Below are 144179 nucleotides of genomic sequence, written 5' to 3' on the forward strand. Positions count from 1 at the left end.
TCAGTTAGCAATTATTAACAGAAATATTAAATGAAAGCATTAAAAGAACCTAGTTCATTTGGATAGCACAATAATATATGATCATTTATTATTTAAGTATTCAAAATTCACAGTGTTCTGTTCACAGCCAAGTCTCTTCTTTTGTCAGGCCTGTGCAATTTCTAACCTATCAACCTGGCCACAGCCTTCCAGCTCTGTATGGGAGCCTGAGGGGAGCTGGATAAATGTTCAGATTTTGCAGACTGCAAAGCAAGCATGTAGGCAAGGACACCACAAAATACGACTGATTGGGGTTATGGTCTGCACATCTTTAACCCTAAACCTCATTCAATACTTTGCGTTAAGGCCAAAATTCACGTGACATTAAATGTGTGTAAGTTTTTTAAGTGCATGTTTTTATTCTTTAAATAGCAGTCATGAGATGAGGGGAGGAGAACCACAGTATGTAGGGCAGGTCGATTTATCCCTTTCCCTCGATGCAAAGGTACCATCATTGCATACCCAACAACATTCCTCAGATGAAAATAGGGACATTTATCCCTCACTCCTGCAACTGACCCTCCTCCACACACACCCCCATTTTTTCTCACCCTCACCTTGCAGAGCATTTCCACCACCACCACACCAATGGGAAACAACACACCATCCTGAAAAAAACCCCTCCCCTTTCTTCCCGCCCAGGGCAACCTCTCTGCCTGAGCAAGCCGATCGGGCGCCTGGGGTGGCACATGTGCCCTGTGCTCAGGGGCGGGGCCAGCCAGGGCAGGACACCGTGTAGGGCCTCCGATGAGTCTCCCTCCCTCCTCCCAGCGACCCTACAGCTGACAGGGAGGCAGTGGGCAGACCTTTTGGGGCGGCCCGGAACCTGCAGGCGCCCAAGCCACTGCATCACTCCCAGGAGAGATGCATGGCTTGGGTGCGCTGCAGGTCCCGCAGTAAGTGCCGCACGGCATTTTGTCACCCCTCTCAGTGGTGACACCTGGGGCGGGCCACCCCCCCCCCCGCACCCTGTTCCTCCACCCCTGGAGCTGGCACATCATGCGAGGCTGGGTCTCGGCAATGACAGCTTGTTTTCCTCCTCTCTCACTCTCCTGCAGCCACTGTGAGCTGTCCAAGAGAGAAGGTGGGCAGCGGCGGCCATGGGGTGCTTCCTTGCAGCTGCCACTGCTGCTGCCACTGGCTCATCCTCCTCCTTGAGCTTGGAGGTGGCACTGGCAGGGGAAATAGGGAAATAGGGACATTCCAGGGTCAAATCAGAAGCCAGGATGCCTTTCATGATTCTGGGATTCAGATTTCAAAACTCTTTCACCTATGTTGTTAATTCAATTACAACTATAAGAATGTAATAATAATTTTCAAAATATGATCTTTTCCTTAGTATGTCTAATGTTCACTTTACTTACTAGAAGCCTGCTTATTGAAAAGGTATAGTTTGAAAGCATTGCTTTATATTAAGAGATGAATATGTTACTCCTATTTGAGTTAGGTGAAAGTTTTCCCCAAACTACAGAATTCTACAGAAGGGCTTCTATCAATGCATTTTCTATGTCCCAGCTGAGTGTCATTTCACTACAAATCCTGGATGCTACTTGCCATAGTAGTTGGCAACATTAGGGCCCAATCCATCACAAAGGCGGATTGCTCAGGCAGGCACAATCTGTGACCCAGTGAAATAACTAAGGTAGGATGCAGGATTGGGTAAAAATCAGGCCAAATCTTTATCTACTATGGTGGAAACCAGAGTTGGCATGGCAGTAGGGCAAGGATTCTGTTCCTCATTCCACCAGCCCTTACTGATGGAATGGCACTCTGTCAGGGAAGAGCCCAGCCCCCCTCCATGTGAATAACCCAGCACTGAGCCCTGGCGTGGTGCAAGGCAAGCATCCAGGGTCTCACTGGGCAACCACCCCGCAACTCCACATGTAGCTGCTGGGTGACCTTCGGTTAGTCACACTTCTCTGAAGTCTCTCAGCCTCACTCACCTCACAGAGTGTTTGTTGTGGGTGAGGAAGGGAAAAGAGAATGCTAGCCGATTTGAGACTCCTTTGAGTAGTGATAAAGCTGGATATCAAATCCAAACTCCTCTTCTTCTTCTTTGCTCCCCCTCTGCTCCCCCTCAGCCCCTTTTACTGTGTCAGCACTCTTTGTTTTTGTGCACGTTCAGGCAAATGCCTGAGCATGGCTTCTAAGTCAAGGTGACGAAATGCTGTTTGAAATGATAATTTGCTTTCATGTTTATGTCAAAAAACAGTGTAAGAGAGCGATGCCTAGAAGAACAGAAGAGGCGGAGACAACGAGCAACCAAGAAGATCAGTACATTCATTGGCACTTTTATACTCTGTTTTGCACCGTATGTAATCACAAGGTAGGTTTAAGCTAGCCTTTTTTTCATTTCCGCCCACAGCGCACTCCTGTTATTTGTATCAGCAGACGATTAAACTTCTGCTTGTCAAAATTATGTTAAGCATTTTTCACTGTGCTGAGAAGCGTTGCCATCTTAGGTGCCCCCATATTATGGTCCCCACTGTGGCCAAAGATTTGTTAGTAAAAGGGATCAAATCCAGCATCCCAGTGGGAAAGTCTTTGATATGGATTAAGGAAAATACAGTTAGACTCTCATCAAAGACGATCACATAGAATTCAGAATGTTGTCCGCAGATTTCAGTGGGTACGTTGTGCTGTGTGATGCAGAGCAGATGTTTTGGGACACATGGTGGCTACTTTAAATTAATGCACACAGATGTTCCAAGTTTATAGTAAGCATCTGAGTGAAGGGACTGCCAGCATTTTCTGAGTCCTGGTCCTTATTATCAAAATGGCATCCTCCATGCATAAATATCATCAGTTTTAAAGAAACTCCCAAGTTTGGCCAAAGTACAAAAACAGCCCCAAATGCCCTTAGCGGTGACAGAATACTAATGACTTGTTCTATGGTGTATGATGGATGGGTGGACAGAAAGCTCAATGGGAGGGGTAATGCAAGAGAATATACTGAATAGGAGAACAACTCACTGCATGGGTTTTCATTCAGGACCCACTGGTATCTGTTTATTATGAGGTGGAAAAAAGTAATCCCAACACATTTTTCCAAAACAAAACAAAACCCATGCACAGAAAAGACTGTTTGGGCAATTTAATCCTGATAATATCCAAGAGGCATTTGATACAAACACAGATGTTTCTTCACCCCCTTCAGCTATAACTGGTGATACCCCCTTTTTTTGCACACCACCCCAACATTTAGAATAGCCCCATTTTGGAACAACATTTGAGGTTGCCTCTCCATATGCTTAAGATGCATCGGTCTTATGAGAAAAGTTCATCACAAACAGGTCATATCACAGCTTTTCAGACCTGGAGCTACAAAACCAGTCGTTCACAGCTTATTCCTGATTAGTAAATGCTAGAAGATGCAAAACAATGTTAATTTTGAACGACAATAGTAGTAGTAGTAGTAATAGTAATAATAATAATAATAATAATAATAATAATAATAATAATAATAATAATCACCACAGTTCAAATAAATATTATGAAATTCTTTGTTGAATTGTGAACATTTTGCATCCAGTATCAGAGAGGTTCACAGAAACCCCTGCTTTGTTGCTATGTTGCTGGGAAGAAGCAAAAAGGGGGGAGAGAAAAAACCTCTGCATTTTATAAACCTCACTCAAAATTGGCCTGGTGGAAATGAATTATTGAAATGTGGATTACTGTGCTTCAGAAGCAACATAAGAGGGAATGAGCTAAAAGGCTATGCTAGCTTCTCTGAACATTTGGAATGTGTTGATTTATTTTTGACCAAGTGCTTCATGGAAAAAATGATAATATCTTGGCACCCATTAAACTTGGAGTGATATTAACAGCAATGTTCAGCGCCCCGATAAAAGTCAAGACTGTAGGAAGCTTGTCACTCACCTTTCTTCCACTTCCATTTTTTTAATGGATGGATACTCAGAAGTGCTTATTAAATAAAAATCAAACGTTTGCAGGGGGGATGTAGTTCAGCAATACGGCATGTGCTTGTCTGGTTGAAAGCGCTTTGGGTTGCCTTGGGCAAGATAAAGCAGCTAACACCTTTAATAAGCAATTTAATAAATAATAATGCTTTGTACCCAAGAGGATCTAGATTCAATCCTTGGTATCTTCAGGTTGGGCTAAGAAAGACCCCTTTCTGAGACCCTAAACAGCCACTGACAGTCGGTGTAGGCAGTATAGACAATACTGAGTTAGATGAACTTACAGTCTGACTCAATATATGGTTAATATGTCCACATTCAATGTCCATTGATTCTAGTGTGAAAGACTGCCCTCGTGCAATCCATTGTTAAATGTCAGTGTTTATTAAATAAGTGCTTATTAAATAAGTGCTTATTAAATAAGTGTTTATTAAATGCCAGCCGCTTTTAAGTTCACATGTAAGTTTCTACTGATTTTACAAACTAGGTAGTGTTACTAGTAGTGAAATCCAATCCATGTATGCAGTGCCATTTTTCTAGAAAAAGAGGTGCCAGAACTCACCATCAATGCCTGCCCTGTTCTCTTATAATGGAAATGGCAGTCACCCGAGAGGTGTCAGAATTGAGGACTCAACTATACAGCTGCAAATAAAACATTTTAAGTGCATTGTAAACTGCAACATACAAATGAGACACTAGATGGCGACAGTGAGTTATGGCAATTTCAATGTATTTTTCAAAATGTTTTTTTTTTAAAAAAAGCATTTTTAAAAGCTCTACCTGGAGATGCTAGGGCAGGCATCCCCAAACTGCGGCCCTCCAGACGTTTTGGCCTACAACTCCCATGATCCCTAGCTAACAGGACCAGTGGTCAGGGATGATGGGAATTGTAGTCCAAAACATCTGGAGGGCCGAAGTTTGGGGATGCCTGTGCTAGGGACTGAACTTAAAACCCTCTGCATGCTAGGCAGATTCTCTACCATTGAGCAATGAACCATCCCCAAAACTACTATTAGCTGAAAAACTGCTATAAAAACTGTTTGTATGGATGTATGGGGAAAATAGAGATATTTCACAGTTCAGCTGGAGTTGTTCAGCTGGAGTCATACAGGATTAATTGCATCAGAATATGGATGGAAATGTGCATTTTGATGTGCATCTGAACATACACCCAACTGAAAACAATGTAGGATGAATAAAGCCTGCTTACCAGTTCCAACGAGTGTGTGTGTGTTTTGTGTTTTGTGTTTTGTGTTTTGTGTGTGTGTGTGTGTGTGTGTGTGTGGCAGTTGTGGCCCAGTGTGGCCGCAGGTATTTCAGAGCGGCATCTGCTTGCCCTCGCAAGAGCTGACAGCCCACAAAACTCCTCCACTGGCCGCATGGGAGGGCAGGCCCCACAGTGAAACTTTAAAATTTTAATTGCCCAACTGCAGGCAAGTTTAGGGGTAGGATGGTCAGGGCAGACCTGGGAGAAGCCTCCCCAAACCTGGCTTCATTCAGCCCCATTTCATTAACCCCCATTTCATTGGTCAAAGTTTCAGGATACCTGGTTAAAAGAGTCCAGGGGGCTGGATTCTGTCCAAATGCCCAGACAAGGGCTAATAAAGGTAAAGGTAAAGGACCCCTGACCATTAGGTCCAGTCGTGACCAACTCTGGGGTTGTGGCGCTCATCTCGCTTTATTGGCCGAGGGAGCCGGCGTACAGCTTCCAGGTCATGTGGCCAGCATGACAAAGCCGCTTCTGGTGAACCAGAGCAGCACACGGAAACGCCGTTTACCTTCCCGCCAGAGTGGTACCTATTTATCTACTTGCGCTTTGACGTGCTTTCGAACTGCTAGGTTGCCAGGAGCCGGGACCGAGCAACGGGAGCTCACCCCATCGCAGGGATTCGAACTGCCGACCTTCTGATCAGCAAGCCCTAGGCTTAGTGGTTTAACCCACAGCACCACCCGCGTCCATAGAACCATAGAACTACCCAAATTTGCGTTCCAGAGGGATTACATAGAATTGATTAGCATCATAGGGATTGACCCTGAAGGAAAATCGCCCAACAAGTGGGTTAGCTGGTTCAGGATATACACCCAATGCTTATTCCAAAACCTACTGATATCTGTAATCAACAATGTTAGGGCCATTTTGATCCCGTGCTTGTAATCCCTTGTCATTATTTCTCTTTATTTCTCATTCCCTCTCCCCATCCTGATGGCTTGGGCACACTGTGCCTGGTTCCATAAATGACACCTGCATTTGGATAAGCATCTACTGTAATTTACGTCCATGAGCATATGCTTGTGCACATAGAGCTAATTATCTCAGTTAGAGTGCAAATATATAAATTATATCCAGTGGGATATAGGACACAGACACAATTTAAAAAATAAAAACATTATTAGTTGTATTTCCAAGTGTTGTATGCTATGAAAATTTGAGGGGAAAGGCAGGGCACTCAAGGAAATGTAGTAATAAGTGTCTAAACTCCCCCTCCCCTTTGAAGGCCATTTCTTCTCAATGTTCTTTTATAAAAGGTTAGTTGGAATTCATAACATTGATTGATAGGAAGTAAGATACAAACCACTTTGCATCTTAGTGTTTCAGGGTATTCACAGAGCTTTCATCAACTTCCATCAGAATATCAATAACTCTACCTTTCGAGCAGGGAAAGTATTCAGATAGCAATGAGAGTATGAATTATGCTTTTTCCTACATTGTGACTTCTTTAACCTATTCAGTGAAAGCCTTTCTAGGAAAAAAACAACCACAGAACGGCCTGCATAAATTGAAATGCTTCTTAATGGAGATCTTACACACAAGAGTGGCACTCGTAGCATGTGACAGAAAAAACCCATCTGGAATCTGACAGAAAGTAATTATAAGAAAGTGGAACTAATTGTTCACTTAAAATCAATAGTATACCATTACCTTCCAACGTTCCCCTTGGGTAAGAGTGCCTATAAATAAGCTCAGCTCATGTGTCCATTCCGATTTACCTCTGCACTAGCAGTAATGGTGTGCAAGGGGACTGGTGCTCACCTAGGGCACGACCCTTCCCTACACAGGTGCAACATCTGTGGGGGGGGGAGAAGGATCCTAAAGGGTTCAAAAATGGCCTCTTTTCATCTCTCCTCCCAACTCTCAGTTTATATTATATTGTTGGGATTTATTCCCCGTCTGCAGTCATAGGGTTATTGTGTATCATATGACTGTATGTGTTTTCATTCCCACAGAGTGGAAGTGACGTAGACAGGATGTTTATCTTGCTGTACTACGTGGGACTGTTGTCCCTTTGTTCTTTCTCTTTACTGGCTGTGATGCCAGAGAGAGGGAGCCATGATGTAGAGCTCCCAGTTTGTTTATATGTAAATAAAGCAGTTAAGCCTTATTTACTGACTTGTGTGTTGTTCATCACGTTTGTGAGAGCAATCGCATATTTGGCCTGTGGGACCAGTCTAACAACTGGCCCCCGGGAAGGCCGAATTAATGACACATGTTCCCACCCCTTTAATGCTTGGGAAAAAGAAGGAATTTTAACAGGTGTACCTTGCCATACAAACTATTAAAACAGCAGAACCCTGCCCTTGTTTGTATCTGGTAACTGTAGTTGCTGTAAGCAATTGCACACTTCAGCAATTCACTAGGTCAGCCCAGGATAGAGAGCATTGTCCAGTTCAGAGGGTCCCCAGAATTATTCCTTGAGACAACATTGCTATGGGGATCTCACAGGAATTATTAATAGGAGGTGGCGCATTTCAAATACCTGCTTCCCCACAAGTCCTGAAGCCAATCCTGAAAATTGCAATTTTGAAAATTGCAGTTTCAAAATACCATTTCTGAAATTCACTGCTCTTTGTGCTAGCTTGCCTTTTCAGAGACAAGCAAAAACATTTCCCCCCCCCCCATCTCCCACAGAAATTGTTTTGTTTTAGTCTCATTTTTATTATACGTTTTTGGTATCTTGTATAGTGTTTTAATTAACTGAAGCTGTCTTGGTTTTACAAAGATAAGCAGCATATTTTAAATGAATAATAAATGTGCTCCTTCACATGGGAATTATTTCAAATGCAATTGAGTCAGCTATACCCATTTCTCTGGATAATCTTTTTCTTGAAATAAGGAAAGGTACATTTATAGAGATGGCTGCAACTATCTCCCTTAAAATGGCCAGTCCCCAGTATGGTTTTCCTCTGCAATTGTGTACTTGAGTAGATACGGAGACAATAAGCACCATATGTTTGTATGTGCTAACTATATCATGTTGGTGATATAGGTATTCAGATATAAAAGTATGGGTGTTTTTTTGCATCTGTACATATGCAGTCAAGTTAACTAAATGGGAACCTAAATGTCAGCTTTCCACAACCTCATGTCCTCCAGTTGTTTTGGACCACGAGTCGCATCAAAACCCAGTCAGTATGGCAAATAGTCAGGGATTAAGGGAATTGTAGTCCAAAGCACCCAGAGGGCACCACATTGGGGGTGTCTCCTGTATTTTCAGAAGCAATTTAGCTAGACTGGTGACTGGGAGTGGCTGCCGAGACCATATAACACCAGTCCTGAAAGACCTACATTGGCTCCCAGTACGTTTCCGAGCACAATTCAAAGTGCTGGTGCTGACCCTTAAACCCCTCAATGCCCTCTGCCCAGTATACCTCCACCCCCACCATTCAGCCCAGACACTGAGGTCCAGCTCCGAGGGCCTTCTGGTGGTTCCCTCCCTGTGAGAAGTGAGATTACAGGGAACCAGGCAAAGGGCCTTCTCGGTAGTGATGCCAACCGTGTGGAACGCCCTTCCACCAGATGTCAAGGAAATAAACAACTACCTGACTTATAGAAGACATCTGAAGGCAGCCTTGTTTAGGGAAGTTTTAAATGTTTGATCTTTTATTGTGCTTTTCATATCCTCTTGGAAGCCGCCCAGAGTGGCTGGAGAGGCCCGACCAGATAGGCAGGGTATAAGTAGTAAATTATTATTATTATTATTATTATTATTATTATTATTATTTACCAGATGCTGTGGATAAGCAATAGCTGTCGACAATTGTAGTATTCTCAGAGGCTTTACTGCTGGTGGGAATAGAATGTTTGAATTTGGGTCTAATTAGGAGGTTCTAGTCCTTATATGTTTATCTGACAATCATATTTACTCTTTTCTTAACAGACTGGTAGAATTATCATCCATAGTCCCCATCAACGCACACTGGGGAGTTATTTCCAAGTGTCTGGCTTATAGCAAAGCTGTTTCAGATCCCTTTGTGTACTCTTTGTTACGACACCAGTACAAGAAGACATGGAAGGACATAATAAACAAGATACTGAAAAGGAGCTCAATAAATTCATCAGCCCTCACAAGTGAATCACAGAGTCGAAACATTTTGCAAGCAACTGATTGAAGAGCCGAGGTTAAACTATTTATTCAATGTAGCCTAATACTGGAACAGTCGAGGAACAATAGCTGGTGCCATTAGGATGATAAGCTGACAATATTTTGGAAAGCCTGCCTTTTAAGTCTTCAGCAACTTAGGTAACGAATTTCATAGAAAAGTTGGCTGCCTTTTAGTACTGATATCTTTAGTACTGATAGTATCTTGTTTGCAAAGATCCCCACCAATTTCACAAAATGTGTGGAAAAGCAACATTCTAACCTCAAGGGGGTTTAGAGATGGATAATGATTAAAGATTGTGTTTACATATTTCCCCACCACCACCCAAACAAACAAAAAACTGGATAATATTTGTGCCAGTTTTGATGTGTGGCAGCAAATTGACATCTGTGACCATGCCAACTATGTGATCAGGGGAAGACAATCACTCCTGGTTTTTCCTGAGATTGCCCCTACTTAGTCACACATACCTAATTACACATAAATCTGTTCAGATAAAACTTTAGCCTGCAATCTTATACACACTTACCTGGGAGTAAGTCCCACTGAATATAATAGGACTTCTTTCTGAGTATGGCTACATAGGATTGTGCTGTTGGTGTTTCATCCACACCCTCTAGGTTTGCACTGGTTTTCTATGTGCAGAAGGAAGCTAATATTGAGCCATGGCTGTGTTTACATTTGTCAAATGACACTCTTGCCTGTGGTAGGCTGAAGAACAATTGCTTTCATACATCAAAAGAGACACACCTGGGTGACTCTTAATTTCAGCTACTGATTGCACTGCTTCCAGTCTGCAGACTTATGGGTCTTGGTCACCCACCATTCACATGGTTGACCACCAATAGATTAGATGATAAAGTCCATAGTCTGCATCTGTTTGGGGGAAAGGGGGATATTCTTGCAGAAAGAGTACAAGTCTTTTCACAAGACACTTCTGATCCTCCTCAGTTGTGTGTTAACAAAACTATAACAAAACAGTAGGAAGCTGTGTCTCATTTTGCCCAAAATGTTTCCATGTTGTAATGGTTTTCTGACTGTGAAAATACCTAAAGTGTTGTTGCATTTAAAGTGTCAGTGTCTAATGTCCGCAGCGCTCTGGCTTGCGTAGGCTGCTGGCAGTCTAGAATGTAATGCTCTTCACAATGCAATAGCTAACTTTGTTTTCTGTCTGATCGTGAAGCCCTGGTTGGTTGCTTCAAGAATGTGTACAGAAATGTTGTATAGGTTTCCTTAATCAATGCTCAGAACTAGATATAAGTGTTTGCACAGATGCCATAAGGATAGGATTAGCTAAATCTATTTTTTTAAAGAAAGAAAGACTTACCTAAGAAGTTTCTTGTTGTTTATTTAAATGCTTGTTATAAAAATAATAAGTGTGACACTTATAGCCAAATTTATTTTTTTGAAAAATCTCTGGGAATATTTTATTTCCAGTGAATGCAGTACTCCAAAACTAAAGAACACTGGGAATTGCTTTTCGAAAAGTTAGTTTCTAAAATAGAAACTCAGTTTTGAGAAATGCAGACGGAAAAGGGATTGTTCAGGCATCAGCCCCAACTTCTCTTTCCCTCTTGTGCATAATCTGCTTTAAAAAGTGTGAGAATCCCCTTAATTACTGATCCCACTCCTGTACACATATTGCTGTGTGTACCTAGTGGTGTGCATACAGAAGGGGCTGGGTCAGGCCTCAGATATTTATTGATAGGTTTGCTCAGAATCATTAAATAAAAACACTATGTCAAAAGAAAAGCCTCTGTTTACCTTCTATGCCTTCTGTAACCATGATGGACAATTTAATTTAAAGCAAGCAAATAACACCCATCCTACAAAAATGCTATAAGATTTGTAAGAGAGTCTCCCTTCCATTTTCTAGTTCTGCTGTTTTTGTTTGGTACCCATATTTCCTATTGATTTTTTCCCAAACATTAGCGTACAAGGGACTTCTCTGTCAAAGATGCATAGGCTATTTGCCTTTATGCTTTGTGTTGAGTTGGAAGGAAGAAAATCACTTTCTCTTAGAATTAGACAAACAGCAATTTTGTGGGCTATTTTTTCTTAATCCATAATTGATTTCAAGGGAGATGCTAAGTATATTCTTCAGTGGCATTGTGTGTGCGTGCGCATGTACACACACACACACACACACAAACAGTACATATGAATGTCTTGATCTGAACTGATGCACCTAAATAATTTCCATGAACCTTTATGGATTTCTTTTCTCCAAAATGCATCGTTCAACTGCTGAAGTCTGATCCGAAAAATGTTGCCTCAATCCACAACTCCTAGAAACCGCAGTGCTCAAAGAAGTGTTTGCAAACATGAATTGCCCTGTTTATTGGCACAATGATCTTCTCCCTTTGAAATGAATTGTGAGCACAATGGCAGTGCTGTGGATGGAAGTGTTTTCTTGTGATCACTTTCAAAGCTGTTCAATTAATTACCAACTGTAAGCTGAATTCATATCTCTAATCCTGCCGTGGGGATATCTCCAGCTTCAATGAAAGTAAGTAAGAGGATGGTTGTAACTGAATTTCATTGGTGTTATAAGTTGCTTCTAATGCTAAACTGCAAAAGATACTAGTAACAAGATTTCTTAAGTGTTCTCTTGCAACCAACTTAGTATTTAATCAAAACAAGTACTGCCTTCTGTTCATTTGATATTCCACCATGTAAATCCCGTTTTTCTTTCAGTATTTGTTTGGCATACTTACCACTTCATAATTAAATGGTTTTATATATTTGACTTACAAGGCCATCTTCCACTGATTCATACAAAAATAGCTTCATGGATTATTTTGACACTGTAGCTTATTAATAACATTCCGTATAAGCCAGAAAGTCATAAAGAAGGAGGGGGAAGCCCAAGGACAGCACTTTTGAGCAAATCATTTGTGCGGTGGTCGGTTCCAGATAATAATCGAAGAATCCAGTCCTGTATTTACTTCTCTGTAGACATACAAAGGATTACACTGCAAAACCTATTTGGTTTCAATAATCTGCCACAGTACAATTTCTTGAGAGACATACTTCCTCCTCCTCTTTCTCCTTCTCCTCCTTCTCAAATTTACCCTTTGTGCCACTCACCCAAATTGTCTGCTACCAAGATCAAAGGATAATAGCATTAAATAGGCCAATCATTTCCCCAGACTTTGCCTGTTATAACATTAGGATATGGTTTACAAATCTTCGAATGTGGCATAGTGAAAAACTTAAAAGTGAATAAAGATACGAGATTCAAGAAATAATACTGGGAATTTTTGATCCAGCTAAAGTGAAGCCCTTTCAAGGCCCATTTAATGATATCCCACTGAAATCAAAATGGCATTATAAGTGTATCACTTAGGCTGGATCCTGGTTTCTGTACTTTCTGTGTTCCAGAAAACTAACATTTTGCTTTGGTTTTAGTATGTTTGATGAATTGCACATATACCTAAGAAAATATAGCATGTGGCAATATACTATATAAATAAATATAAAGGAAGAATAGGGTTTTGTCAGCCAGACCCTCAGCACTGAAACAATGAGACCTACACTGGGAGGAGATGAATGACTGATACTATGTTTTGTTAAGCTTATTGGGATAGGATTGTTGCTTATTAATGCCTCAGTCCAGAATCCTGTATGTATACCACTGTACATATAAAGCTGTTAAATGTCCCCCTTTAATTTCATGGGGTGGGGACTAAATTCATGGGTTCAAAGAAGGGCCTTTTCAGAGCAGTTTCTTCTACTGAAACAGAAAGGCAGCCTCATGAACAAATCCCAATGAGTTAAAATAGCTTATGGGGGGAAAGTCCTGCATACGATTGTTTTCTGAGCTGTGGCATTCACAGCTAAGAACAGGATTTCAAGCCAAGCCAAAACTACCTTTAGCTGAACTGTAGAGGACTAGACAGTCCTTAAACCCTAATTTTGAACTAGGTGGTATAAAAATGCTTCCTAAATTGTGCAAAGTCAAAGGGTTGTATCCAACTAAGTTCTACTCTGAGTACATCCATGGAAATTAATGGGCCTAAGTTACTTATATCAATTAACTTCTATGTTTTAACCATGTTACTTGTTTGTGATCAGCTGAGTATTCCAAAACGTTTGTTGCTACTGCTAACACTGACCTCAGGGAAACTGGATCCAAAATTGATTGCAGTTAATTCAATCAATGATTTTTAATCATGTCCAGTGTGTGTGTGTGTACACACACACATATATATTGGTTTTCATTTTTTGTTAAAGTCCTGGTGGCCAAAGAAAACAGAGGGAAGAATCACAAAAACTGGGTCTTCATGGATAATGGCATGCCGATGGTACTCCTGGTCCATGTACAGGATTATAGCTGTGTCAGGGAGTGGTGAACTTCATCCTCTGCTATGTGATGACATCACCCTCTTCAATTGCATTGCCCAGGATCGGTCATTAGGAGTTCTGTATTCTGACGAACCATCATGCTCTGATTCTTTACTGGAGGGTTTTCTATCTGAGGTGAGGTGATTGAAAGAAATAATTTAAAGACTTATCAGAGAACGGAAAAGAACCTATGGGCGTGTTTACACTCACTTAATAACATAATGTCATACCCTCCATAATGATAATTTTACTATTTATACCCCACACACCTTACTGGGTTGACTCAGCCACTCTGGGCAACTTTCAACATATATAAAAAACTTCCCTATACAGGATTGCCTTCAGCTGGCTCGAGGGTTGGATAACTTCACACCCTCCAACATTTCTCCAATGAAAATAGGAACATCGTAAGAAAAAGTGGGACATTCCTGGATCAAATCAAAATCCAGGATGCTTCTCTCAATCAGGGATGTCCCTGGAAAATAGGGATACTTGGAGGGTCTGTAATGTCTTCTTGCATCTCTGAAGTCACACAAATGTGCTCCAGTGTTCTGCCAATGGCTCACACTTCAACATGCACTTATATTTGCCTGTCCTCATAGGAGGTGACTATGTCTATAAGACAAATCCAAGCCATAGCTGCCAAGTTTTCCCTTTTCTCACGAGGAAGCCTATTAAGCATAAGGGAATTTCCCTTTAAAAAAAGGGAGAACTTGGCAGCTATGATCCAAGCATGCCATTGGCATGGCTAAAGCTATTCTCTGAACTGACAATACTCGTATGGAGAGAGGGGGGGGGGGTTGTAAAAAAATAAAAAAATAAATTAAGACACATAAGCAACCTCTCAAAAATAAAACCAAAAAATGAAAGATTCCCTAGCTCAAGGAACTTTGAAACTAAGCATAAATTATTTTTTTACTTTAGTGGACAAGCTCCAGGCATAGGATGCAGGAAGTTTCCAACAGAGTTTTCCTTTGGCATGGATTCACCATAAGAGTGATAAAAGGTAGAAGGAATAGAAACATTTTTCTATTCAATCATATATTGGTTGAATGTGTTATTTTGAGCACTATATCTCCCTTATGTGAAAAATAGCTTGTAGCTCTTTTAGGGTACATTTCTCCTTCAATTACCTCTGTAGGAGAGAAAAATATTTTAATTTGTTTACAAAAAGAAATTCAGGCTGCCTGAATCAAAATAGCATGGACACACCCAACTGCTGAAATTCAGTGGAAAGTAATATTTCAACATTTTGCTGATCACATTTTGGAGGGTGCTAGAAAACAAATGTGGTTCTGTAGCCCCTTCCCTTTTAGGCAGGCTGAAATAAATTATAAGCAACATTTTAAAAATGAGCATCTAAGTGGTTGGGGGAGACAGGGGTTCGTCTCTGGAGTATTTGTTGCTAATATTCTATGGCAAGTAGTCTAGGTTTTCTATCATATGTATGGTTTAATTTCAGGGCTGATATATTGTTAACAAATGGCTGGATAACTAAACTATTTACCGTAGAATATCAGAATCAGCATAAAGCTCAGAAAGTGCCTAACCAGTGCTTTTTTCTGGGGGGATGCAGGGGTAAGCATACCCTTAAACATTTTGTGAATCTAAGTTTGGCCTCATTGAGGGGCAGTATTTCAATATAAGTAGGAAAATGAGAGCACCCCTAAACATTTTTTTAAGAAAAAAAAAGCACTGTGCCTAACCCTTTTGCTTCACCCTGCACAGGAGACAACTCCTAAGGGCTGATTCCCTCAATGAAATATTTGATGGGGATGACCCCCTCCCCTCCAAGTTGATGGGCATTGCCATTCAAAGGGTGTATGTTTGCGTGTCTTATGATTACGCAAGGCGAGACTTATCTGCTTCCCCCCAATATTTTATTCAAGTTGGCATTCGTGTCCCCCTGTTCCTCCTTCCAAAATGTATTGGCTGAAATGCACAGCCCTGGCTTCTGCTTACTACAGTCTGTATTTCCACATTGTGGAAGACCCTTAGGATTTTGAGGAGATAGTGCCCAGCAATTGCCCCTGTCATGACCAGCTAATGCCTTAAGATCTTGTGGGATTGGGATCTTTAAGAAGCTAATTCTGTTTGTTTCCTATTATTCTATATAATAGTAGTTTCGTGCAGCTGGTTATGTTGAGATGGCACCATGAGGATGTTTTAGTCTTTCAGCTAGGTTTCAGCTGGCACCTGGAATAGGGCATATTCTAGGGCCTTAGAAGTTGTTTACGTTATCTGTCTCCCAAGAATGAAGTAGCTTTTATCTTGGGGGAGAACAGAGGTGTCACCCAAACCCCACATGTGAATGTTATGTGTGGCTTACGTAACCCCAATAATATCTAAGTCCCAAGAGCACACCAGTTGGTTGAGCAAGGCTATCTGGATAGTGATGCACACTGGCCACCAGCTCAGCCTCAAGAATCGTGTCCATTGCTGACTGACATCCCAAGCCACCAGAGGGCCTTATGATAATGGCAATGCTATGTAGATTTATTTGGACTGTTTAATAAAATATTTAACCTTCACCCCATTTGTGTGTTGATTCTGTTCTGAATCCCCAAAGAACCCCTGCCTCTTTGGCAGAATATAGTCAAACAGAGAAAACATTGGAGACAAGGCTATTCTCCCAGCAACTCATGGGAGAATAGCCTTCCTCTATCTGCTGGTCTCATTTTTAAGAATTCACTTTCCTCCAGTACTGCCCCCCCCCCCCAATCAACACTCTTCATATTTCCTTTCAACCCTAGAGCCCACTTTCCACCCAAAGATTTTAATCACAAATCCCACTCTTTTATTTCCGCTCTCTCTGTCTCTTCCATCTTACCTTTCCACATGGTATCTCTTTGTCTGTCTGTTTGTTTCTCCCTCCTTCTTTCCATGTCCTTTCTGGTGCATACACCATCAATAGCAAAGCTTTGCAGGAGCAATGTGTCATAAGATGTCTCTGTCCACATTTCTTGTAGTGTGGCTCATTGGCTTATTAAGACAAGTTAAATTTACTTAAGAAAATATATGGTTTTATTATTTGTACCCATATCCAGAGCTTGACTTGTACAAGTGTGTGGTGTGTTGTCTTGGCCTTTCCATTCAAGTGGTCACGGGGTAAATTCTAGTGAGCACATTGGAATTTCCAAATCAACACAAAATCCCTGGATACAGTAATCATGCTGCTGTTCCATGCCTACACTGTTTTGTAGGGTCTAAAAAATCTTCTAGTGATACAGGATGAAGGTGTTTTTGCTTTTGCTTCCTGGATGGTGCTGATCACAATTGGTGAGTGATGTGCAGTCCTTAAGCATTTAAGTTTTCATTTTTTGAAAATACTTTGGCTTTCCCTGATAGTTTCTAGAAAAATAGGAGGATAATAACCTCGGCGAAATATTCAGAAACCAATGGTATTTTAGACAACTTTGCTTATGCAATATTTAGTTTTGTATTGACAATCAAACAGAAGACATAGAAGATGAAATAAAAAATCTTTTTTCACTACTGTAAGTCAACTGATTCTGTGATCAACTGTAGCTGAGCTTTAATGAGTTTACCCATAATATTTAGAGTATTTGTAAGCAATGTGTTTGGAGGATCAGGAGATAATTCCTTTGGGATAACTGAATATTTAAACCCATATGAGTGGGCTAAACAGAATAATAATTCAGCCTTAACTGTCCCTTGTTCAATACATGATTAATATAATTTGTGTTAGTCTGAATATTTTTTATGTTATATGTTCATTGATGGACGGGTGTGTGGAAAGAAAGAGCAGGGTGAAGCTTTTTAAGCAGCTTTAGACTTTTAAAAAGATATATATAACCGTGATTTTCTGTTCACCATAATAATTGTTGAGTACATGTAAATTCTTGTTTATGGATTTTGTATGTTATAAAGTTATTTTTAGAGAGAGAGGGGGGAATAGTATTGAGCTGATGAGCTATAATGTTTGTGACAATTTGTCACGAGTATGTCTATATTTATGCAGCAGGTTGTCATCCTAATGGGCCATGGTTGCATTTTATTGAAAAACAGATATACAGGTGATGTTATAACCTGAGTCTGATGCCATGCATGCCAGTGCTAGTATCTCCGTGTAGTAAAACAGACATGTTATTGCACATAGCTACTGTATACCCAAAGGCTCGAGTCAATATGTTGACCTACGTGCTGACAAAAAAATATGTGAAAAAGTTTGTTTTGTCAATGTTCTTGTTGGGGTGCTATAAAAAAAATGTCTTTCTTCATAGAGTTTAAAGCTATCTGTGTTCGAAAGGAAGGGGAAATCGTCCCCCCAAATGTGCAAACATTAAAAGCATAAAAACCCTTCTGGTTTTACTGGAAAATTTCAAAACTAACAAAAGAAACTGGCCAATTAAGTGGAATTACTATATTCACTTGGCTAAATGTAGTAGCATCTATTATATTTTCTGCCGTTGATAGATTTATTGATTCTGGTCCACAGCCTCATGAAATCAGCAGAAAGCCTCCTGTTAATATGTTTGCCAAGCACATCTATTTGGACCATTTGCAACCAAAATCTTGACATTGTACCTTGCTAAATATAAATGCTAGGACCTTGCTTTTGGAGAAAACTTAGAAAGGCAAAAACAATTTCTTAGTGCAGGCATGGGGAACCTGTGGCCCTCCAGATGTTGCTGGACTCCCTCTCCCATCATCCCTGACCATTAGACATGCTGGCTAGGGCTGATTGAGAGTTGGAGTCCAACAGCACCTGTAGGGCCACAGGCTTCCTATCCTTGTACTAGAGCTTCAGTCATGCCATGTGGTGCCCTCTAAATGTTTTGGACTCTCTCATTGGCCCCAGCTAGCAGGGCGAATGGTTAGGAATGATATGAGTTGTGGTTGAAAACATCTGGAGGCCACCAGGTTAAGGAAGAGCTGTCAGGGCTATTTCTGGGGCATTAGTGGATCTCTCAATTCCCAGACCACACTCCTTGCTCTATAAGCTGTTGGATGCTCCAGTTCACATGTCCAGTGAGCACACCTGCTTACGCCACAGGGCTTCTACTTGCATTGCATAGAAGAGCCCTTTTCAGAGACTCTTTGCACCTAGACCCCCCTTTCACACTCCCACCAGACACACAGCTCCTGGGGGCATGGTTAGTGCACATGAGTGGCAGGCACAAACCCAGCTAGGGAAGGGTGATAGCTCCATGAAGAGCATCTGCTTTGCATGTAGAAGGGAATGTCTCTGGTCTGAAACCCTGGAGAGCCACTGCCAGTCAGCATACCTAAAACTGATCTAGTTGAACTATCAGGCTGACTGAGTATAAGGCTGTTCCATTCCCTGCCTTGTGTTAAGTGAATTGGCACTTGTGGTTCTAGCATATGCTCCATACCATCATGATAGCATAATGACTGTAGACTCAAAAAATTGAATAAAACTCAAGTCCATCCTTTCTAAGTGGACTTCATTGTGTAAGCTCTGGAGTATGAATATTGCAAGGATTGGAATTTGGATTCCAACTCACGTCAACCCCAGCATGGCCAATGGGTACTGAAAGGGAGATGGAATCCAATAACATCTATAGGGCCTGCTCTATAAGCTTAAATGGCTACGGTAGGAAAGACTATAGGAGTGGATTCTGTTTAGGAGGTAACTGGCTTCAGAATGGCACATTTTTCTGTATCACGTCAGTGGCAGACATAAAGAAATCCTAAGTGGTCATACCTTAATGAAATCATTGTACTGTTATGAAGTTGTACTTCATAATAACCTCAAAGTAAATTGGTGCACAACTGCTAGAGCAGAACAAAGAGAGCTTACCTGTAGGAAAACGTTAATTGATCACACATTGCCTTGAAAGTAAAGGGGGTGGGGATAATGGATTTGCAAACTGTATTTATAAACCTAAGGCATTTTCTTCTATGGCTATTTTTGTAAAGACCATTTCAGGGTGAAATACTCATATCCTTGTGAGTTACGTATCACTCTTAGAATTCTCAAAGGAATGTAACATTTAATATTTATTCTAGTGATATTTGATATATATTGTCCCAGGCAAATACAATTCTATTTCACTGAAGGCTTTCACGCCTAGGATTTAAGATCTCACTTTATGTGTTACTAATACCCTGGTACTCATTCATTCATGCAGTCTTTATTGGCATAATTAATACTCTAGTACAGGCATGGCCAAACTTGGCCCTCCAGCTCTTTTGGGACTGCAATTCCCATCATCCCTGACCACTGGTCCTGTTAGCTAGGGATGAAGGGATTTGTAGTCCCAAAACAGCTGGAGGGCCAAGTTTGGCCATGCCTTGCTCTGGTATTTTCTTTTTCTGCAAGTGTGAGTGTCAATGGTATAAATGGCATAAGGAATCTTGAAGCTAATTTACATGCCATTTTCATGTGGTGAGGTGTTGGCTCCTAGGCAAGTGGTGAGCAGGAGCATATCCCCTGGAAAGTTGTTGCAGAGCAAAAGGTTGGACAAGGCTCTGAAAGAAGTGTCCAGACATTAGAGATCCATCAGTGGAATGTGGCCTTTATTTGGACTTCCCCTATCAGTCACTCAACTAGGCCAATAATGCCTTTTATGATAACCTAGCATTTATCACAGCTTGTCAATAATGAAATTAAGTGATCAATTTCTCAGTGGCTTAGAAATGAAAATGAGTTCAGAAACTATTGGGAACCAAACATGGATGTACAGAAACAGAAGGTGGTTGAAGGGGAGGATGCAACTTTGAGGTCCGCGTCCACCCCCACTTCACTGAAGTATCTTTCGAAACCCATGAGTTTGCATTTCTCACTTCCATTCTTACATTTAAACCTATAAAGATTGGGAAACCATAACTATTTGGCATAGTTCTGCATATCAAGGGAACAGAATTCATGGGAGCCTGCCTCACACGATAAGAAAATTCTGGTTGCAGAACTAAAGTTATGGGTTGGAATCAGACTTCACCTTCTTCAGGCAGAAAGATTCCTTCCATCAATGGAACAGTTTCTGAGCCAGCAGGACCAATGGTCTGGAACTGTGCAGGGGATAGTGGTGTGGACTGTAGTAGAGTTTCTCTCACCCCCACCCCCACCAGTTGAAGAGTGTTTCTGAGTTGAATTCTGCTCAGGGCATGCTGCTCTTGGAGGAAGAAAAGTCTAGATGCAACTCATTTTCAGGTATTGGCCAAACAGCTGATGCCAACATAATTTCTCCTATTCTTCTGTATTTCAGTTATATAGAACCTTTCGCATAACTAGATTTTCATTATCATCCTTATTTTGATTTCCAGTCATTCTTGGATTCCACAACAATAAGAAGTGATTGTTTTGTGCATTTACCTGATTATGTATTTTTAAAAATAAATAAATAAGGGGCCTGTGTTGCCTGTTCTGTTTACAATGGCTTGTGTTGTGTGAAGGCGTATCAACTGTTGTATGATATTTTTCTTATATAAAATTCACAGTCAATGCTGAAAAGACTGTATAAATGTGTGTGTGTGTGTGTGTGTGTATTGGGATTCTGGTAAACTCTACTGGTATAAAAATGTGGTTCTAACTACATGAACTTGTGTGAGCAATTTTTATCATAAAAGTTTACATTAAAAATCAACAACCATGCTGGCTCAGTTTATATCATTATTAATTAGAACACAATTGCAAATAGGAAATGATTGATAAGACCTGTGTGGGGACTGGCAATCATCACCGATGTCATATTAAGGGCCAGACTCAGTGTGATATCAAACACATAATTATCCCTTGTATGCTTGGCATTTGTTTATTAAGCAGCCATTATGCTTAAAACTGGCCTCTTTTGTTTTGATTAAATAAATAGAGACTCAGGGGAGGGCAATGTTTACTACAGACAAAACCTTCATGGACAAAGAACAGCTCAGGAGGGGTTGACTCTGGGCTGGAAACTAGTGGTAGACCAAAATCCCACCTTCATTTTCACGTGATCATTTGCTCTCCTGTAATCCCACTATCTAAGGTGCTTTCAGTTGTTTTCAAAGTGGTGGTGGAATACATTTATAAGAATTTTCCATGGGTGATAGGCCTGCAAGGGGCACTTGCAGGAATTTTTCTGGGGGTGGGTGGAGTAAAATACTGAAAAGGGGTGTGTGTGTTAGTTTCTCACTCAAAATGAGAGGAATAGTGCCCGTTCATTTTACCTCTTATCTCAGGTTCTACTAACACCACTTGTGTTGAAACTGTGAACTATGATTTATTTCTCCACCCTATAGAGAACCATATCCTCCTGAGTATCTTGCTGTGTGAGATCTGGCACCAGAAGTGAAACTAAGGTGGTTTTTTCTTCTTTTTTTTACTTCCCCTTTGGTTTACAAACTGTAATACTAAACTCGGGGAACCTAATTCAAACTGGGATGACAGCCGAAGGGAGGGCATGGTTAGTATTTTCCTCTCCAGCTACTATTTGAGGTAGATGAAATGACTAATTGCAAAATGACTAATTGCTAGCTGGCACCTTGGGAACCATCGGCATCAATGCGAGAAGATCGTTAACAAGCATCTTTCCACACTTTGTTTATTTTCTCATTTCACTGTAGTAAGCAAACAAAACAGCTTCCAATTATTGTGGGCAGAAGACTAAACAGCTGGCTTTCACCAAATATCTCCCAAATGTCACAACTCTAGAAGCAAAGTGGTTGGCATATGAAGTTCTCTGATGCTGTGTAAACTGAAGAGTCCCCCCCCCCCGCAAGAGTACATTACCAGCAGCTGGGGGAGAGTGGTTGCATTCACATAAGATTGCTCACCATGGGGACCAGTGTCTCATCCTGCTTCTGCTCGTCATGTCATTTAGATAAGGAATGGTGTCAGAGATTGGCATCACTGGGCACCTTTCAAGTTCCACCTCTCTGCATGGGGCCCACAACAGACACCCCCCCCCACGCACACCTAGGCCCCTAATGCTCCTCCTGTTTGCTATTGCTACCTGTTTATATGTCTACATCTCTTGCCTAGTACTTTCAATTTATGCATCCAGTATGTCTATCAAGGAATCCATTCATCATGGCACTTCTCCCATCCCTATCTAGGTAGTCCAGGCAGCTGCTCGTTCTTGAAAGCAGCCAACTCTCCCCCAAATTTTTCTTAGCAGCATCTAAACCACTGTTTTCCAAACCTGGGTCTCCAAATGTTATTGGACTATAAATCTCATAAACTCTAGCCATTTTAGCCATTGCTTGGGGGGTGATGGGAGTTACAGTCCAACAACATCTTGAACAAGCAAGGCTGAAGAACACTGATATAGCTGTCCAATGAATATTCCAGAGTCTTTAAAAATCCAAAACTCGCAATGTCAAGAATAGTGCAATAAGTTAAGAAAGAAATTCAGACACAATAGTCAGATTTATGCGCAACTTGAGTGGAAATCAGACTGAAGGGAAGGAGAGATTAACCGCCACCCCAAACACACACTCTCTCACACAGTTCTGCATCCCCACCCCCACCCCAGTTCAAAACCATTTGTATTTCTTTTCATTTATTCATATTTTCTTGGCATCCAAGCTGTAACGACAGAGAACATTAGAGGAAGGAAATCAAAATTAATTATGTGGCAGTAAACAAAAGCTTATTCATGTTTAGCACTTTGTCAGCAGACAGAAATGATGCTTGAGAGGAAAACAGGATTAAAATATATTAACCATTCTGCTTGTCATGAAATATAAGTGCCTTTGACAAGTGAGAGACATTCAGGAGGTGTTTCCTAATGAAATATGATAAAAGAACGGCCGCACTGGAAGAAAGAGGAGGCCTTTGAAGAGGCAAATAAATCCTCACATGGCCCACAACCATGCTGATTCAGTGTTAATAGGTGAAGGGAGCTATCCTATGCTCCTTGGAAGGGTGGTTGACAAAACATTCATTTATTGTTTATTTCATTAAAAAATATACCCCTTGATCATGAGAAAACCTCAAAGCAGTTTACAACAGGTAAAACAATAACATTTTCAATAAGAAGAATTAACACCAATAAGACTTTTCAAAAAGTTAAAATAATGATAAATTCAATATAGATTGAAACTTTCCTAAACTTTCTAGATATCTGGATAGGCTTGTCTGAACAAAGTATTTCTAGCAGGTGCCCAAGAGAGTTCAGTGGATGTTCCAGCCCAATATCAATGGGCAAGGATTTCCATTGTTTCTGTTCTTGAACTACCACTCTCATCATCCCTGATGGGAGATGTGGTCCAACAACATCTGGGGACCTAAAATTGAAAAACAGTGTTCTAGAGTGGCTGTTACTGGAGGGCTGGTTCTCGATGTGGGGAGGAAAGGTCCAAATTCCAGCTTTGTTATGAAGTCTGACATCGGATTTGACCAATCTTGAACAATTTAATTGGAAGACTTCCAAACTGATCTGAGTTCATTTTCAATATATTTTACCTAATTGAATCTTCTTTAATTCTCAGTCTGTCGCTTGATAGAGATAACATCTTCCCTTTTCATTTCATTTTGCCTTTTGTATCTTCCTGGTAAAACATTACTGTCACTGAACCTGCCATCGCTTATGTAAATTTCAATACTGACAAAGGATTTCCTGGTGAATATTCATATAGATGCCATCATTAAAGCGTACTTAAGCTTTTGCAAATTAATTCTGCAGAGGGTTTTGGTTCCCCCCCCATTTGCATTTGCATGCAATGCATTTAGTTATGATGAATCCCATTCCTTCCAAATTAAAGCTGCTATTCCAAAGTATTCTTCAGTTTCTGCCTTGGGGGTGATATTTTTCTTTTCTGTATTATATCTAATATCTATTCAGTGCTAAAGATTACATCTTCTGGCTTTCATAGCAGATCACATTATCATCTGGCTGTAATCCAACCTCTAATGAAAGCAATGACAAATCTGCGGGGACTTTAGCTAAGCTTTGATTTTACTCTACAGAGAGCCATGTTTAATAAGGCTCTTTAAATTTTTCTCTTTGCCAGTGAGAGCTAGTTCTTTTAAACTTTTCACTTTTCCCAAATTGGGAAGGAAAGGAGATATAGCCAATCAAGTTAAGTAAACAGGTTCGCAGCCATGAACATCTGCAATCATTAACAGTGTGAGCATTTTCTTTGCCATGCTTGGGGATGTGTATTAACCACATCCATGGCTTTGAATAAAACCAACTTTGAATGGAAGCAAGCCACTTCGTGTATGGCCATGATCATGATCAAATGGAAAAGCCTTGAGATTTCAGATGGTGCAACTTTCAAGGGACCTAAAGAATGAACTCTCAAAACTGCAGGCCTTTTATTTAAACATTATGTTGAACTCTAATATGGTGGGGCACAAGATCTTATCCCCATGTGACCACCTCCATCCTCTTTGTGCAGTCATCAGGATGCTTGGAATACTATGCACATGTAAAGACAGTGCCTAGAATCCTGGAGCTCTGCTTGGCATATGACTGTGCTGAGCAAGGGCTTCTGTGAGCATGGCAAAGGAAGTCAACAGCATCATCACTTGAACAACAACAAAAACGACATCTTTGGCATCAAAAAGATAAGAAAGATGGTGCAAGGACAATAATATCTGAAGCATCATGGCAGAGCAAGCCCTGTCTCTAGTTACTACCCATCTCTCACATAGGGTGAAAGCCTTCTCCCTCCAACTGCCTATCTTAATTTTCAGTATTCATTAATAACATTTGTAGGTTGTCCTGGACTTCCATTAAAAGAGCAGCTTCCAAATGTGATTAATTGTCAGAATTATGATAGCTTGAGATCTAAGGAAGGAAAAATACATTTATCCAAGCTCTTTGGTTGCCCATTTCCTTCTGAAATGTTGTGAATGTACCCTGTTAAAGTTTTTCCGTGGTTAACCTGGAAATTATCCCACATGTTGCACATGCATTCAGCAGGCACTCTGAACAGTCCTTGTGTGTATTTCTGGGACATTATATTGCTTTGTTTTATTTTTAAAAGGTGCAATTATGCTCTTTAGGGCATCATTTGTCATTTTGCTATGGCTACTGGTGAGTCACTTGCTCTTTAGACACCTGCCTCCTAGGTGTGTGATTATAATAATCTGAAGCTCAAAAACTTGTTGAGCATAATCACTTTGTTAGGTTCTATTCAGTCAAAATCACAGTCTTGCTTTTGTGTCATGTAGCTTTTGCATAACCATTTTTTCCCACTGAAAATGTTAACACCAATCACAATCTGGACTTTCCAGACAATCACAATCTTTGCCTTCTTGTTTTTACTGTTCCTTTCACAAATAATGGGGTGCACCTTACTGAAGCAGGCAGGTTGTGCATGGAAATATCCTCTAAGACTCAATGCAGCCTTGTTTCTTTTTCTTCCTAACTCAGCATATACACAAGGGTACTTCTGTGGGAGTGATTCTGGGGTTGATGTCGGCAAGCCGCATCAAGCCTGGCAGGAGAGCTGTCAAATGTTAAAGGTTCTTATCGCGTGCAATGCTGGCAAGCCACATTGTACGTCGGTATAAGCATACACGTATCTATAGGTTAGGTCATTAGGACAGAGCAGGGCAGCAGGTCACCATAGGACTGGGCAGAGGTGGGGAGAACAGGATGGAACTGGTTTGGGCAAGTTATAACAAGGAAAGCAGGTCCAAGCCAGAGAGGTTGAACCCAGGTCGGGAGGAAAACAATGGAATGGGGAGGAGATTCTGGGAGGCTAGCAGCAGTCACAAGATTGAGGGGAGGGGGATGTGTAAAGAGTGCACATGTGACAAGGAGGTGTTTGAGGGATACGTGAGGATCAGGCACTTCCCTTATGGAGGGAAAGCTGGGTGTTGGCAGGATGTGACACAGGGGGAAGTTCCACCTTTTCTGGGATGTCCTGGCTGTCATTGGAGGAAGACTGCACTGGTTGTTAATGATTTACTTGGTTACAAAATCTCAATAAAAGGGGGCTCCTGCTTTTGCTCTGGGTCACCCCCGGAATATACTACCTTTGTGTTGCGTCTGTTTGCCACCTCAGCATTGGTGGCGACCCGGACGTGATCGCCCTATTCATAAGAGACTGAGATAGTCTGGATCCTCAGCGCAGCGCGCTTAACGTGAGTATGGGACAACAGGAATCAGCTCAGCGACTGCAGCACGCGGAAGAGTTGAAGGGGCTTATAGAAGCCTCTGGTCAGGTAGTGCCTAGTGTGGAATCACTAGTGGAATTATTGGAGGATATAGAGAGCTATTGCCCATCCTACCCGGAAGCGGGCTCTTTGAATCTGCGGGATTGGGAGAGAGTAGGCACAGTGTTGTTGTCCTCCCCCCGAGCCCCCATAGCGACTGTGTTGTTGTGGCAAAGGTGTAGAGACGCGATAGCAAAGGTAGGGATTGCATTGGGATCTAACCGAAAGAGATCAGTAACCGGCAATCAGGGACCATCCCTGCCCGATTCTCGGCTCCAAGGGGAGAAGGTTAAAACTTCTCCAGTTTCAGCCCCTAAGGCAAAAACAGCTACAGTAGCTGCTAATGCAGAAACAGCAGGGGTTCAGGATGTTAATTCCTTGGGCTCTCCATTGGCCCCTGAAAAGCCGATGGTGAGCGCAGTGTGTAAAGGATTTCAGATGGAAAGAGATAAGGGAGCGTTGTCTAGCGAGGAGTTAGAAGCGGGAATGCAAGCTTTCCCTGTAACTCAGGTTGTTAATGCCCAGGGACAAGCTCAGTACAATTGGTCTCCTTTGTCGTATCAGATTTTGAGAGAACTGAGGAAGAGTATCGCAGAGACTGGGCTGCGTTCGTCGTTTACCCAAGGCTTATTGGAGAGCGTGAGCACAGCCCATAATATGATACCTCAGGATTGGAAAGATCTTTTTCGAATGCTTCTTACGTCTGCTCAGTATGTTGTTTGGGATGCAGAGTACAGAAAGGAGGCTTTACAGGCTGCTGCCAATGCAGGAGGGTTGTATATTGCAGATCAGCTGTATGGGGCAGGTCAGTTCGCTACGCTGGCACAGCAGGCTGTTGGAATTCCTGCTGCTGCCTATCCTATCATTAATGTGTGTGTACTTAAAGCATTTCGCAGGGTTCCAGTATCTGGCAAACCTTTAAAATCCTTTGCCAGTATCAAGCAGGCAGCAACTGAACCCTATGCAGATTTTGTAGACAGGCTTCAGGAAGCTATCTCTCGGCAAGTGGACAATATAGAGGCTTGTGGTGAATTAATGAAGAAGTTAGCTTATGAGCAGGCTAATGCAGATTGTCGTAGAGCATTGCAGTCAGTGGTTGCACGAGGAGATCATCAGCTGGCAGACATGCTTAGAGCATGTTCTGATATTGGTACTAATGTCTATCAAATGGAGACTTTGGCATCTGCTTTGCGTAAAGGTTTTGGTGAAAAGGGTGTAAATAAAATGGGGAATTGCTACAATTGTGGACGCGTGGGGCATTACCGCTCAGATTGTCGACTTCCAGGAGGGGGCGCTCATAGGAATGGAGGAGGGCAAAGTTCTAAGCCAAAAAAGATTTGTCCCAAATGCAAACAAGGTTTTCATTGGGCAAATCAATGCCCTAACTCCTCGGGAAGTCAGCAGGGAAACTGAAGTGCGGGCAGACAGCTAGCCCTAGACCAAATGCTGTCACTAGCGCTCCAGTTGTTTCTGATGTTGCTAAAGCGAAATCAGCCACAAAAGGTAGCGCAGGTATAGATTTGATTAATCAGGAGGATAGATTTGTTTCTTTCCCAGGGGTTGTGGTTCTCATGCCTTCTCAATTGAGGGGACCCTTGCCACAGGGAACTGTGGGTTTAATTCTTCCAAGGTCTTCTGCAGGGAAAAAGGGAGTTTTTGTCATACCAGGAGTTATAGATTGGGATTATGAGGGTGTGATACAGATACAGTTTGAAACCAATGTTCCTATGACATTAAAGCAAGGGGATTCTTTTGCACAACTAGTGATTTTACCTTATGTCCTTCCGGCTGGGGGACAGGCTGTTGTGCGTGGAGCTAAGGGCTTTGGGTCTACTGACCGCGCCTTGCACCCTAATATTTTGGCTGTCACTGAATTTATTAAGGAACAGAAGCCAACCAGGACTTATTTGTTAAATGGTAGATCCTTTGAGGCTGTGTTGGACTCTGGAGCGGATGTTTCGGTGATAGCAGCTTCCCAGTGGCCTCAGGATTGGCCGTGCAGTGAGTCTCCAGCAGTGTGGGGAGTCGGAGGAGCCCAATCAGCACGGCGCAGCACAAATTGGTTAACGGTAACTTCCCTTGAGGGAGGCAAAACAGCACGTCTCAAGCCAGTGATCCTTCCTATCCATGTAAACCTGTGGGGAAGGGATCTTATGATTCAATTTGATACAAGATTGGTGATAGATGATTGAAATTCATAATGAGCTATTCAAAGCCCACTGCTTTGCCATTAGTATGGCGGTCCACAGAACCAATTTGGGTGGAACAATGGCCTCTTACCAAAGAGAAAATTTTAATTCTTAGAGAGCTGGTAAAGGAGCAATTAAGTGCTGGTCATCTTCAATGTTCTCATAGCGCTTTTAATACCCCAGTTTTCCTGATTAAGAAGAAAAATGGAAAATGGCGTTTTCTCCATGATTTAAGGCTAATTAATAATATTATGGAGCCAATGGGAGTGCATCAGAGTGCTTTGCCTAACCCCAACTTAATCCCACGTGATTTTCAGGTCATGGTGGTGGATTTAAAGGATTGTTTTTTCACTATTCCGTTATGTAAAAAAGACACAAAGTTTTTTGCATTCACGATACCATCAATTAATAATATAGAGCCTAATCAACGCTATGAATGGAGAGTTTTACCGATGGGTATGAAGAATTCTCCGTCAATATGTCAATATTATGTTGCACAAGCATTAAAACCATTTAGAGAGCGCCACCCAGTGGCGTATATTGTGCATTACATGGATGATATTCTTGTATCAGCACCTGTAATTGAACCTGGGTGGCTGGAGGAATTATCCAATGATTTGGCTAAAGCTGGCTTACAAATTGCTCCGGAAAAAATTCAGTTAAAGGAGCCGTTCATATATTTGGGTCATAAATTGTTGCAAACTTATTCTCATCCTCAAATTCCACAGATCAAAATAGAAAGGACAATGTCTTTTGTTCAGCTTCAGCAGTTATTGGGTGCAATTAATTGGCTGCGTCCTTATGTGGGACTTCCTACTAGCATGTTGGCACCCTTATTTGAGGCTTTAAAATCCAAAAAGGAACCAGCAGAGTTGATTTCATTAACATCTGACCAGAAAGCAGTTATACAACGGGTTAATGAGGCTCTTAAATTGATCTGGGTAGATCGTTGCCAGGAAAATGTTCCCCTATCATTGGTTATTATTTCTACGCTTAAAATGCCCACTGGAGCTTTGGTCCAAGAAATTCCGGCACAGGATAAGAAAAAGGCTTCTGTTTTGATTGTAGAATGGCTTTACTTAGCGCACACACCATCTGCAACTATTTATTCCTTATCTCAGATGTGTGCAGACCTGGTCTACAAGGCCAGGGAGAGAAGCAGGATTTTAATTGGTTTTGATTTGGTTAATATAATTGTCCCTCTTCCAATAAGAGAATGGGAGAGGATGGTCAATCTTTCCATGCCTTTACAAATTGCTTTAACAGACTATGTGGGTCGTATTGCCTATCATGTACCTTCTGATCCACGTCTGTTAGCATTTAATCAGGTCCCTCTCACAGTGCATTCTGTAGTGTCACAGCAACCCTTAAAAGGGGCTGTCACTGTGTTCACTGACGGTGGACCCCAGTGGGGTGCGGTAGCCTGGCTGGATCAAGGTAAATGGATAACTAAAATCACCCCTCCACAAAGGTCTGCTCAACGATCGGAGCTTGCTGCAGTGATCTTGGCTTTACAGGAATTTGCAGCGCAAGAGATGAATATAATTTCAGATAGTCAGTATGTCACTCAGGTAGTTCTTGGTCTTCCAGGAGCTTATGTAACTCCCAGCCTGGATGAAAATCTTTTAGGTCTTTTTCTTACATTGCAGAAGTCATTGCAGTCTCGCATACATCGGGTGTACATTGCACACATAAGGTCACATCAATCTTTTCCTGGTGCTCTGTCTGAAGGTAATGCTAGAGCTGACAGAGCTACTAGGGAACAAATTTATGCAATGACTCCCATTGATAGTCATGCTTTTCACCATCAAAATGCAAAAGGTTTGGCTAGGCAGTTTAAAATTCCATTGGAACATGCGAAGGCTATTGTGCAGCAATGTGCTCAGTGCTCTCAGATTGTTGCTTCTCCCTCCACTGGAGTAAATCCAAGAGGGACAGAGTCAAATTCAATTTGGCAGATGGATTGTACTCTGTACACTCCTTTTGCACCCTGGAGTCGTTTGCATGTGACGATAGACACTTATTCTAATTTTTTGTGGGCTACCCCCCAGCGGGGGGAAGCTACCAAGAATGTGATAAATCATTGCCTTAGGACAATTGCAGTTATGGGACGTCCGAAAGTTCTTAAAACTGACAATGCACCCGCATACACTAGTCAGGCATTTGCAGATTTTTGCCAACAGTGGGAGATTGAACATCGTTTTGGAATTCCCTATAATTCACGTGGACAGGCTATAGTGGAAAGAGCTAATTTAACTTTAAAGACTGCTCTTGACAAACATAAAAAAACAGGGGGAACTCATATCCCCCCTGGACTCCCACCTAGACAAGAATGGCTGAACAGAGTTCTCTTTACTCTTAATCATCTCAATATTTCAAATTCAATTTAACTTCAGCTGTGGAGAACCACTTTGGCAAGAGGGAAAGTTTCCCTCACCCACTGGTTCGCTATCGTGTTTTGCCGTCCCCTGATTGGCTAGGTCCAGCTCCACTCCTAGTGTGGGGCAGGGGACATGCAGCTGTTCTTGATTCCTCAGGAAAAGCGATTTGGGTTCCTGCGAGGTGTGTCAAGCCCTGGAAAGATGGCGTGGCGACGAGGCCTGAATCCACCGCTGTCCAGCCTTCAGGATCCAGTTCCGGACTTGGCGTCGCTCCAGATTCAGGATGCGCACAGGGATCGGGACCGGGCTCCGCGCCAGCATCACCAGCCGACGTGGGGGACGATTAAAGCACTGTCCTCGCAAGCTGTCATTCTGCTCCAGGCACATGGCATGGACCTTACGCCAGACAATCTTTTGCTCGCTGCCTTTTCCTGCCTTGCTGCAAACTCCGAGAGACTGCGCACTGGCAATGATCCGCGTTCGCAATAAGGACAGTGAGAACTCTGATTAAAAGTTTGCACAAGAAGTCTTCCTTCCGTTGAAGGATGCAGTTAATTTCGTTTCAACGTTTGAAAAGGATTTTTATGCTATTGAGCCCTCGCAAATCGAGAGACTGAGCTTTCTTGCAGCTGCTACATTTAAAAGACTGTTACAGTATTCTATTTAAGTTACTTGTAATCTTTTCTACGGTAGGAAGGTTGGATACAATGTTATTTATGTTTTATATTGAGGTTTACATGTTGCAAGGTGTGGAATGTTTACTGTTAAGAGGTTTTGGTTTTGACAGCCCATGCCCATAAAAGCGGCAACTGTTTCATTCTTTGGAAAGGTGGATACAGTATGCACAAGCACACACTCACCCCATTAGTCCCAGTTGTACATTTTAATAAAACTAAGAAAGGGGAGATGTGGGAGTGATTCTGGGGTTGATGTCGGCAAGCCGCATCAAGCCTGGCAGGAGAGCTGTCAAATGTTAAAGGTTCTTATCGCGTGCAATGCTGGCAAGCCACATTGTACGTCGGTATAAGCATACACGTATCTATAGGTTAGGTCATTAGGACAGAGCAGGGCAGCAGGTCACCATAGGACTGGGCAGAGGTGGGGAGAACAGGATGGAACTGGTTTGGGCAAGTTATAACAAGGAAAGCAGGTCCAAGCCAGAGAGGTTGAACCCAGGTCGGGAGGAAAACAATGGAATGGGGAGGAGATTCTGGGAGGCTAGCAGCAGTCACAAGATTGAGGGGAGGGGGATGTGTAAAGAGTGCACATGTGACAAGGAGGTGTTTGAGGGATACGTGAGGATCAGGCACTTCCCTTATAGAGGGAAAGCTGGGTGTTGGCAGGATGTGACACAGGGGGAAGTTCCACCTTTTCTGGGATGTCCTGGCTGTCATTGGAGGAAGACTGCACTGGTTGTTAATGATTTACTTGGTTACAAAATCTCAATAAAAGGGGGCTCCTGCTTTTGCTCTGGGTCACCCCCGGAATATACTACCTTTGTGTTGCGTCTGTTTGCCACCTCAGCATACTTCAAATCATCCTGGTGCATTTCTGATCTCATCAGTGGTCAGTGATAAGACCTGGCTTTGTTTCAGGTGATGGTAATTTGGAGCTGAGGCTCCAATACTTTGGCCACATGATGAGAAGAGAAGACTCCCTGGAAAAGACCCTGATGTTGGGAAAGATTGAGGGCACAAGGAGAAGGGGATGACAGAGGACGAGATGGTTGGATAGTGTTCTCGAAGCTACCAGCATGAGTCTGACCAAACTGCGGGAGGCAGTGGAAGACAGGAGTGCCTGGCGTGCTCTGGTCTATGGGGTCACGAAGAGTCGGCCGCAACTAAACGACTAAACAACAACAATGTTAACGACTAAACAACAATGTTACACGGTTGCAATGCATTGTTGGTTTTGTAATCTTGGGGCTACAAAAACGACAAGCTGTCAATATATCTCATCAATGTACAGTATCCTTATAGGAAGTGGTCTCTTTGGGATATGTAGGGGTTGACATATCAGGAGAATAAAGGTATCACAGGAATGAGTTGGTACCAATAACGGAATACTGCTGGAAATGCAGCACACAGTCCAAAATAACACCGGTTTGGGTAAGACAACCTGTTGTAAGTCATTTTTTCTGTTTTGTTGTACTCTAAATTTTGAACTTCACACTGTTTTGGATAGAATACACGAGCAGGAACCTTGAGTTGTTTATTCTGCATTTTTGGTATCTGTGTAAAACATTGAATTCCACCCACCACAGATAAAAGTCCTGTTCACATTTACATGATTACTTACTTCAGTAGAGCTAAGTCAAGAGCCCTTGATCTGCCAGCAGTTGTTGATGGTCTTTCAACATATTTAATTTCAACCTCTGATTCACCTCTTGAAAGTTTAAACAAATCAGAGGGTAATTGAAAGTGTAGCCCTCAGCATCCCAAGTGTTTTAAAAAGTTTCACAATTTGGGTATGGGGCGTTTTGCTGTCAACATGGCCTCAGCATACAATGTTTCTTTAAAAAAAAATCCCATGCAAGGTCACAATCTAAATATCCATCTAAATATGCATATACTATTTCGAGATAAGGCTTCCATTAGGGCCGAGCAGACTGAAGACAGGATGCTTTCTGAAAACATTTTCACCACCTTTGAAAGCCACCCCTTTCTGAAATTCATTTGGGAGGCGTTTTTCTACTAGGGTTGGGAAGGAGGAGCCCTGACTGACTCCGGCTACAAAAGCTGAGGCTTTGGGGCTAGGGTTTTGTTTAGAGGGTTTTGTATGTGGCAGCAGCAGGGGGGGGGATTGTTGTTATTTATATTAATTTTTCATATCTTTATTTCAGATTTTATAATTATATATGTGGAAATTGTTTAATTTGGTTGTGTACTTTTTGATGTTTTATTGTTTATTACTATTGGTTATGTTGTAATTATGTAATTTGTCATATTGGAAGCCGCCTTAAGCATGGCTATATAATGATGGAAAGACAGTGTACAGATAAAATGATGTACGTATGTTAAAAGGAAGGGTAAAAGTCTTTGTAACACGGTTCCCTTCAAATAGCTTCTCAGAGTGAGAAGAACAATACCTTCTGTGTCTGAACTGGCTTTGTGATATAATGTAGCCAAAACTGACTGGCAATAGAGTGTTACCACAAAGCCAGTTCAGAATGAGAGCTGGAAGCCTTGCTCCCACTTTGAACTGACTTGTGTTTTAATCATATACCCATATCTGATTGGCTTCTTGGTGTTAGTGATATCATCCCCTGTAGTGGTGTGTGTGGTGAGGTGGAGTCTCCATCCCAGCAGAGGTGTCACTGTTGCTCACCTGGATGGGCTAAGGCTAGGCAGTGGCAAGGTTGGGGCAGCACAGGTGCACTCTTGGCACCAATCCAGCACTCCAACTGTGCAGCTCCAACTTGTCAACACCCCACTGCATCCAGGTAGGAAGTATGTTGTGAGTTTCCTGTTTGACTATTGCCAATGACTCCAACACTATGATTTGTCATGAAAGTGCAAAAGAGGAGGCCAGGAATAGGGTAGAGACAGCTTATAAAGTTGATGGTGTGCCCCAGTGCAATGTAGGCCTCTTGTGAAAGAACAAAGGATGTTGTAATGTTCATCCATGAAGGTGTATGCAGAAGAACCTTCCCTGCTAAAATGCAGCGCCAAAATTGCCACCAAGAGAGATGGAGAGCTTCATAAACAATGGCAATCAAGATAAAGAGAAGGGAGTCTGGAATGCACATTTCGGTTCCTTCAAACCTATCTTACATGCTACAAATATTGGATGCTTAAACATTTGCAATGGCCCCAACTTTTGCTTTTTCAATGGACTGAAAATCTGTGCCCTGAGCCGCTGCGTAATAGACAAAAATTCACAATTGAAGCTTTTCGTAACTTACGAATGTGGTGGGGGTAAAGACTGCCTGTTGCTTTCTGCTGGTGTCAAAAGCTGCCAAACTCTCGACATTATATGGTGTGGTTCAAGTGGTTCTAATTGGCAAAGGCAGTTTTAGAAATATATTCCAAAGGGATTTCTGAGAAATAAATGAGCTTTCCAGATTTCCAGGTCATCCTACAATACCATATTATAAAAAGCAGAAAACTCACTGGATTTCACTGCACAATCTGCAGAAAGCCGCCCCGCTCCTTGCTTGTGACCTAAAAATAGAGCTGTATGTTTCAATTAGAAGCTAGTGATAAAACACGACAGCATTCTGCACCTCATCCTGTGGTGTGAGCTTGCTTTGAATGTAGGGCAGAGAAGTAGAAAACCAACACTGAAATCACCTGTAATCACCACTTTAAAATCGACACAGGATCTTTAACAATTAAAGTTTGAAAGCGACAAATAAAAATAGCCTGTTTAAACCCCTTGGAAGGAGTAGACCGCATAATAATTGATTGCATGTTCATTTTTAGAAGATTGACCTTTCCTTCCAGTTGTGTGATGCGGAGATTTGCTTTCAGTACTTTAGCTATCATTTGCCTTTGTTTATTCCATTAAAGGAAAGGGGGGGAGGGGGGGAAGCCTCTTCTCTGCCCAGCATGGAATATCACTGCTGATCTCATTTGGTGTCTTCTAATAATTGCAGGTTTTAAGCAAGCTGGAGACATCAACTTTTGCAAGAATTAAGCATGCAGTGAAAAGGAACAAGGGGGAAAATGAGTGGGAGTATGGTAATTGCATCCCTCCAAAGGCAGGCAAAGTGAAACAGAGCAGCAGATGATGTCGACATCTAAAAGAAAATACAAGGTGGACAAATGTATCTACAGGGCAACAAAGGCTTTCTAAAGGGCACTAAGAGGTGAAAATGATTACATACACAAGATCATGGCACTGGCATTGCTGTAGAAGTTAGGGTAGTGAATGGAAGGGAGGAGTCTGCTCTGACTCCACAAACATTTTTGCAGGTTTGTAAGAAGCACTGTGACAGAGTCTTTTTTATTTAAAAAAAATCCAGTAAATTCCCTTTGCTCTGTCTTCTCTATGTAATAGGCTACAAACATGCTCTTGCTTCCAGTCTTATTCAGCAGAGGATAAACGTCTGAACCTGAACTATGTAAACAGTGGATAGTTGGGTAAATTGTGTACAATACTTGGACTTTGCCACTTCATCCTGCAAGTGGAGAATTGTATCATCTGAACAGTTTCCCGCATAGCTAGCTAGCTAGATGCTAAATCTTATATAAAGCCTCTGCTGCAGTCAGGCAAAAACCTTGAAAGAGCGTGTGGGAAATGACAGTGGTCTGGGGAGTGTCCAGAGAGGGGCAGAGAGAGCTCTATGGAAGCCACATTCAGTTCCCAGGCCAGAGATCCTCCTCCCACCTCCAGAATTAGCAGATTCAAGGAGTGGCAATTAGCAGATTCAAGGAGTGGGACCTTCTGATTTCCAATGCTGCAGTTTATGGAATTCCCTATTTTTGGCCAGGTTTTGAAACTTTTACTGCAATGGGTATTTGGTGTTGGAGATTTCTCTAGTGGTTAAAATAGTTTGACACTAGTTTTAATGTCTCTCTCTGGGCTTATCCATACTTTCTTTTGTTTCATATTTCCATATTGCAGCTTAAAGCAACTGGAGGCATAAAAACTAACTCCTTTTGGAATAAAACATTGTCCAGACCCGTAGTTTGTTATTCAAAACTTTATTTGCAGAACTTCCTTCAAAGAGAACAAAAACATCAAAGATACATCCAAATAATTCCTTACAATATATTGTGCATGTCCGGCACAGGCTCATCATCTTATAAGAAATAAAATATAATTTTGAACAGACGTAGAAGCAAAGGTCTGTCTCTCTTTACAGCCTCCATTTTGCCCGGAGCTGGATTCACTCTCTGGAGAGGGTCTTTTACACATTCTTACTCTCACAGTGTAAAGACAGCTCCCTTTCAAAATGGAGATTTGCAACCAAATGCCCACATCACATGTTCAAGGTAAACTTTCAGTTTTAGAACAGATAACATTTACAGTTAATTATCAACCAAGTAAGCTCAGAGCCCTTTAGTATGCTGCCATGGAAAAACCCCAAGGTTAGCAATACACAGTTAGCCATTCTCCATTTCAGTGTCAATTAAACAATTATACAGGTCAGCACTTTAAAGCTCTGTATCTGAGCCCCTCGCCTTTTCCTATGAAAACCCACTATCACTGAATTGGAGTAAACGGCAAACCACATACAACTTGAATTGCTGTTTGTTCTGATTCAGTGTTAAAGAGTGGGGAAAAGTGGTGCGGCCAAAAAGGGGGGGGGCGCTCGGACACAGAGCTTTAAAGTGCTGACCTGTACCTACAAAGTACAGGCAAAAGGAAAGTGTCTATGAGCCTCCCCCCGCTATATATATTTATAGTTTGATTTGTACTGTTCTTGTATATTAATATAGTGTTGTTGTTTATATTGTATTCTTGTTTGGTTAGATTTGTAGAAAATGGGGTAGAAATGAATGAATGAATGAATAAAGTTTCTTAATGGGGCAATTCTATAACGTTCCACTGAAGATTGTTTATCCCTGACACTGGTGCACATCTCTGAGGTTTTTTTTCTTCACTGCTCTGCTTAAGCGCAACATACCCCAGCTTCTCTGTAAAGGAATGGCTTTCAAGGGAGCTGCCAGATTTAAAATATTTCATGTTAGACTTCGTCTAGAACATAGCATAGGACACCACTGTATTTTCAATGAACTTTTCAGGTATCATTAATAATAAAGACTATGTTTCTTCAGGCTGAAAGTGCACTTCTGAATACAACATTAAATATGAAGAAGCAGATGCTGTACATGAGATTTGCCAACAGTTACACCACACATTTCATGTTGCTGTTGCTGTTGTCATCATTATTAATTTCTTGTATGAATTACTTTCCATGAAGTATCCCAAACAATATACAAAAGGCTGTTATTTACCAATGGCAATCATTTCACAATGCTGTATTGATTAGTTGAGTTCTGATCATCCCGGCCAATGCAATTTCATTTAAGCCCAATATAGGCTTGAGTGTTTTGTTTTTTTTCAGCAATCATGATTTAGAGACAACTATGCAAACAGGTCATTCCAGGGTGTTTTGGTTATAACCTCTTAGCAGTTATTTATAATTATCTGCTGTGTTTCTCAATAAACAATAGCCCACAAATCAGAGATAGCAACGCTGCTGTGGAAGCCATACTTTCCACCTCCCAATGATGGCAGAGGTGAGGGAAGAGCCTTGCTTTTGCCAAGTCGCTAATATCCACAGCATCTTCTGTTGCCCTCTTTGAATGGAGAGTTATTATCTGTGAATAACTAGCAGAGTGCATTAGCCTTGTGTGTTGCTTCACTGCGCACACTGCACATGGAGGGGGAGGAAGACTGCACATTCTGGCCACACCTCCAACTTTGCCTACCAGCTTCACCCACACCTGAAAAGGAGAGACTACGCCTGGGCGCATATTATTATTACACTAGAGGCTGCTGCCCCTGCTCACTCGCCAACCCCATCTACCCACAAACCCCTTGCCTACCCATCTCCCTTTATGCCTGACCAAACCTCCCTCCCTTGATACCTCACCCAAAAGAACCTGCCTTATCACCTCACCCAAACCATTTACCACCATGCTGAAAATCCTTTCTCCTCTTCCTTTGCACCTCACTCCCCCAAAGCCTAGCCCTTCACATCCCTGCCCCATTTTCTTAGCTGATGCAGATTCCCCAGCCTTGCAGTAAAGTGAGGTCGCCATGATGAAATCCAAGAAGTGATACATCAAGGTTTATGGAGAAAATAATGTTCAAAGTTATATTTCCCCAGTGTATATACAGCCCTGACATTTGTTTGCAACATCTTTATTCCACATGCCACTTTTCTAAATAAATAAATAAATAAAAATCCTTGATATTTTTCTTGTTTATTATACTTTATGGAAGTGAAATAAGCAATATCTACTTCTGGTTGTGCTGTCATTTTGTCTTCCCAGATAATAGCTCTCCTCATACAATCAACAGATTTGTCCCTGATTACATTTTTATTCTGTGGAAAAATAAGTGTCGGGAGTTTATATTTAGGCATGGATGAAGAGGGATTTTTTCATAATCTATTTCATATTTCACACAGCATATTTATTATTTTAGCTACTGACTTAATTAACAGTGGCGATTTCCCCCCGTATCTCATAGTTGGATAATAGGTTGGAATGCTTGCCACTTAACTGTGCCTGGCGTGTGATAGAAGTTTCTTCACCACATCTAACAGAAAGTCACCATCAGACTGCCTAGATGTTCTGCAACATTTGGCATAAGTAATAACTGAGAGAGAGAGAAAATACCCATTTCCCACTTGTCATTTTTGAGAAACAAAGATTCAGGTTATTATTGTCCTATGGTCCTTTATGTCACTGAACATGAAATATCACTGTTGCTTTATGAATATACTGCAGGCATCCACAAACTTCGGCCCTCCAGATGTTTTGGACTACAACCCCCATCATCCCTGACCACTGGTCCTGTTAGCTAGGGATCATGGGAGTTGTAGGCCAAAACATCTGGAGGGCTGCAGTTTGGGGATGCCTCATATACTGCTTGTTGGCGGCCAAACCACGAACACCATTTGCTTTTAATTAAATTTCATCTGCTTGTGATAATTTAATGGGCCCAAGAGCATTGCCCCTATTCCACTCACCCTGCACTCGGCTCTCACCTGTGGCTCCTAGAAGCTGTTACCATGCAACAGCGGCCACACCCAGGAACTGCTTCGACTAAACGACTAAACCAGGTGAGGAGAGACGATGGGTGTCAAGCCCTCGGTGAGTTAAGGACTTCCCCTGCATGCAAAGATATGCTCTGGCAGATTGAGCAGACAAAACCAATTGTGGGTCCAATGGTCATGTGCTGTAGAGGTAAATGAGTGGTAGATGGGGCTTATCAGGGAAGGTAGCCCATCTAGGCCATGCCTCTAAACGTCAATGGGCCAACTCTGAGTAAGACCAGCATTGGCTACAAGTCAATGTATCTCACTGTGAACAGAGGGTGAGGGGTCATGAAAGCCAGCCCTGCCCCAAATATCCCCAGGGGCTCTATCACTGCCTGTGCCACCCCCAATTGGGAAGATCTGAAGGAGATTCTAAGTGCATTTGAGTGAACGTGCTTTCAGGACTCCCACAAGTAAGCCTGATAACGCAGGATTTCCAATTGTGGGGAGGCTTCTATGTGTGTTCCCACAAACTCTGTTAGAATCTTCCTTCATATCTTTTCACACAATATGAAATAATAGAATTGTAGAGTTGGAAGGGACCTCAAGGGCTATCTAGTTCAACTCCCTGCAATGCAGGAATCACAGCTAGGGGGAAGGTTGGATAAAGATAAGGAAATGGGCAGTGGGGCCAGAGCTTAAATCTTCTGTTCCATGAACACTTGGTATGCTCTCTTCAGGATCAGTCCTTCCCAGTGTGAAACATGTTTACTAGGAAGTGTCACTGTTTCCGAATGCCTAGGGTTCAGGTGGGTTCAAATATGCAAATTTCTCCACAAAAGACTTACTGTGCTTCTCATTAAATCTGAGTTGATTAGTTCTGATCCTGATGCAATTATATAAAAACTGTTTTCCCAGGACTGTATTAGAAGTACAAATATTGTTCATTCTCAGCAAAAAAAAATTCAATTAAGAGAAGAACACAGCACATTCCAATTATATAATACCTCAGGCTTCCTATGACTCACTCAAACCTATTGGCTCAAAGTATACTAATGGGTTTAATGAAGCATAACAACGTAAGCAAGAGTAGACAAGATGCCACAGCGGTCACATCTAAAAATTTTGTGGATTCCCTATAGTCTTTACACTGGCTGTTAGCATTAACTGATTCTCAAACCATATTCTAGAATCTAGATTAGCTGCAAATATAGCAGATCTGTTTTGAATCAGAGCTTAATGTATGCAGTCAAAGTGCGGTAATAAAATGCAGGCAATTCATCCACAGAAAAAGATTCTGGAAATTACTGGCAATTTGAAAGGAACATTCCACTTTAAGAATTGGAATGTTAAGTACTTTACAGAAAATTTGACTTTAATGCCTGGGGTTTAAGCGTATTCACAAACTGAACTTCTTGACTTACATCACACCATTGGTCCTGGCTTTCTAGGGGTTCCTTATTGTGTTCACCAAGAGAGCCAGTTGAGGAAAAGAGCGAGGAGATAATCCTGGCACTGGCACTGCTGGTGATGAACTAGGCGTGTTTGTTGCCAAGTCATGTAGTAGCTGATACCTCTCCTCCAGAGCAAATGGGCTGTGCCAGAAGGCCTCTAGGGGTGAGACATTGGAGTGGATGCAACTTCTTCCTTAAGATTCACTCCCAGGCTATCATTGAGGCCTTACCTAGTAGCAGATTGTGTGATGGGGCTGCCCTCACCTGACCTCCAGGGCACAGAATTGCTGCCGCTTACTGAGAAGAAGCAGAGGACCAAGTTGGTAGGGAGGTCAGTGCAGTGCAGTGCACACACACAAGTGGAGCCCAACCAGTGTTTCTGCTGCTGTGTTTGCACTGTGCTAACCTTGCCAATGCCTATCCCCTCTCCTCTCTTTCCTGATAAGCAGCAGAAATTCAGCCTCCTGGAGGTCAGGTAAGTCCCACTGCCCCACCATGTTGTCCACTACTGGCCTTATCTAGAACTCCAGCATTGGAGTAATTGACTTCTCCGCCCAACCATATTTGTCATTTCTATGGACAAAGGTTAGCACCACTGGTTGGTGGGACTTTGGTTGGCATCCATCAGTTTTGGGAGACAATGGCAAAGTTCTCTTTCAGGGCTGAAGGAGCTGAAATGTTGGAGAGCTACAGCACCTGCTGTGGCTGTAGAGACCGATATAGTAGTAGAGAGATGTTTTGCTGCAGTTGTGGCAGATGAATGCGTCCAGTTGTGCTGATGCATGTGTACCATGGCATTTATTCTCTTTGCACCCCTGCCAGAGCTCATTGATCCTCTAGTCACTGCTGTGGCTGCATGGAGCTAGGAAGCAATTTTATGTGCACTCATGAGCCAGCTTCTAAAGATTTTTTTTTTTACCATAGATCACTTGAAAATTGTTGTAGAAATTGTTGTGCATTGGGCTGGATGCTGTATGATTTTTGTTGTATTTGCATTGTTTCTTATCATAGAATCATAGAATTGTAGAGTTGGAAAGGGACCAAAGGGTCATCTAGTCCAGCCCCCTGCAATGCAGGAATCACAGCTAAATAATCCCTGACAGGTGGTCATCCAACCTATATTTTAAAAGCTCCTTTGAATGAAAGCCCACTACCTTCCAAGGTAGTCTGTTCTACTGTCAAACAACTCTCCCCTCAGAAAGTTGCTCCTAAAGTACTTCACAAAGTGGCACTAGGCAGAGAGAGCAAATATGGACTTATTTTGTATGTAGGAGTAAGGAACGGAGGCAAAGGCCCCTTTTGTGAGGTTGAAAATGGAAAGAGCCTCTGAGGTTTGGCCTACGTAGCAAAAGGGATGCCACTTTCAGTGCTTATCTTGAGTCAGCGGATGAGGTAAAACTGAAAACAGTCTTAGATTTACAGAATGCAAACATACCTTTCCTTCGTCAAGAGCAGTCAACAGATTCACAGTAGATATAGCCATTCTAGCAGGAAACAGTGTCACAGCAACCAGCAGAAGTGGATTAAGCAGCCACTTGTAGATAAATCAAAACTCGCACACCACACTCTTCTATAAATATCTAATTCAAAACCTAGAGTGACGTCGAGCAATAATACATCCTGACAAACGCTAGTCAATTCAGGTGACGAAGTAAATGCCTGAATGAGAGCAAGTCTTTGGACATTCTGATTTTTTTACTCATAGCTGAACCGCCACAAGATTGCATTAAACCTGATGGATTCACTGCCTCTGGGCACAGTTTTATTGCTCAGAAACTCTCTTGCTGTGTCAAAGCAAAGTGGAACAATCCTATTCTGGATTCCAGCCTTTTCATGAAATATCAATACAATAATTTACATTATGTTCAGAACAAGACTGTGCCTTAAGTCCCTAATCCTGAGAACTGAGATCCATTTAAGAAAAGCATTGTCTTACTCTGCAAGGGCTTTGAAATGATTCATATATGACAATAGCTACACAAAAAGCACCTACCCACATGGGTACTTCATGAGACAGTATTGTATTTAAAAGCTCCATGCTTTGGTCTACATTAGGATTACCACATTCCACAAAGGTTGTTGAGGTCCCCCCCCCCCTGCAAAATCACACAAAAAATATGTTTCTGAGCTATTGGGGGGGGCAGCCAAAGCAACATTGCCGACATGGGATGCCATTTAGCTGGATTTTCCCAAACATTTTGCCGATTTTCACCAGGACACTGCTTCCAACTGCAGTATTCTGGGTATGTCTGGGAAATTCTGAAAATTCTGGCACCTTCAGTACGTATCTTTAGGTGCCAGGAAAACATGTTTCTCTATAACCAGGCCTTTGGCTTATTAACATTCTATGTCTTTTTAAATGTGCTTGTGGGAGTGGGTATATCGGTTTTTATTTTATTTTATTACGTATTTTGTATTCCCATTTTGTTTTCCCCCGGTTATGAACTGCGCTGTGATCTTCGGATGAAGGGTGGTATACAAATTTGATAAATAATAATGGTGATGCAGGAGAGATCCAAGACCCAAACCAATTTGAGGGATTTGCTCAAATGAGTACTTCCCGCTTCTGACCACGTTTAATTACCACAACAACCATTCCAATCTTCTGCACTTCATTGGTCAGTGCTCAGCACTGCTCCTCTTGTGCCAAATGTCTTCTGGTTCACAGGACATGCCACTTGCTACTTGGTTGTTAGAGGAGAGATTAAAATTAAACCACCGCGAACAGCCTTCTGGGAGAGCATGCTGGGTGTTCCTTAGCAACCCACCATTTTTTTATGTCCTTCTGCCTCATTAGAAGGTGGCAGTTCTGATCTGTGTCAGTCATGTGAGCATGCTTTCTCAGAAAAGCAGAGGGCTTAGGGAGAGAGATATGGGGTGATGGGAAATTTTTCACTATATGCACTACTGAAAGTTAGGATTGACAACTGACCAGGGGATAGGAACAGTGCTTAATGGTACCCTGATGTGGCCAGAGGATTATGCTACACTCTCATTAAAGGCACAGCTATGGATGCCAGTTGAAAAGCTGGCAACCCCAGTGAGAAGTCTGTGGGACTAGGGGAGGTTTCATGCATATAATGTGTTGCTGTTGAGAAGGCTGAGGGGGAAGGAGATCTCCCCAGGTGGACCTGATGTGACCCAGGACTGTCTCAACCTGATCCAGCCAAACCATGGATCGACCCAAATCTGCCTGATTTCATTTGGGACCTGGGATCCAGTTGGCTCCAATGCACAGCCCTAATAGATGCCATCCATTATGGAGAGCACAGTTATTTTGTATAAAGATAGCCCTTTTGGGGTGGCATCATCACTCAGTGGTCCAGCACATGCACAAGGTGTAGTTTGGTAACCTTTGGCAATATGTTGCCCTGAGCAAGGCTAAAATTTGGCACCTCCAAATGGATTTTCTCCATTATAGAACTTCTCAATTTTGTACCCCCTTCCCCACACAGCCCTATATCCAGCACTGGTCCCAGATTTAATCCCTGGTATCTTCAGTTAAAAGGAGTAGGTAGCTGATGATGTGAAGTCCTGCAAAGCCACAACTAGTCAGCAGTAGACAACATTGGTGTTGACTGACAAAAATACTCACCTGGTATAAGGTATGTTCACCATGCAGTAATACATGAAAGGGAAGACAATCTTTTTTTAAGTTTCCCGTTTCCTTGTGATCTAAAGGGAAAGAAATGGAATTTGTATATATGTGCCCTTCATAATCAATGCTTTGTGCTGGTATTATGATGCGTGCACACAGCAGAGGTTGGGTGTTCATCTGTCATGGATGCTTTCGTTGAGATTCCTGCATGGTGAGGGGTTGGAATAGATGCCCCTTAGGATCCCTTCCGCCTCTACAATTTTGTGATTCTATGACATCCATGCAAACATTTTTCAGCCTCATTACCTGTAAACAAGCACTCTCATCAGATGGATGCAGCATGAAGATTTGCAGTGGTTGGAATGTACGCACTGCTTGCTTTTAATGAGATTTAGTCACTCTGCACATTTTGTAGCTTCTGTTCATCACAGAGGATATGTTGGTTAGTGTTAATAAATTGAATATAACAAGTATGTTGCACATCCACTGTCAATTTCCTACTTGCAGCAGTTTTATTTTCTTTAGTTCTGAATGTGACTGAGACAATCATTATTATTTTTTACACGTCTCACAAATATATACTGAATAAGACAACCACTGCAATTAAAAATCATAACGGCTAACGAACAGTGTAATTAGAAAGGCTCAGTAAAGTCTTGTTGCCATGCATGATTCTATATGTGACACAATTGGATTATTGTCAGACATAAGAGAAGGGATGAGGCTCTGCCATTGAATGGCATAATAATGTTCAAACCCTATATAACTGATACGAGCTTACATCAAGTTACATAAGTTGAAGAAAATGTCCAGTATTGACTGGTTTGTTGTTTTACAAGCTGATCTCATTCATTTATAAAGACAGTACCAACACACCTTTTATATATCGCATCTATAGTTTTCACATACATTATCCTTACATCTCTGCAAGGCGGGTAAATACTGTTATTTCTGTGTTGCAGGTGTAACGCAGAGCTGAGAGAGAATCCATTTTCTAAGATCACCTGTTGAGTTCATGGCAGAGATGTCTTGATTCAGGGCCCAATTGCTGGGCTCCACACCTCCTCATCTTTTTGGTCCATCACAATCTAACTATAAACAAGCCTGCTCTTCAATAATTTTAACTAGTTTACATCCTGCGAATCACTAGGAGGAAACTCAAGCTACTATTAATGTTAGAGAGTGAAAGTTTCCCTGGTATTCTATCTGCTAAAGATTTCTCCCAGTCACTTGTCCAGTAAACCTGGAAGTAGCAAGAATATGCAACACTAGTTTAAAGATGATGTTAACTTTATAGTGAGACTAAATATTGAGGTCACTACATTTGCAAGGGTGATGCATTTGTTAAACATTCAACAACAATATGGTGACTGGTGATGTGTAAGAGGTGAAGCTCAGTGTTCCCATTTTTGCAGAGCTATATGGACCTCTAAGCTGTTGCCTTCATGACAGCATGCTGAAATCTGTTCCAACATGGCCCCAAGTTGGACTGATCTGGCATCACAAAGGTGATACCTGAAATAACTCTTGAAAGAACCCCTTGATCTAATGTTTCATTCCTCCAAGAAAAAAGGGCACCATTTTAATTGCTTTTGTTTTAGACATCTCTTTGCTCACTTTTGCACTTTGTTTGTTGGATCAATGACAGAACAGATGCTGGCTGAAACAGACAGGTAGTATCTCAGACAGAATCTGAATTCTGTCTCCCAGCTCAAAAGTATTTCAGAGCTGAATCTTGAAATCTCATTTCCGAACCCCAAAACCAAAGCTTGTATTCACAGAATCTTTAGTTCAATGGTTTCAAGGAAGTACATGGTCTGATGCTGTGTATGTGTGGAATTTCTTCTGGTTATAAAGCCTCTCCTCTGGGTCAGAGAATATCGATGCCACATGCAATCGTTACACATCAGATCTTTTTAGAAGACAATATTTTATTCCACATTTTTTCAGATGAGCATATAAATCTAACATTAAGTAGTAGAATCCCAAGATATCCAATAATAAAATATCCCTAATTAGAATACTGCCGGACAGGGTTGATATTATATATTCTACTACGGGAGTAGGTCCAGGTTAAATGCAGAGCATGATAGCATAATTTGTTACACTGTAGAAAGTTGTCTATACTGCTGGCGCCTCTGCCTTGCTCGCTGTCTGTTCCGCCGAAGTGACAGACTAATGGGCTGTTTCCCAAATTTCTCCATGATCTCTTTGATTCGAGCCAAGTTGGTTTTGCTGATGGTGAAGTCACACCGGGTCGCACCCATGTCATAACCCACAGCACAGTTTTTGGTAGCGGCAGTATAGCCCTCTGCTTTTGCAGTGACGACGTATTCTCCAGGGTTTAGAAGGCGCCAGTAATCTCCATCACTTGCTGTGGAAGAAGGAAAGAATTAATACTGTGATACATTTTTGTTTAGCCTTAACTTCCATCTTTCTATTTAGTACCAAAGAGCTTATCCATCCTTGCATGTGAAATGATTGCTCTAGGATGGGGATTTTGGGATTGGTATAGGAAAAAACTTAATTATCTCAGACTGGTAACCTTGGGGATTTAACTACCATTTTCATGTGCATTTCCATGTTCTAGTTATATAGGCTTGATTTGTTCAATTTATTGTTTCAAATTTATAACACTAGGGAGACCATGTTTCATACCAGTCCACCTAGGTTTGCAACAGTACCAGTCAAGGTTTCATTCAATAGCTTTAGAACCAAGACTGGGGCAGCTGGAGACGTGGACCTCTGGTATAGTTTTCCTCATGTCTTATGTTTGTTTGAGTTTGTTTTAAATAAATAATTTTGGTCTGATCACTGTCCTTTGTGCCAAGACTACATCCTCCAATAGTTTTCCTTCCCCAAACCTTCCCCAAGAAAGTTCTAACCAGCTGTTAGGAGCCATTTTCATCTGATGGAAAGAACACTGGAGACTTAAGGCATCTTTGTAATAATCTGAAAATATACAGGTTGAAGAATAACTTAGGGCTTGTAGGTACTAACACACATGTAGTGTGAGCATCCACAGCATCATCATTCCCTCAAAATCAACCTCCACAATGCATCAGAAAGGATGAAGAGCAGTATACAAGTTTTGATGATGATAATAATTCATTTCCTACTCCACTGTTAGCAATGGAAGAGTAGGTAGATAGATCTGGATTTCACTGCTCAGTAGTTCTGGAGATTCATTTTTCCAAAAGTCAAGAAAAAACAGGCTTCATCTGAAGAATCCAAAGAAACAAAGGAAAGATTCAACACTCTGCACTGCATTTCATTTGATAATAGATTCCTGCATCCTTCAATAGGGAAATGTGGAAGAAGAATCTGTATGGCTAGTAAAAATGTGAATTGCCATCATGTAACACTGGGTGTGTTCACATTACCACATATTCCACATCCAGTGCTCTCCCAGTGCTAGTTTTTAAAGCTGCATTCACACAACTTTAGCCACAACCATATAGACCCTGTAGTTTATCAACAACTACTTCTGTCTGATGCACTTTTTTTCTCAAACCAGATTCAATCTGACTAGAAAACTTAAGCTGCATTCACTTTGTACTGACAGCTGCCACAAATGTGCAAACAACAGCTTCACAAATAGGAGTTCCGGGGGGGGGGGGGTTTGCAGGGGCAGGGAAGCTAAAAAGCTCAGGTGCATCAGAGAAGACATCCCTGCCCCCTCTTTGATGTAAACAACACCATGCAAATGCAGCTTGAAATTCAGCCGGGGGGGGGGGGAGAGAGACTTTGCTGTGTTTTAAGCCACTGATGTGAACATAGCCACCATTACAGTGTTTATGTCTCATTCTATCCTTCCACAATAGTGATTCTTCTGCCTGGGAAACTAAAGCATATGATTAAACTGTTTCAAACCCATTGATTCCAATGAGACTCAATTGGCTGAAATCTAAATATTGTGAATTGGGCTGCTAATTAGCAGGCTGGGAACCTGTTGTGGATCACAGCCACACACACACACACACACACACACACACACACACGGGGGTTCTTTTAGGGTGGAGTTAGTACGGTATATCATGATTTAACTATTGTGAGCTTTGTGTAAGAGGATGTTAACTGTTAGAAAATAAGATAAATTATTATGTATTTTTTTTCTCCTTTATTTTTCTGAGTGCAAAATAGGAACACAGGAAGCTACCTTATACTGAGTCCGACCAAGGGTTCAGGCATCTCAGTATTATCTACAGTCTGGCAGTGGCTTTCCAGGGTTTTAGGCCACAACTTTTTCTCCAGTCCCTATCTCCCTATCTGAAGACACCAGGGATCGAACCTTTGACATTCTGCATACATGTCAAGTTCACTACTACTGAGCTGCCTTTTCTCCCAATACAAGCTGCACTTCTTCTGGAGGGGTTGCCATCAAAATACTAGCTTACAAGTGACAGAGGTAGGCAAATATTTGAACATATTTTCAAGTTTCCTATAAACAATTCCTATAAAGAATGTAGAAAGTTTCTTGCAGTTGACATTTCTCACGATGCAGGGCATTTCGACAGGTAAATTGCCTGCACTTTGTTTTGAAGTATTGTCAACATGTTCAATCTGGGTTATTCCCTGTGAAGCCAATGACTTCCCCTGCAGATTACCTGTAGCCCGCTGAGAGCCTTTCTCCATGTTTCTGAGCATGTAACGCTACATAAAAACACAAAGACAACAAAATAGCTCCCTGTTTTCACACTAATGCAAAATGACACCATTACTATTATATTTGTCTTGCCCGTGGGTAACTTACAATGCCCTGAAATACTATACTAAAAAGACAAGTTACATTAATGGAATGCATGTTGATCATTTTTGGGCTGGTTCTGCACACATTTGAGAGGATATGAATTGTGCCCCAGTAGCACGAAAAAAAAGTTTATGCCTAACCTAACCAGGATAACTCCTCCACCACTTCCTGTGAGCAGCTGAGAGTTGAGACTAAACCATCTATACTATAGCAGTGAACCTGAAGCACCTTGGCAAATTATAGTAAATTGTTGAAATTTAGAACACACAGAGCAGGCTCATTGGTATTCAGCTCCACTCACTTTTCATACTGACCCTCAAAACCTATTTGCTTAAGAACAGCATATAGCAAGCAGGTAAACATCCCAAACAAAGCTTGCCCAAATATTTGATACCTGAAGCACAGGGGTTTTGTTTCCAGATTAAAACTGGAGGCACATGTCAGTCTTCCACTTCGAAAATATTATAGGTATTTTCTCAATCTGCAGCAACTGGCAGACATTCTGCCCCAATTTCTCTCAGTGGGTTAGTTATCCTGCCCTCTTTTATTTTTCTAGTCCGGGCTTGAGGAGGAGACTGCTTTCTGGGCAACAGTGATGATGCTTCTGGGATGATATACCTAGCAGCTGTAATATAGGCTGTGTCAGGGAATGCCGGTGCAACTTGACTTCCTCCTTTGCTATGGTGTCACAAACTATACACTGTCCAAAGGAGGGTGTCAAGAAAGCCTGGTTTTGCTGTTCACTGAATTCAATGGGTTCAACTTCTGAGTAGACATGCATAGGATTGCACTGTAAAGATATGCTTCATTTTAAAAAACAACAACAAACAAGCAAAACCTGATTTTTCAAGACAGTAGATAGCTGACACGCATACTTATGGGTCCATAATCCAGCAGCCTTGGCCCTGTATACCTGGAGCGTCTCCACCCACATCATTCTGCCCGACACTGAGGTCAAGCTCCAAGGGTCTTCAAGTGGTTCTCTCACTGCAAGAAGTGAAGTTGCAGGGAACCAGGCAGAGGGCCTTCTCAGCACTGGCACCCATCAGCTTCCCCATTGGATGTAAAGGAGATTAACAACTACACCACTTTCTGAACACATCTGCAGGAATCCCTGTTCTTTGATGTTTGATGTTTTGCTGTGCTTTTATTATGTTGGAAGTTGCTCAGAGTGGTTGGGGCAACCCAGTCAGATGAGCAAGGTAATGATGATGATGATGATGATGATGATAATTGTATACCACCCTTCCTCCATAGTTCTCAGGGTGGTTCCCAACATAAAAATACAAGATAAAAAAAAACCACACAAAATCCATAACAAAAATAGGAACCAGAACAAACCAATACCTCCCCCCATTGTGATGTCAAGTGGGCAGCTCCACCAACACGACAAATTTAGACCACAATAATTCTGTGCAGATGTTGTACCAAAGCCCATGCTCAATCCGACAAAGTGGCTCATTAATAAAGCCGCAAGCTAATTAACTTGGCATTGTGTGTTCCAGCCCTCCTTTCACCCTTCTCTTGCGACACAGAAGCATGCAATTACCTGTGCGGATGTCGTGGTTAACGCCTTCTACAGAAATAATAGCATTTGGAATCCCCTTGCCGTGTAGATCCCTCACCATGCCTTTAATGCCTCGGTGCACCTGTCAGTAAAATTAAGTACATGGAAATGAAGAATTAGGCAATGGCGGAAAAAAGAGGAGACATGCCCGTCATGATGAACCAAATGATGTCAACTACCAGTAAATAATAGAGAATGGTATTTTTGCATGATATATATGCTATTCCAAAACTATGTAATTCACGTCAGGTCAAAAGCCTGAAAAGAGACATAGGCTCTTAGAAACAAGAAACAAGTAAAGTGATGAATGTCAGAGGTGCCCATGAATGATATTTTACTGGAAGTTTATGAACAAAGTCATTTTCTGCCAGTATTGGGTGGTGCCATATTTCCAGCATCAAACATGACATGGTGTAAGGGCGTTTGTTGGATTCTCATAAGTAAGAGGCTTCAAACTCCGTAGCTGGTTTTTACAGAGTTTTATTATATACATATGTACATGACAGAGCTAAAAAGTCCATGACTGTCTTAGTCCGAATCAGAATCCGGAAGTGGCGTGCGTCTCGATTGGTGCCAACAAAGGAACCTGGGAGCCCTCAGCTTCCACTTTTGCTCCCGATTTTTGTCGTCCCCCCCCCTGCACTCCTGGGGTGGAGGGGTGGGAACGTTGCCTCCCCCCCCCTGAACTACTAAACTGTTGGGCAGGTTCTCTGGTTGCTGACACTTCTCCCTCTACAGCGCTCAGGTCTGACACTTCAGACCTTCCCCACTGCTCCTGTGATCTGCCAGCATCCCCTGGGCTCTCCTCCGCTGACAGAGCCTCAGCCCCACCTTCTGGGAGATGCCTTGAAGCAGCAAAATCTCAGAGCCCTACCACCGACCCAACGGGTTCCCTGCTGACGCCGGTGGTCCCCTGACACATGAATCTTGTGGGTTATATTCATGTTTTTCAAATGAACATTGAAAGCTCTAAGTCTTGGGTCCAAAGCTGCCATCCTGCTCACGTATCAGACTTCTGCTTGTGCAATGTAACTTCCTCCTCACCCCTGCAGCCCCCGCACACCTTCTAAATATGCTCTGAAGCTGATTCTGGGGACACACGGGGGGGTTGGAGAGGAAGGGGAATTCCCATTGCATGAGTGGAGCTCCATTTGCACAGCATTAGACACAACCTCAAGTTTCACGGGGCACGCCCCACAGAAGTAATTTGTTTTGACTTTTCAGAATGTGATCTGCCAAATATATACCATCCTGTTCTGAGTTAGTGGAGCATGACCCAGATTTTGACTCAACTGCCAGTTTCTTTGGAAAGACTTTGCATTTAGCTTTCCTCCTTGATAATCTCATAGGCAAGTAATGGAAAACAGTGAGTTGTGGTAACCAGATGTAAAACACCCCAATTAAAGAAAAGGAATTCACTTGGAACAGATCTAGATTTGAATCATCCCAAGTGTTCTTATTTCATACCTGCTCCATGAAAACAATAAGGGACTCCCTGTTATTTTCCCACTCTTCAGGTAATTCACTTTCATGGGGAAATTTATCACAGCCAACATATATGGATAGTTCAAAACAATTTGTATGTAGGTAGCTGAAGTCATTTATACCTGTCAATGCAATGAAAAGAATAAATAAAAATAATGTAATAAAGAAATACAGCTTTTATTTAATCTAGGGACAATCATTTTAAATAATTAAATGTTCCTAATAGTTGAGTTAAAATAGATTTGATTAAAAAAAGCTTTTATGGAAATGCATGCATTTTGTAATGATATCAATAATTTAATTAAAATGAACTCATAAAACATTCTGCCAGTAAAAGGTGAAGATTTATATTCATTTTTAAAAATATAACAGACATCTTGAAATTTAGCCTGGCCTTGTATTCTGTCAGAGGCTTCGGAATCTGGATGGACTTCCAGGAACTTTTTAGAAAGTCATGAGTTTTAAGATGGCAATGTTACAAAAGCCTTCAGTTTCAAAAGTCTTGACATGCATGTGATTAAATTCTAAATATTATTACTTTCTCATCCAAAGAGGATAATGTCAGGCCACCACAACTTAGTCTGCAGCTCACCAGGATAATGTTAAATGGTTGGTTAAGAAAGGTGCTTTGTTCCAGAAACACTTGTTACTGTCAAACTGAAATTAATTTATAAATATTATTCACAAAAATGCAACTAAATTGCTGATGCCAAAGGTATGTGTACTATTCCTTAAACAGTTGTTACTGTATCTTGGAAATTCATTTTTTATTATTACAGTGGTACCTCAGTTTAAGTACACAATTGGTTCCGGAAGTCTGTACTTAACCTGAAGCGTACTTAACCTAAAGCGAACTTTCCCACTGAAAGTAATGGAAAGTGGATTAATCCGTTCCAGACGGGTCTGCGTAGTACTTAAACTGAAAGTACTCAAACCGAAGCGTACTTAAATACGCGCACAAAATACAGTCATACCTTGGTACTTTTGTCTCTTTATTTCTCTTAGTAGGAATAGGAATACTTTGTTCGTGAGCAAACTAAATTTCAAATTATATGGAGAGTTTTAAGCTTATAGATGAATTTTAATTGTTTTAATTCATTTACTTTATAATGACCAAATATAGAAGAACATGGGTGGAACTAAGTGAAGAGAGGGTGGGGGGCAGGAATCTATTACTATACAGCTGCTACCAAGCACTTAATGAGCCTGAAAACACCTCTGGTTTCTCTGTAGGAGGATTATGTAATGCAGAAGTTAAAGCTTGTCGATAGGGAAAGATTGAAATATCAGAGTGTCGGGTTCTGCTGCTATGCTAAAGCTTTTCTCCTTCCCAGTTAAGAGTAAGAAGCATTTTTACTCAGTCTGAATTAATATTTTCCCAAAGATGCTTTATCTACAAAGTTTCATTAAGTTTTTTAGACTGTCCTAATCCTGAGATGGGGCACCTCTGGCTCTTCCAGTGTTCTTGGACTACATCCCCTATTATCCCTGACCATCCTGGCTCAACCTGATGGGAGTTGAAGTCTAGCATCATCTAGAGCAGGAGTCCCCAAACCTCATTTTCCAGCTGTTTTGGACTACAACTCCCATCAACCCTACCTAGCAGGACTAATGGTCAGGGATGATGGGAACTGTAGTCCAAAACAGAGGGAGACCCAAATTTGGGAAACCCTGATCCAGTGGCGGAGCAAGCTACATGGGCAGCTTGGATAAACGTTACTGCTAAGAAGATCATAAGTAAAATGTAGCAGGAATTCTGCGAAGTAATAGTCAGTTATTTATTGAACACATGCTGTGTAAAAGCTGCTCTCATTCAATTAACACCTTTTAGCTAATTCCACTTTATGTTCATTAATCTGAGACAATTCCTCTTGTATGTCAAGAGTAAATAGATGGAATTTTAAGCCAATATTTGAGAATCATAATCACACAATGATCCGAAATTTATCATTGCATTAGGGTTAGGGTTAGGATGCGTATTATTATTATTAAAAACATCAGAATATAATATAGCTGTAAAAATGAATTTGTTGAAATAAATCCAAAGCAATAATTGCTGCTAAGAAATAAAGGTAGTACTTATTCTTGTGGTTAAAACTCTAGCATGCTGGATCAATTCATTATCAAGTTTGCACAGCACTTATGAAAGTCATAAATTAATGAAGCAGTCAATTCTGAATTTAAAATGCATATTGTATTTGGGGGGAGGAATAGGACATGTATTGGGCCAACTTATTCAAATGTGTGGTTTTTTTATGCTGTACCACAAACATGAAACTATCTCCATTTCCTGAGTTCAAAGAGTTTTTGTAGACAGCAAAAGAAATATTCTGCATGCTGGCATGTGAATCATTATGTCCAGGCCAAGACTAACTTCATGTGGTCCAATGCAAATATTACAAAATTAGCTTCCAAGTTGTACACTGTTTGTTCAGTGAAAGCGCAGCTTGTAGCAACAAAACAGGCCAACAAAAGGACTGCAGGAACTGTTATCCTTATTACTGCTAAAGAGACAATGCTGTGGAGCCTTTCATTACAGTACTCTGTGTCCAACACACACAATTCACTTGAGGTGTTTTTAGCTTGTTTCTACCAAGGTTCATCTTGATGAGATTCATGTCAAGCAAATGTTCAAGCAGGAGCTTTGAAAGCAACTGAGATCTTGCCCACCCTGAATCCTCTACTTTGCACACAATATCCATGGAACCCCATGTGCTTCTAATTGGGTACCCAACTGAAAAAAACATATTTAGACCCGGCCAATTTGGCCAACTATCGCCCAGTCTCAAATCTACCATTCTTGGGCAAGGTGATTGAGCGAGTGGTTGCTGAACAACTCCAAGCACGCCTGGAAGAAGCGGACCATTTGGATCCCTTCCAATTGGGATTCAGGCCTCACCATGGGACTGAAACTGCCTTGGTCGCGCTGGTCGATGATCTCCGGCGAGCTAGGGACAAAGGTGAGAGCTGTTTCCTAGTTCTGCTGGATCTCTCAGCGGCGTTTGACACCATCGACCATAACATCCTTCTGGACCGTCTAGAGGGGCTGGGAGCTGGGGGCACTGTTATACAGTGGTTCCGCTCCTTCCTCCTGGGCCGTGTTCAGAAAGTGGTGTTGGGGGATGAGTGTTCAGACCCCTGGGCACTCACTTGCGGGGTGCCTCAGGGTTCCGTTCTCTCCCCCATGCTTTTTAATATCTATATGAAGCTGCTGGGAGAGATCATCAGGGGGTTTGGGCTGGGTGTTCATCAGTATGCAGATGACACCCAGCTCTACCTTTCTTTTAAATCAGAACCAGTGATTGCGGTGAAGGTCCTGTGTGAGTGCCTGGAGGCAGTTGGAGGATGGATGGCGGCTAATGGATTGAAGTTGAATCCTGACAAGACAGAAGTACTGTTTTGTGGGGACAGGAGGCGGGCAGGTGTGGAGGACTCCCTGGTCTTGAATGGGGTAACTGTGCCCCTGAAGGACCAGGTGCGCAGCCTGGGAGTCATTTTGGACTCGCAGCTGTCCATGGAGGCACAGGTTAATTCTGTGTCCAGGGCGGCTGTCTACCAGCTCCATCTGGTACTCAGGCTGAGACCCTACCTGCCCACGGACTGCCTCGCCAGAGTGGTGCATGCTCTGGTTATCTCCCGCTTGGACTACTGCAATGCGCTCTATGTGGGGCTACCTTTGAAGGTGACCCGGAAACTGCAATTAATCCAGAATGTGGCAGCTAGACTAGTGACTGGGAGTGGCTGCCGGGACCACATAACACCGGTCCTGAGAGATCTACACTGGCTCCCAATACGTTTCCGAGCACAATTCAAAGTGTTGGTACTGACCTTTAATGCCCTAAACGGCCTCGGTCATGTATACCTGAAGTAGCATCTCCACCCCCACCATTCAGCCCGGACACTGAGATCCAGCACCGAGGGCCTTCTGGCGGTTCCCTCATTGCGAGAAGTGAGGTTACAGGGAACCAGACAGAGGGCCTTCTCAGTAGTGGCACACGCCCTGTGGAACGCCTTCCCAGCAGATGTCAAGGCAATAAGTAACTATTCTACTTTCAGAAGACAACTGAAGGCGGCCCTGTTTAGGAAAGTTTTTAATGTTTGATGCTGTACTGTTTTTAATATTTGGTTGGAAGCTGTCCAGAGTGGCTGGGGAAACCCAGCCAGATGGGCGGGGTATAAATAATAAATTATTATTATTATTATTATTATTATTATTATCTGTAGGCAAAAGTATAACAGAACATCTCTTCTCTCTTTCGCTGTTAGGCAGAAACAAAAGAGTTGGATGTGACTGATCATTTCTTGTTTCTGAGTGCATCACAAGGACACTCCAGGAGAGCACAAGGGGTGGAAAGGCCTTTACACCCAACACAGCTCATATCTCCAGCTCATATCCCAAAATATATTAAATGACTTCTAGAATGATGATGCAGTTAGAATTCATCAATATATAGGTACATATATGCAGCTAGTTGTTGGGTGCATGATTTTCAATGTATTGTCAGGTTTCAAGAAGAGGGGTTTTTCCCCCCAGACTTGTATGTGTTAGTTATATCATTTAATGCAGGCATCCCCAAACTTCGGCCCTCCAGTTGTTTTGGACTACAATTCCCATCTTCCCTGACCATTGGTCCTGCTAGCTAGGGATCATGGGAGTTGTAGGCCAAAACATCTGGAGGGCCGCAGTTTGGGGATGCCTGATTTAATGCTTTAAACACCAAATTCCTCCACTGCAAGGCAAGATTATATTGGGGAAAGTTTCCTGCACTGCTGAGTTTGGATTGGTCCCTTCTAACTCTACAATTCTATGATTCCATAATACAGTTGTACCTTGGATCCCAAACACCCTGCAGCCAATCAGAAGCCGCAATTTAGTTTTCAAGCATTTTGGAAGTCGACCAGACTTCCAGAACAGATTCCGTTCAACTTCCAAGGCACGACTGTAATTAGAGAAGAAATAAACTGCAGTAGTATACACCTAAGGCAAATAGCTTACGGTCCCCTAAATATATAGCTTTGGCAACTAGGTACTTTAGGGCTTAGCTATATATTACATTAATTGCAAAGTTTACAGCCATGTGTAGGAACTTTTTTTTAAAAAAAGAAATAATCAATCAATCAATATATAGTGTCATACAGAGGATGACATATATAGAGAGACAGAATGATTTAAGAAATAATAATCCTAGGTGCGTCCTCCTCCTTGATTTCTATCAGGACAGTAGCAAGTGATGATGGGAGATTTGACTCTTCCATCTCCTGCAATGATTCAGTTGGAAATTAGCCCCACACCATAATTAGTGGTTGAAAAACAGCAACAACTTCCCATTGATGCAAATGGGACCTTTTTTAAATAGCTAATTGCCGCATTTGCCACTGCAAATGGGGGAAAGATTCCATTGGGATTGTGGTTAAGGAGAAAAGGATTAAACACCCGCCTCTCTACATGGCAGCTGTGATGGGAAATGAGCCCCTGCACCTTGAATGAACCTTGCAACTTGGTTGCAAGTCACACAGTTTACATGTAGCCAAGCCCTTAGTTTCATATCAATTGCCAGTTGCTTAAACAGATGCGTAGTCCCTACTGTATTAAATCACTTCGACAGGTACTATTTAAACCCATTGCACTATAAAAGCAGAGTAGTATGCACAGCTGTGGAGATCAGCAACAGAAACCAAAACCTCCGTGGTGAAAATCTGACAGCTCTGCATCAATCCAGGATGCATTGTAAAACACAAAGAGAAAAAGTTAGTAAAGTATTGTTTCTGCGCTGCGTAGGTGGGTGACAGCCATTCAGTTTAAGTTAAGGTGCTAGAACAAATAGTACAGGCAGCCTTTTTTATTTTTGAACGTTTAGGGGTATTCTGCTTTACAGACACTTACTTCCTGCAACAGTATGCCACGAAGCTCCATTTACAGTCCCGTCTTCCTTCTGGAAGTCCTCCGTATGGCACACTCTCCTGCGAGCGTCTGTCATCAGCCGATGGGTGGAGGCATAAGAATATGCCAGCCACCTAAAAACATGGTCATCTGGGGTAGGCGTGTGCTCCTGGGTTTTCCACGTTGACCGGACCATATCATAGGGGTAGGCAACAACAAGTTCTCCACCTTGTAAGTTGCCACCAAGCACAAAAGGGTTTTTCTCCATCCATGCAATCACCGCTCGTGTTTCAACTGCTACCTGGGAAGTGAAGGAAGAAAAATAAAATCAGGTCAAGAGGTATGAGAAACTCATCTCGGAACAATTGCCACATTTTTTTTATTAACCACATTTTTTTTTAACCAAAGGCATTTTTAAACAAATGGCAGCTATTTCTAGCACATCTACAGAAGCAGAAAACAGTCGTAGTTTAAACATTGTAGTTTCCTGGTCCATTGAGGGATGTAAATGGGATAGGTATGAATTGGAGAGAGTCCCAAGGGCCAGATAGGGAAACACGGAAGGCCGCATTTAACCTACTTTAAACGATTTCAAACAGAGAAGGCGAGTTTCCTTCCCATTTGCACTGATTCTACTCACTGTAGCGTTTTCGGACAGGTACCATTCTGGAATTGGTATGTGATGATTTGGGACCTTTCTCAGAACCCTTTTACGATCTTCAGATTCCCAAAGCAGAGTATTTAAGTCAGGGAAGTTATTGTTGATGTCAATGCCATCTTGAGTCCATCTTCCTAAAGACCAGCCTCCTAATTCTGAACCCTGTAACAAATTAGGTTAGGTTGTATTATAGTGACAAACTCTGTGTGCCTTTCTTAAAGTAATAAAACAAGTCTCCTGAATGTCTACAACTATGGCAGAGCTACAGCGTTTTCAGGACCTTGGTGATGAAGTTATATTCCCCTTTTCTAGAAAGCTCACATTCCTCTAAAACAATTTTTATGGCACTCCTGTTTCCTTTGTAAAATGTATCCCACTGCATGGCTTATGGCTAAAGACTGTGGTTTGCTGAGTGGAGATTTATAAAAGCTGAACTTGAATAATATTCAGAGAAAACGCTAATTAATGTGTAGAAAGAATCAGTGCTGAGCTGTAATTTTTTAAAACGTTACTCTGGTGCAATAAAGCATTGTTTATATACAGCTTCAGTTATTAACTTAATTACAGCAGGAGAAGAAATAAATTCAATATCACTTAACTGCAAAAATCTATCTAAAGACTCTCTTTATTGCTTCTCCCAACCACTCTTTTAAATTGCACAATATGCCACCAAGGCACTTTTAGGTCTTAAGAAATGTTGGTGCTTTGATCAAGATGTCACGTTAAGTGAATTACTGGAAGAAAGGCAAGTCGAGGAGGTGATATCAAATCAGAGCTGAAACAAAATCTCTCAAAGTTTCAGGGTGTTTGTATTTTGAAAACTCAATTTTGGTGTGGACATTTTACCTTAAAATATGACGCTGGAAATTCGGATTCTAAATTTGGCACCAGAAATCACACATTCTGCTTATTTAAATAAAGTCGCAATGTAACATTAACCAAATTCTGTTGCATGCCACCTATCATATATTGTAAGTGGCTGGGGGAACCCGGCCAGATGAGCGGGGTATAAATAATAAATTATTATTAAATTATTATTATTAAAGTGCTGCTGCCAGTAAGCCCCTCATTTTGCCTGCATTGCACTCCCTTAAAACGTTATCAGAATGGCATTGCATTTGACTGCCCATGAACAGGGTGAAGAAAGGTAGCGATGGGGAACATTTCAACTCAACTCTGTTTATGACCACTATTGTGTAATCTCATGGTATCTACACTCTCATACTTCTTGAAACTGTATCAACATGAATTACATATTATTCTACAGTATTATCTTCTATTTTATATTTTTTCATGTAACCAAATAGCAGGAAATAATCTTCTGACTCAAAACTCCCACTGCAAGTTCTACAATGCCCATGATTCTATGCCTCAAAAGGCAGCATATGTCTCTTCTATTAATCAATCAGCTCCATTCCAGTGCAGTTCTTCCTTACCACTTCGTAGGCCTTTTCATATCCGTCTGGGTTGATTGAAGGAAGAAGGTGAATTCTGGTATCCTTAATAAGGCGTGAAATACGTGGGTTCCCAGCCAGATATTCCTGGCACATGAACTGCATTAACAAAAGGAGTAACTCACGTCCAAGCACCTCATTCCCATGAGCCCCTGCCATGTACCGAAATTCTGGCTCACCTGTTCAAAAAACAAAGGAAGATGTGAGCACACCAAAAACAGAATCCAGCTAAAGTAATGGGATTTGGAGGGTCTGGCACAGAAGGAAGACACAACAAAACATGGTACATTCCAGCGTATCATTCATGCCTCTTCGATACCATATGTTAGGGATAGGCAACTACGTGCCTGAGGACAAAATCCAGTCTCTAATAGTTTTATAACCAACAAAGCTATGTTTCCAACGAAACTTCGTCTCCCAAGCCTATCTTGGTCACTTTCTCTAAATGTGCAATGGAGGCAAAGGGGTCTCTTTAACTCCCTCTCCTGCGCTTTGAACAGCAGGCAAGAAGCTTTAGCAGAGTCTTCCCTTATTACATATATCAGCTGCTCTTTCCAATGCACAAAGAGAGATCTGTCAATTTTGATTTCCCTCAGCTTCACGTTTTCTCAATCTTAAACTCAGTTCTCCACATTTCCCTATCAGTTTGCGATTATTATTGCAAATTTCAGTGCAAATTGGCACAAATTTCTTCTAATGTAATTGTCTCTGTATACATTTGTATACATTTGTATTATAATGCGAGATGAGCACGCAACCCCAGAGTAGGTCACGACTGGACCTAATGGTCAGGGGTCCCTTTACCTTTTACATTTGTCCCCAATATGGAATTTTTTGCAAAACAATTTATCCCAATGTAATGCATGTTTTGTGTTATTTCCATGAATATATGCATTTTTGTGCACACTTTTATTCTATGCACTTTTGTACACATTCCTTGGCTAGAGAACTTTTGCACTGCAAAATTCAGAGAATTGCAAATTTCAAAGGCTGGCTGTGTTTCGGTTGGCATATTGTTTCACAAAGGGCAGATGGGGTGGGTTCACCTTTAAATGCAAACTGAATCAAGTTTCTCACCCACCCCTATGCACAAGACAGGGAAATTTCTGTGTGGTAAAAATTGAGCCCACTAAAGCCTCTGCTGCTCTTCACATGGAGGAACAGGCTAGAGGGCTGTTTGTTGGTAAGTCAATTGGCAGACAGTGTTGCTTCCTTGCACAGTCAAAATTGTTACTGACTGGGACCACAAACTCTTTCTCTCCACATTTATGTATTCCCCCTACGTGATTATGCAATTTGAACCACCACAAAGCACACAAATATTGGGGCAAATGTTTTCTTCTCACACCACTGTAACAATTTGGTTACTAATAACTATCTCATTATCATTAATAGTTTTTAAAACTATAGTACAATATGACCAGCAAACATTCATAATCTAGATTTTATTTATTAGTCTACAAAACCGCCAAGTTACTTTATACACCTCTTGCTGTCTATTCTGACAAGGACTGTCAGTGCATACTTTTCGTCATGAAAGTTGGCTCCATTTTTTATTATTGCAAAAGAAGAATATATGATTAGCATAAAGGAGTTTGATCCCACTCTTTGGATGGCTTCTATTTATATCCCTCTTCTTCTCTAATTAGAAGAAGTATAATCAAAATTCCTCCCACGTGTACTCAACACCATGACTGCTTGTAGGCACATGCCTCCACTGCGAAGTGCTGCAGACATGTGGAATGTTAAAAATTTAAACATTCAAAACCACTTCATCCACCAGTCCGCCAGCCGGGATTTTATTTGGTCAGAATATATCGTCCTAACCAACTTCGTGTTCTCCTGGGTTGTCTGAGATTTCAACAGCATACAGCTTTAGCCCTTGGTGGCTTTTCCCAATATTGTAAATTCTTGTGATATTTGGACACATCTCATTCACCACTTTCATCAGCTGTAAAATAATCAAAGAAAGAAAGACATTTGTACAAATTAAAGATAGGTGTGATATATATAAAAGCGTATACCTCGCCCCATGATTGTTTCCATGTTGCAGGGTGTAGGGACAAAGATAGCACTCAACAGGGATGGGAGGCCTACAGATGATGAGAGACTCTATTGCCCAACATCCTTGACTATAAGCCACGTTGACTGAGGCTGATGGGAGTTGGAATTCAACATAATCTGAGAGGGTTGTGGGTTCCCCAGAGCTCGAGGTAGTATGCAATTAAAAAAATCACCCCCTGGTGTAGGATTATGCTTAATGTTTATGAAAATGAAATAATTATGTAAAAGGGAGGAATAGACCAATAAGAAGGATGCAGGATTTTAAACATTATTCAAGAAACTTTGTGCTTCGTTGATTAATCATACAGGTGCTGCTTTTAGGCTTCTCACAAACATCTGGTTGGCCACTGTGAGAACAGAATGCTGGACTAGATGGGCTATTGGCCTGATCCAGCCAGCTCTTCTCATGTTCCCTTACCTCTTTTTCTGGGTTGATTCTTAGCTAATAGACGAAATATGTGGCTGGTTGGGCTGTGTGTATAGTGCAGTGTTTCTCAACCAGTGTGCCTCCAGATGTTTTGGGACTACAACTCCCATCATCCCTAGCTAGCAAGACCAGTGGTCAGGAATGATGGGAGTTGTAGTCCCAAAACATCTGGAGGCACACTGGTTGAGAAACACTGGTATAGTGCACACAACAGTTCCCACCATGTGTGTGTACTCCCTACAACAATTTCTCCAGTTTGAAAATGTACCCACAGGGCCAAAATGTGGGTGACCTTGACATGGGTGATATATAGATATATAATGTTTAAATTAAATGACAATAGCAATTGTTTGGTCTTATGGTAAAATGACTCCCCCCCCCAAGAAATGCAGTAAATAAGAGAGCATTTTTTGCCCTATTTCCCTCTCGTTTCCAAAGCTGTGCGGTACAAATTGCATATTTGGCAATGTGATGTGTTAATGCCTGCCTTCCCCCCCCCCCAACAACTTTTGCTTGTGTTTGCAGAAACAGAGAAGCCTCTGATAATATGCAGTCAAAGCTATTAACAACCAGAATACTATAAATCATGCCCAGAGTACATTTGCTAATAGACAATTATTATGAGTTGTATGCAGCAATTATTTCTTCTATTAACTTTCTGGCAAAAAAGCTGCATAAATTCCCTCAGAGAACCCATTAGTTTCAATCTCAGCTCATACGGTGCCCAAGGCTGCAGAAGGATTTTGAGAGCAAATCTAAGCCAGTTGTCGCAACCTTTGAGGAGAATGTAGTGCTGTGGGGCCAATTTATGACAAATTCTCTTTCAGGTTATTGACTAGGTCCTTAGCCAGACTCATTCCATCTATTTATCTCTGTCATTCTCGTCTTCTCTTTCAAGAAGCCAAACATTATCTGTTACAAACCATATGAGACTAATGCAGAGATCATTTCAATATCTCTTCCCTGCAATATGCAGCACATGCTAACATTCAATTGTGGTCACAAAACACAACACGGCTTCTCTTGGCTCAGGGTTTCTTTTTCATTCTTGTTATGACAATTTATTTAGATAGAGTTAGATATACAGTGGGAAACTGTTTCGTTCCCCCCACCCCCATTGCATTGCTTCCTGGAACCTGCAGATAGACTATAACAAGTCTACGAAACAGGCCTACTAAACCTATATTCACAATTGCCTGGAAGTAGTAAGTACCACTGAACTCAATAGAGCTTGCTTCTGAGCACACATTTGAAGAAATCTCTGGCCCTCCAAATGTTGTTGGACTCCCACATCCATCAACCCCAGCCAGCATTTTCAGGGATGATGGCAGCTGTAGTCCAACAACATCTGAAGAGCCACAGGTTCTCTATCCCTGATTGCACTGTAAGGTAGTTTTTGAAGGCTGGTCAAGACACTTTGATAATAACTAATATAATAAGTAAAATAAAATATCACATAGTCCAAAGTGATTATGTAGCATTAATCTCCCATCATATTGAGTATGTGATCCTAGAATGGCTGGTATCACCCATGTGATAAATGAAGGAAGAAAAGGACCCAATTATTTTCTTTCTTTTTTGAGAGGTGGCACATAGACATCAGCAAAAGGAAAATCAATGTCAGCAAGCGACAAAGGTAAATATTAAGTCAATCGTGAGACTTTTTAGCCCCTTTGAGATATCTAGTTCTGCCTTAAAAATCAAAACAAGCAAATATTACCTCTAAACACACACATTTCTTAGAATTAGCGAATCACCCTTTGATTACACCATAGCTAACATTTGGATAGTGCAGAATCAATATCAGTGAAAAGAGACAACTAAATGCTGCTTAATGGCCCAATTATAATAATACTCTCCAAAGGCTCAGTGATCAGAGAAGCAGAGAATGTGGAAGGCTCTGATGAAAGATTTTGCTCTCCACTGGCCAGTTAAGCTGCTGCTACTATTTAATCACATATCTTTTTGCTCATTATATAAGACCAGAGGAAATAATTTTCTCCTGCTTTAAGCTATTAGTTTCCCCCAAATATATTTCAAACCTGAACAACTTATCTTTGCACAATTAGGATCTGAAATGCATTTAACTTTATTGTTCTTGACACTAATTATGCCAATTGCATTTCTACTCATCTAATCTGTCTGCTGAAAATATAGGCCATGAAATCTCTTGTGAGCGCAGTGTGTGACTCAGTACACAATTGCTCAATAAAAAATGAATGATGACTCATTCAGTATAAATACGCTGAAGATTCAGCACACTAAAAATGATTCACATACTTCTTGTCCAAACATATTACCTTTATATATTTGAAGAAAAAGATAGGAAGAGATATCTTTAACACATTGTACACCTACATCTGTGGTGATATAAATCTGTCCACAGTGCCATGTGCTTGAAGCTAAAGGACCATAATTATAGCTGTTAGGTCTAAATGTAGACTGGCAGGGATTAATGCCTATGTGAATCTCGGTCATTTGTGTGGCACAAGCCTTCTGTTGCCAGTCACAGTACCTGTCAACTCTGGATGAGATACTGTTCACGTCTACAGTGGTATAAAATTATAGCTATAGAACTGTAAGGCTTCCTGAAGTACCTTTCCTAAGATGCTCCACACATTAACCCAAATCCATGCCACAAATTCACATAAATGGTCAACATTGTGTTGTATTACAAGGAGAGAAGGGAGCGATGAATCAGTCCTTTTCTAATCCATTTCATGTGTTCATCCAAAGTATGTTCTACCACGTTTCTGCATTAATGTGCTACTTAAAAGAATTACATGAAAATACAGGTGCTAAAATATATATATTTCTCTCATATGTTGTTGTTGTTGTTGTTGTTGTTGTTGTTGTTGTTGTTGTTGTTGTTGTTGTTTTGGAGCCAATAACTACATCAGACCATTTGGGTTGTGTGAAGTCCAATGGATAACTATGTTCTTGGGGTGTGGGGCATACAGGAAGTCCCATCCACTCCAAAATGATATTTTTGATTCTAGACCCTTCTCTTCTTTAATACTCATCAGTGGAGCAAATGTTCTTAATGGACTTGTGTGGAGCACAAGGGTCTACATCTAAGTGGTTTTGGCGCCAGCAGACTTTCCTTTTATCTCATACAAGTGGGATGAATATCCCCCATTCACATGTGCAGAACCAACCTGACAAACATATTTCAGATAGAACAGTTTCAAAAAAAAATTGTGGCATGAGGAGAGTTCTCCACTTGTGGAGGTGAGGACTTGTGTTCTTGTCTTCAACCACTTATGCAAAGTGCCTTGGCTCAGTTCAATCTCTGCCTTTCTCTCTCGTTCACATATCACTAAGACACATGGCATTCTGGAGGGTCCTTTAACCCACATTCTGCTCATGGAAGTATAGATCCATGCATAGGTATCCAACCCAAAGTTCACAACTGAGGAATCTGCAAGCAAGCATAGCTTTTTTCTTCTTAAACAAGTAATTACCTCACACTCCAGCCGTAATGCAAAAAAATTAAATTATCTGGACAGACGAAGGATGAATCTTCATATGAATATAAGTGAATTTCAGTGGGATAAGATCCAACAGAAATAGTTTTTATGTAGGGTGCTCTGAAACCCACATATTGTTTCAGAACATGCTGGATTTGAAAAGTGATTCAGGTGGTGATGGCCTGTTATTGCAGTGCTAAGGATCCATTCTTCTAAAGTCACCACACAAACACATTTGCACCAGAACCTCTATTTGTTGTGTCCTACCTGCCTCATTTCTTTGTAGTTGTGGTGCTTAAAATCAAGGTTGTCTGTTGTTGTCATTTCATTTCTTCTGTGGTAATAATTATTTGGGTCTATGATTAAAAAAACCAGGAGGATACAATGAAGAACCAGAAAACAATTTAACAGAAAATACTTTTAATCTAAAATTGGGGTCCCCAATGCGACTCTCAGATACCCACATTGCCACCACCTCTAAAACTGAACTCTACAATGGTACCCTAAAACAACACCCTTGAAACCCACCCCAAACCCCTCCCTTTCCCTTTGTTTTTTTAAATATCCAGACATTTTAGTTTGAGGAGGTGTTAGTTGATGGCAGATACCAATGGGGGTATCAGAGAAGGGTTCCCTACTTTATTGTCTGTGATGTACTTATTTTGAGGGGGATATAAGTGTTTTGCCTACTTTTTGGGGGGATGGGTATATGAGCATCATCAGTTTCTACCAAAAAGGTTGAGGTTTTTTAACAAAAAACAAAACAAAACAAATCTATCAAGATGGAGAACCTGTAGCCCATAGGCCCCTTGGAGCGTGTAATTTGACCTGTAGGGCTTTTTCCTCAGGAAAAGGCTCACCTGTTAATCAGCTGGTATTACTTATGATAACTGCTGGAGTTTTTTTGGGGGGGGGGAGATTGAATTCTGCATTGCCTTTTCAAGAGTGAATAGGCACCTTCAGCCAATGCAGCAGTCAAGACATGTACTGGAGAACTCCTCAAGTACCATTTCAGAAGAAGTGCCAGCTTGGCCCTGCAACTGTGGGTGCCTGGGGAATTTTGTGGGTGCTCGGGCACCCAGAGAGTTGGCACTTGAGCGTGGTTATGGAGAAGGAACAGATGCTAGTAGTCATCTTCTGATCTTCTGATTCAGACAAGTTGCAGGCTGTGTGACTATATTGTTATGGAGACCACAGCATGCCTAAGACCACCCAGTGAGTCCTCAGCTAAAGTACGATCTGGATCTGCATTGCTATCTGCTACATTACCAAGTGCCTACAGGTGCATACTGATTCTCATTCTGCAAAAAATGTCACCCTGCCTTGAAGCTACCAATTCTATGACATACTCATAAATAAATAAATGTGTGTGCTCAAAGACATTTCCTTCTCTGCTTATATCAAGATACTTTCTTTTCTAAAAGTAATTTCCGGGTGGTTTCCCCCCTCCCCCCCTTTGTGTTCAATTTGTGAGACAACTAGAAATAAAAGTACATCTATCCCTTTCAGGCAACTGCAAATCTCTGTATGTTATTCTGTATCCATCTGCACAGCAATATTCTGGAAACCAGAAAGGAATCTGAAGAGCTTTATCTTCCTCCTCTGAGCCTTCATTATCTTCCTCTTCAATCTCTGCCTGTCATATTTCCTCTTTCCTTTTTGAAGACCGTTTTGCTGATTATCCACTGCTGGGACTATGAACTGGTTGAAGCCCCCCCCCCCAAAAAAAACCCTCAAACATTAATTGCCTGCCTTTAACTAGCTTGGTGATTCAGTGAGGAATTCCAGAAAACTTTCTGGGGAATCTGGGGCTTTTCATTAAGGATGTTTCATTGACTTTATCCCAGAGTAATACAGAAGAATTATTATGTGCTCTGAAAAAACATCTCCAGCACATCTCCTGAATCAAGGGAGACAGACAGGATGCTTGCCATCAGGCACAGTTGTTTTAATAAATAATTCAGACAATTCCCACTGGATCTGGCCTAGGAACTTTGCTATTATGCCAAGCCTGGTCTTAAGCCTGTCACTTACCTGGGAGAGGGCAGCCTAAGATTTCCAGCCTCATGCATATGCTTCCATCTTCATACCATGTCCTAGGATTTATCCGAATGTAACGTGCAACAAGAGGTACTGGCAGCTCATTGAGGACTGGGATCTCCTTTTCACTGTTGCCTTCAAAAATCTATTTCAGCATACAAGTAAGTGAGCATCATTAGTCACAAGACCTGGAATAAGTCAAAAGGTTTTCTCCCTCTTTCATAACACTGGAACTCGTGGACATCCAATGAAGCTATGTGTTGGAATTTTCAGGATGGATAAAAAGAAGTACTTCTTCACACAACTGTCTCCCACGGCAGGCAGTGATGACCACCCATTTGGATGGCTTTAAAGTAGGATTGGACCAATTTCTGGAGAAGGCAGCTATTGATGGCTACTAGCCACAACAGCTATGTTCTGCTTCCACAGTTGGAGGCAGTAATGCTTCTCAATGTTGGCTGCTGGAAATCACAGGAGGTGAGAGTGGTCTTGTGGTTGAATCCTGCTTGCTGGTTTCCCACAGGCCACTGTTAGAACAGGATGCAGGGCTAGATGGGCCATTGGCATGATCCAGCAGACTCATCTTATGTTCTTATCATTAAATCTGGCCAAACAGAATGAAGAAACCAGAAGCACAGGATATGTAACTGGAATCCAGTATCAACTACCGAATATGCCTTTTGCCAATTTCAGTTATTCTGCTCATGAGAACTTGGCAGAAAAGCCTCCACTGAAATTGAGGGAGTGAGTAAAAAAATTCCTTCAGTAGCACCTTAAAGTTTTTATTTTAGTATGAGCTTTTGTGTGCATGCACACTTCGTCAGATACACTGAAACAGAATCAACCAGACCCTTATGTATATTCAGAGGGAGTGAGTGTTACCCTTGAGACATTTTATTAAAATGGAGCTGTGATAAACAAGTGCAATGGAAAAAAATATATATTATGTTTTGTGATACTAACCATGTCTCCGGAACCATTTTTGACAGTGATCCATGCATGGCTGTCATTGCTCACCATGACTTTGTAGGACGTTACCCAGTCACTCCTAGAAAGAATCAAAAGGTTTTCTTTGTTAAAAAATGAATATTGATTTACTGGCTCACACAATATTCTAGTAAAATAAATCAAAACAAGGGAAGTTATAGAAATGTAAATTTAGCAGACAATGCAAGAAAACCTAAGCTTATGAGAAGCACGGGGTAAGAAAAGTAAATGTGGACAAATTCCTCAGGGAAGTTCTCATGCTGAAGCACCTTCAACATATATGAGAGCTATACAAGAGTGCTTGCAGAGTTTAAATTCATTTCAGTGGGAGAACTCCCTGGAGAAATTGGGCCCATTCTTGTTTTTCATCTTTTTCTTTATCTTTACTGCAATAAAACTATGTATGTCAACATAAAGTCTATAACTCTGCTTACTTATATACTAATGGCTTGCAGAGGAAGTTTTGATGTATTCACTGAGTTGAAACAGCTGTTCACCGGAACATGGTCTTGCTTGCACACTATTTGAATTTAATGGTGCTAAATGAACTACATTTAAAGATCCACAGGATCAAAATTGCTTTTCCAAATCAGATCAAAATGCATCAAGTCCATCATTGTGTTTTCGAATGACACCCTGCTCCCAATCAAATGGGATGGGAAAGGTCAATGAATAGGTCTTCCAAAATCTTTTTCTTTAGATAAAAGCAACAGGGGTGGGGTGGGGTTTGAACTGAATCAGCGCTCTTTCCTTCATCCACCATTTCCCTTATTTTAAAGCTCTATTCAGGCATTATGATCACACATAAGTAGATTCCCCACTTCAACTCATAGAGGGTAGCCGCCAATACAATCATCCCCATTTACACATTGCCCCATACGCAATAAAGGCTCAGAGGCATATTTATATCCCATCATTCCTTCCCAAGGAGCCCTGGGTAGCAAACAAATACGCCAATTACTTATATGTGCATCTGTCATCTACACTGCAAAAGTGAGATGGTTCTGGGCTACTTGGTTTGGCTTCTATTTTACAATTGGATAGCACATAGCCATATCACCCCTTGTAGTTGTACAGGAAAGGAATCAATAACAAAAAAAATTCCGTACACTCGGAAATGAATGTGAACCTTTTTGCAATGCTGCAGTCAGTAGAGCCCCGGGTGCAAATTGGAATCATAGTAGGATGCAATAAGTTAAAGTCTCCAACCTATCGATTGTGCACCCAGGGCCGGAGCGTCCATAAAGGCGAGCTAGGCAACCACCTAGATCGCCGTCATGGAGGGGGCGCTGCCAGCCTGCCCCCTGCCCGCCGCCCGCTGCCCTCCGCTCGCAGCTTTCTCTCCTGCTGCTGCTGAGGCGCTTCCCTGCAATGCTCTGCAGGGGGCGCAGGGCTGCGCCACATGACGGGGAGGCGGGGGAACCTGAGCGCTGCCGCGCCCAGCGCAGCAGCGACAGCGCCGTCCGAGCGCCATGAGCCCAGTGGGGGCGGGCGGGCTTCCGCGCTCTACAGCCAGCCAGGCGGCAGAGCTGGCTCTAGGAGAGCTCAGCGCCCTCCCGCCTATGGAGGGGACGCCGAGAGCTCCCCAGCGGCAGCTGCAGCGAGCGAGCGGCGGCGCTAGTGGCGGCAAGCACCCGCAGCCAAAGCCTTCAGCTATGGGCGTTGCCGCCGCCGCTGCCCGCCCGCCCACCCACTCGCTCGCTGAGGATCTCACAGCGTCCCCTCCATAGGCGGGAGGAGCACGAGCCGAAAGGAGAGCTCAGCGTCCTCCCGCCTATGGAGGGGATGCCGAGAGCCCCCCAGCAGTGGCTGCAGCGAGCGAGCGGTGGCGGTAGCGGCGGCAAGCGCCCGCAGCTGAAGCCTTCAGCTATGGGCACTGCTGCCGCCCGCCCGTTCACTGAGCTCACAGCGTGCCCCCCACAACACCAATGGAGGGGACGCAGGGGCATCAGCTGTGTTGTGCGTGCGTCATGACGCATGCGCCCGGGGGGGGGGGCGCCAGAAGCTTTTTTGCCCAGGGCGCAAAAAGCCCTAGCACCGGCCCTGTGTGCACCCGCCACCCACCCACGCTGACAGTCTGTGGAAACAAAAGCAAAAAATCTTGTTCACTCAAGGACAGAACTATGCCATCTAATTTGTCTCTCATTACCGTGTTTCCCCTTTTTTAAGACACCGTCTTATTACTTTTTTTTCTCAAAAAACCACAGGGTGGCTTATTTTTGGTGGGATGTCTTACTCGTATTTTTATTATGAGTCTGAGGGAAGGGAGGTGTGTGCGTCCCTGGCCCAGCCCTCTCTCCCCAGCCCTGGGATGTTCTCAAAGGGCTGCTCTCTCTCTCCTCTGATGTGGGGACTCACTTAATAGCAATCTGCTACACTGGAGCTTCTTAAATCTAAACCAGTATAATGGAATCTATCTGTGTGATACAGTCCTAGCAGTAGCCTATAGTAAAGCAAATAAGGATCTCTACTAGCCAGCTGCCCAAGACTTAAGTTCCAACAATGTAACACTTTGTAGTGCTAAAATAAAAAAATTCCTTCAGTAGCACCTTAAAGACCAACTAAGTTTTATTTTGGTATGAGTCTTTAAGGTGCTACTGAAGGAATTTTTTTATTTTACTTCGACCCAGACCAACACGGCTACCTACCTGTAACCAGAACTTTGTAGTGCTATCACTGATAGCAAAGAAGCTACCTGCTGAGAACAAAGAAGCCAGCTAAACAGCAATTAAGATTGCTGACTTGGTAAATGGTAGCAATTAAGAAGCAATTGAGCTAGCAAGGTAAAATTTTGTGGGTAAAGGAAGCTAGGACCGGCAGTTTAGCTTTTGTGCTCACAAACAGCAAGAAGGAAAAAGTCCTTAATTTTTTAAAAAAAGTCCCCAAGGCAAGGACTGCGATCCAGACTACTTACAAATCCTTAAAGGGGCAGCTCCACAGACAAGCAAGCATAAGGTAGAAAGGAAGGCTGCAAGGAGACAACAATCAGACACAGGAGACTGCCGTCAAGAGGAAATCAACAGGCAACTCATGGGTGGACGCATAGAATGGAAGGGAAAGGTGGAGGGAAGCGAGAGGTGGGTTCTGTGTGTGTGTGTGAGAGAGAGAGAGAGAGACAGAGAGACAGAGAGACACAGACGCGCACACGGAGATCTCTCCCTTAAAGGGAAAACAGCCTTTGCATTCAATCGCTCCTCTCCCGTCAAGAGGAAATCAACAGGCAACTCATGGGTGGACGCATAGAATGGAAGGGAAAGGTGGAGGGAAGCGAGAGGTGGGTTCTGTGTGTGTGTGAGAGAGAGAGACAGAGAGACAGAGAGACAGAGGACACAGACGCGCACACGGAGATCTCTCCCTTAAAGGGAAAACAGCCTTTGCATTCAATCGCCCCTCTCCCGTCAAGAGGAAATCAACAGGCAACTCAGGGGTGGGCGCATAGAATGGAAGGGAAAGGTGGGGGGAAGCGAGAGGTGGGTGCTCTCTCTCTCTCTCTCTCTCTCTCTCTCTCTGTGTGTGTGTGTGAGAGAGAGAGAGAGAGAGAGAGAGAGAGAGAGACGCAGGGGGCGGGGGGAGAGAGAGAGACAGACGCGCTCACGGAGGTCACGAGGCTTCGGCAGCCAGCAGCTACGGCTCTTCAGTGCATTTTTACAAGCTTTTAAAGGAAATACGTGTCTGTGGAGCGACAGCAAAATGGAGATATTTTTAAGGGGGGGTTGGCTGGCGGGAGGGGGGTTATTGCTACTGGGTGAAGGGTCTATCAGTATGTCTTATTTTCGGGGTATGGCTTGTATCGCGCAATTGCTTAGAAATCCTGCTATGGCTTATATAATGACTACGTCTTAAAAAAGGGGAAACACGGTATACTATGACCCTTAGGTTCTTGAGGGGCAGGTAGTAAGGATAAATGATATAAAATTAATGTAAGTTTTGAACATAGATATGTTCTCTTTTTTCTATTGTGCGGCAGAGTTTGGTCTCTTTCTTGACAGATCACATTGGACTAACATAGCAAGAATGATTCCACTTAAATGAATAGGTAACTTCCCCATTATTTCAACAATCTGGTATTTAAAAAAGAAATCTGCTGAAGATATTCGGGGGGGGGGGGGGGAAAACAGATTTGTGGAATATGTTTGTATTTAAAAGCTGGAATCTGAAGGCTTTTTATACACTGGTTTAATGCTTGTCACACAATCTTTTGACGTCAATAGCCCCAAAGCCCTTTAAACAGTTTCCTAAACTTCTGTCTGTTTAGAAATCTCTAAGGGCATAACTTTGCTAGGGCTTTAGCTCGGGGGGGGGGGACAGACTGGCGTCTCAAGTCTTTCTAGATGTAAAGTGATACAAAAACAATGCAAGTGCGAGCAATTTCAAAGCTTCATACAAGTTCAGTAACTAATCTCAATTTGTTTCTCCTTCCCTGCTCCCCAACCACATTAATGAAAATTATTGTCCTACCTGATCCTACTGCAAAGATGAATATTGCTTTGGAGGCAATATTCCATCTAGCAGTGTTATAGAAGAGAAACCCAAGCCAAATGCCAATTAAAAGAGAAAACCAGTAGTAGAATGCAAAGGAGAAAAGAAAACGCAGACAAAAAAACATTCAAAATACCGCCACTAATGAGATGCAGCACTACTGAATTTGTTAATGGATGAAATTGCCTAATTACTGTAGTTAAAAGCAGGGCAACTGGAATTTTTAAAACTCTATAAGCAGTGGCCAGTCCAGATTTTAGTTTGCCTTATATAACCATTCCCCCACAATGTTATCAGCTCAAGGAGACTTAGAACTACCAGGAACATGTAAAAAAACATCTGGCCATGTTCATCAGGGCTGGCTCTACGTAGACCCCCGTTGGCGCGGTGCGGCAGGGCGCTGGGCCGGTAGGTAGGGCGCCGCGCGGCAAAGCCGCACGGAAACCATGCTGTGCCCTGCGAGGGCGGGGGCACCGGAGCGATCTCCGCCCCTCAGCACCAGGGCGCGCGACCTACTCGAGACTGCCCTGTTACTCATCAGTCTTAGGTATGTCTATTTTGGAGCCTGGCATCCTTGGAATAATAGTTCTGAAGGAAGTCCTGCTGAATTTGATGGGACCTACTCCTAAACAGGTGTACGTATCAGAGTGCAGGTCTGAATATCCCACCAGGAAAAAACATGGGATTGATTGTATATTTCACGGTTAAGCATTTTGGAAAGAAAAGTAAGCACTATTTTGTCTTCTCATTTATTTCTCCCTACTTCCTATAAATCTGTGGTCATATTTACCTATTAGAAAACAGATGCATGCTCTCCATGTTTCCAAACACACACTGGGGGTATGGCCAAACACAGTTTTGGGGACTCACTTACAAAATGTAAAATGTGCCACGTACACAGCAGCCAAAAAAATCCTAACTATAGGAAGCTAGCAGAAGATACATTGTCTTAAGTTAAGTTGGAAAAAGTTGCCCCAGATCCAAACTCCCAGCAGGTTGATCAGGCCTGAGCCTGGCAGAGGGAAAAAAAGTCTTTATTTTGACTTACACCACCATTTTCATATGTTCTGCTGGGTTGCTGGATCATGTAACTGAGCTGAAAGGTGGTTAGACTGGGTGTAAATCTGCCCTTGTCCTGTTCCCAGCCATGGTCCCAGAACACCCATTTCAGGAATTACACCAGCCTCAGTTCAATCAGCTTCTGCTGAGTCCAGACTGAGTGTTGGCTGAGCTGGGGTGAAAGATTTACCATGGCACAAATCCAGCTGAACTAGGATGGAGGACTTCAGCTGGTGTAGCCTCGGCTGAGTCAAGCTTAGTCCAGATCAGCCAGAGATCTGCTTATTCCAAACTTGCACATCCTGGTGGATCTTGGGTTTGGCTTATGCTTAAAAATGTAGTTTGTGGAGTACAATACATATACACACAGTGAAGTACATCAAACTGTGTACAGATCCCCCCCCCCAAAAAAAATCTCCTTCCTTTTTTGGGCAGAGAAATTATGAGGACCATTTCACTGATTTTCTCAGGGGGGAAGGGAGATAATTTCTCCAACAATTGATCAGGGGTTGGATTTACCATTAGCACAGCTTTTTCCTCCTCCTTGGTTTTTCATTTTCTGTTTATTTGTGTTACCTCTTCTGAAAGTGGTAGCAAGAGGTACTGTGTTGGCCTTCTCCATAATAAGCAACATCTTGGATCTTCCACAATGCTCTAGGACCTAGTGTCATTCATAGGCATTTGGGAGAGGTTGCACAGAAACATGGTAGAGAATATTCAGAGAAAAAATTCTTTCTTTGTTGAGGGGGAGGGAGAAAAAGATCAATCATTTGAATGTTTTGAGGGGCGGAAATGTATTTTGAGAGGTTTTGACCCAGCTCTGATTGCAATAGTCTTCTATATCAAAAATAGCTCACCCATGTTTATGTAAATAAGCTGCAATAAATAAAATCTTAAAGAGATTTTTCATGTAATTTTCAAAAATGAAAGATGTTTTATAATCACAGAAAACATGCTGAGGGGCTGAACTAAATTAGTTTAAAACTACTATATGCCTGTAGCATGCAAAATTAGGGATATGCATCCCATTTATGGCTATATAAAAATATAGGAGGGAAAATCAACCATCTGCATAAGAATAATGAATTCATTATCAAGGCTATTTTTGAGCATAGAACAGACAGTCCAAATCTGAATTTTTAAAAGCTTAAAAAGCAATGTTGTCACAAATATATTTTGTGCAAGCATGAAATGGATTACCCCTTTCATAATTCTGCACAAAAAGCTGAATCTAAAAAGAAAAGAATATTTAAATATTTAGCTATTTGACCAATTGGGGTCATTTGGAATCCTGTTTGATTCAGATACTTGGTACGAATAATGTTCTATTTTCCGTTTGTGTCCCTTTTTTGTCAATTGGCTTAGCTTCAGTACATAGGAGCAAAAGGAGCTGCCTGACACTGTGTCACACCAATGGTCTATCTACCCCAGTAATATCCACACAGACTGGCAGTGAGTTTCCACCCTACCAGGAGATCCCAGGGGTTGAACCTATGCTGTTGACATGATCATTCCCAAGGATCCTCTCTGGTGTCGCAGAACCCACACGTCAGACAATGAAGCAAACTGGGGGACAACTGGAACTTAGGTGGTGGGAAATTCACACCAAAGCTGGCTGGGCACTCGTTAGATTACATAATTCTGCCTACCAAATGACAGGGAAGATGGCAAAGCAGAACTACTTTGCCATTGTGTTGCATCCTCAAATAATTGTTTTGGGCAGTCACAGTGGCAGAAGGGCCTCTGGTGTACTTGCTGGCATGCTGTGACCTGTTTGCATGCTACTTTGACAATAAAATCATTAAATTCCATGTTGCCTCAATTGCTGCGGCTTCCTATATCTTCTGGAAAACAGCCCTGGTGGAGAGGGTTGTCAGAATCATAGGATATGCACAAGAGGAGGACTATTAATACCATTCCCTGCACACTGCAGTTCCCATCCCAGTTGCCCCCTTTTCCCCACCACTGCTATTTTTAAAATAAGAAACAAACACGTTAAATGCTGTCATGCACTTGATACAATATTCCAAACACAATCACATTCACTACTGGCCTACCACCTAGAAAAGGCAGGGTTCCAGATCACATAGGCACAACACACACCTGTATAGTTTGTACCCCTTTAGACCTTATGATGAGCATGCACGGGGTCATGATCCTGCTTCTTCTTCCTCTGTGTGTGCTCACAATAACTTCCCAATAGGGCCTTCATCTGTAAACATGGGAAGTTTCAAAGCTGAAATTTCCAGAGATGAATACCCAAGCAAAGCTTCTGGCTTCATGAGTTTGTCAGACTAGCTCTAATCCCCAAAGTGCTTAAAGGATTTGTCCCTATCACCACATAACCTCACACCTCAATGCAATTCAACATGATTGGCAGTTTCTCTTCAACAGAGGGTCAAGTCTGAAATAGCAATATTGGAGATTATTCATTGGGGAAGTTCAGGGAAACGCTCATCGCAATATATGCAGCACCTGCAGATAGAATTCGCCTTTCATTGCCCCAGAAACCCTATTTAACTACACAAAGCCATAATGAATGAATGGAAATTCTAAATAGTCAAAAGAACAGGTTTTCACCTTAATCATAAGCTTCCTAACATTTACAACTAGAACGCTTTGAAGCAAATCAAACTCAAAGACCAGGTTGAGATTTTCTCTCTCTAATACTTTAACTTAGTAGTTGTCTCATGTGCACAGCCAAATGGCAAGAAAAAAGTACACCAGGATTTAAATAAATTTGTGCCTGAAATGAAGTTGGTCCTCTTGAGCAATTGTGTTTTGTTTTTTTAAAAAAACCAAAGGGGACACTCAACTTATTTTTCTAGTTGCACATAAAATTAAGAAAAAAGGCACATGTGGTTGAGTAGAGAAGTAAGGTTAGTTGAAAGGTATGGGTATAGTCTCTGCTCCCATGCTCAAACACTCTCTTTTAAACTGGCCTCCTCCCTATACTAGATGGCCTTCACTCTTACCCTGTTTAGGGAAGTTTTTAATGTTTGATGTTTTATCATGTTTTTAATATTCTGTTGGGAGCTGCCCAGAGTGGCTGGGAAAACCCAGCCAGATGGGCGGGGTATAAATAATAAATTATCATCATTATTATTATTACTACAGCTGATCATACCTGGATTCTGCATGCACCTTTATAATCGAGAGTAATAGCTCAACTCATTTGTTAGTTGGTCTGGGAATACATCTACTCTCTGCTTGGGGCACATTATGTTCAGTGACATGGGCACCACAAGATACCTATTTGATAGAAATAAAATTTGTGATGCTCAGAAACTTCCCCCTCACCAAGCAACAGGCAAAGCACCTACACTCACCAAAAGAAATAAAGCACACATCGTTTTTTTAAAAGGTCCACCTCTCCAACAAAACAACCCCCAAAGTAAACAATTATGTAAAAAGAAATGAGAGGGGTAGGGTGCCAAGAGGGGAGCTTCAGGGCACTATGGTGCCCATGGGCACCATGTTAGAGACCTGAGACTTAGTATATATTCAAGGCGGGGTTGGCAATCCCTTCCAAGTTTAAAATACATGAATTTCTTCAAGCCAGGTTGCAGATCTGGTTCTCATTGGTGCCTTCTTCTTCTTTTTTCTAGCCAGCCTCCTCAGGTTTAACCTCCTGCTGGAAAGGCTTTTTGGCACATGGCCAGTATTGATGTCTGTTAGCAGCTTCGTGGAGCCACCAGCAAGCATTGAGTATCTGACTGGGAAATGAATGCCTCTTATAAAAGAATGTAGCTATCCTTTGGCAAAGTGCCATTGCTGGATAGACAATAGAAACTGTGGGTGTGGGTGCGTGCTTGCGCGCATACACATAGAAATTCTTAAATGCACTTTCTTAAGTTTTCAAGTAAACACATTTATTTGAAGAAAGAAATAAAAGAAGGAAGGAAGGAAAGGAAGGAAGAGAGAAGGAAGGAAGGAAGGAAGGAAGGAAGGAAGGAAGGAAGGAAGGAAGGAAGGAAGGAAGGAAGGAAGGAAGATTGCTGCAAAATGTACAATATTTGGATGGCATCCAGTTTTCTTTCCAATGTTGCAGCATTGAATAACCTATATAACAACCTTATCCCAAAGCCAATCAGGTAGTCAGTATTTAAATAATAAGAGCCCAATTATCTCTGAGGCTCAGGAGCAGCTGGCAATGGGAAGGCCTGCACAGATGTCCTCCTGACAGCAGGATGCTTACCTGGACCGGGCAGGACCAAGGGAGGGTGAAGGTTGGAGCTGTGCTACTGCACAGTCTCATGCCTTGCCCCTTCTTTGACCTGATCCTGCACCATCCCCATAAGCAGCAGTGATGCAGCTGCTGGAAAGGCATCTCCCCTGTGCCAGCTCTAGCATGGCACTTCCAGACAGATAAAGTCCTCAGCATTCAAGCCGAATGAAGTAATACTTTGGCTATTGCAATACCTTATACAGTCATACCTCGCAAGACGAAAATAATTCGTTCCCCAGGTCGTGCCGTCTTACGAAAATTTTCATCTTGCGGAAACAAATGGCAGATGGCAAAAAAAAGAGCAGGGGGGGAATCGTCCTGCGAGACGCGGACTTCGTCTTGCGAGGCAACAAAGAATCGCTAGATGCTTTCATCTAGCAAGCTTTTTTGTTGCGCGAGGCATTCATCTTGCGAGGTACCACTGTATCTACTGTTGCACAAATACATCCCTAAAGGACAAAGCAGAAGCACCATACAGACAAGGCCAGTAAAAGCTCTTCTTGCCTAGGTAATAACCCCAGCTTGGGTGGTGATGAATAGTTTCAGCTCTTAATTAAAACTGTCAGCTGGTAATTTTGTTATGTCAATAGTCCCCCCCCCCATTTTCTCATAAACTGGTATTCAGCGGAATACTGCCTCTGACCATGGAGGAAGCACATAGCCTATTAAATGGCTAATAGCTCCTTTAACAACTGGATGTCCGGCATGGTGTTTTAACAGGACATTTAACTACATCTCCTGACATGTGGCTGTTGAAGGCAAACCAGCACAGAACATAATTCTCCAGGTTTAATCAGGAAGACTTCCCATTATGGTTCATTAGTCTGAACAAAAAAGCTGCATTTTAATCAGCACTCTATAGAGCACAAGTGTTTTTGTTTAAGCATCTTAAATTAGAATTTTGATTGAGGCTACAATGCTAAACATGCTTCCTTAGAATAAAACTTACTGAAATCAGCAACTTGCATCTGAGAAAATATGTTTTGGGTAAATGCAATAATGGGAAAGAAAGCTCTAATCTCTGTTTGGAAAGTTATAATATGTGAAACAAAGCTTCTTTCCCCAGCCAAATATATAGTTTTGTTCCTCCCGGCCCAACACACACATTAGAGTGAAGACATGAGGCAGAGTTATGGTTATAAAGTGTCTTGACTGTGTGGTGGGCTGGATGAGCGCCAATAAACTGAAACCAAATCCTGTCAAGAGAGAGGCCCTGTAGGATCCACAGTCTAGTACAGGCACATCCAACAGGTAGATCATGATCTACCAGTAGATCACTGGTAGATCACTGGCTCCCCCCAAAAGGGGGGACCTGAACCCCCCAAAAGGGGGTAGATCACTGCCACTGGCCACTGATTACCCATTCTAGATGGGGTTACACTCCCTCTCGAAGGGATAAGTACATAGTTTGCTCAAGTGGCCTCAGGGGCTAGGGATGCTTTTTACCAGCTTCAGCTGATATGCAAGCGATGACCATTCCTGGAAAGAGATAGCTTGTCTACAGTGGCCCATGAACAGGCGACCTTGACAATTGATTATTTCTATGTACTCTATGTTGGGCTACCTTCATGATGGGACCCAGGTGGCGCTGTGGTTAAACCACTGAGCCTAGGGCTTGCTGATCAGAAGGTCAGCGGTTCGAATCCCTGTGACGGGGTGAGCTCCCGTTGCTTGGTCCCAGCTCCTGCCAACCTAGCAGTTCGAAAGCACGTCAAAGTGCAAGTAGATAAATAGGAACCGCTACAGCGGGAAGGTAAACGGCGTTTCCATGTGCTGCTCTGGTTTGCCAGAAGCGGCTTTGTCATGCTGGCCACATGACCTGGAAGCTGTACGCTGGCTCCCTCGGCCAATAATGTGAGATGAGCGCCGTAACCCCAGAGTCGGTCACGACTGGACCTAATGGTCAGGGGTCCCCTTACCTTTTTATGTACTCTATGTTGGGCTACCTTCATGTCCAGAAGCTGCAGCTAGTGCAGAACTGGGTAATGTCACTTGTGGCTGGCACTGCCCTCTGTCAGCACGCGACACTGGTGCTGAGGAAATTGCACTGGCTGCCAGTATGCCACCAGACCAAGTTCCGGATTCTGTTGTTGGTCTACAGAGCCCTAAAGTAATCAAGAGCAAGATTCCCTGTCTCCTTGCTCAATCACTATGGTCATTTGTGGAGGCCCTCCTTCTGGTACTGCATGTGCCAGAGGTTTCCTCTGTGACTCTTTGCCCCGGAGCCTTGAGTGCAGTGGCAAATGAGCTGTTGAACATGCCTCCCCTGAAAAATCAGACACCAATGACCAGGACTTTTCACTGTATGCTAAAATCTCTTTCTTTCTTTCTTTCTTTCTTTCTTTCTTTCTTTCTTTCTTTCTTTCTTTCTTTCTGCGGTCTTCCTAGAAAGAGGAGTCTATTCCCTGATAGGAACTCGTTGTCAGGTTTTTTTAAAAAAAAGAAAAGAAAAGAAAAAGAAAATGTATTTTATTTTAGTTTTATTTCTTGGTACACTTATATTCCAACTTTCTTCCAAGGGGCTCAAGGTGGGGTACATCATTCTCCCTCTACCTGTTTTATCCTCAGAACAACCCTTTGAGGTAGGTTAGGCTGAGAGTTGGTGACTAGCCCCAGGTTACTCTGTGGGTTCATTTGAACCCTGGTCACTCTGGTTCTACTCTGACATTCTAACCACAGCACCACATTTTCTACATTTTGATGTAGGTTGATCTTTCTTTCTTTTTGGTGCTATGATACATCTAAATATTTACTGGTTTGTATTCAAATACAGTGGTACCTCGAGTTACAAACTCCGCTAACCTGGAAGTGTTACCTCGAGTTGAGAAATTTGCCCCAGTATGAGAACGAAAATCATGTGCCAGTCATAGCTGCCAAGTTATCCCTTTTTTTAAGGGATTTTCCCTTATGCTGAATAGGCTTCCTCGTGAGAAAAGGGAAAACTTGGCAGCTATGGTGCCAGTGGTGCAGTGGCAGCAAGAGGCCCCATTAGCAAAAGCACGCCTCTAGTTAAGAACAGTTTCAGGTTAAGAATGGACCTCCGGAATGAATTAAGTTCGTAACTAGAGGTACCACTGTAAATCTAAAGGGGCCATGCACACTAACTTGGTGATCTGCACCAAACATTGACAAATGTGACTATCCTGAAAGAAGACATAGGACCAGCCTCCCTGCTTTCTGCCTGAACAATATCGCCTTCATCCCATTTGAAACACCTGTCAGTGGTGTGCTTCACCAATGTGAGGCCCATGGTTGCACATGCAACCACAGACACCTTCCCAGGCACCTTTCCTCTGTCTTTCACCAACTGAAATAAGACCTGGAAGAGGCATTCTGTTGTAGCCAGTAGCAAAAGGGGTGTGTGTGTGAGGGGGTGTGCTTTTGTGTTTGTGTGGTGCCCATGAAAGTTTACTTACTGCAAATGCAGCCTAAAATCATGGTGACAACCACATTGTCAGAATATTAATTAATTAATATTAATTAAATGTACAGTGGTATCTCTAGTTATGAACTTAATTCATTCCGGAGGTCCGTTCTTAACCTGAAACTGTTCTTAACTAGAGGCACACTTTTACTAATGGGGCCTCTTGCTGCCACTGCGCCTCTGGCACACGATTTCCGTTCTCATCCTGGGGCAAAGTTCTCAACTCGAGGTAACTCTTCCAGGTTAGCGGAGTTTGTAACCTGAAGCGTTTGTAACCTGAGGCATTTGTAACTCAAGGTACCACTGTATTTGCCCAAAGAGATAGAGCAGTGTTGGGTAATCTCCAGCCAACAGGCAAAATTAGGTCTGTCTGTCCTTCGTATTTCTCTCAAGTTAAGCTCCAATCAACATGAGTGAAAGAGAATAATCAGTCCCAACTTAGCAACCTGCCAAGAGCATTAGCTAACAGATGTGTGCCTTCAAATCCCAGAAGCTAAAGTTGGGGAACTTTTGTCCATGATGGGAAGTAGTGTTGGTTGTTTTAAAATATTGTCTTTCCCTAGCACATTATTTCTCTTGTGTTTAATTATGTCAGTGTCATTATTATGCACGCTACTGACTTTATTAGGCATTTGCGAATCTGTCAATTTCAGTTTCTCTCAGTTTCTCATTTTTCCAAACTTAAATTTGGTTCTCCACATTTCTGCATCATCTTGTGATTCCCCCCCCCCAATTTAAAAAGCCCTTGGGAATATTTACCAGCATTTTGATATCTCCTAATATCCACATTTTTGTTTTCAATTTTGCTAATACACGCATTTTTGCAAAGCCATTCTTTCTAAAGCAATGCATTTTTCTGTGTTATTTTCACTTTATGCATTTCAATGCAAACCTTACCTTAATATAAGGATTTTTGTACACATTACCTGGGGAGAGAACTGCATTGCAACATTCAGAGAAGTGTGAAATTTGAATGGTGGCAGTATTTCAATTTCCATATTGTTCCAGAAAGTATGAATGTGGTATATTTGCCTTTATATGTTCTGAATCTAATTTCTCCTCCAGCGCTGTTTTTATATAGCACAAAACTATCACCCAAATTTCTGGGTTTTCTGTAGAAAGTCAGAAAGAATCCATGCACTTACAGCCAGAGAGAATTCCTTCCTTGCGTGATAACTCCTGTGAACTTTGTTAGCCTCCGAGCATCCACTTCAATCCACTGGTACGGATCATTCCGTCCTGCACACCAAGCACCATCATAAAAATCATTTTCATTAACACCTGCCTGAAAAGAAGGCAAAGCTGTCTTTATAAATACGAATGGATACATTTTGAGTTCTTGTTTTTTTATAAAAAAATATATACAAACAATGAGAACATGAAAATATTGTTTACTCTCACTTCACTTTTTGTCAAGACTGGTAAGTCAGGGCTGGGAACATGGAGCCATGTTTAAGATAGTTGTCAAGACTGAAGAGTTAGAACTGCCTTTTCTCTCACTCACATTTTTCAAAGCTTAAATTCGCTTTTTTAAAAAAGAAAAAGAAAAAAGAAAAATCCTCATTGAAATTTGCCAGTATTTAAGTGCTAATTTATCCTAATAATCACATTTTTTGTACACATTTTACAAATTTTTGCAAGAATTCTCCTTTCCCTAGATGTACACTTCTGCCTATCTTTTGAGGCTAATGTTAGCAGTAAAAGCCCCATGCTATACCCTTTAGACTTAAAAGAATCAGAACAATCATAAATTTGTGGGATGCAAAACAGAAATGAGAATATAAGTCGGTCATTACATTATTCAGGTGGCTTGGCCTATAATTCTATCATCCCTGACCAGTGGCCATACTGGCTGGAGCTGATGGAAGCTATAGTTCAACAACACATAGTAAAGGGCACCAGGTTGAAGAAGGCTGAGGCACAGGCAGCCATCATGCACTATGTTTACATCTCTGTTTACCCAGAGCTCTTTTAATCTAATGTTGTTTTGGACAATTATGCACAAAAACTAGGCATCTTTGGAGTGCTTAAAGGATCCCTGCACATCTAAAGCATGCAGAGCTGTCACTACCATGCATTGTGCAATATCCTGAGCTTTCTTAACAACTAAACTAGAGTCTGCCACACAAAAAACCCCACCTCTTCATTGACCCACAATTTCATTTGTCTCTCTGCATGACTCAAGGTGTCATCAAAACCACAATGCTCCTCTGATAGGCAGGACAGTTCTACAAGAAGCTTAAAGTGAGAAGTTTTAAAGCATTGCACAATCTCTGATGGCATGGAATTGTGATGATTGAAACAATCCCAATTAGCTCCTCAAATGATTTGATGCAGGGGTTTTCAGGTGCTACCAAGCTTCTAATCAAGCCAGATGTCTTTGCTCCACAAACACTCAGCAAAATTACACGTTTCTTGCTGTCATCGTCAATATAATTAGAAAAGAAGAACTAAGGATGTCTCTCAGCATACTGCAACAGGTCCTCCTAATCAGCCTACATCAAACTTAATGGCGCACTCTCCCTTATTCCTATATATATTGGGTATCTGGCATCTGGGGACAACACTCCATACATCTGACGAAGTGGGCTCTGGGAGCACATGAAAGCTGGTGTCACAATACATTTGTTGGCCTTTAATGTGCCACCAGGCTCTTTGTTGTTTTTACAAATGCTGTGTATGTGATTTTAAATTTTGCTGACAATCGTACAATGAAATACTTAAATTTTGTTTTCTTAAATATTGTACAAGTTTCCTGTACATTGTAATCATGTTTATGTGATGAGTTTGAGCAATTTCTTCTTTGGGCAATATTATTTTGTTGTTGTTTAGTCGTTTAGTCATGTCCAACTCTTCATCACCCACATGGACCAGAGCATGCCAGGCACTCCTGTCTTCTACTGCCTCCCGCAGTTTGGTCAGACTCATGTTGGTAGCTTCGAGAACACTGTCCAACCATCTCATCCTCTGTCTTCCCCTTCTCCTTGTGCCCTCTATCTTTCCCAACATCAGGGTCTTTTCCAGGGAGTCTTCTCTTCTCATGAGGTGGCCAAAGTATTGGAGCCTCAGCTTCACGATCTGTCCTTCCAGTGAGCACTCAGGGCTGATTTCCTTCAGAATGGATAGGTTTGATCTTCTTCTTTGAGTCTCCTCCAGCACCATAATTCAAAAGCATCAATTCTTCGGCGATGGGAAAACCATGGCTTTAACTATACGGACAGGGCCGGCCCTAAGGCAAGGCTGGGTGGCGCAAGGCGCCAGGCCGCCAGGGGGCGCCGTGCGGCAGCCACACTCGGAAACGGGAGGGGGGCACCGGACGGATAGTTCACGCCAGGGCGCCAGCTGTGCTTAAGACGGCCCTGTATACGGACCTTTATTGGCAAGGCGATGTCTCTGCTTTTTAAGATGCTGTTTAGGTTTGTCATTGCTTTTCTCCCAAGCAGCAGTTGTCTTTTAATTCCGTGACTGCTGTCACCATCTGCAGTGATCATGGAACCCAACAAACTAAAATCTCTCGCTGCCTCCTAAAATACTGTAGCAGCTATCATAAAGTGCCAAAACTGGCAAAGACAAACCTAAGGGAATGGAAAGAGGACAAAGTGTTTTCAATAAATCTAGAAATCCCCCCAGTTCGAAGTGACTTGGAAATGATTGATTTGAGACCAGAATGATCTTAAATGGAAAGGATAAAGAAAAGAGTAGCAAAAAACCTCCCATAGACACAAACTGTCAGTCATGGTGCACCACATGAATGGTTGATCAGAATTATGAGATTAGCACCTGGTTGTCTGGCTGTCACGCAGCAGGAAGAGTGGGACTCTAGCATTACTGGGCATGTTCATTGCAGATAAAGTTATATCACAGAAAATAGGCAATATCTGAACAGGAAAAGCCAAACAGATAAACTCAAATGATTAAACACTGCCATGGATTATGAATTTGAGCGCCATTTATCAACATGTGCTCCTGAGTGATGGGATTATATATATATATATATATATATATATATATATATATATATATACATACACACACACACACACACACACACAGAGAGAGAGAGAGAGAGAGAGAGAGAGAGAGAGAGAGAGAGAGAGAGAAATTGATAGAACTAGAAGTCAGAAGCAACAGAGACTACTGAACAGTTTCCTATGAGAAGCCATAGTGTATAGTGTTGTGGCTAATGGCTTTCAAAAAGACACATGAATTTTGACCACACAGAGAAGAGAAACAGTAGGTCAAGTCTAGGATGTAAATGTTTCAGTAGCCTTTGATTTGAGGATCCTCAATCTAAAAAGTAACTTAAAGCTGAGATTTCCACATGATGGTGGAGTTAACCCACCTCTAGTTTATTACAGCATATGTGGGCTACATAGAGTCTTCTTGAAGTTTTTATCAGTAGCTTTATTGGTATTGCCATTATTATGGGAGTACACTTTGGAACAAGAAAACCTGTATAATTTTATACCTCATGCCAAGAGCAACTTTAAATACACACACACACACACACACACACACACACACACACACACTATATATATATATATATATATATATATATATATATATATATATATATATAATTTTTCAATATTGTTCCAATAATACCCTCATTATCACAGTACCATTTTTATCCAATTAATACAATTATTAATGCCAATTATTCAAATGTCAAACTATACAATTTAATTAAACTGGCCCCCTCGCATGCTAGAGTTGATGAGTTCATTCTTCTACATTTTTTCTGCATTCCAAAGTTTTAATAATTCTGTTACATTCAATTCAGATGGGAACAGCTACAATCTTGTGATTTCAATTGTGTTGGTATAATGTTGTTGTTGTTTAGTCGTTTAGTCGTGTCGACTCTTTGTGACCCCATGGACCAGAGCACGCCAGGCACTCCTGTCTTCCACTGCCTCCTGCAGTTTGGTCAGACTCATGTTGGTGGCTTCGAGAACACTGTCCAACCATCTTGTCCTCTGTCGTCCCCTTCTCCTTGTGCCCTCCATCTTTCCCAACATCAGGGTCTTTTCCAGGGAGTCTTCTCTTCTCATGAGGTGGCCAAGGTATTGGAGCCTCAGCTTCAGGATCTGTCCTTCCAGTGAACACTCAGCGCTGATTTCCTGCAGAATGGATAGGTTTGATCTTCTTGTACTCCCATTTCTTTAAGAACTTGCCATAGTTTGCTGTGGTCGACACAGTCAAATGCTTTTGCATAGTCAATGAAACACAAGTAGATGTTTTTCTGGAACTCTCTAGCTTTCTTCATAATCCAGCGCATGTTTGCAATTTGTACTCTGGTTCCTCTGCCCCTTCTAAATCCAGCTTGCACTTCTGGGAGTTCTCGGTCCACATACTGCTTAAGCCTGCCTTGTAGAATTTTAAGCATAACCTTGCTAGTGTTTGAAATGAGCACAATTGTGCAGTAGTTGGAGCATTATTTGGGACTGAGATGTCCACTCCAATCCTCTGGCCACTGCTGAGTTTTCCAAACTTGCTAGCATATTGAGTGTACCACCTTAACAGCATCATCTTTTCAAATTTTAAATAGTTCAGCTGGAATGTCATCACTTCCACTGGCCTTGTTATTAGCAATGCTTTCTAAGGCCCATTTGACTTCACTCTCCAGGATGTCTGGCTCAAGGTCTTCTTCTTTTTTTTTTTAAGGTTAAAATAAACTTTATTAATTCATTTTAAAAACATTGCAAACACGAAAAACCAATATGGTTTCCCCATCATAACAATATCACAATTCATAAATCAAATTATTATACATAAATAAATTTAAAATTTACTTCCAAACTCTAGCACATCGCTTTGCTGTTAATTTCCCCCTTTTTCTTGCGTTACTATTCTCCTAAAACTAGAATCAATTATATGCTTCATTCTTATCACAATTTCCTCTTAAATTCCCTGTGATGCTCTAGTCTAAACAGATCACTAATTCCGTTTTAATTTTTTTCCCCTAAAATAATCTTCTACATATTCCCATTTCTTCCTAGACCATTGTTTCGGGGTGTTCCTGATTGCCGCAGTCATCCTGTCTAAATTCATGAAATCCACTAATTTTAACTGCTATTCTTGAATTGTAGGTGCCTCTTCATTTTTCCACTTTTGACCAAGGTCTTCTTGATGTCTTCTGCTTCTGTTAGGTCCTTTCCACTTTTGTCCTTTATTATGGTAATCTTTGCACAAAATGTTCCTTTCATATCTACAATTTTCTTGAACAGATCTCTGGTTTTTCCCATTCTATTGTTTTCCTCTATTTATTTGCATTGCTCATTTAAGGCCCTCTTGCTCTCCTTGCTATTCTTTGGAAATCTGCATTCAATTTCCTGTATCTTTCACTATCTCCCTCCTGGAGGGAAGGGGTTGCTGTATCATAAATGTCAAGAAAAACATTAAGTAAGCAAACCATGGGCTCCCCTCCCTGCACCGTCTCTTTCACCGAATGAAACACGCTCTCAATCCAAACCTTTCACATCCTTGTAGCTGGGTTGTTTTTTGCAGTTTCTTATCTCATTGTCTCTCGCACATGCCTGATTAAAGTCCAATTAACAGGATAACCTGTGCTTCCAGGAATGGGATCAGGGAGATGGGGGTCGTGGCAACTGGAGTGCTCCTTGCACCCAGTGTCTTTGCCTGTCCTTACATTCCATGGGGAAGCGAGTGCCAGACCGCCATGCAAACTGTGGATGAGAGACTGGTTCCTCTTCCAACCCTGTCATTATCTGATTATCTCTGTCTGTCTCTCTCCTGTGGTAGTAGGAAAGACTCCGTTCCTGGCACACCGGAAACAGGAAGCCAAGAGAAACTTGTTCAACTTTTGTAAACCTCCCTACCAATAGTTCCCAAAGTCATTTTTTTAATCATCTGTATTAAATTTTCTTTTGGACATTCATGCCAGAACATTCAGAGTAAAGAAACAAAAGTAACTAGCATATATTCTTTTTTTTAAAAAAAATGTTAGCCATCAGTATGGTCAAAATCTGTAAGTGTCCTTTGGGGGAAATTGCAGAGTAATCCCATCTTCTTGACCAGTTGGAAAGGTGAACTTACCTGAATATTTAGCCGTGCTCTGTGGGCCCCAAGGCCATATCGCTTTACTGTAGAAGCATGCAGTTGGAAGTCAGTAATTTTTAATGTTTCAAGACCAAGTGGAGGGCAACCTGGAAAGCAAGGATTTATATCTTAAGTTGAGAAAACAGTGTATGAACTACTGTATTTGATTGTGTATATGCACAGGTTATATGTGTATAAATATAAACATATTTTCTGACAAATGCATCTCAGAGATAGATTAATTAGTTTTACAACTTCATATTGTCTTTTGATTTCAATTTAGCAAGCTGCCGTACATCCCAGGTTACTGTTTTTCATTAAAACCAATTATCAAGTCCTTTATCCTTCTTTCCATTTTCCTTTGAAATGAACTCAGTCATATCTATCCAGATTTAGACTGAAAAATGTTTTCCACAGCCCAAGCATTTCAAGTTCTTCCACTCACAATCTCCCTTCCCTGGGGCTTCTGGGCCAACTGAGGAAGTAAAAAGCAAGACTGCAAATCGTAGTTCTTTAATCTTTGTTTCTAGTTCATCCACTTCCAACTATTAAGTTATCATTTAGTCAACATACCAGTAGAATAATATCTGTGTTCAAAGTAACCACGGCATCTTGATTCCTCTAAGGTCAATCGCCAGGAGTTAGTAATGATTTAGAACTGTGTTGTCTTCAGTCTAAAAAGCTATTTAAAATCCATAGCAATGTCTTTATTAGTCCCATATGAGGGCCCGACCTCTCAGCAGTCCATTTGAAAAGCACAAAGTTTTCCAAAGAAAGGGTTGAGCCCTTGAGTAGATATAAACATGCTGGAGATACAAAGGACACAGTTTGAAAAAGTTTTCAACAAAGTTGGTGCGATGCTAACAGAGGTTTTCTCCCATTTTATTATCCATAATTTATTCACAATTGTCTCATGACATCACTGCAGCCACATTATTGCACCCTTCTGCAAAATGAAACCATTTGCAGCATGACCTGTATTAATTTGGCTGGATTTAGAAAACAACTCTCATCTGACCCACACACATGGAGGAGACAGAGGAGGCGGTGCCTTGCCTGCTCACCTGTCACACCTGTCCTGCATTCAGTATTCTAGGATGTCCACACAGGGCACTAATGTCTGAATAGCTCTGGTGTAAGTAAAATCCAATATACAATGGATTGTGTGGTGAATCATCAGTTTTTATCTAAAATAACTGAACATGCGAAACCGAATGGAGGATTTTATGGTCCTTCATGCAGGGACGTCCTGGAATGATGTCACTGCTGTGTCTACACGTGGGGCAGATTCAGGACAGGTGTCAACCAGCCCAGCATCATAGTGGTTGCTACATAAAGCATCCTGGGTGAAACAGTGGAAGGATGATCAATTGATGTTTCCTAAGAAGTAACAAATGACTGGAGATGTTTCCTTGAATAGGCCATTTATCTGCATGGTAGAGTCTACTCTGTAAGTGGTGATGCAAGAGAAGAAAGCAGTTGGAACAAAGACCCTAGCGCTGAACTCTGGACTCCTCACTGTTCAAAGAAGTGGGGAGAACTCAACTGTTGTGTTGCTGAAGTAGTTTCAGAGATGTTTCTCAGTGATATGATCCTCCCATGTTATTTTGGTAGCATATGTAATAATGTTGGGCTATAACATATGGCTGTTTCATATGTCAGCGTTGTCTGTAAGAAGAAAGCACATGGCTTCTGATTCTGAATGTTACCAGAGTGGTGTTGGACTGGACCTCCAAATATACATAAGAGCATTAGGTCAAGGGACTATCCAACCCAGCACAGCATCTTGCTCCCCTCCTGGCCAACCAGGTGCCTATGGGAAGCTCACAAGCAAGACCTGAGCACAAGAGCATCTTCCCCATTTGTGATTCCCATACAGAGTCATATTGTCTCCAACAGTGGAGGGAGATTGTAGCCAGTACTGCAGCTCTGGCAACATACATAATCTCATTAAAAACAATCTGCAGTATAAACCCAGGATTATGATTATTTAAAGATTTCTACCCCATCAGAGCAATATGATGGGGCTGAACTGCCACTCTCCGGGACAGCTCTATGGGTATACTGTAAATCTGTTGCCAATGATGTTCCCACACGATGTAATGGCCAAAACAAGGCATTCCATGGCCATCCTGTTACCAGCCCTGGATCAAAAGTCTCCTGTGCTCACAGATTGGACCCTGCCGCCTCTCAGTAACCTAGCCTGCTGCTGGCAATACTTAGCTTCTCTCCCATTGGTGTCAATCTTAAAAAAAAAACCCAGTTAATTTATAATTGCGCTGCAGTCTATCCTATCCATTTCCTTTGCCTTTCCTGAAACCTCTCATTCTATTCTCATCACTATCACACACACACAAAAAAGTGATGGACTCAAAAGGTTGACTTACAATGCATCTGAATCTTGTCACGTGACCCACAGGATTTTCTCTGTATAGAAAACAATAGATGCACCTTTTCCTGCCACAGAGCTTTTTTGAGTTGAAAATATGGCTTGATTACTTAGTGTTGTTAAACATTGCCGTGGACAGGCTTTGTGGAGGTTGGAAGAGACTGAACAACATATTTCATACAATTGAAATAATTCTGTTTTATTTATAGCTGCAGACAATTGATAGGGGGCGGAGGATAAATTGCAGCTATATTCTGCCACCTTGAGGATGGATCCACTCATATGATATTTCCACATTTGTCCCAAATTTATACCATATGTTTGGTATATTAATCTAGAGTTTTGAGGGCTTAAATTCCGAACATGGAAGTTTGGGCATCTCTAATACCCCTTACAAGTCACCAGCAAAGAATCAAGTTCTAACATTTTCACACTTAGCCATTGTTGACTTTTGGAATGATGTTTTGTGTATTATGGGCCAGAGTTAAACACTTAAATTGTTTCTTATATTTTTAAAGCAACTGTCAAATATCAGCATTGGAAAGAAAGAGAAATTGATCTCTGTGTGAAATTTTATCTTTCTTAAGCCACAAGGAGACCCTGTTTAACATATCCTCGCCCAGAATGAGCTACCCGCAGTTTCTTTCTAAGAGTTGAATGAATGAATACATACACACATAAATAATTTTGTATGCCGCCTTTCCACAGTTCAAACCATACTCAAGGAGGGTTACAACATGAAAATAAGTACATAAATCTGCAACATAACAAAAGTAGCCATAAACAATCATTAGAAAGTACCCAACCAAACTGAACCATTTCCACATAAATCACAGCAAGATTTAAAAGAAAAATACAAAGATCCCAAAAGAAAAAACTCAACAGCAACAACCCCCGCCCAACAAAAAACAGCAACAACCCCAAACAATACCCCAGCCCAAGGGTGTGTTCGGCAGCAGCTTTTGTAGCTGTAGGCCTTAGTTTGGCTACTCATGGTTTAAACTGATTTTATCCTTTGTATCTCTTTAGTGACCTCAGTGTATGCTGCTTACCGTAGAAACAATGGTGTAAGCAGCATGTATAAATTGCTGAAATAAATAAAATTAAATAAAAATACTTCTAAAACAGCCACACTCTGGAAGCCTTTCCCTAGAAAAGCACAAATGTGGATTTTGAAAAGCAGGATGGGCCCCCCTCAGCTCTCATTGTGTTTGGAATTTCATAGGTCTTCACTTACGCCTTTTCAGAGCTTAATGATATCGTTCCCTTTTCTGAAACCAGCTGCATCATGTTGCGCTCACAGAGACACATCAGAATGCTTCAGTTTGTTGAAAATAGTGCAGTATCAGTATTGGGGGTAATGCCCTCTCCTCCCACTGATCATTTCCTCATTCTTTGCATGATAGCAAAAGAACAGGGAGATAATTATCACTGTGGTCCCTCTACTCCAAACATGGAATTGTTGAAGCAAACATTTTGGATATTTAGAAAGGCTGAATTGTTTATTCATCAGTCTCCAAAGGAGTGCTCCTTTGCACTTCTGGGTTCCAGCTGGCTGTGTGGCTGCCAACTTTTCCTGTTTTTAAAAAAGCACATTTAACGTCGAGCTTCTGTTATTTTGGCAGGGTTGAAAGTGGGAATTTCCAGTAAATCTGTTCTCATGAGATTTCCTCTCCAAGTTTTCAGACTGAAGAGGTTCAGTTAAGCTTTAGATAACATACAACAGGATATCTTTGAAACGGGTATGTTTGAAACTACTGCTGCCGCCTTATCTTGTCTTAAGCAATATAATTTTATGATGCTCATAAAATGAATGCTGTATATCTCAGAAGACCCTGTGGACATCCTGTTTTCGAACTGTTCTAATGATTAAAAACATAGCTTGGAAAAGAGGTTGCTTTCCTGCACGCACGGTAACCCAATGCCAAAATGCAGGTAAATTATTATCATGTTCCTCCAAGTATATTGCTGTGATGTTTATCTCTAAAGCAGTAATGTAATGGAGCATCAATATATTTATTAAAAAACCAAGAATCAGAAGGGATTCTTTGAGCAGAGAAATTGCAGGTGTTAAGAAAGACACTGAAGGTAGATGCTATGTGTGGCTGAGTAGTTACAGTGCTAGACTAGGATCTGGGTGACCAGGGTTCAAATGCCCACCAACCATTCAACTCACTGGGTGACCTTGGGCCAGTCATGATCTCACACTAACCTACCTCACAGGATTGTTGTAAAGATAAAATGGGGAGGGGGAAGAACCAGGTATACCACTATGAGCTCCTTGGAGGAGCAGAACACCTTCAGTGGTGGCCAAACTCGGTCCTCCAGCTGTGGGGACTACATTTCCCCTCATCCCTGACCACTGGTCCTGTTAGCTAGGGGTGATGGGAGTTGTAGTCCCAAAACAGCTGGAGGGCTGAGTTTGGCCACCACTGACTAAATGATAAATATGGTGTAGAGAAATGTTAGGAAAAAATGGGGTAAGCAGCACCTTCCCTAAGAACTTTTCTTCTTTAAAAAGAAGCCCCCTTTTGAAACTGTTTTGCTTTCAAAATAAAGTACAAGGACTCCACTACAAATCTTTCCATGTACTGCTATTTAGTTTACAAAGAATACTTTTCTGAAATCTCTATGCTTGAAGGAATTCTATCACCAAAGCCAGAATTCTGATATAAGAGCCCCTATGTCCTCCTCACTAGGATACCATTTGATCTAAGTCAGCAGTAGGAAGTAAGTCGGATTTTGTTGTGGCTCACTCCCTGGTGCATGTGTTTCGGGATTATAGCCTAAGCTAAGCCTTGGAACAAATTGACAGCAATGGCTATGCCACTAACAAGGCCCTGGTTATAATAATGCAATTGGAGCTCTTGACCTTCCTGAGTTGGGACCTCACAGCTGACCTAAATTTCCAGCTTCCAGTTTTTGAAAAAATAAATAAATCCAAGTCTCTAGCCCTTGTAGAACCAGTGATGGGAAATGCTTTAGATCAGAGTGAACTTGACAACATTTCCAGCACAATCAATATGTTTTTCCATACTGGCATGCAACACAAAAAGACTACAGTGTAATCTGATCCTGTGGAGTAGAGGGAAAGAGGACAACCCTAGGAACACCCTCGTACAAAGAGAGTTCATATAGGCAGCCTAACTTTAGGAGAATCCCTGGACATCTCAGAGATACAACTGGAAATGAAAGCATTTACCACTAGTGACCAAAGACAGGTTAAGGTTGTTAGAAGACTTAAGAGCAGTTCCAAAATTAACAAACAAACAAAAACCCATATGGGCTTGTAGTGTGGTTCATCACCTTAAAACAGGCATCCCCAAACTGCAGCCCTCCAGATGTTTTGGCGTACAACTCCCATGATCCCTAGCTAACAGGACCAGTGGTCGGGCAAGATGGGAATTGTAATCCAAAACATCTGGAGGGTCGAAGTTTGGGGATGCCTGCCTTAGAAGTTATCCTCACATAATCCACCGTAGTGACTTCTACCCTCTCACTCACGCAGCTCAAATGATAGAGAATTTTTCATTTAAAAAAATCCACTGGATGCGTCCAACCATGGCTAAACCAGAACTTTGGATCCTTGCCATACCCGTCAACGCCCGGATTGAAAAATCTGGGATCAGCAGTGGTGCGGCACTGGAAGTCGCTTCTACGCATGTCCAGACATGCGCAGAAGGAGCCTCCCTGGCCGGCAGGAGCTGCTTTGAAAATCTGGGGGAATTACGGGATATTTCGCCATTCGGGATAACAGCGGGAAAGGGCTTTAAAAATGGGGGTTTCCTGCGAAAAACAGGAGACTTGGTAGCTATGATCCTTGCCAAGGAAAGACAAATATCAGAACAATCATGGGTTAAGATAGGGTTAACCAAAATGCTGCCCTCCAGACATTGCTGGACTACAATTCCCATAATCCCTCCCCATTGGCCATGCTGGCTGCTGCTGATTGGCATTGTAGTCCTGGCGACCACTAGCTGTGGGAGTGTATGACATTTTAAATATGTTTTTATTTTATTTTAAAATGTATTGTTTTAACATGGATGTGTTTGCCACCGTGGGTTCCCTTGGTATCAAAGATAGATATATACATTTAATAAATAAATAACATTAGAGGACACCACATGGTCTATTCCAGGGACATAGGCACTGACTCCTAGGGGCTGAGGCAGTTTTGCCCACCCCCAAAAAATTATAAGGGGGCCAGGCCCCCTAAATATTCAGGGGACGTCACATGACATTGTGCAACCTCATTCCTGCCCCCTCCGCCTATCCTCTGCAGAAGCTGCCCCCTCTGTCCGGGGGTAATAAGCTATGCAACTACTAGTATTAGGCAGGTACCTTCATTGTATTGTTTTTACAATACAAATCTACTCAGGCATGCTATTTTTATTAGATGCATATGGCTGTCCTTTCTACCATTCATGTAAACCAGTTAATGATTTATTTAGCGGTATATATATATATATACAATTGCTATGGGACCCAGGTGGCGCTGTGGGTTAAACCACTGAGCCTAGGGCTTGCTGATCAGAAGGTCGGCGGTTCAAATCCCTGTGGCGGGGTGAGCTCCCGTTCCTCGGTCCCAGCTCCTGCCAACCTAGCAGTTCGAAAGCACATCAAAATGCAAGTAGATAAATAGGAACCGCTACAGCGGGAAGGTAAAAGGCGTTTCCATGTGCTGCTCTGGTTTGCCAGAAGCGGCTTTGTCATGCTGGCCACATGACCTGGAAGCTGTACGCCAGCTCCCTCGGCCAATAATGTGAGGTGAGTGCGCAACCCCAGAGTCGGTCACGACTGGACCTAATGGCCAGGGGTCCCTTTACCCTTTACCTTTATATACAATTGCTAAATATATGGTTTTCTTTTCCTGCCAAGACACCTTGACTATAATAATCTCCATACAACAATCCACCAAATATTCAGTTTTCATAATGGAATCAATGATGGAATGGTTTACAAGTCAAGATCCTCTTGAAAAGAAATAAATATCAGTAGATTGAAGGAATCACACACATATACAGGGAGAGCAAAATAAGCAGATTTTTACACAGTGTGGTATGCATGAGGAAGCAGAGCAAGAAAAAGATGGAAAGGAAAATTGCTTTTTTTAAAGTAGGTAACCAATATACCAATCAGTTGAAAAACTGGATCGTTTCTCCTCTTCAAAAATATTTCCATTTGCTTTCTGCCAACAAATGCTTTCTTTTTTAGTTTGCTTTAACAAATCTTCAATTCTGCCAGGCACAACAAGAAAAATATCATTCTTGTTTCCCTACAGAACCCTCGTGAATGATAGTGTCTCTTCTCCCCTTGAGTATAGGAAATGAGACTTATATAAGTAAGTTGTATAAAAATGCATAGGCCCATATCTATGCCAGCTCAAAGATTGTGGCTCACGTATTCCCATGTATAGCATGGCCAGAATGGAGTCTATTATTTTTCAACAGAAACAACTACTATAGCTAATTAAATATGATTTACATTCAGTAATCAAGTTCAATTAGAAAGTAACATGCAATTTGTATCTTAAGATTTAATTGTAAGCTCCTCTTCAAAGAAATGAGGGAAGCTAATAATGTCAGTTTATCAAAGCCTGGACTATAAGACAGGGCCAGTGCATCCTGTTTGGCCACCCGAGGCAAAGTGGGACTGTGCTGCCGCCCCACCCCCACCAAAGCCTCCTTTGCCTGGGTTGTGTGGCAACAACGGTGAGTTCTGGAAAGATCCCATAAGTTCTTGTGGAACTCTTGTGAGATCTCAAAGAGCACACAAGATCTCATGAGATCTTGGCAAAATCTCACTGCCACTTTTCCACCAATGATGGAGGCTGCAGGGGCGACACCTCTTGGGCTTCTGCCGCTTGAGGCCTCATGGACAAGTTGGCTCTGCTTTAAGAACATAAGATGAGCCTGGTGGATTGGGCCCATGGCCCATCTAATCCAGCTCCCTACTCTCATGGTGGCCAACCAGAGGCCAGTGGAAAACCAGTGAGCAGCACATGAGCCCATAAGCACTCTTCCCACCAATGATTCCTAGCTACTAGTATACTTGCCTCTCAGGATGTAATGAACTGGCAGGATGGCAGGGAAGAGGATCCCAGTGAGGGGGGCAGCCAGCACTGGGACACACCAGGGCAAACAGGGGATGGAGAAGGAAGTGCTCACAGCATGATAGAGGATGGCAAGGGGATGAGGGTCAATGCACAGAATCCAGAGCAGCAGGACCCATCACCAGAGCCAGAGGGACTCCTGTCCCCACAAACAAGGCAGGCTCTGAGGCACAGGGAGCAGCAGTCAGGGTGCTCCAGGAGCTGAGGCAGGCAAGGGCCTAGCTGGCCAGGTGGGGCTCGCTAGCTCTGGGAGGAGATGTGTGATTCCTCAGCTGGAGTAGGCTCAGAACAGGTGAGGGTCACCTGCCTCATTAAGCCCAGATGCTGCAATCAGCCTGCAAAGTACAAAAGGGAAGCAGAGCTGAGGTGCTGTTTCTGCACAACTGTTTGTGGAGGCTCCTGGATCCCTTTCGGGTTTGACTCTGGACTGTATGCCGACTGCTGAACTTCAGACTTGGCCACTTGGATTGATCCTAGACTGTGTTTCCTGACCTTTGGATTTTGCATGTGTGGATTGACTCTTGGACTTTAAACTTTGGACTTGGCCTGCTGACTTGCTACCAGGTAGGCCAGGGGTTCAGGACACAGGATAAGTGAAGAATAGCGTAAGTGTTCCTCTTTGCAATAGAGCTGAGCCCATGTTGTTGGACTCTCAGCCTACACAGCCAATGGTCGTGAATTATGTGAGTTGTAGTGCAATAGCATTTGGAGAGCCACGGGTCAGCTAGCTGGGTGAATCTCATGATCTACACCACACCTCTCACTCTGTGAGAGGTCTGCCACTTCAGTTAGGCAGGAACCTGACAAATTTCATTGCTTCTGGAACAGTCAATCTCTAGCTTAGCCTTGAAGCTAGGTTATTTTTCTAATGTTCGTACATGTAAATTAATCAATGTATCAAAAAACAATGACCTTTTTTCTTTCTAGAGAGCAGATGCTTTGAAATTCATTTTTATGCTGGGTGAGAGATTTCTTTGGCAAAGATTTGTGATTCCCTGGAGGATGGAATTTGGAAAGCCAAAATGCTCCATAACAGTAGTTGTGCCAGTACATGCCTATCAGGCCAAATTCTTTAAAGCTCCAGTCCAAACTATTAGTCATATATGGTTTGGCTTCTTCCATTATAAAACAAATGCTTTCTTTGAAAGTACCTCTTATGATCCTATTTCGCATCTCATGGGGCAATGAATAGCCTTAACTCAAAATCTGCCAATGTTATTGAAACAGGAATCTTAGAAACTTTGTAGAGGTATTAGTCAAACATTATTTCAGATGAAAGCTTTGTTTCCAGTTCACCTGATTCTACTTTATTTCCCTTCTCCATCATAAAGCAATACCCCCGTCTCTTTTAAGGTACATGTCAGAGCCCAGAACAACAAAGTACAGTGGTACCTCTACTTACGAATAACTCTACTTACGAATGTTTCTACTTATGAACAGAGCTCCGTCCGCCATCTTGGATGCGGTTTAGATAGGATTTTTTCTACTTATGAATTTTTAGATAGGGTTGCTTCAACTTACAAATTTTTTCTCCCAATGCATTCCTATGGGATTCGACTTACAATTTTTTTCGACTTACAAATGTTCGGAACGCATTAAATTCGTAAGTAGAGGTACCACTGTATTCATTTTTCCTCTTCATTGTACTTGTTTAAACATGCTATTCAATGCTTATTTTTCCAGTCAATCCTTGATGGTTTATTCCTGATATATAATGTAGCTACTTTACAATGCTTCATTCCAAAGATCAAACTGTTTAATAATGATGTACCTGCTCTCTGTAGTGGCAGATTTGCCCCCCCCCCTTCTCCCCCCCCATGAGAAAGAGACTCAACTTGGTCTCTCCCAGAAGGAGGGGGGTCATGAGTCGCGAGATCAGAGTGCAAAGTAGAGTGCCAGAATAGCAGACAAGTCTCCTGCCCTAACTGGAAAGGCATGGGGTTGAACCTGGGACCTTCAGGCTAATTGGTTTGACATGCCCAGAACAAAGCAGTGAGATGTAAACAAACTGGGACGAGCATAGTATTTCCTTGCTGGTGCTCTTGCTTGGTCAGGAGTGAATGTAACTCAACCCAAAAAAACTGATTGTCCTGGCCAATGGTTGGGCCACAGCATGATTCCCTTCTACGTTATCTCAGAGCAACTGACAGTTAGAACCAAATATAATTTCTGGCAGGGCAACAGAAAGGAAATCTGCCATGACTGTTCCTGGTCTGGATGATGGATGAGGCCAAGTTGGTTCCCCTCCCTAGTGTAGATATTCTTTCTAGAAGGCAAGAGATGCCACCTCTCTGTGGCCCTTGGTCCCCTAGGTGATGGATGGGGGGGTGTCCTTCCCCCCCACTCCATAGTCCCATGAAGTGTGACAAATAGAAGCATGATTCAGAATTTGACACCTGACTGTCAAGATGTGTTTGGCTATTTTAAAGACTATATTATTATATTTATTGGTTTCCATGCGGATGCAATAATAGGAATCTCTTGCCAGATTTTTACACATAAACAGTGGTGGTGTTTTGGCTAGAGTGGAGCAAATGCAAACCATTCAGATTTGATTTCGCTTTCACTGTTGCCAAACAAACAAGCCTTAACATCTGTTTCCAGTGATCCTTCAAAATTGCCCTGGATACTAGAAGGAACATAACCAAGCAGCCATGCAAGCTCTAGGGAGCCATGTATCCCAAGTTAACCAAGGAAGCACCTGAACAAAGGTGCTAAGAATCCTTGGGTTTGTATGATCTGACCTAAATTGAGGTAAGGATTAAGCAGGGTTGGAAAACATGTGGGCCTCCAGGTGGTGTTGGACTCTTATTTCCCATCAGCCTTGGCCAGCGTAGCTGCTGGTCAGGGATGATGGAGTGGTAACCCAACACCTGTGCATGTCATACTGTTCAACGTGCTGCCAGAAAACAGGCATGCACCTCCTTCCCCAAGCCTAGGAAGCATTTGCCCAGCCCGCCCTCCTCCCCCCCCCCCACAAAAAAGGGGGAAGAAAAAAGCATTGACTGTTAGCTGCAATGGCTATATTCATGATGGTGCAAATGTTTAGGGTCAGCCTCCTAGCAGTACTTGAATTCTTAATTTCCTGATGAGATTCAAAAGCATCAAAATACATCAGTGTCGGTCTAAGTATATTGATAATACAACTGAGACTGACCTATATTTAAGATAATGGCTGCAATCCCCCCCCCCACACACACACATACATGCAAGTAAGTCCCATGGAGTTCATTAGCCTTATTTATGAATAAACTTACATAAGATTGCATTGTACTAAGCATGCACTTAAATACTATGGCCTACCGGGGGGGGGGTGTTTTTTCATCCTATTTTTACTGCAGATGTACAATTGTGTAAAGATGAACTTTGCACAGCTCCCTAGAGGAAACCAACCAGGGAATGTTCAGAAACCCACAAGTGTTTGTTCAGTACGGTGTAAATCTCTGGAGAATAGTTTGAAATTGGTTTGGTGTGGCCTATCATTTCCTCATGATTCATTTTCATCTGTTCTATGGCACTTAAATAATATTTTCCCCAGGGTTATACAACATCCATTGGAATTTACCTTTTGAGATAGTTCAACTCTATATTGTGGGGTGGGCTAGTGGCATTTATTTTAAAGACACTCTAGATTTGATGGAAGTACTTAATGCAAAAGTAAACTTTACTGCTGCAGAAGTGTATCTGCAATTTTTCTACAGGAGTCTAAGGAGAATGTGAAAAAATACATGTCAAGGGTCAGTTAAGATGTAAAGTACAACTCAATATATATATATATTTTTAAAAAGTTTGTCTAGTTCCTGAGGGCCATTCTGTGCATAATGCAGAGTGAGGCACTAGACCAGGCATCCCCAAACTCGGCCCTCCAGATGTTTTGGGACTACAATTCCCATCATCCCTGGCCACTGGAGGGCCAAGTTTGGGGATGCCTGCACTAGACTGAGGTAATGTAATTTTGAGCCTGGCTCCTTCCTACAGCAAGAAGGCCAATATTTTTGAATGCCGTCTCATCATAAAAAGAACCTCCCAGACGATAATAAATAAGCACTTTGGGAAGAAAGTTCTTCTCTGTTGTGTGGCAGTTCACTACCTGCAGGGTGCTTCTTTTAATCCAGTCAAAAATATGATATTCTCTTACAATATGATTTCTGTTTCCCTGATATGCTGGATTACAAGCAGGTAATTTTTTCACTTAATCATTCAAAAATATTATGCCTTCCCTTTGCTGAATGAAGCGGTTCAGTTCAGAAAGCTACCACCTACATCTGTTCCATGCTGCCCAATGGATACAACATTCAATCCTGCTAGTGTTTCAGAGACCCACCAATCAAGTACCTTTACTATATTCATGGAAAATGTGGGTTTCCGCAAATAACTAGGCAGTTTATTCATCCACCCTTTCCCATTTTGTGAGTTCAATGGCAAAAACTGTGGGGAAACTCAGTCTCAAGGGTTAAATATGAATCTCCACCCCTCTTTACCTGACCCACAGAACTCTCCCTAGACCACCTTCACCATTTCCCCAGGCCACAACCCTCACTAGCTCTCCCCCATCCCCTGTTTTTTTTTCTGCCTGGCTGGAATTTGTCCTTGAATTCTGTTAATTCATGTTGCTTGTCTGGATGTGAGATGGAGATGGCTGGGTGAGTACTCTTCCCCCCCCCCCCTCACCTACTTTAGCATCTTGGTTCTGCCCACCACTTGCATGTGGCCCTTGGAAGGTTGCCAGAAGTGAATGTGGCTTTCAGGCTAAAAGAGGTTTCCCACCACTCCCAGGACTGATCAACGTGGCCTGAGGTGTAAATTAAAAGTAAACACAACAGCAAAAGTGGCATGATTCGAGCCTGTAGTTTTGGTCAGCAGCTCATAAGAAGGTTCCAGAACACATATCTGGAATTGACAAGAGTGTTTTGCAATGAGCTAGGCTCTCTTCAAGGAGGTACCATTTCACCTCGTCATTTCTCTCGCAAAAATGTTCACCAAAGACTGAAAAAAGTAAGATGCCATCTGAGGGGATTCTAGCTTACTTTCCCAGCTCTCCTCATAAGTGGTTCGTCTTTCATAGTCGCCATCTGGTGTCCTCTCATTGCTTTTCTTGTTTTTCTCACCTTTCTTGTTCCCATTTTTAACTGTTAGGAGAAAAGAAAAATATGGTGTATTGTTTCCCCCCAAATATAGACTATTGAAACATAGACACAACCCACTAAATGAAGGGGGGGGACCCTCATACTTTAATCCCTTCCTCTTTCTGCCAACAGCAAAAAAAATGTTCCCATGCCTTTTTCAAAGGCCTCCCAAATCAGATGACTTGGGGGGGGGGAAGGGCCATTGCTCAGTGCTCCAGCGCCTGCCTTGCATGTAGTGATAGATGGGCCTGTCAGTTACAGGATTCTCACTTTCTCATTTTTCCTACTCTTAAATTCAGTTCTCCACACTTATTTATTTATTGGGACAGGGAAATCCTCTTGAAAATTCATGCATATTTATTTACTGTTTCATAAAATTCATACACCACTTGGTTGTAAGAGAAACCTTAAAGCAGTTTACAAATTGTGGGCATTGTGGATTTCTCCTAACAAGCACATTTTTATGCAGATTTGCCTAATATACACGTTTCCTGCAAAGTACTCCCCCCTCATATAATTCATACCTGTGGGTTACTTTTGCATATTTGTACCCATTACTTGGCTGTCAAACTGGGCTGCAAAATTCAGAGAAGTGTGAAGGGTGATTTGTATATTGTTTCTGAAAATTGCAAATTTGGTGAGCTTGCCTTTTGAAGCAATCTTAATGGAATTTCTCCCCCATCCCTACTTGCATGTAGAAGGTCCTCATCACCTCCAAGGTAGGGCTAAAAATGTCCCCTGTTGGAAACACTAGAGAGCCACTGCTGGACAGTATATACTCTGCTAGATGGACCAATGGTCTGACTCAGTTTATAATAATAATAATAATTTATTATTTATACCCCGCCCATCTGGCTGGGTTTCCCCAGCCACTCTGGGCGGCTTACAACAGAAAAATGAAATAAAATAATCTAGTAAACATTAAAAGCCTCCCTAAACAGGGCTGCCTCCAGATGTCTTCTGTTTAAGGCTGTTTGCTAAGTTCCTAATATTTGATACACTTCTGAAAAAAGTGAGATGTCTTATGAATTCCCATGGGACATGCAGTGCAATCCTGTGAGTGTTTATTTGGAAGTGAATTTCACAGATTGCAATAGGACTTGCTCCCTGGGAAGCATGCACAGTTTCTCCAACCAGTAGTCTAAACATCTAGAGAGACAGATTAATGGCACAGTGCGCAATCTAGCCAAAGTCAAGCATTTTAATTCTACTTTCAGCTGAAGATTGAAGAAACACAGTTAGCTGTTTCTCCCTGAAAATCAAAGTGGTGTGAAATTGCTTATCTTGCGGCAGAGTTTTACCAACACATGTCAGGACCTGGTTCCTGTATGAAATCAGGTGCTTGTAGTGGATTCTTAACAGTGACAATCTCAGTTCCAGACATCAAGTGTATCTGTATCAGTGAGGATGCAAGTTAGGAGCCCTACAGACCAATGGGTTGATTGTGACCTATGTTTTTGTAGGCATTGTCGTCTTTTCGGTACTCATGGCATGACTCATAGAGAGCAGACAATTTCCTGCAGAAGTTCATGACCCAAATTCCCATAAGTACTGCATGCTGTAGATCTTGAGTCTTGAGTCTTGAGGAGTAGCATTAATAAAGGCTGTAAGAGTGGAACAAGCTGCGAGCTAGAAACACTCTTCCATCACTGGCAAGTAAAGGAACATGGCAGGCTTCCTATTTTTATCTTCCAGACACAGCCAGTGAATTGGTTTAAATTTCATCTGGGGCAGAAAACAAAGAGACAGTGTCTTTCACATGTTATGCATTATCCATAGACAAATTAAGGTGCAAATTTAGATCCTGGTCTTCACCAAAGTATTGGAGCTTGACTATACTTGGGAGAGTGCAATTGTGCATGAGCTGCTTGTGAGTTCCCTATAAGCATTTGTTTAGAGACTGAGAACAAAATGCTAGATGAGATGAGCCCTTGGCCTTATCTAGCTGGGTCCTTTTTAAGTTCTTACAACCTCATACAGAGATTCAGGAAAGGCATATGATTCACATCTAGTGATCTCAAGGAAGTTTTGGCTTGTAAACACTTAGCTGGGAGTAAATCCCATTGATCTTGATATTTTTGTTTTTAAATTGTGTTGCTCGTAGGGAGGAGGAATCCGCTGTACATGGATTCCAGAGCAGACTCATCGGATCCAGTCAAGATACATCTTGACCCAGATGAGATCAGTGGTCAGCTTCAGAATCCACAGTTTGGTATATTCTTTTATCAGGTGATCGGAAGATATCACACTGCCCCCCCCACCAATCCCCCCTTTAAAACCTTTGAAACAGGTGCTTATAGAACATGGTAGCATTATATTGCTACAAGGGGCAATTGTACAGAAGAAAGCATGGCAGTCCCAGTGCAGAAATGGCAGTCCCATGATGCCTTGTCTCTCTTCCTTCCAGTGCTTTTTTGGGGGGGGGGTCGCAGGGGTGCACATACCCCTAAACATTTTGCGAATCTAAGTTTGGGCTCATTGAGGGGGGCAGTATTTCAATATGAGTAGGAAAATGAGAGTACCCCTAAACATTTTTTTTAGGATAACAAAGGACTGCTTCCTCCTAATAAGCAACAACAACCCATGTGTTTGATAGCTGGTGTAATGGCTCCACTCCACCTGGCAGGCTGTGTCTGCTCCAGAAGCCAACCATTTTTTTCATATAATTCCCCTGGGGAGGGATAGAACATCTCCAAATCCCATCATACTCATGGGATCTTTCAAATGTTTTAAAGGAGAAAAATCTGGGAGTGAACAAAGGCAGCTCACAAGCCTTGTACCACCTCTTAAGTACTTTAAAAGGTGTACTTGTCTTTTAAGTGTGTTTCTGGGCATTTTGAAAAGGATTTTTCATTAACAATCTGCATCAAAGCAGGTCAGGACAGACTTCGTTCTGTAACCAAGAAATAGGATGGGCCTGATTTTAATGGGTCTACCAATCCCAAGTTCTTAGCCATATTAGGCATCTTGATGACAGGTTGGAAAGCCAGGATATAAATATTTTAAATGAATAAGAAACAAACACGGCGATTCAATCAAGGTCCATTTCTCTGGACCCTCTTAACTACCCACTATTCGAATAATTTATACTGATTTCACACATGCCACTAGAATATGCAGCTGATAATAACAGTGGCAAAAAGAAGGGAAGACTGCAATATGCCATTTTGCCACTTGTAAGTCCACGAACCCTTAGTCCAGGCATCCCCAAACTTCGGCCCTCCAGATGTTTTGGACTACAATTCCCATCTCCCCTGACCACTGGTCCTGTTAGCTAAGGATCATGGGAGTTGTAGGCCAAAACATCTGGAAGGCCGCAGTTTGGGGATACCTGCCTTAGTCTTATTTTATTATCCCCCTTTTCAATTTTATTTTTGCCCCCCTTTCAAATTCCAAGTCAAAAATTTGAGAATGTGAACTTTCGTCACACCTCTCAGCCCAACTTTCAGTAGAGATTCTTTGGAGCCTCTCACTTTCTGCTGCAGCTTGTGTGTAAAAGACTTTTAAAATATTATCATGCAGGGAGGTGCATTTGCAATCAGTTTGTGAGTTTCCTGTGGTTTTTGTATCACATGTGAACCAATTGACATTCTTTTTGAAGAACATCGTCAGCTCCCCTTCCACCATTTCCCCCCACAGGGCTGGAATGAGCTTGTTGTTGTTTAGTCGTTTAGTCGTGTCCGACTCTTCGTGACCCCATGGACCATAGCACGCCAGGCACTCCTGTCTTGCACTGCCTCCCGCAGTTTGGTCAAACTCATGTTCGTAGCTTCGAGAACACTGTCCAACCATCTTGTCCTCTGTCGTCCCCTTCTCCTAGTGCCCTCAATCTTTCCCAACATCAGGGTCTTTTCCAAGGATTCTTCTCTTCTCATGAGGTGGCCAAAGTATTGGAGCCTCAGCTTCACGATCTGTCCTTCCAGGGAGCACTCAAGGCTGATTTCCTTAAGAATGGATAGGTTTGATCTTCTAGCAGTCCATGGGACTCTCAAGAGTCTCCTCCAGCACCATAATTCAAAAGCATCAATTCTTCGACGATCAGCCTTCTTTATGGTCCAGCTCTCACTTCCATACATCACTACTGGGAAAACCATAGCTTTAACTATACGGACCTTTGTCGGCAAGGTGATGTCTCTGCTTTTTAAGATGCTGTCTAGGTTTGTCATTGCTTTTCTCCCAAGAAGCAGGCGTCTTTTAATTTCGTGACTGCTGTCACCATCTGCAGTGATCAAGGAGCCCAAGAAAGTAAAATCTCTCACTGCCTCCATTTCTTCCCCTTCTATTTGCCAGGAGGTGATGGGACCAGTGGCCATGATCTTGGTTTTTTTGATGTTGAGCTTCAGACCATATTTTGCGCTCTCCTCTTTCACCCTCATTAAAAGGTTCTTTAATTCCTCCTCGCTTTCTGCCATCAAGGTTGTGTCATCTGCATATCTGAGGTTGTTATTTCTTCCGGCAATCTTAATTCCGGCTTGGGATTCATCTAGTCCAGCCTTTCGCATGATGAATTCTGCATATAAGTTAAATAAGCAGGGAGACAATATACAACCTTGTCGTACTCCTTTCCCAATTTTGAACCAATCAGTTGTTCCATATCCAGTTCTAACTGTAGCTTCTTGTCCCACATAGAGATTTCTCATTAGACAGATGAGGTGATCAGGCACTCCCATTTCTTTAAGAACTTGCCATAGTTTGCTGTGGTCGACACAGTCAAAGGCTTTTGCATAGTCAATGAAGCAGAAGTAGACGTTTTTCTGGAACTCTCTAGCTTTCTCCATAATCCAGCGCATGTTTGCTATTTGGTCTCTGGTTCCTCTGCCCTTTCGAAATCCAGCTTGCACTTCTGGGAGTTCTCGGTCCACATACTGCCTAAGCCTGCCTTGTAGAATTTTAAGCATAACCTTGCTAGCGTGTGAAATGAGCGCAATTGTGCGGTAGTTGGAGCATTCTTTGGCACTGCCCTTCTTTGGAATTGGGATGTAGACTGATCTTCTCCAATCCTCTGGCCATTGCTGAGTTTTCCAAACTTGCTGGCATATTGGGTGTAGCACCTTAACAGCATCATCTTTTAAGATTTTAAATAGTTCAGCTGGAATATCATCACTTCCACTGGCCTTGTTATTAGCAGTGCTTTCTAAGGCCCATTTGACTTCACTCTCCAAGATGTCTGGCTCAAGGTCAGCAACCACACTACCTGGGGTGTACGAGACCTCCATATCTTTCTGGTATAATTCCTCTGTGTATTCTTGCCACCTCTTCTTGATGTCTTCTGCTTCTGTTAGGTCCTTACCACTTTTGTCCTTGATTATGGTAATCTTTGTACGAAATGTTCCTTTCATATCTCCAATTTTCTTGAACAGATCTCTGGTTTTCCCCATTCTATTGTTTTCCTCTATTTCTTTGCATTGCTCATTTAAGAAGACCCTCTTGTCTCTCCTTGCTGTTTGAATGAGCTTAAATGAGCATAAATGAGCATATGCATAGTTTAAGCTCTCCTCTCTGAATGGAGCCCCTCTCTTTAGTCATTTGTACCATCTTAGGAAAGTTAGAAAGCCTTATTGCCTCCCTGCCAATACTTTCCACTGCAGCAATCCTAGATTGCTATCATGTAGGTTTGTAGTGCTGAGGTTTGCTGCTCAAAAGCACTGCTGCTACCAACCGCACACACAACATGCAGCAGGGAGATAGCGAGAGACAAGGAAGGGAAAAGATATCCCCGCTTGCTGTATTGCTGCAGCTGTTCTCTCTGAGCAAGCCTGAAAAAGAAGAAAGTGAGACAAGAAAAGATGCAGGAGGAAGCCCTGATTCAGAGCCAGACACTAGTTCAAAGCAAGGCAGGGAAGAGGGAGGAAGTAAGAAAAAGAACAGTGTGCACACGCACACACGAGCTCTCTCTCTCTCTCTCTCTCTCTCTCTCTGTGTGTGTGTGTGTGTGTGTGTGTGTGTGTCATTCAGCAAAGCAGAAGAGCACCACAGCAGCAGAAACTACTGACAGTGTACACCAACCACAAGATTCAGTTCAGAACCTGACTCAGTGCTTCAGAAAACAGCCAAATTTGTTCCAAGACTTTTTAGAGGGTATCGTGCTTGGAGAAACATCCAGTTTTGTCAAAAGAAAAAAGCTATAGCTGTGCGAGCAGTGAGAGGTTAAGTTGACAAAAATGCTTGCCTTGTATTGCAACGCTATCAAGGTCAGCCTTACCTTTAGGCATAAGGAGGTAGCTGCCTCAGACAGCAGATTTTGGGTGCCATGAAATCATTGTTGTTATCAATGTTATGTTTTTCCTTTGAGGTGGTGGTGGGGGAGGTGCTTGCAGGATTTCCTGCCTGAGGAAAAAACGTAATATGACCAGCCTTGGATGCTACCCAACATGACTTGGACCAGGAAGGGGGCAGCATTTGCTGTTCTCACTCAGCCAGCAAAATGTCTTGGGGTAGCCCTGAAAATAATTGCTTTGCATTGCTAAGGCAGAGGAGCGATTGAGCAGATGATGGGGCAACTCAATGCATTGTGGTTCTGTTTCAAAGTCTAGTTACAAAGCATTGCAGACCAGAATCCAAGATAGGCATGAGAAGGAGTATCTGCACTAGTTGGAGGGGAGGGGACTGCATAACTTGTGTGTGGTGGTGACAGTGCATTAGCTGCATGGCAGATTCCTATTCCAAGCAATCATTGAAATGCTTAAAAATGTACATTTCATCCTCAGCATTCATAAGAAATTAACCAGAAATGGAGGCACGTGTTGACACTCATGCAAACGAGCACAAAACTAGGTAAGCACTTTCAGAACTATCTTAAAGATGAATACATTCCCAAGGAAATTTTCCTGATGTATATACAAAATGCAGAACAGTCAAGATTTGTTGGTTTGGCACATTAAGATTTCAGAAATTAGAAACATAATGCAGTTTGAAAGGCTTGTGTTTCGCAGGAATGCTATGGAGAAGAGACGTTTGGCATGGAGGCATTTCGGAATAAGGAATGTTCCCTTAAATAAATTACATCTGGCAACTCCGGCAAGATATTTTTATCCCAGTCTTACTTAGATGGAAAACATAGTTCTCATCCTAAAAGCCTTTCTATGCAATCTTTCCCTGCCAATAAAATCTTTATATTAGGGGTGGAGGGAATACAATTTTGTTGGCTACTTCTCGTCTGGTGCACCAAGGATTTATTTATTTGAAGAACAATGCTTAGCCTTCACCAACCTGGTGCCCTCCAGATGTTTTGGACTACAATTCCTAGCAGCCTTAGCTAGCCCAGATGTCCTGACTGCTGCTGATGGGAGTTGTAGTCCAAAATTTCTGGAGGCCAGCAGGTTGGCGAAGGCTGCTTCACATGTATTATCATAGTCCTACTTGCAACTACCTGATTTATACTTGATTTATACAGGAAGCAGAAACAGTTGGTGGAGGGGGTCTACCAACTAAATGCTTATCCTGTCCTTGTTTGCAAAAAGTGTCATGCACCCACTGAAGCACATACGTCATACGCTCCTCATATTCACATCCTATATTGCACTGCCTATAGATTTATGATGGATGCAGATACGTAGGCTTCCTCAAACTCGGCCCTCCAGATGTTTTTGGCCTACAGCTCCCATGATCCCTAGCTAGCAGGACCAGTGGACAGGGATGATGGGAACTGTAGTCTCAAAACATCTGGAGGGCTGAGTTTGAGGAAGCCTGAGCTATGGTATATAATGTGCACACACAGCTACTATGAACCAAAAAGTCTCCTTTCAGGATGCAGTGAAGAGAGTGAGCTGTGCACACCCTGACTCACCCCAACTCCCATAGGGCTTCTCCCACCACAGCACTTGCCAGGGCCTTAAATCTGAAGGGAGCACCCAGGTTCCTCTTCCTCTGCCCCACATCGTCCTAGAGTCTTGTGCAAAAATGCTTTGTGAGCCCCCTCAGTGGCCCTATTCCCCCTGTAGGACATAGCATTTCGGCTGCTCCATTAGTCAAAGAACCCACAAAGTGAGCAGGATAGACCACTGGTGGGTGGGAGGAGGCCGGAAAGATAGAGCGGGGGTGGGGGAATAAATAAAAGGAAAAAAAAACAATTGCAAATCAGCACAATTGCTGCAATGAGCAGAAAAATCATTCCAGGACCCTCAGCAATTTTCAGGTGGTCTATGGGGTTGGAGTTTGGGAACCACTGTTGCAAAGCATGTCGCATTGCATCCTGGTTTGGGAAGGTGGTGGTGGTAAACCTGTCGAGGCCATAGCAACATAGCATTCGCCATTCTCTTTAGTTACTGACCTGCTACCTACTCTTTCTTGATAGTAGCAACCCTGGCTTGCCACTTGGGCATTGGCCTGCTTTGTTGTGGTTCAGAAAGGTGTTGTCTGCCACTTGGGGACCTTCCTTGCTGCCAGCTGAGTTGTAGTCAGGGCCTGGGGTCCAGGCACACACCCGCCAACTGATTTTTCATCTACCATGAATTTAGTAGGTAACCTATCTTTCAACCTCTGCACTACATATGCAGTGTGAGGTTAAGAAGACCTGATATATACACAGGTCTTGCCAATGTGTGTATTCCATGCCTGTCTGGTCTCTCTCTCTCTCTCTCTCTCTCTCTCTCTCTCTCTCTCTCTCTCTCACACACACACACACACACACACACACACACACACACACCTCTACCTACCTACACCTACCTCAAGCCATCAATTGCTGGTGCTGTAATAAGATTGCCTGTAAATGGACCAAATGATTCTCCATGCATCCTGTATAAATCATAGAGTGTTGAAGCTGAAAGATACACAAATTAGTGAAGGACACCTACTTAGTTCATGGTAGCAACAATATCTTCCCAGTGGCTGCTATAGTATCTGCATCTGTATAATTCCCAGAAGTGAATTATAAATACAGTGGTACCTCGACTTACGAATGCCTCGACTCCCGAAGTCCACAAACCCAGAAGTATTTCCGCCATGTACGTGGTTTGCGGATGCGCAAAGTGCAAAAATCGCGCTTTGCGCATGCACAAAATGGACGTTTTGACTTACGAAGGATTCGATTTCCGAAGAGCGCCGCAGAACGGATCACCTTCATAAGTCGAGGTACCACTATATGAGGAAGTATGAGGAAGGCACTATAGGAAGTGTGTGGAGCAGGGGCTGTATGGCATTTATCACTTCAAATATGATGTGATCCACGATGTGTCATTGGTGGGAAGGCGAAGAATAGTTCTGTCAATTCATATTATGCATGGTAGTAAAGTGAAACAATGGAAATGAAAGGCAAGCTAGTGTTTGAAACAGCTGCATTGGAACTTTCTATCCCCATTACTTTACATTAACCAAACGTGTTCATAGTGTTCAGACTGCAATGAATTTTAGCCCTACTGATTCAAAGGAACTATGGATTGTTACCAGCTGCTCAGCCAAAGGGCAGATCACATGTTCCTAATTCCTGTCCGTCAGCTTTGCTTCATTCCGGTTCAGACCCAGCTGATTGCTTGCTACAAACACCTAATTAATCCCACATGCCTTTAGTTCCGCCAAACTGAAGACAAAAGGTGGTTTTAATGCTAGCCAGTTCAATTTTCCTCTTCTGTACACAATCTGTTTTCTCAAATCCCATTTTACATAGGCAGGCTGTTGTTCCTTGTGCAAAAATTCACAGCTGTAAACTAAGGTTCCTTATCTCCTGTTGCTACTGCCCTATGCTGTCCTGCCCTTAGGAAAATAGTTGTTCGTCTAGGCATGCTGTGTAGTTAATCTGCATAGGAGAATCTCACAAAGGTCTATCTAAAAGTCCCGTACATCAAAAGACATGTAGAAAGGCAGCCGTCATGTTGCTACATTTCAGTGAAGTGAGACTGGTGCAAGCAGACACATTTTTAAGGTGCAAGGGTTCCCTAGCAGAGTATGCTGTATCAGCATATTCCTCCCAGAGCACATCCCTCTATCTCATAAACCCACGTCTAAGAGGGCATAACTGCATAGGTCCTTAATATGTTTTCTGTCCAACATTCAAGCACTTTATGGTCCTAAAAAGAGGGGGGGTACCTGTGCTTATGTCTTGAATGCAAATAAGCAAAGGACACAACTGATACAGTTGCCAAAATCTGGACGTTTAAAGCAACAAATCCAGGTGCAAATTCTCTCTCAGCCAGGGAATGCCTTGAGCAGTTCTGGACAAATATTTGAACCATATTTCAATATTCTGGGCCATATTTCAGCTGCCTTAGTTTACTACACTTAAATTAAGTGTTGATGCAGGAATAAGCAACTTATGCTACATAAGGTGCTATAAAATAATAAAAGCAATAGTAATAATAATATAATCATAGTAGTGTTTGCTGAGGTCAGATTTGCAATCATAACCATGCCTACTTAGAAGTAAGTCCTGTAGAATCCGGCATGGCTTACTCACAGGGAAGTGGAGTTAGGACTGCAGCCTCAGTGTCCTGACTCTAAGGCCCAGACTTTAATAACTGGGTTATGCTAAGTTCCGATTCACAATAAAAACCACAATTTGATTTTAGTTTATATCCACTGAGATCTGGCTTTTGCCAGGGAGGCAGGCAAGGCTTTGTTATGAAATCAGAAGTTCACACTTCCTAGAAGCAAATCCCAGAACCCCTATATGAATGAACCTGGGCAACCTGCAAACAAAACTCAGCCCATCTCTACCCTTGTTGGTAACATGACTATTTTACTAAGCAAAAAAAGAAAGATGCTGTTTGTTAGAGGCAAGAGTCTGCACACAGGATGTGTGACTTCTTCAAGAAAACTTTCCCTGAAAACCTTTAGAGCTAGAGAGAAAAGGAAGTGGAAGAAAATTTTAGGCTTCCCAAAAGAGTGAAGGCAGGGGTTAAAATTAGACTTTCAGACCAGCATGATCACTAACTCTGTTAGTGTAGCAGCTGCGATTAGTACGAGGGTGTTTAACGTCATTAGCAGTGCAGTTGCTATTTCTGCTTTTCTGCTTCGGATATTAACTTATGGGGGCGAAATCCTTTGAGACCCATCTGGAATCTCAAAATTTCGGAAGTGAAAGAAGAAAGTTACCTGGTGGGGTCTCGAGAGTGGATTTATCTTTTTTGTTGCCTTTCTTCGTTTTTAACTCCTTCTTGCCCAGCTTGAATCTTTGGGGTTCTTCTTCTGTCTCCAAAGGGGGCTCGATTTCTTCCTCCCTTGGCTGTTCTGTGAAAGGTGAATACTCCTCTTCAGCATCTGGAAAGGAATAATAATGATCCCTGTTGATGATTTCCTGCAGATAGTAATCCTGCTCTTCCATAGGTAGAGCCCAGGCTATATCCCCAAGCAGTGTCAGATCAAAAGCACACAGCGCGAGGCAGAGCTGAGCAAAAGAAGCTTTCTCGACAAAGGAGGTCATTATTATTTTTTTGCTTTTTGCTTTTTTTTGCAGTAGAAAGTTCCTTTGTGAATATCCAATGTAGGATCAGCAGAGTGGGAAAAACAGATCTTGGCAGTTAGCAAACCCCAGAATCAAGAGCAGAGTCTGGGATAAGTGCTTCTGCTTTGGAGTAGTTTGCAAAAGTTGCAAGTAATGAAGTGGGAGTGAGGGCTGGAATCGGAGGGAGGGAGGTGGTTGCCTGAGGTCCATGTGATCGTCAGGGCTCACCAGCCAGACACACATGCAGACATACGGGAGAAGAAAGAGCTGGCATTTGGCAGGTGTTGGACTCTGTGAATCCTTTACAGATCTTTGCTCCTTTCTCTGCTTTCTCTTCCCTCCTGCTCCTCCCCCCCGCTCCCCAGGCAATTAAAAACTTTTATCCAACTCTTGGCACCTAAGATGCTGTGTTTTGAGAACTGATATTAACACTGAGTCTAAATACTGTATATTCAAAGAAATGAAAAACTGGCCATGAGCCCCACTCTCGAAATCCCTGTACAAAAAAAATGTATCTCTATTTTCTTGCCAGGACTATATGCAGTGGGGTGTGTTTGGATGAAAACTTGGAAGCGGAAAATGTTTTCTCCTGTGGTTTAGGGGTTCCTGCTCCCCCTTACAGAATATTAAGATTGCATTCAGATTCTATGGAACAGAAAGGAAAACATGCTTGTGAAAATTCCTTCTACTCCTCCAGCTCTTGATAAAAAACAGGTGCAGACCGTCAACAGCATAGAAAGTTTACATTTTACATTTATAATCTGTCCGCTAAAAAAAAAAACCCAAAAACCCTTGATAGACTAAAAGGTTAGGGACCCAGGTGGCGCTGTGGGTTAAACCACAGAGTCTAGGGCTTGCTGATCAGAAGGTCGGTGGTTCAAATCCCTGTGATGGGGTGAGCTCCCGTTGCTCGGTCCCAGCTCCTGCCCACCTAGCAGTTCGAAAGCACATCAAAGTGCAAGTAGATAAATAGGAACCGCTCCAGCAGGAAGGTAAACGGCATTTCCGTGCGCTGCTCTGGTTCACCAGAAGCAGTTTTGTCATGCTGGCCACATGACCCGGAAGTCGTCTGCGGACAGACGCCGCAAATCCCTCGGCCTATAGAGCGAGATGAGCGCCGCAACCCCAGAGTCGGACATGACTGGACCTGATGGTCAGGGGCCCCTTTACCTTTAGACTAAAAGGTTAATAATCAGGATTCTTTTCCAGATTTTCATCTTTATTTTATTTCAGGCATTATTTTTTCTGAACCCACCTCAATCAGGTGGCCCTGGATAAGGGATCAGATACCAAAAGCCTGAATTCTCCCTCAACTATGTAAAATAGTTCCACTTGAAGGTTTTTCAAAACAGGAATGAGTTAAAAGCATTGGAAAGTTACCTCACCTTCCAAAACACACTTCAACAGCAAATATAAAATGCTGACTTTTCTCTTTACTGGAGTTCTGTATCTGTACCAATATAATAGAAAAGTACTACAAATCCCATTTAACTTTTTGCCTTACGCAAGTCAGTGTCATTGCTAATCCTGAGCCAAAATGACAAGCCCATTTTCACATTCATTTCCATCAATTGGAAAATAAAAATAAATCAAGTACTGTTCTCAGCTTGCTCCCTGCCTCCCCACCTATGTCCAGATGGAATTTGTATAAATGGTCTTGCAAAGAAATTAAGTGACATCAGCTTTTAATTGCATAATCACAGACAACTTTCAACTTCCCAAATTTCAGTGATGGGAGTAGTCTGTGCTATGGCACACGCAGCATGGGAAAGAGTTTTAATGCAGGGGTGCTCCTGAATTTATGTAGAAATGCAAAATGGAACCAGTAATTCACCAATCAGCTCTCTTGTAGAACAGAATTTCATGGATATGCATTTTGGGATGATTTCATATGATGTAGATGTTGATGTACTTACTTATACTTAAACCCTTTATTACTCGCTCTCTATTGCAGCAGGAGGACAAAAAGAAACAAACAGTAGAGATTATCTTCTTCTTCTTTGGCGATTACTCGTAGCCAAGTAAGATTGTCTTCCATAAACACGGTTTTAATGATGGGTCCTTAAGTGACTGTGGAGGCCAATTCTGGATCCACACGTCCTTCCACAGTGGGGACATTGGTTTCCAGGCGGGAGTTGATCACGGTGTGGATTTATAATAGAGATTATAAACAGTACATCAATCCACTCGACAACTGGAAAACTAGCACAATGATAAAACTACTGCTTAAAGGTACTTAAAGATACAAAGATTAAGCAAACACCTGGCCAAAAGGGTGTGTCAGCAGCTGGAGCCAGAAATTCATAAGAGGCGATAAAGTGCATATTTCTATACATAGATTAATTCAATTTCTGGTCCATGCATTCACTGCCTTGATTTGAGTGTATTGTGAATATAACTTGCTTTCATGACAGAGCTCATCTCTAGGAACAAAAAATGTCAGTGGTTGGCTCGCCCTGCATGTATATGGACACACATTCCAGGCATGTTTAACCTCCACCTTGGACAGCAAATTCTTTACAGCAGTCATTAAAATAACCACCAAATTGAATGTAACAGGGTTGGTCTGTCAGGTTCACGGTCTCTATCAATCTATATCAACGGGTCAATCATACAAGAAGCTGTACAACTGTGAAAGCATACAGATATGAACCTAATGGGACCTAAAACGTTTTTTTTGCAGCTGATCAGTGAAAGATTGCATCATGCAATGCCTTGTTACAAAATGCAAGAAGGGAAGCATGCATGCACCAACTAGCTATACTTCAAAATATAGCAACTCTTCAGGAGTCTTCTAGTATAGAACACTTTATCATGGTCCTGGTGCGTTATTTGCTTGCTGCTAAAGGTAAAGGGACCCCTGACCATTAGGTACAGTCATGACCAACTCTGGGGTTGCGGCGCTCATCTCATGTTATTGGCCGAGGGAGCCGGCGTACAGCTTCCGGGTCATGTGGCCAGCATGACTAATCCACTTCTGGCAAACCAGAGCAGCACACGGAAACGTCGTTTACCTTCCCACCAGAGTGGTACCTATTTATCTACTTGCACTTTGATGTGCTTTCAAACGTCTAGGTTGGCAGGAGCAGGGACCGAGCAACGGGAGCTCACCCCATCACGGGGATTCGAACCACCGACCAAAGACTTTGTGATGCTGTTACAGCTCGTAAGAGAAATGTTTGTCTGATATTGTGATTTTTATTGGAGTGAATTATGTGCTTGGATGATGCCAGAGGGGAGGGTGGTAGAGACAGCCCAGATGAAACCATCATGGATAGGGGTGGGAAGAGATGCAACCTCATTATCATAGATCATTTTCTCATGAGGTTTGCAGTGGTGGTAGCTTTGTCCCCCAATATGATGACACACCCACCCCCGAAACCTATGGAATCTGATGAATTTCTGAATGATATGGTGAGTTTCTGGTGGCCATCCCATTGAGGTGCTGGAGGTCTCACTGTGGAACAGTGTGATGAAAAGGGCAGCAGCACAGTCACTCCTGAGTGCTCCCTCCCACATTGCCAAGCCCAGAATTCCACCTGGTTTTCTATGGAGCTCTGGACAATGTAGCAGCCTTGATAAAGGTCAGAGCACAAATGGCAGATAACTCACCAATCAGATGACTGGACATGGGCTAGAACACAATCATGTGGTATAGAAGGATAAAACTCAGATGGTGGGCCACTCTATGAGAGCCAACTCTCCACATCTCTCAGCAATGTGTAGCCCATTCATAGCTGAAGGTTGTTCAAACATTCACTCCCTGCTTGCCAAAAATAAATTAATTGTGTCTCCCAAAGCCAGCTTCAGTTCAGAAAATGAATGCCCGAATAAAATTACTGATTATGATGAATTTCCTTATAGAATGCCAAGGTATTTAAAATTGCAGTGATTAGCTTAGTTCTGAAAATGTGCAGTTGATGAAGTCTGGATTTAGAAAGAGAGAGTAGCTACATTAACTGATCTGGTTTCTGAAGTGGAACTGTTTTACCAAAGTGCAGGTTTTACGGTATACGAATACACAGAACAGCATGTGGGGGAACATCACGGGGAAGTAAGTGAATGAGCAAGCCAGTGGAAGAAACAGTTTTTTCAGTATGTGAACTGCCCAATAGGAGAAGTTAGGAATCAAGCAGAGTCAATTAAGCAGCCAGAGCAGGCCAGCCAATGTGGTGTTGTGATGGGGATGGAATTTTTGAAAAATTCCAGCAGAAGATGGTGTTTTGGCCACTTACAGAGGTTTAGTAGGAAGGAGGAAAAGTTTTAGCGAGGCCCTGGAGAATGATGGGGGCTGGGCTTGGGATCCTACAGAGATAATATGCAAAGGTTTGGTGACGGAGGGGTGTTGGCAAGTCTGCCCCAGGTGAGCAAGGTCCAGGCAAGCCACAGAAAGTTGGCAAAGGGAGAAGGATGTTTCAGCAAGGGGTAAAGAGAGAGGAGATAGTGGGCTTGGTGAAGGGGGTTGGGGTGGGCAAGTGAAGGGAGCGGGGTTCATATCCTCCAACATTTCTCTGATGAAAATAGGGACATCCTATTCAACAATAATAATTTTACTTATACCCCATCATCCGACTGGGTTGCCCCAGCCACTCTGGGCAGCTTCCAACATATAAAAAACATAATAAAACATTCAACATCCTTTAGAAGACATTTGAAGGCAGCCCTGGACTCCATATCCTCCAACATTTCATGAATCAAATTTGCTCTTGATGTGAAAGAGTCCTATTTTTAACATTCTGACTCTCTTTTTTTGGGGGGGGGGTGCAGCATATGTTGCTTTAATTAAGCCTCTAGGTTAATACTGAAGCTTGCTTAAATTATTCAAGGACACACAACTCTGGTTTGGGTAAAAATATAGCATTGTATTTACCTTTCCCCACAAAATAATTCATTATATTGCCTTTCTACTTTCATATAATGAAGGAGCCCCAATTGCCATGGTAACAAAAAACTTCCTGGTACTTTTATCTCCACCTTAGGCACAGATGCCATCACCACCTGACTTTTAAACTTTCTTAAAGAGATAGTTTGGGTTGTATAATTTAAGCTATTATTTTTCATACAGCAGAAGGCCTGATGGAGAGGCCCCTAATAGATGGTGTTGTGTCATTCTCTGCAGCAAGCAGCTGGGGGAGAGAAGGAATGAATATTTCACAGCACAGCCCTACTGTATTTTTATATTTAATTATTATTCCACACTATTCTAGACAAACTGTGTAGGAAAAACAACCATTTAAGGGAGTGGGAACATTATGCCGCTCACTGTGCCTGTGATGACCTCACAAAGGCTGTGAACACAGTTAACATTTCTTCTGGCATATTTGAAGGGATCTAGTGTTTCTATTTTAGGATCCTGAGAAAAGCCAATTCCTCCATGGAATGGTATGCTTCACAGACTGAATGCTGCTCAATCAATTGACCTATCTGAATGAATGAATGCCTGGGAAAACCACCTCCCACAATGCGAGGCGTCAGGGGGAAAAACCTGTGGTACAGGAGTGCCTATACCTGCCTACAGCAAACATACCTTTAGAACAGGCTTTCTTAACCTCAACCCTCCAGATGTTTTTAGCCTACAACTCCCATGATCCCTAGCTAGCGGGACCAGTGGTCAGGGATGATGGGAACTGTAGTCTCAAAACATCTGGAGGGCTGAGGTTGAGGAAGCCTGCTTTAGAAGCATTTGGGCATTTCATTTTTATCCCACTCCTTTTCAAACAGGAGTGAGGATCCTCAGGCCTGGGGGCCAAATCAGCCCTCCAGGCTCACTGTCTGATCACAGACAAGCCACAATCAAGCCACATTCATTATCAAGCCCCACTATGCAACCTCTGTCATGGACTGCCTGCATGCAGAGGAGTGGTGGAAGGCACCAGCTGGGGAACCCCCAATGGAAGAAGGTTCAGAGCCAGGGGGTTGGTGGTGGGATGATGAAGAGTGGTCAGAGGGAGAAGAGCATCAGGCCAGGGAGAGTTATTGTCAGAAGCTGCAGAGGTAACAGGGTTTAGGAAGCAGGAAGAGGCTGGGGAACAGGGAACAGGGCAGTCCAGAAGCCGAAGCTGAGGCTGGAGAGGAGGGATCCCAAGAGGCAGACATGAGGCAGACTTCTGAAGAATTTGGGGGGGGGGTGTCCCCCTCCTGCTGCAACCAGCTTCCCCCACCCCCCAGTCTCTCAGAACCCACAGAGGTATGAAGAGGGTGGAGCAGAGACAGGCAAGATGATAGAGCCTCAGGTTGCTTGTAATGGAACTGGGGGAGTAGGAGACTTGGAGAGCTGTGGGAAAGTGGGGGCCTTCAGTCCCCACAACTGCTTCACTGGAGGACTGATTTGGCCCCCAGGCCTACTGGGAAGAGTAGCTGTGCTCACTAGGCCTGAGCTGCTCAATTTCTTTGAATAAAGAGTTAACTTCACTGATACCTTGCAAGTTGTTGCTGAACAGCTCCCAGCTCCCGCCTTGACAACCTCCTTGAGTGCTCTTGTCTGGCTTATATGTGTCTCTGAATTCTGATAAGTCTGCTTACTTGCCTAGATGGAGGATAGAGAGGGATATTTGAGTGTGAAGGAACTAGACTACTGTACTGACGGTAAAATCTGCATTCATTGCTCTACCACTTTTTCCTCTGGCTGTGCCCACCACTGACAAGTAGCCCTTGGGTGGGTGTTGGATAAGGTTGCCTACATCTCAACACAGCTTTCAAAAATGACCAGCATTTGGGAGTGCCTTTTACCTAATATACAGATTTTTGCAAGTAACTTTCCTTGATAGAATGCATTTTGTATGTTATTTTCAATACAGTGGTACCTTGGTTTATGAACACAATTGCTTCTGGAAGTCTGTTCATAAACTGAAGCGTTCATAAACTGAAGCGAACTTTCCCATTGAAAGTAATGGAAAATGAATTAATCCGTTCCAGATGGGTCTGCAGTGTTCATAAACCGAAAATTCATAAACCGAGGTGTTGATAAACCGAGGTTCCACTGTACATGCATTTGACTGCACCCCTAATGTAGACATTTTTGTAACACTTGGGGGGGGGGTGGATAACTGCATAGCAAAATTCAGAGAACCACAAATTTTGAAGGCTAGCTGCATTTCCATTTATGTATTGTCCCAGGGAGTGTAGGGCAGGAGTTCCCAAAAAGTAATTCACAGACCATCAATGGTCCACAAGCTTCATGCAGGTGATCCATGGAGTGTCTGTGAAGAACACTAATAATCTGAATTCTATGGAATTCAAATTGTAATACAATAAAATACTATATAAAAAAATAAAAGAAGCAATAAAATACAATTTAAAACCACCGAACATTGAGCACAGCACATTTCAATTGCTACAACAGGCAGAAAAATAATAATTAAGTGTTCCACCAAGACCTTCAGAAATTTTCAAGTGATCCGTGTGGGAGGGAGTTGGGGAAATAGGCTTTTGCATGTCATACAACATAATAAATTATATGACGATATAATTTTCCAGCTGTGTAACAAATGTGCTCAGACCTGACTTAAGAATCATTAAACATGGGCCTGTGCCAGCATGTCAGATGAAGTTGTTTTTAAAAAGGTGAAATTGCAGACAAGTATTAAATCCATTAAAGACAAAATATTTCCTAATGTATTATTTGATGCTTAATACAGAAGGAATTACACAAAAACATTGCAGGCCCATGTAAGTGACAGATGTGGGCCATTAGTGGACTAAATTTGACAGTTATTTGTTATTTATCCACTTATTTATTCAGATTGCTGTTTCTGTGAACATCGAGGAGGTAGCAAGATTCCTCAGGAGATTTTGGATCACATTTTCCAACCCTTAAAAAAGGAGTTGTAGATAAAAGTCCAGAAATACCACAGTGAGAAAAACCAGAGGAACGTGGGGGGAACAAAGCATGACCAAGAAGAAAATGTGGTTAAGGTTGGTTTTTTAAATATATGCTTTCATGTAGAGCTAGAAAACATTGAACGATTTATTTTCATCTGTCTAGGGCCAAGTCATAAAACTTGCTCATGGGCAGATCAATGTGGAGTGCATGAACCTGGCCGCAGCTGAGATTATTGTGTCACTGATTGTGGTGTCACATTAGAGGGTTCACATGACCCCATTCCTGCACTCACAAATTCATGTCAGGGAAGCAAGGTTTTGGGCTGTCGGCCATGCCCCTTGCACAAGCCCCATCAACCACATGTTCAGGCTCAATGTGAGAGCCACATATTTGCAGCAGTGTCCATTCTTTAGGTGTCTGTATAGGGCTCCTCCACAAAGGAAGTCCTATGACAATCAGGATGTTCCATTTTCACCGATGAAAAACATAAGACCGGCAGGCATTGTGGCAGAAAGGTACAAACCCATGAAAACCCACTTTCCCATTGCACATTTGAACCCTGTTTTTTTGTGGCTGTGCAGAGGCACAAATCATGGCTCTGCTGTACCTGCTACTAAAATCTAATATCTGAACGTTCCTAATGTTTAACTGAATGTCTCTGCAAATGAGTGTGGGGAGTTTAGCTGAATGGGACACAGCTGTAGGCACCCTGGGGAAGTACAATCCACCTTGAGCCTGCCCATAAATAAATAAAAATAAGGCTAGGGTGAGAGACTAGGCCTGGCACCCCCAAACTCAGCCCTCCAGATGTTTTGGAACTACAATTCCCATAATCCCTGACCACTGGTCCTGTTAGCTAGGGATGATGGGAATTGTAGTCCCAAAACATCTGGTGGGCTGAGTTTGGGGGTGCCTGGACTAGGCTGGTGTCTGTGTTGGAGATTCATTATCCATGTCTGCTGTCATGGGATTGTTGTCTTTCGCATGACTGTGTATGTTTTGACTCCACACAGTGGGAAGTGATGAAGACAGGATGTTTGTGTTACTGTGTTCCATGAAGTGGGACTATTGTCCTTTGTTCATTCTCTTTGCTAGCTGATGCTAGAGAGAGAGGGAGCCATGTTGCAGTGCTACGTGTGTGTTTATATGTAAATAAATGTAGATTAGCCAAAATGTTGAGTTGCTGAGTTCTGTTACACAACTGTGCAAATTCTGTGGATCCCTAAGTGTGCTAATGCTTCTTGGCATTAGTTGCTATGATGTTCAGGCTAGAGAAAGCTTTTGAAGCTCCTGAACGGTTGACCAGGAGGGAGGGAACATGCCAGTCGGGCATATGTCTCTGCCAGGGTCCTACTCGTGTGTAGGAAATCCTAACAGTCTGCTGTTTCCAGAAATTCTTCTCATTGTGAGACTTTTGTCGATGAGCTGAGTGTTTGTTTGAACCCTGGATGAGAACAGAGGGGGGGGGTGTCAGAAGGAAGTGAATACACACACACACACCCCAAAAATATATATGTAACTGTGTATTTTTGTAATATTTTAAGTTGTCTGTAATCAAGTCCACAGCCATTGTCTAGAATGGAAATGTATGAGCTTAATACAATTGATTTCAATTTAATGTGCTCTTAGCTTTAATTAATTGTGCTTGTCACTTAATTGTGTTGGATAATGGCCCATGTGGTTTTAATACTCGTACCATCAGGTTATACAACTGATTGTAGGGTTCCACAATGAACGTAAGCGTCTTTGTTCAACAATAATACTTTCCTTGTGGTTTGTGAGCCACTAGCCTCTGCAATCCCTGTGCAGTTGTCAAGGACTCTTTCTTTTAGGCTTAATTGTTGAGAGGCGAAGGCAGCTACAGATTTATTGCTTGATTCAGTAGACTTCCCACCTCCCTGCAAGTTCAATTTAGGTAGCAGAGAAAATCTTTCCACTTTCCCGCACAATGTCTTAATTTCAGATATAAGATGAGGGAGTTGAACTGTAGGAAAGGGGGGAAGCATTCAATAATGCTAGCAGGGGGAGTGCAGCAAATTGCTAGGTCTTCCATTTGTCTCTTTCTGTTTAAACCTTTCCTTTCTTTTTTTTATTCCCCAGATCTTCCTCTGGGTCACTAAGTATCAGAATTCATGTTATCCAGAAAGTGAAGGCAAATTAAGCCTTCCCTAGATAGAATTCTTCTTCTTCTTCTTCTTCTTCTTCTTCTTCTTCTTCTTCTTCTTCTTCTTCTTCTTCTTCTTCTTCTTCTTCTTCTTCTTCTTCTTCTTCTTCTTCACAAGCAGTGGGGTGGATTGAACTGCTGTACATTCAATTGTTATTATGCAGAAGCCCTATTAACTTTCCTGGTTTGGTAGCAACTAAAACAGCTGGTGACCTGACAGTCATCTGGACATATCAGTACTATGGGATTTACTGGGAAGGGGTGTCACATGCTTTAGATGAACTTCCAGAGCAGTAACAATGGCAAAGGCAACACAATAATATTGTGGCACCTTAAAGATTTAAGGAGGATTGCAAACCATTTTTATCAGATTTTGTGTATGCCAGACCACAGTCTTTAAGGTGCAACGAGATTCGGCAAGACATGCCATCCTGTGAACAGAAGTCCCCCCCCCATTTGCAGAAGGGACTCTGATCCAGCAAAAGCTCCCACTGGAGGGAGAGGGAAAGTGATTTTTGCTGATTCCCCCACCCCACCCCAACTTTTCCCCCATCCTACTTCCTCCACATCTCCAGAGCAGCTTTTGCAGGAGGCACTAGGGAAGAAAGAATTGGTAGAATTCAATTTGTGGTTATCCTGGATTCATGGAAGCTTTAGCAGCCAATGCAACGCCATCCAATGGCACCGTCACCTGTAAACTTTGGAGTCACGAAATTCTAAACCTTAAATTGCAAGGATTAACTTTCTAACAGTCTAATGAAGCATTGTTTAGACTACTCTTGCACTCCTCAGTGATCCTATCCATGGGGATCTTGAGAACCTGGAATCACAGCTGCAAGACAGAGCATGCCTTAACTGCATATACTCTTTTTCGAAGCCCCATTTGCCAAAATAATGAGCCTATCATTAACAAGCCCAGAAAATTCACAACCTGAAACATTCTTCTTAAAGACATGTTTGCCATTGTGGCTTCCAGTGCATTAATTTCTCTATAAAGGGATCTTAATGGCCTTTCATCTGCTATATTTGCAGAAGCATGGATCCTAATAAGCATAATCCCTCAGATAGTTTACTAAAAGCTGTCAAATCAAAAAGGGATTACAGTTCACCACACCAAAATATGCCCTAGCATTCATCTTGGAACATGGCCATGACAGCTCATACCTGGAGAGGGAACCTCAAGAGAGCTGATTCTGTCCTTGTGTTCCCTTGAACTGAAGAGGGCAATTGTCAGAGAAACTTTAGACCATGCACCCCAAGAGATAGCTCAGTTGCTCCAGCATGGTTGAACACCTGCAGACACTGAAGAAAGATGACTAAAAATAAAAAAACAAAAAGTATCTGTATGTCATATGAGCATATAGTGACAAAGTTAGTGAAGATGAGGGAAGAATCAGTTTCAAATGGATTTATGCACAAAATGTAGCTGTTCTGACCCAACTGAGCCTTGCCTACATCAGAGCAGCTCTTGCATTGAGCACCAACTTCTGTCTAAGCCACTTTCACATTGTTGATTTGTTTTTTAAAAAAAGTCTAAATACAAAATACAGTATGTATATTACAGTGGTACCTCGGTTTACAAACACCTCGGTTTACGAATTTTCGGTTTACGAACACTCCTGACCCGGAAGTTAGTAAACCAAGGTGCCCGAGGCCTACTGAGCGCCCGATGCCTTCGGGGAGTCCGGACCTTCACTCTAATGGCTCCTGGAGGCCCAGAGGGAAGGCCCGGCCTCCCCGAAGGCATCGGAGTGAAGGCCAAACCTCCCCGAAGACACCGGAGCGTCCGATACCTTCGGGGAGGCCGGGACTTCGTTCCAATGCCTCCCAGAGGCCGGGGAGCGCTTCCGCGACTGGGTTGCAGCCACGGGAGCGCTCCCTGGCCTCCGCAAAGGCATCGGAGCGAAGCCCCAGCCTCCATGAAGGCATCGGAGCCGGGACTTCATTCTGATGCCTCCCAGAGGCCGGGGACAGTTACCTGGTGACATTGGTGCCCACTAGACCTTGTAGGGCTGCTAGGAGGTCACAGAGGTGCGGCCAAGTTGTTCTGGCCAGGGGTATAGCTAGCTGCTCCGGCTGCTCCAGCACCGGCACTGCTCTGACATGACGGCAATCTGCCCATGGAGTCCGCCTGGCGGACGCAAGCCCCACGCTGCCGTTTCAGGCAGCGCGGGGCTCTGAGCCACCGTGTCACTCCCAGGAGAGACGGGTGGCTCAGGCGCCCCATGGTAAGTGCCACCCCCACAGTGTGCCATTTTGTCACCCTCTCAGGGATGACACCCAGGGTGTCCCCACACTCCCTTCCTACGCTCCTAGTTCTGGCTTTCTCTTCATTCTCCTTCCTTGCAAAGATACTGTGGACACTTAAGATTGCAGTTGTACCCAAACCATTTGAAGTATCTTTACATTGGTTCAGATGGGGTCTCTACTGTCACTACTGCTGCTACTCTGGTGGGAGAAAAGTTGTGTGTGTATCCTCAACCTCTTTTGGTTCTCTCTCTGCCCTCCTTTTTTGCAAAAAAAAAAACACCAAAGAAACCCAGTGGACACTGAAATGATAAACATTAATAAAAGTGCAATGTTTGAGTGTCCTATTTTGGTTCAGAAGGGGTCCCTGCTGTCATGATTTCTAGTGCGGATTCATTCCAATGTAACCATTTGTTCTTCAGAGGTGAGTTCCACTGAATTCCACCAGGATTTCTTCCTGATTAGTATGTACAGGATTGCAACCTAACTGGTTAATCTTAAAAGTGCCACGCAGGACTGTTAACAAGGGACCCCAACAATTTCCAGACAATGGGAAAAGATTATTCTCCCTTCCCAGCTTATTCACTTACATGTCACCATTTAGTAATGTGGAATAAGTTGGAGGGATATTAAGTGGACTAGGACCGGGGAGTTAAGGGACAAAATAACCACCCATTAATGAAGCTCACTGTGTCCTTGGGCTAGTCACTGTATCTCAGCCTTGCCTACCTCACAGGGCTGCTATGAGGATAACAAGGCCAACAGTATACAAAATATATAATATGCAATAAAAGATCCTTCTATAAATCACAAATACACTAAAAATGTTCCTCCACAATGATCTACACTACTCAAATAAGAATGAACAACCAACCACACCATGAATTGTATCCAAATGTCTGGAAGGATAAAAATGTTGTGGTCCTTTTATTGTTTTACAGTTATGATTTGATGAAGATTCATTCTTTCCATTTTGAGGTTTTGCCTTTTCTTTGACTTATTCTGGCTTTGGGGGCTAACCATCCCCCTTTATCAGTTCACAACTTCAACCAACCACTACAGCTGTGCCCTTATGAGTTGCATATGCATCATGTGAAAAAGAGCAGCTTTCTGTTGCATTCTTCTACTTCCTGTTGAGAGGGTATGACATATTGGACTAATTAATTTAAAGCAGCATGCTGTCTGGGCTTATGGATCTCAAATGGTGGTTCCCAGCATGAACCATGCGGTATCCTGGGTAACTGAACACACATACATGCCATGCAGCTGCCTTCATAATAAATTATAATTGCAGTTTAGATAAATGTTAATTTATACTTATGTCTGGAGGGATCCCACATTTATTACTGAATGTCAGTACAGTATACACCTTGAGTTCTGTGTGCGTTTGAAATAACTGATAAATAATAATTGCCTTTCAAAAGTTATGAACTTCCAAGGATTGTCCATAGCAATGAGATTAATCTCACTGAGATGAACATCAGAATTAGGGCTGAGCAAATCTTTGCAGAATTCAAGGGGCAGCAATTGTTGGTTAGAGAGATATTCTGAAGATATTGTTAGATGAAGCCCGCTCACTGTCACAGTCTGGGAATGGGCACATATACCACGACTAGAGGACTACACCAGTCTGGGTCAAAGCCAGATACATTCATGACCACAGAAGTCCTCTTTGGTCACTTCGGACACATCTGGACCACAGAGAATTCTGGGAAATGTTGTTTGCCAGGTGTGCTGAGAGTTGTTAGATGTCTGTTCTGCTCAGAAAGCTACAACTTCTAAAGCAGGGGTCCCCAAACTAAGGCCCGGGGGCCGGATCACCTTCTAAATCCGGCCCGCGGACGGTCCGGGAATCAGCATGTTTTTACATGAGTAGAATGTGTTCTTTTATTTAAAATGCATCTCTGGGTTATTTGTGGGGTCTGCCTGGTGTTTTTACATGAGTAGAAGTGTCCTTTTATTTAAAATGCATCTCTGGGTTATTTGTGGGGCATAGGAATTCATTCATATATTTTTTCAAAATATAGTCTGCCCCCCCCACAAGGTCTGAGGGACAGTGGACCGGCCCCCTGCTGAAAAAGTTTGCTGACCCCTGTTCTAGAGTTTCCCTGAGGAAGAGGGTGGATTGTTCAACCACTTTGGGAAATGCAGCTCTGTGAGGGGAACAGGGTCTTTGAATACTTCTGAGTACCCTGAACAAAATACTGTTCCTGTTGGTTTTAATATTTTGGTTTGGTTAAAAGAATAAATACTAGATAGGGAAAAATAAAAGGAGAATTCCCTTGATGCCTAGCTTCAGGTTTGGGGCAAGTACTCTTTGGTGAAAGAGCCCCAGCAGAGATTTAAAATCACAAAACATGCAGCAAAGTAAAGCATGGAAATATAGGCTGTTAGACCTTTAAAATATCCCCTAAGTGACTTCTGAATTTCTCCACTTCCCTTAGCATAGAAAGAGACTACACGTTTGATAAGTGAAAAATGGTTTACTTGCAAACTCTTCAAAGGTCAGATTCATGTGCTTTTCCATACAGCAGCAAGAAAGGACAGGTAGTGCAACTTAGTTTCAAAAATGGTAAGTTTCTAAATTATACAGAGATGGCTTGCTAAAGCCTTGCGGTCTAAGCTTGGAGCATCCAGTTTAGACATCCTTACTGGCAAGATTCACATAGTACAGTGATGGCCAAACTTGGCCCTCCAGCTGCTTTACTACTGACATAGTAGAAGCAGAGAGAACGAGTTTAGTAACCCTTCCTCCCAAGGTGAGGGGCTGTGACCAAGTGAAGCCTGGTAGGATGGCTTACTCCAAAGTAAGTCTTAACCCAGTGGTAGCCAAACTTTGCCCTCCAGATGTTTTGGGACTACAACTCCTATCATCCCCAGCTAACAGAACCAGTGCTCAGGGATGATGGGAATTGTAGTCCCAAAAGAACTGGAGGGCTGAGTTTGGCCACCACCCTTCATGCATTAAGTTAAGCATGTTGGTTATAGGAAGCTGATTTATCCCACAGATCCCAGGATTCTTTGGGGGAAGTGGTATGATACTGCTTAAAATGTATGGTGTGGTGTGGATATGGCCTTATACTACTCACATGTAAACATACATGCTACAGTGAGAAAGGGGTGCTGCCAAGTTCTCTGCTGAACTAGTTCAAAACGACTGGCAAGCGGAAACTGGGGAGGACTGCAAACGGAGCTTACCCCTATCTCTAGAGGACTTGTGAACTGCGTCAAAAAAGCGATATGGGACTATAATATTTGCAGAGCCCTAAGAAAAGAAGGAACTGACCCCCCCCCCCGCAACGCCTGGTCTGGATGTACCCACCTTCTGGGGAAGGGACGAGGTGACAAACGCAAAGACTGTGAGTAGCGGGATAACAGGGGAGCGCGAGGGGTGGTTCCTCCTATACGAACTGCTACAAAGAATTACAAAGAAACGCTAAGAGAGTTACAAAGAGACAAGAAGGCAAAGTGAGGGGCGGTGAGAGGAGGCAAGAAGTGAGGAGGAAAGAGTGCTGGACGGAGTAGATTAATAGAGGGGGCTACAAAAGAAGGACTGAATTGACAAAAGGGGAGGGAAGGAAAATTAAATTTTGAACCACCGTGAGGGACATTGGAGGCTGCCAGAAGGGGGTAATCACAACAGGAAATCGGCAGCAAAAGAGATTAATGGCGGTGAGAAATTGTTGAGTCACTGAGAAACGGAAGTTGGTGATACAAGAAGCAGGAAGAAGAAAGTGAAGAGTGGCAGACTATAAGAAAAAGGCTGGGAGAAGGGGAGGAAAAGTAAGGAAAGAGTGACATCTAGTGACAGCCCATACTAGCCCATACTCTTCACACTCCTGCCCTGTATGGGAAAGTGGATTTAATCCCTCTCTGACTTGCATCCAGTCTCCCCCTTGACTTTAGCGGTAGAGATATGATACCAGCGTAAGAACTTGCCTCCCCCCCCCAAATGTTAAGGTTGAATATAAACTTCTTTCCACTTTGAAGTCGAGGAAAAAGGACTCTTACAACTTTGAACTTTAAAGCTTTGGGGATATACCCTACATTACGTAAAAATGGGAGAGAATAAAAGACTCAAGAATCAACTTGCGATTACGCCGGCTGGTACCCAAAGAAGAGGATCAAATATGGATTCGGATACGCTGGACATAAAGGAACTGATTCTTGGGTTAAAGACAGACCTTACAGAAAAGATGGACTCATTGAATGACAAGATGGATAAGATGGGGAATAGAATTGAAGAAAATTGGAAAAAGACAGAAGAGAATACCAAAGCGATTGAAAATTTGGACAAACATGTCATGGACTTACAAGAGAAAAATAAAGAAATGGAAAGTGAAATCCAGAACTTAACAGCAAGGTTAAATAAGCAGGAAGAAGTGGCTAAAAAGCATGCAGAGGAAGGTAGAGAAAATAGGAGAAGTCAAGAAAAAATGAGGGAAGAAATACAAAAATTAAAAGACAGTCAGGAAGCACTACTAGATGCTCTTGCGATGCAAGAATTAAAACAAAATGATTTGACCCTGAGGTTCAGAGGATTGAAGGAAAAAGCAGATGAAAATATAGAGAATGTCATCATTACAGCTCTGGCGCAGTGGATGGACTTGCAGGAGGAGGACATTTCTATATGCCTGGATAAAGCATTCAGGTTGAGATCGAAACAAGCCCGTGCGAATAATTGGCCAGGTGACTGCTTAGTCTTTCTGAATTCAAGGATATTGAGAGACAAAATTATGATACGTAAGAAAACCCAAAAACTGAAAATAGATGATAGAGAAATAGCAATCATGAGAGAGATACCACCAAGACTATTGAAAAAAAGGTCAAAATACAACTTCCTGACTGAGGCATTAAAGAAGAATGACATCTATTTTAAATGGGAATTCCCTGAAGGAATTACCTTCACCTACAAGCAAATCAAAAGAAAGTTGACCACAGGACTAGACGCAGAGAAATTCTGGAGGAAATATGAAAAGTTTCTGGGGGGGGAGGGAAACCGGGAGACAAGAAAGAAGCTAAAGGGGATAAACATAGTTCAGAAAGCGAAGAAGAATAAGGAAATTTAATAAATGATAAATAAGGAAGATACCTACTCTGTTTAAGATACATCTATCTCTAGTATAGTAAGAAATCACTATAACTGTATGCAGAAATTTGTGACCATTTTTGATATTTTTCCTTTTTTTATTCTTTCTAATTTTTTTTCCTTTTTTTTCTTCCTCTTTACTGATCTGCTCCCGTAAGCCAACTCTCTCTCTCTCGCTCTTCGTTGTTTTGCCCGTCAATTTAAAATTCTCTCTTACTCCCAAACGAGGATATTTAATAAAGATAGAATAAAGATTTTATCAGCTTAAAAATGGATTTAAGATTTATTACATGGAATGTCAATGGCCTTAATAATAAGACGAAAAGGAATAGAGTTGAACATCTACTGGGCAAAAGGAAACCTGACGTAACTTGTTTACAAGAAACACATATCACCAAAAGACACCGCAGACTACTAGTGAAGAAAAATCTGGGGGAGGAGTTTATATCTTCGGATGTAGTTAAAAAAAGAGGGGTCGTATTATATGTGAACGCTAAATTGAACCCGGAACAAATTTATAAAGATACTGAAGGAAGAATTATCATGGTGAAAATCCAAGGGAAAGCAGAAAAGATAATAGTGGTGGGACTCTACGCACCTAATGAAAATAAAACAGAATTCTATCAAAAATTAGAAGAAATATTATTGGATTTTATAGACCAAAAAATCATTCTACTTGGAGATTTCAATGGGGTGGTCTCCCCAGAGATGGATAAACTGAGTAAAGGTGTAGGGAAAAAAGAAGGGAAGTTACCCCAAACTTTTTTTAACATGATTGAAAAATTGGATTTACGAGACATGTGGAGATATAAACACCCCCTTGAGAAACAATATACATACTATTCCCACCCAAACGACACTGAAAGTAGAATTGATTTAATCTGGATTTCTAGAGAACTAGCAATGAGATGTAAAAAAATCGAAATTCTGCCTAAATGTTTGTCGGACCATAACCCAATTTTAATGGAATTAAAAGGGAACGACCGGATAACCAGACGGTGGAGATTAAATGAATCCTTATTAGAAGATGAAGATATAATAAAAAAGGCGGAAAAGGTGTTAAAAGAGTACTTTGAGGAAAACTTAAATCGAGGGACATCAGTAAATGTAGTGTGGGATGCAGGAAAGGCGGTGATCAGGGGTTTCTTTGTCAGCCAAGGTAGCTGGAAAAGAAAAGAAAAAGAGAAAAAACTAGACACCTTGCTAAAAGAAATAGCAAAGAAGGAAGCAGAATTAGGGAAGGCCAAGATACAAAAGAAGGAGGAAATAAATAGAGCTATAAAACTATTGAAAGATCAAATTTCTAAATTATTAGATAAGGAAATTGAGAATAAAATAAGATTTTTAAAACAAAGAAGTTTTGAATTCTCAAATAAGGCAGGCCGATATTTAGCATGGCAATTGAAGAAAAAACAGAAAGAAAGAGTGATAGACAAATTAACACAGGAAGGGAAGGTTATAACAGAACCCAAGGAAATCAGGGATTCTTTTGTCCAATTCTACACAAAATTATATAAGGAAGAGGAGGTAGACGAAGGAGAAATAGAAAGATACTTACAGGACTCCAATTTAAAAAAATTAGACAAAGAAAGACTAAATGTATTGAATGAACCCTTTTCATCTCTGGAAGTACAAAAGGTAATTCGAACAGCAAAAATAGGAAAATCACCGGGGACAGATGGGCTCTCAGCTCTTTATTATAAAAAGTTCGAAAAACTTTTGTTAGATCCTATGAGGATACTGATGAACAAAATCATTGATTATGGTGAAATCCCCAAAACATGGGAAGAGGCTTATATAGCGGTAATACCTAAGCAAGGAACAGATAACACCCAAATTAAAAATTTTAGACCGATCTCCTTACTTAATAATGATTATAAAATATTTGCGAACCTATTGGCTAACAGAATGAAACAGGAATTAGGGAAAGTAATAAATAAAGATCAGTCGGGCTTTCTACCAAAAAGATATATGCATGAAAATTTAAGAAATGTTATTAATCTATTGGAATATCTTAGTGTAAAAATCGATAAAAAAGCTGCATTTTTACTGTTGGACGCCGAAAAGGCCTTCGACAGAGTATCGTGGGTGTTTATGAAAAAATGTGTGAACTTCCTCGGATTTGGAGAAAAAATGAACAACGGAATAGGGGCAATCTACAAGACCCAAACAGCTAAACTAATAATAAATAATGAAATTTCGGGAGAGATAAACATCCAAAGAGGTACCAGGCAAGGCTGCCCTCTATCTCCACTTTTGTTTATATTGAGTCTTGAGTTTTTATTGGAAAACTTAAGAAAAGAGGAGGAAGTCAAAGGAATCAAAATTGGAGAAAATGTCTATAAAACAAAAGCATTCGCAGATGATATCATCATTACAGTTGAGGAACCGACAGAAAGCATCCCCCATGTTTTGAAAGTAATAAATGATTATGGGAAACTATCGGGTTTCAAATTAAATATCAATAAGACAAATATGTTAACCAAAAACTTAACAAAACAGGAGATTTTTCAATTAGAAGGGAAAGTGGGGCTAAAGGTGGTGGAAAAAGCAAAATATCTTGGGATTTGGATAACTAACAACACAAACAATTTAATAAAGGATAATTATTGTAGAATTTGGAAAGAAATAAAAAAGGATCTGGAAAATTGGGAACGATTAAATTTGTCACTGCTTGGTAGAATCGCGGCCGTAAAAATGAACATACTCCCTAAAATGATTTTTTTGTTTCAGATGATCCCGATTTTAGGTACAGGAAACAATATTTTCCAACAATGGAAGAAAGATCTGATGAAATTTATATGGAAACACAAACCCACTAGAATAAAGTATAAACTCTTGATTGATACTAAAGGAAGAGGAGGCCTGGCATTGCCCGATCTCAATCTCTATCATGATGCGGCAGGCTTTGTGTGGTTGAAAGATTGGATTAAATTGGAAAATAATAAATTACTGGATTTGGAAGGGGTGGGGAATAAATTTGGATGGCATGCCTACCTGGTGGAAGATAAGGTCAGAGTACATAAGGACTTCAACAATCATGTAATTAAAAGATCTCTTTTAAAAATCTGGACTAAATATAAAAGATTGTTGGAGCCTAAAACCCCCAGGTGGGCATCACCAATAGAAATAATCACAGTCAAAAAATTAAATTCAGGGGAAAACCGGGGGAGCTATAGGGACTTATTAGAGGACAGAGAAGGAGAAATCAAACTTAAGGACTACGGGGAAATAAAACACCAATTAAATGGATGGTATCAATATCACCAAATTCATAGTAAATTTAAAGAACACAAACAAAAATTAGGCTTTTTGGTAGAACCTTCTTTATTGGAAAAAAAATTAGTACAACCAGAAATCAAAATTATTTCAAAGATGTATAATGTGCTGTTAGAATGGGAAACCAAAGATGAATTGGGTAAGGAGACAATGACAAAATGGGCCATTGACATAGGAAAAAACATACAAGTTGATCAATGGGAACGCTTATGGAAAACAACGTGGAAATTTACAGCCTCAGAGGGAGTCAGAGAGAACATGGTCAAAATGTTCTATAGGTGGCACTTAACCCCTGTTAAAATCCACAAGATGTACAAGACCAGAGATAATCTATGTTGGAAATGCAGGGGGGAAACGGGGACGTACATACATGCATGGTGGCACTGTGAAGGAATTAAAAAATTCTGGAATCAAGTCTTTGAAGAAATGAAAAAAATATTTAGATATAACATAAAGAAAAGTCCTGAATCCTTTCTGCTGGGGATTACAGATAGCACAATCAAACCACAGGATGAGACATTGTTCTTATACGCAACAGCAGCGGCGAGAACTCTGATCGCATCCTATTGGAAGCAGAAAGAAACACCCAGCATAACGGAATGGCAGGAGAAATTATTAAGTTATTTGGATTTAGACAATTTGACTAATTTAATTAGAGGATATTCAAAAAAAAAATTTCAACAAAACTGGGATAAGTTTGGGGAATACATGAGGGGACAGTGCCCAATGATAAAGTCTTGGGTCTACTTCTAGTACCCCGTATTGAGTTAAAGGAAAACAAAACATATGGTGTTGAGGGGAAGGAGAGATTTATTATCTTATTTTATTTTACTTTATAACTTAAACGTTATTGATGTGATATGTTAAGAAAATGATATTGGACATGCGTACTGAATTATTTTTATTGGGGAATGCAGTAATAGGAAATAATATCTAGAGAAATCTGAGAATAGGGGTAAGTGGAAGTCTTCAGTGGGAGAAATAAGGGTATTAGATTGAGATTATTAAGGAATTTAGATGATATTCTTATTGATTGTTTTTGGATGAGATTGTTGAAATAAATGTATGTTTCTTCTTTCTCTCTCTCTCTTCTTTTTCTCCCCTAATTCCCTTCTATCTGCCTTTCTTTTCTCTACCTCTGCTCTTTCCTCCTTTCTTCTCTTCTCTTCTTCCTACTTCACTCCCTGCCCTTATCCCCCCTCTTTTTTCTTTTTCTTTTTCTCCCCCTCTTATCACTACACAATCTATATGATTTTGTATATTACAATCTTTATGGTTTCGTATGATCTGTATGGTATGACTTATATGACTTTGTATAATTGAGTTTGTTTGGTATGATTGCGATTTTTGAGTATGTGTGGATTGTATTTTAATTTTAAATCTTAATAAAGTATATTAAATTAAAAAAAGAGAGAGAAAGGGGTCTGGCAAGCCTCTGGCATATCTTCTTTAGCCATTTTTCAGCTCTTCCTGACTGAGGGGACTATGTAAATAAGGGAGCCTCGTGTCCGACTCTTGGTGACCCTATAGACCAGAGCACACCAGGCACTCCTGTCTTCCACTGCCTCCCGCAGTTTGGTCAGACCTCTACTTACATAACTTCAAATACAATTTAAACTCCTGAATGTGCTCTTTAGAGCTCCAATGATTTTCAGTGGAGGGTTTATTATTAGTGCATTCAGTCAAGCACCCTTAAAAGCCCTCTTCAGGCCTTCATGCTAGTCCTGTGAAGGTCTAAAGAGCAGACTGCACACCCAGGGACATTCAGGGGTGGGCTGGTGTCCCCTAGTTTTATAGCTCCCACTTTCAGGCAAATGTTTGAATGCTGCTTGATTCAGGGTTACATTCAGTCAAAAGAGGATGTCAGTACAGGACACAAAAGATGACAGCATGCCAACAGTGATAGGACTGAGACGCTTGATTGCTCAGACAATCTTCTCTTGCAGCAGGGGAAAAGGGAGGCTTCTCATATTCACAGAGTGGTTCATGTGAGAGGATGTGCAATTGGGAGGTTATAATTGCCAGTCAATATTGTCAGGTTCTAGCAGAACCCAATAGTTGCCAGGTTGATGAGGGAAAGTTCTTGCAGCGGAGTCCTATTTCACTCAGAATGCAGCTTAGCAGGGAAGAGCAGAAGGCCTTGTCATCCTGTCAGGCTGCTGCTGCACCCAGCAGGATCTTTTCCGCAACAACAAGGCAGTTGTAGACTACACTCCTCCCCGGGGAAGCTTCCATTTTACAATTTAGAAAACTTGTAAAACCTTTTACCCCACAGGTTATTATTTATTATTATTCCAATATTTCCACTGTTTAAAGTTTAAGCCCCCATCGTACACTACATGGGTTAAGGGGATCCACAATACAGACAGTTTCTCCCCATTTCTCATTTTTCCAATCTTAAATTCAGATCTCCACAACTTGTGAATCTTTTTTTTAATCTTGATGAGCATCTGTCAGCATTTCAGAGCGAATTTCTCCCAATAAACAATTTTTATTGTATGCAGCATTGACAATGAAGCATTATTTTGCAAGCAATTCCCCCTAATATAATGTTTTATTGTTTATTAGTTTCGGCAATATCTGCAGTCTGTGCACTTTTATATGCATTTTTGTATACTTTTTTGGTTGGAGAATGCATTGCAAAATTCAGAGGGGTGTGAGTTTTGAAGAATAGCTGTGTTTGAGTTTGTGCGTTGGTTTGAGGAGTGGGAATTAGGAAGCCCTAGGCCACACATGAAGCAAGTAGTAGATGCTGATGACATGTCTGAACCTCTACCTATGAGCAGCTCAGTGTGTGGGCATCTGGGTGGGTAGAGGATATGCCACCCATGTGATGTTGTGGGCAGGGACCATGAACCTGGTTGCGTGCCAAGTCTTTCTTCAAGGATATGATTTCTCTCTCTCTCTCTCTCTTTGCCAAATGGCCACACTCAGTAACTCCTTTTATTAGTTTTTCAATTATAAGCCAACTATACAATACCAATTATTTCCAAATTAATACATTAAAGTTGTTTCCTGCACTCCTTGTCTGATGCATTCTTTATGATCTAATATTGCTGTGTTTCATATTCTTATTACAAACATATGATTTCTCAAGGGAGCTGTGGTTGTACACTGCCTTGGGCATCTTCTGGCAGAAAGGTGGCAATGAAATAGCAAGAAAAATATATTTATTTTCATTCCAGTGTATTTTTTTTAGCAGCCAATGAATTTCAGGAAAGATGTAATTTCTCAATTAATTTCAGGAAGTTGTCCAAGTCTTGTGGGCTGATCTTCCAGTGAACACAGCTTTCCAAATGGATAACCATGTAAGCATACACTTTGTGACAAAATAAGACAATTTTGTTTTTAAAAAATTAAAAAATAGTTGAACAAACATGCAGTATTTAAAGTTTCAGCTGTTGCCTGGTGTGCATCTCTTTGCCAAATGTCATTCATACAACATGAGGCAAGTGGTCATAAATGTAGTCCAGATGTTTCCCTGTCTCAGCTGAATGGTGATTAATTTTAAACTTATCTGAAAGGTTCTACATTTGCCAGGTGCAATTTGTGGCCTGGAAGTGCTGGGTATTAATGGCATCTTGGGCTGGCCCTGGAGAAAAGCTGGCGCTGCAATGGAGGCTGTTCTTCACCCACTCCCCACCAGTGTCTTCTTACTTACAACCATTCCAGGGGGCAGTACTGGAAGGTACCCCTTCTAGAACTCAGCAGAGAGGAAGGTGGTTGGGGTGGCGGTGGTGGAACAAAACCAGAATTAATAGGCTCTGTTATTGGCTCTGTTGGTCTCCCTGCCTCTTCCCTATCGGTCTCGATGGGCACCAGCCCATTAAAGAAATACATGTATTATTTTTACTGAGGATGAGACCATAATAGATTATATATTTACAGACCAATCTGACACTGACCTAGGCATACAGAAATTCCGCGATTTCAGGGAGCTTCAGCAATCGGCACATCTAACTCTTTATAGGACTGGGCCATTTGAAACATAAGACACTTTATAGGAAATCCCTTATGCTTTTAAATGTGTGTGATTATATGTATTAGCAGCCAGAGGCCATTGAGCCTTTGTTGTGCTTTTAAATGGAATCCAATCAAGTTATTTGACGCAAGAAGCAACGTGCTACTAATCACATTCATGGATTTATTCACAAGCCAAGCTCCTTACTACAGTTAGTAGTAGCTTTCCAAGGTAGAACTTTTTGTATTCTTGAAACAAAAACGAACCAGAGTGTATGGTTATTTAAGATAGTGAAGAAACTACACAAGATCAGGCCACTAAGAATTAAACCCACGGTCCTGTGCGCATGGTCACTATTCACTTCCCGTTAGCATGTGTTAGGAATGAAATCTGAACGAAATCACAAGCACCTGGGTAGGTGACCTGAAAGAATTCCAGTGGGAAGTATTACAGGTCAAACTTGGTATGCCTGCTTTTTATTTAAGCTAAAAGAACAAAGACCAGTTTGTCATTAAATGATTTCATGGTACTTGCTCTTAGGTACCAATCAGGTGGTTCTTTCATCATAGCATTTAATAATGCATTTGACCTCCTGTGATCAAATGAAGGGTCTTCATAGCAATTTCCTGGGCTACATTATTCAGTGACAGCTCTTTGATCAGCCATCTGTCACATTATTTCTTTCATCAACCCTTCCCCCCACTCCCAGGTTTTAAATAATTATTATCAACTGGCATTTGGGGGTGGAATAGGCACTTTTTGGCCATATTCCTATCAGTTTGATTCATGATACGGAGCTGCTGGCTTACACAGGAGGGGAGAGAACTCTTGTACTTGAGGGTCCTGCTTGTGGGCTTCTCATAGGCATGTGGTTGGCCATTGTGAGAACAGGATGCTGGGCTAGATGGGCCCTTGGTCTGATCCAGTGGGCTCTTTTAATGTTATTATATCCTTACCATTTTGGAGGTCTGTGTTTTAAATTTCTATGCTTTGTTGTTGTAAGCTGCTTTGAAGCCTACATGGTGAAAAGTTGTGTGTGTGTGTGGATTGATGGATAGATGATAGATAGATAGATAGATAGATAGATAGATAGATAGATAGAACACATAATACATACAATGCCCTGGGTAAACTCAAGGTGGGCCAGGAATTATGTGTGTGTTTATTTTATTTTGTATACTGAAGAACCATGTGTTAAACATTGCAACCCCAGCAAAGGCTATGTGTTGTTGTCTGCTGCGTTGCTGCTTCATGTGCAAGAATGCCCTCAAGGAAATTATGACACTGCCCCAGGCAGTACTCTGTAGACTATAGACAGTTGCCATCTGGGTCTCCTCTCAGAGTGTCTTTAGTTAACTTTTCTCTATGTGCATTTCTAAGTTTTATATAATGCCTTTCCAATATCAGCAGCTGAGCACTTCACACAAAACCACACACACACACACACGAGATCCATATATTGGAATCTCATAAAGTGCCCCTTCAGCTGAGGTCATGGGGTCAAACTATATGTGATGTTAATTTAAAAGCAATTAACATGCTTTAAAAAGAAAAGTATATAGCTACAGTGGGAACATCCAATCAGGAACATGGTGTGCAGGTTGCACTCTGTTCCTCCCACCAAACAGCAGCTAGAAGGAGATGCTGTAGAGCTCCCCTCCTGATCATGGCTTTGCTGCCTTTTACCTAGCCGCTGCAGAGGCAGGTAAGGGCAGAGGCAAGGCGGGGGCTCACTACCATTTTTACACAAAGGGGGGGCATGGACCACAAAGCACAGTTCTCCCAAGGGCAAAATGTTATGCTGCTGATTTTAAAGGAAACACAACAATAATTCAAGGGCCACTAACTTTATTTCAGTGCATATCTTTCAGACCCTTGCAAATATTAGTATGTTTGGATAAGCATTTGTGTTGGCAAAAAATAATTCACTGCTCCCTATGTATAGAAGCAGAATTTATTGTTCTAAAACATGTCATAAAATCCCTATTGTATTTCAGTGTCAACACTCTGAAAAGACCAAGAACCACTTGGAGTTTCAACAGATGTGAATGTGAAAGCAATAAACAGATGTGATTTTTAAAATTCTATCTTCTTATAGTAGCTTAAAGATGCAGCTATGCACATTTACTTGAAATTAAGGTTTGTAATCAACTGTCATTTGTTCAGAGTAGACCCACTGAAATGAATAGCCATGACTAATTTAGATCCATTAATTTCCATGGGTCTACTCTAAGCAAAAATTAGTTGAATACCACCTTAAATCCCTTTGGATTTAGTACAAGTTACTGGCTCCCTCGGCCAATAATGTGGGATGAGCGCCGCAACCCCAGAGTCGGTCACGACTGGACCTAATGGTCAGGGGTCCCTTTACCTTACTATTCAGTTGGCATGTATAGGGTTGTGCTATTAAGTGTTGGAGCAGGATTGGTGGAGGGGGTGTTGAAAAAAGGACAGATTAGAAAAATCGCAGAGAGTGTAATTATACTGGGAGAAAATATGTATGTGAAACAATACATTACTTAAGAGACAAATCAAAAATTCATTAGCTGCCCAGGGATTAAATTATCTCTCTCTGCAATGCAGTCAAGCAATTGAGCACTTGGGGGCGGGGGGGAAATAGGAGAAAATGGAAAAAGAGAGAGATTAGAAAAATCACAAGGAGTGTCAACAGAATGGAGGGATTACTCAAGTGCATTTGGGTGTTCACTGGTAGAAGCATTACTGTCAATATGTTGAAAACATAGTATCAAATTATAAAAGGAAAAACCTGAGACAATACCCTTACCTAATTTAAGAAAGGAAATGACAGAAAAATGGCTGAAGAAGCTCTCGGGAAGAATCTATGAAGCCAATCCAAAGAGGTTTGTAGGGTGGGGCATTTGTTGAGAAGATCAGTGGGTTCAGTTGATGTATTTAGAGTTTCAGGGAGAAGCTAAAGTACATTCCCAATGGCTCAATCCAGCGCATTGTTAGGAATGCTTGAATCTCACTGAAATAAAGGGGTTTATGTATGCTTACCTCTGCAGTAGATTGCTCATGCTATAATGCACGGGTGTCAAACACAAGGCCCGGGGGCCTAATCCGGCCCGCCAGACCTCGTCATGTGGCCCGCGTAGCCGTCGACAGTAGCCGCTGACAGTAGTTCTGGAGCCTGCGATTGGCCAAGGGTCAAAACCGGGGGCGGGGCTGCAGGCGGAGGCCAGGGCGCTGGAGCCACGCTGACGGCCTTGGCCAGGGAATTTCAATTTCGAATGAGGCTGAGGGAGGCGGTGGCACAGCGGCCAGATGGGGAAGTGAGATGCAGGAGGAGGAGGAGGAAGCCCGCCGAGGAGGTAGGAAAGCCCTACAGGCGCCGCCGGCAAAGTTGGTGCCGGGATGGAGCAGCGCTGGATTTTTTTTTGGCGGGCTTTGCTGTTGTCTCCGAGAGCGAGTGAGGCGGCACTGGGGAGCCGTCGCCCGCCGCTTCCCTTCCTCTCCTCGGCTGCATCCGGGAGGTGGGCGGGCGAAAGGGACGCAGAGTGAGCCTGAGGGGGAAGTAGGCGAAGCGCAACAGCCGCTCTCTTGATGGAGCTGGGTTTCTCTTCCCTCTTCCCCCGTTTTCTCCTCATAGACACTCGGGAGGGTGCCTGGCTTTTGCTCTGCCCCCCACCCCCGAGCCGCCCTTTGGCTTCTCAGTTCCGGCGGAGCTGCTCCCCAGGGGGCGGCCGGGAGGGAGGAGGCGGCGACGGCACGGGTTCCTGCTCTTCCCGCTCTGCCGCCTCCTCCTCTCAGCCCCTCGTGATGTAGGGCTCCAGATGGAGTCGCCTCACGGTTTGAGTAGGTGGGAGGGGAATTTTTTTGGGGGGGGGGAGGTTTTCAAGCCTCCTCTGCCTGCAGTCCCGGTAGGGAGAGGCGGCGGCGAAGACGACAACAGCGCGGGTGGGGGGAAGAGCAGCTCTGAGGCGAAGATGCACGTCCGCTGGGGCTGCCGCCGCCTTCCTCCTCGGGAAATCCGCTGCCCTCCCTCAGCACCAGGGGAAGGGACTCTGGCGCTGAGGAGGGAGGATGCAAAAGCAAAGCAGGGAGTTGGCGCTGCACCGCATGTTCCTGCCCCTCTCCAAAGCATGGGGTGGGTTGCAGCGTGTGGCATCCTGCCTAGCGGGGTTTGGGTGTGCACAGGGCAGGAGAGGGAAGCCCTCTTTCCATCTGCAGGTTTTTAATCCCAGCAGTGGCTTTCTCCTTCCTGCGAAGGATTAGTTGAGCCTCCCCCCGAAGCCGTCAATCCCCACCTTTTGTTCAAATTTCCCTCGTTTACATCCCCTCCCACACACGCGCCACGACGCAGGAATGTGATCTGCGTGGGGGCGGGAATGAGCTTACATTATTACAAAAAACAGTAATAATTGAATGCAGTGACAATAATTTATGATAATAAAGAGTGGACACATAGTCCTACAGACACAACCGGCCCTTTGAGGGTGACCAAACTGCTGATGCGGCCCCCGGTGAATTTGAGTTTGACACCCCTGCTATAATGGCATCAGTTTATTATTTT

The 144179-nt window shown here is 42.2% G+C and overlaps 2 protein-coding genes across 3 annotated transcripts in view; one reads left to right on the top strand and one right to left on the bottom strand.

Moving 5' to 3' along the window:
• GPR26 (G protein-coupled receptor 26) overlaps nt 1-9347 on the top strand; it is a 19022-nt gene extending 9675 nt beyond the window's left edge. Inside the window, exons 2-3 of the mRNA XM_035137293.2 lie at nt 2252-2365; nt 9116-9347. Coding sequence (XP_034993184.1) covers nt 2252-2365; nt 9116-9347 — 346 coding nt within the window. The remainder of the gene's footprint in view (nt 1-2251; nt 2366-9115) is intronic.
• A 37333-nt stretch (nt 9348-46680) lies between these two features.
• On the bottom strand, nt 46681-115312 carry CPXM2 (carboxypeptidase X, M14 family member 2). 2 transcript variants are annotated; one of them, XM_035138310.2, is made up of 14 exons: nt 114735-115311; nt 103608-103709; nt 90077-90186; nt 84163-84302; nt 69804-69888; nt 68835-68985; nt 67068-67156; nt 62667-62790; nt 60822-61018; nt 59368-59547; nt 58731-59028; nt 52829-52968; nt 51344-51443; nt 46681-47418 (listed from the first exon to the last, which is right to left on the bottom strand). In XM_035138310.2, the coding sequence occupies exons 1-14, from the start codon at nt 115060-115062 to the stop codon at nt 47147-47149; spliced, it is 2316 nt and encodes a 771-aa protein (XP_034994201.1). In that variant the 5' UTR covers nt 115063-115311; the 3' UTR covers nt 46681-47146. The 2 variants fall into 2 exon arrangements, with proteins under 2 accessions (XP_034994201.1, XP_034994202.1); XM_035138311.2 differs by lacking the exon at nt 103608-103709 and having other exon boundaries at nt 114735-115312.
• Nucleotides 115313-144179: the final 28867 nt, after the last annotated feature.

The sequence above is a fragment of the Zootoca vivipara genome, chromosome 5 (genome assembly GCF_963506605.1).
Source record: "Zootoca vivipara chromosome 5, rZooViv1.1, whole genome shotgun sequence".
In the NCBI taxonomy this organism is placed as follows: Eukaryota; Metazoa; Chordata; class Lepidosauria; order Squamata; family Lacertidae; genus Zootoca; species Zootoca vivipara.

Excerpts from the sequence above, each read along its gene's own strand:
- CPXM2 (XM_035138310.2), bottom strand. The coding sequence starts at position 115,062 with ATGACCTCCTTTGTCGAGAAAGCTTCTTTTGCTCAGCTCTGCCTCGCG. Across the intron at positions 69,889-84,162 it reads GGAAGGAATTCTCTCTGGCT|GAGTGACTGGGTAACGTCCT; the intron begins GTAAGTGCATGG and ends GATTCTTTCTAG. Across the intron at positions 59,029-59,367 it reads ACCTGTCCGAAAACGCTACA|GTAGCAGTTGAAACACGAGC; the intron begins GTGAGTAGAATC and ends TTCACTTCCCAG.